Raw genomic sequence first — 113,635 nt, forward strand, 5'->3', positions numbered from 1 at the left:
ATCTCAGCCTGCATTGGAACTCAATAGGAGGTGCACAGCAGCTTTGAAAAGCCAGGCTGCTTCTATTTAGGTGCCTGAACATGGCATTGGGAGAATAACTGTAGGTGCCCATGTTTGAAAATTTTGATCAAAGGTTCAAACTTTCCTTTCACACTATAGATCTGAGCAGTGTGCATTCCGTCTACAAGGGATTTTATTGTTCATTGTCACCATTTTGAAAAGAAAGAGACAATTTACTTATGTACTTAAACTTTATTTCTTCATAATTACAAGCTACTGTTAGAATTTTTAAACAAAAGGAAAGTCTATAAATAGAGGCTAACCCCATCTGGACAAGTTTTTAAAAGCCAGTTAAAACTTCATGAGTAATGCCATTTAGCTCACAGCAGTGGTTTATTGGTAATCTTCAAATAAAGGTACTGTAGTCAGAGTCAGTAATATGAAATGTAACATCAAATGACTCAAAACTTTAAATTCCACACAGGAAAGCATGAATATATATAATATATACACATAATATTGTATTGGTCCACTGAGTATACATTTTTAACAAAAGATAAGAATCTATGTAGTCCAGTTAAGCATACAATATGCAAGATTAGTGTACAGTTATTACAAAGGTTGTATAGATAAGTTATGGATATTTAATACTTGCAGGAGGTTCTTTAAGTTACTTTCTTTGAGCAGGTGTTGCAAATGCTCATTTCCCAGTGCAAAAGAAAAGTTGTCCAAGTCAAGTCACCCATTTTCCTGAAAGAATGAAAACTACCCTCTTCAAAAACCCTTGCAGCAGCAACCCTAAGTAACTGGAACACTTTAAACAAACCAAAGCATGACAATGAGTCATCCCTCGCTTCAAACAAGTTTTTGTCTTGAAACACTTCTAATCTCATGGAGAAATACACCAAATTAAAAAGTGCAAGAAAAAAAACCAATTTTATGCTGCTGCAGTCCAACTGTATGTGTACGGAGTGAAAGAAGCACCATTTGGAATGACTTAAATGAATCTGATATTCTGCAGAATGGATTACATTTACACAATAGGCAATAAGTTACTTTCATTAACATTTTATCAACCTACTTTGACTCAGTGACCATAAAGAATTATAAATCAGTTCTTTTTTTTTTATTAAGGTGCAACTATCAGTTGGCATTCAATAAATTACATGTATAGAAAAAGACTGTTGTATAAAGTTAAACTATGCCTTTATGCATCCTACTCTTCTCTATCCTACTTCAAATTCAAACTCAAATAGCCAGTTTAATTGTATATTGGCTCAATTAGCAGTGGGGCTTCAATTTGAGTAATTTTGGCCAAAAGTAAATCAATGTGAATTATCCATTTAGTTGTTCTGTTACAACAAAAACCCACCCAGAATATGTGATCTGTCTTCCAACCTCATGACCATGCAAAAAAATTTAAAAAAAAAAACAAAACTAAAAAAAAAAAAAAAAAAGTTTCAATAAGATATACAATCTTTCCCACTTGCACACTGAGTATTATCAATTACATTTCAAGTCCAGCAGAACCTTCATTAAAAAGGAAAATATAGGTATACATATAAAATAAAGCACTCTACAGTTCCAGCATTACTAAAGTCTCCTCTAAAAAAGTACAAAAGGTTTCAAATGACTAATGACTTGACAGGAAAGGGTCAGTGAGGCTGAGTAATTGCCATGTTCATCTTCTGCTCATTCACCAGCTGCTAACAGATTATACTTAAACTATAGTCTGGTTGCCTGCATTATAAATGGATTTATTTACAGGTAGGAAATGTGCTTTACTTTCCTGAAACATGTCTTCTGGGAGAGTATAAATGCTAAAATTAGCAGACTATTCAAGTCTAAAAATAACCTAAAATGGAATTCAGCAGAAATGTCCACACACTTTTTATATAGGAATATATAGTAAAAGGCTCTAGCTTCTTTATGAGACACCACACAGTCTATACAGGAGCGAAAATGTTCTTTGTTAACATCTCTTTTCTAAATGACTCAATCCCTTCCATATATAAGGAAACAAAACTGTACACAGTGGGTACAAAATATATAAATGCAGGCAGTCACCTTTATCTTCAATACTATGCCCCTTTCACCTACATACTTTCCAAAGGAATTTTATTGGGACAATATTTGCTCATCTTTGAACGTCAGTCTTACAGAATTACAAGTGTTCATGGAAATATCTTTATCTGCATCACCAGAATGACAACCAGTTTCTTTAAGGAGATGAAGGGTCTGCCTTGTCTTTCTGTATTACATAAAGACACTTTGGTGTCCTGGTTTTACAGAATAAAAATAGCACAGGCTCTAAGAAATACACATGGGAGTAGCACTCTATTAGTTGTCTGATAAGCTTAACGAAGAAGTTTAGTAAATTTACAAATCAAAATGGGACAAAAATATGAAGCTGAATATCCAATCACATTTGCAGGAATTAAAAACCTTTTCTACTTCCCTGTTCATAGGTAGCTTTTGATTAACGTTTTACATAGGTTAAGTATTCAGGAAAAAGGACACAACAGTTGACCTGACTGTTATTCTAATCTTCATGCTTCTGAAATTTCAGATTTACTGAGTGCAATAGCCAGCTCCAAGTCTTCTTGCTCTTGTTGTTTTAGTCTTGCAAGTCTCTCTTTTTCTTCTCTCTCACTTTCCCTCTTAGCCCATTCAATCATGTCTTCTTCAGTAGGATACTGCGATTTTAAAAAGATAAACATATCTGGACTTAAACAGAATGTAACTGCACAATTCAAATCTCTCAGAATTTTGAGGGCATTTAATCTGTTCCAAAATCTTTTATGGATTTAATATAGATTTAGAATTTGGTTCTGTGCTGAAAAATGTGTTTGAAGATTAGCCTGGTACAATTTCATTTGTGATTTAAATAAGAATTGCACTAACACAATCATGAAGATTAACTGTTTGATGAAAAATACTACCTGTTCAATTAGCACCAATTAATACTAGTTTAAAGGTACAATCAGCAGAACACTCTGGCCTATGCAAAGTGCTCAAGCACATGTTTAAGTTTAAGCACATGAGCAGCCCTATTGAACAAAACTGAGTCCTAAATTTGGACAGAGAAAACAATCCTACTGCAGCAATCACTGTAAACTATTTTTAGACAATAAATCCTATATTAGACTCAGATGTGAACAATTGGTTGTCCTTCATATACTGTAGAGTACACTTGGCACTGTGGGACAACTAGCTTTATCCTCATTTAACAGTGTGGTGTTCCTTTAAAGATATTTTTCTCAGTGGCAGTGACTGCAGAATGAACTGTGCAGCTGGTGTCACTAGAAAAATGCTTCTGCAGAGGAGTACAGTAATAGCCAAGTACTTCTGCAGCTGCTAGCCTGGCTTGAAATGAAAAAAAGGGGAAAGGAGTGCAAGATAAAGGTGTGTATATGTGTATGTCTGCAAACAGAACATGAAGTGAGCTGCACAAATATTACAGTAGTGTGATGTCATGATCCCGAATAGGAACAGGAAGTAAGAGCATATCTTAAATACAATACAAAAATTAATGCCAAACATGCTTCTATTTAGCATGCAGAGAATGCAATACAATTTACATAAAGCCATAAATATTTTAATAAACAACCTAAACTAAACAAGCTGTTATGAGCTGCCATTTCTAAACTTGCGATTTTTATGAACACAATTTGAGAAATGTCTTGATTCATTTCTGTAGCCCATACTCAAATCTCCCAGAAACTGAAGGAAACCATTCCAACCCTTCCTCCCATTCCCCTGCCGAAGAAAATAATTTGAGCAAGAAGAGCATTTTAAAGATTGCAATGGCCATAGTACAAGCAGCACAACCCAAATGATCACCACAACCTGTCAATTTTAAAACTGGAACAGGGTTCACTCAAGTCAAGCACACAATTTACTAGGGCTAACTAACGACATTAAAAGCAACCTGACTAGATTAATTCAAGTATAGCTTGCTATCAGTATATATAAATCCACTCAAAAAGATATGAAGGCTGGAAGAGAAGCAAAACCTGCCATGATTCATACTTGCGAAGCACAGAGAAAACAGCTTCATACACATAGAAGCATGCTCAAAACTTTAAGTTTGCTCTTATTGCTTGGGCCCCGGACCTTACGTGAAATGGATTCCTGGCTTTCAGAAATACTCGTCATTTTTTAGTTGTACTGTATCTGACCTGAATTTACTAACAATTCCAAACTCACTCTAATTCAATTATACCCCATTAATTTATATTTTTACAACACCAACCTTATAAAATTATCTATTGTGAAATATTGAGATTAAGACTGTGATCAAGTATTTTAGAGATAGCTAAGAGAAAACTTTAACAGGACCTTAATTTTATTTTTAAATTGTGTAAGGATAGCATTACAGCATATGTATGATTTGAACTTGTGCATATTTAAACATATTATATAGTCTGATGTGATGGATGCCAACTAGAACACCTCGACAATATACATAAATTATGTGATGACTGCTTTGTAAAAGCCAGAAAACCTTCAGGGAATACCTTAACACAGTTATGCAATCAATAAAACCTGAATACGAACAATATTCTGCATTGTTCCATTTTTATCTTGAAGAATGGATTATACAACCTTAATTACAAGCTTCATGTGTTAAGACATTTTATGTAGGTAACTGCTCTAAAAATATTTTGAGTCCTTTAGCAGTTAATTATAGCCCTTATGAAAAGGGATTACACAATTTTGAGGGCTAATTTTAGTAATTTTAAAATCAATCTGAAGATTTTACTAGGATTGATTATTCCAGTAATTTTTTTAAATGTTGCCTCATCTCAAGAAACAAAAATATAAACAAAAACTACTTACATCACTGAAGTTTGCAAAATTGCTGGTGTCTGTCTCTTTACCAATATTGTTGGGAGCAAATGGATCACAAAATAGATCAGCTTCTTGTTCTTTGGGAATGTCACAGCCTGGGAAAGGCTGAAATGGATCATTGAGTTTAAAGGAATCTAAAGAATCCAGTTTGTTGATAGGTCTTTTCCCTGGATCAAAAATAATCTAAGTCAACTCAAGTGACCACAAAGATGGCAAAAAGTGTACACTAAGCCAAAAAAAACCAAAACAAAACAAAAAAACCTCCCCCCAAAAACAAACACACAGAACTACTTGGATCACATCCTCTACTAGTGTAAATCAGCTCTGCCAGTTCACAATAGCCAAAGATCTGGCTTCAACATTTAGTTCATAATCAGATATGGATTAGCCTACAAGTGGGTTCAAGACTTAAGCATACTGTCCATTTATTAATTATATAATACTACCCTGGGAAAGAACCCCTAAAAAAGGTTAAAACAATTTATAGACAGCATAGTTCTGGTGTTCCCCCCTCCCCAATACCAATTATCCATGGAACTCTACTGACATTCCTTTTATTATTTTATGGATAAAATTAGTTACTTGTACATCAAGGTAAAAAACATTTTATTGTGAACATCTGCAGAGTTCTGATGTTCTTTTGATTTTGCTGCCATCTGCAACTTCTCAGATTTTCACAAACAATATGAAGGAGGGTAACAACAAGCATTCAGATGCTAAGTGCTAACCCTTTTTTATTTTTGCCTACATGGCGGCAAATATATCAGAATTAGATCTGTCTCTCACCCATCTTGTTCTCTTTATAGCTTACAGTCAGCTCTCAATATTTTTGAAGACACTGACCCAGTTCTTCCAAGAACTTCCATCCCATCACACATTTCCTCTTCTGTATATGTAATCAGTTCACAGTGGTAGCAATGTGATTCTAACATCTTTAATTGTTTCAGCTGTAATATATTTCAGCTGGGGAATCCTTCTGTTCTGCAGCTGATTTTTGAGGCAGATCAGGGCCAACTACTCCATTTAGAATTTACTATTGACCCATCTAGTAGTACCATTTAATTGGTTTAAATCTACTTGTTTATTCATATTCAATTTACTGTTTTAGGAATCACTGGTGCAAGTTAGTCTCAGATAAAATGTAATCCCCTAAGGATTATGGACGTAACTAGTTGACTTGCTTTTATCCATTGGGGAATATGTAATGGTTTACACTGTCTTATTTTACATTCCAAGGTTACTTCCCAAAGAACGTTTTGGTGCCCACATACACTGACATTCTATTATCTAATAATGCAGTCCCTTGAGTTTTCTTAAATTATCACAGGAAAAACAGTCACAAATGAGTAAATTTCTTTGCGTTAAAGAGAAATTAATACTTGCAAAAACTTGGCGTACACAAGTCTAAATCTGGTGTATTCCAAAGGCAAAAAAATTCCTTTTCTAAAGTATTGTGAGTCCTAGTATCTCTCTGATAGGGATGATTTATCTGTATCCAGAGAGGAGGTGAATTTCATCAGAGGCAAGGAAATTACCCTAGCACTTTCTCCACAGTTCAATAGGGAATTTTAACAAGGATTGTCCTGAAAGCCTTCTTTAAGCACTTCTTGGTTTTGAGCCAACCCCAAATGTTGTTGCTCCTTTTAATTTTTTTTTTTAAATTAAAGTAGATACAAGCAAAAAAAAAAAAAGTGGCTAAAAAGGCAGTTTGCTAAGGCAAGAAAAAAGGCTGAAGAGGAATTATACATAAAGCTGAAGGAAAATGGCAGAAAATTGTTCTTTGCGGTGACAAAATAGAAGGAAACACAAGATATGAAGAAATCTTTACATGTGAAGGATGGGAACCGTGTGGTGACTAACTCTAAAGATGTTAGTAGAGATATGGAAAAATATTTTCTTAGGCTGTTATATGAGAAGAGAGAGTTGCAAGTGCAAGCATCACTGATAATTATGGGGGAGCAGTATCTAACAAAATTTAATACCAAGGTAAAAAAAAATAAGATGTCTATTATAACTAATATACTAGGCTTTCTTAAAATTAATACCATGTTACAGTGGTTGTAGCTTCTTTAACTATGCTCCTTCTGAGGTATGGGGAGAGGAGGGGGGCATGGTCCAGTGTTTAGGGCATAGGACTGGGAGTCGGGAATCTTGGGTTTTATTACTAACCCTTCCACTGAATATGCTACATGACCTTAGAAAAGTCACTTGGATGGAAAGAGATTGAGTTTCTCCAACGGTGAAATGGGAATAAGGATAAATACTTTTAACATTTCTTCAAACGAGGAGACAGTATTGAAAACTAGAGACTTTCAATGTACTTAGACAAAAGTGGGTAATTTTCTTTTAATAAAGAACTTCATAAAATTTGTGATATATCAACAGCCATTTAAAGCTCTCTGTAACCACACTATTTCCCTGTAGAAATTTGAAATTATTATGTTTTCTACCTTTTTCCAGTTCCTTGCTCTCTCCAAACAAATTGTTGACCTAGAATCCATGGGGAATTTAACGTCAGTGGAGCTGTCAGCAGTACCGGGGCACGGTTCTCTCATATTTTGCAAGTTCCTAAATACTTTTATTTTAGTCCAGTAGGAAATTCAAACCATGTTTTCTTACAACCCTCATATTATTACTCAACTAGCAATACAGAAGCAGATGAACCAAACTTCAATGAAATCTCAAGTATTAGTTCTTACCAGGTGGTGGAGGGCAGGGTCTTGTAGGAGTTCCAGTCTTGGGGGGCAAAGCAGGAGGAATATCCTCATTTTTAACTGGTGGTTCCTCAAATACGTTTTTAGTTATGACCACATTATTTACAGAGCCTGATGTGGAGGAATTAAAGGGATCTTCATTGTTGGCCTATTTTTAAAAAAGGAAAAAATGCTATACTATATTTATTACAATTTTCTTCAGCCATAGTGAAATTCTACTTCGCCCTCCTTTCTTCCTTAAAGCCATACTTACCACAATTAGAAAAAACAGTGAAGATGCAAGCAAATCAGGAAATGTGGTCATCATTTCTCTGTGGTGCACAATACTATTAGTATTATTAATTATTTATATTATGGTAGCGCTCAAATGGCCAAATCAGGCCCTATTTCGTTGAATACTGTACAAACAGAGAAAAGAGAATCCCTGCTCTGAAAAGCTTAGCATATGGAGAATAGCACAGCATGCTCCATAAAGATGATTTGTTTGATCATGTGACAGAGGGAAGACAACTAGTTCAGAAAACAGTGCAAGGTGCCTAGGTTCACAGCAAGATAAGCATACTGTCCCACAGTTATCACAGCAGTCCACAATATAAGGAAAATTAAGGGTTTATGAGACAAGTGGCAGCTCAAAATGAAAGTACAAGAGAGAACCTGAAAATTCCACTAAAACCAGCAGAGTGTCCTCAGGTTACTACCTGAAGAAATAATCTTAACATACACAAATGATGAAGATACCAGGTTAATACAACAAGTTTGCTGTAAAGTAAGAGGCCAGTGCTTGTGCATGGGAGTGAAACAGAATTTGTGACTCAGGACTACAAAAAGCTACAAAGGTAATCCTGGCACCAGCTTCTCTGTCTAATCAAACAATCCCTCTCATGTACCAGTAACTCACTGTTAGAACTCATGCAGAGCACATGAGGAGGCGATGTCGCTACATAAAAGACTCCACTCGCTGATCAACATGGAGGGTTTTTTGCATCGTGATTAATGAATACAGTATCGGGGCATGCAATTAGTAGATTCATTCTCAGACCCAGAGCTAGGACACTAAGGCCATTCCTACACTAAGACAAAGCGTGTTTTTAAAAATAAGATCTCTAACATATTTTAAAATCTTTAGGTGAAATCCTGGCTTCCAACTGAGGTCAATGGCAAAACTCACACTGACTTCAATGGCCAAGATTTCATCCCTCATGTAGACCGGGCAAACCAGTCAAATACGTTAAAACTAAAGCTTGCTCTGTCTACGTTAGGATTTTGATACATGTTAGCAATTACATTTTAACATACACCATTTTTCCCTCCTCATGCATACATACTCAAAATGGACATTTGTATGGGAACTAATTAAAAAAGATCAATGGGACTAGTATCCACAGCAGCAAACAACTGAGGCAACTACACAATCAAACAAGCTGAAGTAACTGGCCTGTGAACTAAGAATAGGAGAGATGTGATAAAGGTTTTTAAAACATTTTCTAACATGGAAAAAAATAATTTACTTTTAATGCTGCAACAATCTGAACGGCTACAACAAAATGTTTACAACAGCATTCATCACAGGGGTATTTGCAGGGCATGTTACTGTAACAACCTCCTTCAGGAAGGCAACCTTTGTCAATTTTTATGGGGGAGTAAAAACAGAATACCAGTTGAACAGTTCTATAACTGAAAACACTTCATATTATTTGTGTTTCAGTTACTGCAGCATTTTATGCCTTTTCCACATACGTTAATCATTTCAGATTACCTTTGACAGTGTGCTAAAGTCAGCAAAACCACTTCCAAATGCCTCGTTTCCAAATAGAGAGGAAAAGGGATCTGTAGCTAAAATAAGCAAAGAGAACAAACAGAACAGTATAGAAAAGCGAAACGTTACATTCTGTTTCAGTGATTAAAACAAGAAAGGCATGTGTCATGTTTAGTCCAAACTATATAACCATGTAAAGAAATATACAAAAGGTATAATTGACTTTCAAATAAAATCTCTTAAAAAGGTGAATGCTTTTATTGCTTGAGTGGTTTCAGTAGAAACATTTTTACTTTCATAAAAACAGCAAATGCTATTTACTGATATGGAATAAACACTCATTCCTCTGGACAGACAGTTTTTTCAAGCAATAGCAAGGAGATATTCCAGTTTTCTATGCAGAGAAAGCAGAATCCAAGTCTATCAATGGAAGTACTCAAAGCTAAAGCATGAAGCTCTGTACGTTTTGCAGCAAAATATTTTAACACAGAAAATGGATAGTATGTTTATTTTTTTTTAAAAAGCAAGCTTTCAGTGACTTTTCTGTGTGGAGTAAAATGCCTTACCATCAGTATTCTTCACCTTGAATCTCCCTATCCCTTTGGATTCTCTAATTCAACAGTCTTCTTTTCACATGTTTGTACTTTGAACTGGGCAAGTGTGGCTGGTTCAAAGGTTGCATAAGATTTAACATTTATTTGTAGTACCCTCCCTCATGTGCTTCCCAGACTGCAGTTAAATTGGACAGACTGGCAATGTACAATAATTCCTAGATAGGGGTGTGTGTGTGTTTAAATATTTCTGCCCTTCAATCCTCCTCCTCCTCCTCCCATATTGTACTTGTGCATATCCCCACACCTATAGTGTACAGTATTTTATATTTGCAAGTACCCCATATGGGAGAGAATTACCAACAAGCAAAACAAAATCACAGTGTTCACCAATGCTCAAAATAATTTGATGAAGCAAAGCTATTTTATTTTAGCTTCTCTAATATAGAAATCTCTCTTCACGTTGCTTAAAACGTAGATCAATACATCAAAAGCTGTGATCTGACTGGCAAATGTGCTACACCTAGTGCCAAAACTCTTGAATCGAGATATTTGAGTTAATTTGCTAGGGCTGAGCAATGTCTTCACAAAGCCAGTCTGAATTTACATGCAGGTGATGACACTGTTTAAGGGAAGTTCATACATTTATACCTCTTCTAGCACACTTAGACAATAAGGAAACGGTTAGTAACCTTTTATTGTAATTGCTCTCCAAGATATGTTGCACACAACCATTCCACTATAGGTGTGCAAGTGCCCTGTGCACAGCTAATGGAGATTTTTCCCTCCGATCGCACTCTGCTGCCTTGCACCACTATGCACAGGTGTAACGGGCAGAGCTGCCCTCAACGCGCCACCTGGATAGACTCTCATAGAGAGGGGAAGGAGCGAGTGTAGTGGAATGGACATGTGCAACATCTCTAAGAACAATAGTTACTGAAAAAGGTTAGTAACTGTTTCTTCTTCGAGTGATTGCACATGTCCATTCCACTGTACGTGACTCTCAAGCAGTTGGAACTGGAGATGGATTCAGTTTACTTGAACAGGGGTTGTAGAACAACCCATCCAAATCTGGCACACTCCCTAGATGGATAAGAGAGGGCACAGTGAGAAGGAAAAGTATGGACTGGTGACCAATTTGCCATCTTACAAATGTCTAAGGTGGGCATACAAGCCAGAAAGGCCAGGGAAGTTGCCTGAGACCCAATCGAATGGGATGCGTGGGGGAGCGACATCACATGAGTCAATCAGTAGCATAAACAAATACAGCTGGATATCCAAGCAAGTATCCTTTGGGAGGACACTGGATGGGCCTGTAGTCTGTCCACAAACTCAATGAACATTTGTGTGGAAAACCTAAACAGCCGAATCTAATAAAGGTAAAAAGCCAAAGTTTTTCTAACATCTATAGCATGAAGCTTGTCTTCACTTTTATTTGAATGAGACTTTGGAACGAAAGCTGGTAAACAAACTGTGATGTGAAAACTGGAAGCCACTTGAGTCAAGAATGTCAGGTGAGATTGAAGGTAAACCTTATTTTTAAAGATGGTATGGGAGTTTCTGATACTGAAGTTCGCAATTCCTCACTGTCCTGGCCGAGGTAATAGTAATCAAAAGAAACCACCTTTGTAGAAAGGTGTAACAGAACAGTTCGCCAGCAGCTCAATAGGGGGGGGGCCATCAACTTTGCTAGAACTAAATTTAAAGTTGCACAGAGGAACTAGGCTGTGTCTCTCTGGCTGTGATCTGTCCAAACCCTTCAGAAACCTCATAGACATAGGATTGGGGAAAAAACGAGTGGTTATCCACAGGATGGTGGAAAGCTGAGATACCTGCGAGGTGAACTCTGATAGAACTAACAGCGAACCCTTGTTGGTTTGGAAACAAGAGATAGTCCACTGTATGCTGAACAGGAGCCCAAGTTGGGGAAAACACTTTTCTATCTGGACCACATGGAGAATCTTTTCCATTTAGCAAGATAAGTAGTCTTAAGTAGAAGGCTTTCTTCTATTTAGACTAACTTCCTGCACTCACTTAGAATAACTGTGTTTGGCCTTTGAACAAGACCTTGGACAGGAGCAGAATTGGAGGGAAGGAATTCAGCAGACCCTTCACCCAGAATAGCGAGAAGGCATCTGTCAATGAATCCAGCCCATGGGCACACTCCGGAACAAACAAACAAACAAAAAAAAATCTGTTGCAAATAGGTCCATTTGCAGAATCTCCCACATCTGGAAAATGGACCTGGCCACATCCGGATGAAGAGACCACTTGGGGTAACTTGTGAATTACCTGCTTAAGTGATCAACTAGAGCATTCTGGACCTCTGTAAGGTAAGCAGCTTTCAGGCTGATGGAACTGGTGATGCAGAAATTCCAAAGCAGAATCGCCTCTTGGCATAATTTCGGTCCCCCTCTTGTTTGTTTACATAGAACATGGCAGCTGAGCTGTCTGAGAGCACCGACCCTTGATAAGCATACAATTCAAACGGATGACCCGAGGCTCCCTGACATCTCGATCTTTAGATCTTGCACAGACCAAAGACCTTATGTCTATAAGGTACTGACATGAGCTTCCCAATCTAGAACCTAATGCATCCATGCCTAGAGTGAGTGTCTATTGTGGAGAAGCAATGGAGACCCTCATGCAAACATACAAGGTTTTGTCCACCAGTCCATGGGGGACAAGACCTGAGTGGGTACTTGAATCACCATCTCCATATGACGACAAGCCAGTGAATATACCAAGGTGAACCACGCTGAAGTTTCCTGAAGAGCAGCCTGGCATGCTGCACATGTAAGTGCACGCTGCCATATGCTCTTGAAGCTTGAGGCTGTTTTGTACTCTAGTGACAGGACAAGTTGAACGTGTGGCTCGATGACCACGTTGCAGCCCTGCGGATCTCCTGTGTAGAGACATGCGCCAGGAACGCTGCTGAGGCGGCCTGCGCCCTTGTGGAGTGTGCTGTCAATGTCGGGGCTGGCACTTTTCCCAGGTCAAAGCAAGTTCTAATGCAGGACATAATCCATGATGAAACCCTCTGGGACGACACTGGGAGAACCCTTCATTCTGTCCACTACTGTAAAGAAGAATTGGTTTGATTTACGAAACGGTCGTGCCCTCTCGATGTAGAATGCCAGTGCCTGCCTGACATATAGGGAATGGAGGAATCGTTCCCTGCTATTGGTGTGTGGTTTGGGGAAGAATACTAGGAGGAAGATGTCCTAGGTTGTATGAAACTGAGATACCACCTTAGAGAGGAAGGCCATATTGGGATGTAGCTGGACCTTGCCCTTATGGAATACCATGCATAGGGGATCGGATGTCAGGGCCTTGAGTTCAGAGACCCTGAGGCTGAGGTTATTGCGACCGGAAATGCCACCGTCTACGTGATGTAGAGAAGCAAGCATGTTGCTAAGGGCTCCGAAGGAGGCCCCTTCAACCTGGAAAGCACTAGATTAAGGTCCCAGGCAACAAACCTGGGAGTAAAGCCTATCCAGACCCTTGAAAATGGGTCACCAGAAGGTTCATTGGGAGATGAAGACAAAGACACCCTGGGCAGTGCTCCTGGCCCTTCGGATTGCAGGGGTCTTCCTGCATGGGGACGTTGTGTTCAGTGCCGGGGTCATCCCTGGAGTGGATCCCCATGTCCCTCTCTGTATCTTCCTTGGGACCGATCTTGGTACCCACCTCGCTGCTGTTTGGTGACAAGTGGTCTCCGGGTGGTGGAGGAGCCAATCTTTCCGAGGCAAAGGACTGAGGGCCTCTAAGGTAGGACCCTGACCCCTGGTCCTGGTGGTATACCCATGGTGTCCAAAAGAGCCATCGTACAGGCATCTGCCACAGGGCCCACAAGAGGGGCCTGTCCTGCCTCTTGACTGTACTGGAGCCACTTCAACCGGTGCCAGCTATGATGGGAGATGTATGACTCCACCTTGGAGTCCGATGACTGTCACTCCAAATGTGGGGACCACAGCAGTGCTGAATGAGATGGTGCCAGAGAGCAGAGCTGTGGAGAAGGTGACCAGTGCCTCATCATGGCCGGTTTGCCTCTAGATGGCACTGCGCTTCACTGCAGTGCCAGATATCTTACCACTGGTCCTCTCCCTGGCCTGCTGTGACATCATGATGATCAGGTCTCTGGCTGCCTCAAATGTGTCTGGAATGGAAGGGAGATCCAGTTTGTCCACCTCTCTCCCCCTTGCAGGGGAGTTCACAGGCTCCAGACTCAATGGACCCCTCTGTGGGTCCAGAGTCAATGGTGCTGCCTTCCATGGGGTGCGTGCTGCGTGCCCCGGCCCAGAGCACGTACCGCCACTGTCTCTCACCGTTGATCTCCCTATGGGTGACCACTCTCTATCAGTTTTCTTGTGCCTCTTGCACAGCACTGGTGAGTGGGAGCAGTGCCGGGCTGACATCGATACTGGTGAGAGGCAGTGCCAAGGGTCTCTGGGCGACGAGTCCTTCTCGGTGCCGCCAGTTCCCTATTTGAGGGCAGCACACTCCGCACTTAGGTGCTAGGCTCCAAATGGTCTGCGGGCTTGAGGGCATAAAGCTGCCTTATGAGGAGGTGTGTCAGTCTGACCTTTCTCTCCTTGGTCCCTGGACAGAATCCCTTCCAAATCTTACACTGATCTGTCTGGTGGGATTCTCCCAGGCACTTCAAGCAGGATTCATTGGGATCAACCCTTGGCACAAACTTGTGGCAGGTCCCACATGGTTTAAAACCCTGGGATTGAGGCATGTCCTGAATCCATGGTGGGGGGGGTCCCCCCCAAACAGAAAACATAATTAATAACTAACACTAAACTAATCTAGCTATTTACAGGTTTTCAATGTTCAAGACAACTAGGGAAACGCCTGCCGAAGCAAGAGAGAAGCGTAGCTCCAACAACCGTCACAGGCAGTAAGAAGACACTGAAGAGGTGGTGGATCGGCGAGGCCCCATATACAGCGCCACAGAGGTGTGACGCGAGGGGGCGCCTAAGCCGACCCGACGGGTACCGCAAGGCAAAAAACCTTCTGACAACTGTGCATGCAGCATGCACACACCACACACCTGCTTGGAATTGACATGAACAAGCACTCAGAGAACTGAGGGAGGTTGGGAGCAGCTCCACCCTTTACACTTGGGAAGTGGTGCAAGGTAACAGAGGGCACTTGCGCTGCCCTGAGGAATACTGCAGAGGGAAAAATCTCCAACAACTGTGCATGAGGGATGCATACACCTACAAAGGAATAGACCTGTGTAATTACTTGAAGGAGCAACTTTAGATACAGTGTAGCTAGGAATAGTCTAGAATTTAATGTTATAAATTCACAATCAAGTAAGTGTTAATATCTAGGAAACGAGGCAAGAATAAAATGGATTACAAATTAAAATTTAAAAAATGCATATAATCTCACTTTTTACCTAGATCATTTGGTGCAGGAATAGCTGTTCCACCAGGAGCAAAAGGATCATTTTTCAGCGTTTCTACCTAAAAGCAAGAAAATTCCTTTGAGAGGGAGACTTGATTTCTGGTGCTTGAAAAAAATTCCCAACAGTCCCCTATCCCATCTCTAGCAAAAAATTGAGTTTCACCTCAAAATCAAAATATGGTGTCTGTTGATCAACGATGTCAACTTTTATTTTGCAAGATGAAATGTTAACATTTAGATAGCACCTTTACGCAGATTGCATAAGTGGCTAAGCATCACAACATTCCAAAATATGTATGTTGGATCTTCATTTTACAGATGAATGAACAGAGGCAAAGAGATTAAATGACAAACAAGATCACACAGCAACTCTATGCCAAAAGATGGAAATAGAGCCTAGATCTCCTGAATCCCACTCCTGTGTGTTAAGCAGCACCTGACCAATGCTTCCTTGAAAACAGAACTCAGGAGTCTGACTTCTAATCCACAACTCTAGCCACTACTAGACCATGTTGTTTGTAAAACCCTGATTTATGACTGTGGGGGCAGGAGACAGAAACTTAAAATATTGTAAAGTCAGGGTTTTAAATAGCAAAGTTTTAGTCCTGTGAAGCTAAATTCCCACAAAATTGAGGAGAGCGTCTGCTGCCTACACATCTCAGGAATAAAGTTCTGGACCATGCAACCTCAAGGACACAAGTGACCTTTAGTTAAACTAGCAGTTTCAATTAACTGAAATTCACAACATCGGTGTTTCAGGATTTTCAGCAAAGTTTACTTAATTTTTTTAGGGAGTTATTTTCCAAAAAATGCAGAACTGAGCAATGAAATCTTCTTAATATTTTACATCGTTTTACATGCTTCTCCCGATATCCACTATTTTCTAGTAGAAATTTGACTAGGAGTAGCAATTAGCAGATGGCTGTAAATGCAGAGTTAAAAAATTCTAAAATAAAAATACTAAACTATTTTCCAGTGGAAATTAATACTTACCAGCACTTATCCATGCACTACCCAAAATACCCAATACCTCATGTGTTTGAGTGTGTCCAAATACACAAGATCATCTTATTTAGAACTATTAGTACACCTCTCCTTTTCTCCCATCAAACTTACTGTGGGATTATTGCTGTTGCCTGTTGTGCTGAAAGGGTCAGTGTCTGTAGTCACAAAAGGATCAATGGAGGATTGTTTGAAAAAACAGTCAGCTGCAAAAGGATCTGAATCTTTGAAGGGATCACCATCAAAAGGATCTGAAGAAAAAAATATAATGGACTTGTTTAAAGAACATTTCTTGTAAATATTTCCTGCTCGCTATTTTTAGATTGAAATCTTAAGAACAAATGTAATTTTGTACAGCTTCCTTCATATTACAGCAGAGCTCCAGCTCCTCTGTAATTAAGGTTGGTCATCACTTTCTGATTAAAGGCAAACTCCGCTAAGTGCTCTAAAATCCATATGCTTACTCAGATTGTCTTGAAATTTGCTGTGTCTCAGGGAAGAGAGGTCCACTGAGCCAGGCGTTCGCTAAAGAGGCCTCCTAAAAAAGCTTTTTACAAAATCTGAAAATCTACTTTTTTGGTCCACACCTGGGGCTCAAACCAGGGTTCTGAATGATCCTCTATAAACTGACCTCAGGCACTTGGGATTTATCTCAACTCGCGTATGGCACCAACTACCTCTTTCCAAGGTTATACTGATGTTAGTCAGGGTAAAGTTAGGAAAGTAGCTGGACTCAAAGGGAATTAAATGTTCATGTGGAGCAAGACTAGGGCTCTGCTGAAAAAACAGTGTTTGCAGTCAGCACATTCTCACAGTAACTTTGGTGGCTCAAGTGGTCATAATGTGGCCTGAGCTGTACTTGTGTGCTGCAAGTTTATACCCTACCCTTTATACCTTTGGGAAATGTACCCTGAGTTATACAGCTATTTTACAAGAGGTCTAACTTTTTTCAGGGGGCCTCTTCCTGAATCCCCTTTTGTGCAAGGATCTGGGGAGCCACTGACCCTCTGCAGGTTTGAGCACCTCTGTTCCTCCATATGAGCCAGCATCTTTGAGGGGAGCAGAGCTCCTCTTCCTGCCCTGTGATATATGGGGCTCAGGCGGGGTCTGAGCCCCTATTCCTGACCCCCATGTGAGCTAGGATTTTGGGGGTCCTGCCCCTGTGGGTGGGAAGCTGAGAACAGGCATGCTCCACACATGCACCAAGCACTCACTACTTAGAACAGCTATGCTTGTTGCACTACACAGGCTCACCACCACTGATATTGGGGAGGGGGGAAATGAGAACACCTACTGAGATGACTGGAATAGTTCACATATCTCAGAGAGATTCTTTCCGGCTGTACTCATCTCCATGAGACATTGTCATTCAGCTGAGAACATCTCATTGCAATGAATGAAGGGGCCACTTCAAATCTTTCAGCCTCCTATACAGCAGATGAATGTATAGACTTTCCCATACATTAGGCCCAAATTTGAGGTAGGGACTTTGTCTTCAGTCTCCTTCCTTTGCCTGACACATGCACTTCAGACAGCCCCACCACTCCTAAGCCACTCCAAGCTTATCAGGTGCATAGTATGAGAAGGAGGAGGTGGAGCTGGTGTGTGTGTGTGGCAGACACAAAGCAGCAGAGGTGTGTGTATGGGGACAAGGCCTCAAAAGCAATGGGCTTAACAGAGGAAATGTTGGGACGATTTAGAGCAGTGGTAGGGAAATCTGAGCAGTTGGGGGAAAATATGGGGTGGTCAGAGCAGGGAGGGGAATGCTGGAACAGTCCAGGGAAGAGTGGAGCTCAAAAGAGGGTGTCAGAGCTATGCAATGGGAAGGATGCGGGTGGGATTTCAGATCTCATCCCACAAACCCATCTCCAAATCAAAATGAATCGATAAAAGGTACTTATCTGGTCTCCCATCCTAACTGCCTCATACTCTTTAATGTATTTATCCTCACAATACCCTTTGAGATAGGGCAGTACTATTATTCCCACTTTACAGATGGGGAAACTGAGGCACAGAGACTAAGGGACTGACCCAAAGTCTCTGAGTCAAAGGTAGAGCAAAGATTTGAAGCCAGATCTCCCAGGGCCCTGGTCCTAACCACTAGACCATCTTTCTCCCCGCCAATGTCTGTCTCCACTCTTAAAAAAAACCTCACTGCTTCTATGCCTTTCCTGCATCTTCTCCCCAGCACCTCAATATCTGGGTCCCACCGTGACACCTGCCGCTCCATGGGGATGGGGGAGAACCAGGCTGTGCTGGACAGATAGATGAGATATGATGCAGGAACAGTGAAGAGACCTATACACAGCCAATGCATTCTGTGGCCAGGGCAATCACTAGAAAGGAGCCAGAGGCAGTGGAGGAAAACAGCTGGGCTGTAGCACACAGGTAGCCAAGAATTATTTTTTTAAAAACCAAGGGAATTCAAGGTTGCCCTGTGGTGCCTTGTGCCCTTCCAAAATGTGGAGAGTGGTTAATTTAAGCCTCTGTAAACCAGGAAATGAAGAGTTAAGGTAACAGAAGCAGTCAAAGTAGTGGCTTCCGCACCAGGTGTCAAGGGGTAAAATGAGGCCCAACTGGGGTAACCTCTCCCACAAGTACCCTCTAGACCTAGAACTCTGAAGGGGCAACCCTCCACATACACATTATGTGGAAACTTGGACCCAGGTGGTGCCCCCCATCCCATGTGGCCTTGAGGAAAAATTACAGGGAGGAACAAACCAGACACTCCAGCTGGTAGGAGCAGCTACAAAGGTAGCCAAAGTAGAGACCTTTGGATTCAGAAAACTTGCTATAGATCTGACTGAACTTTCTTTGTGTGTTGTTTGCTCCAACCCTCTCCCTCTCTTCCCCTTACTGTCTTTTCACCTCGGATTCACTCCATACCTGCCCCTCTTATCCTCTTCTCCCCAGCCCTGTCCCCCTCACCCTCAGCTCCCTTCAGTGTCCCCTCTCCCTACACTTTTCTTTCCATTTAGCTGATCTCTTCCTAGATATACCAAACTGAAAACATTAAATGGTGGAACTAACATGACTCTTGCTGCTGTCACGTTGGTTACTCTGCTTGTGTGTTCTACCACTTTCCTCCACTATATGTCTGTCTTGTCTATTTAGATTGCATGCTCTTTAGGGTAGGGACTGTCTGCTGTTCTGTGTTTGTGCAGCGCCAAGCACAAGCACAATGGGGCTCCATTCTTGGTCGTTCCTTAGCCACTACCATACCAAACATGATTAATAATAGAGTAACGCAAATTTGAACCTTGGAAAACCAGAAATTACAAGTACGTGCCATGCCAACTATGCAAATTTAACTCAGCCCTCTGAGCAATGCCCCAACACGACAACACCACACATATTAACAATTTACCCTAACAGAAACTACAATGTATGTTGCTCAACACTTCACAAGATGGCAGAAAATGAGGGGGAATGCTTTACAGAATAAATGTAAATGTTCAGTAGAATAAGTGATTGAGGGCAGCTCATTCAGATAGCCGGCACTGCTTTTGAAAAAATTTCCTACCTAAACTGAAACATTGCTTTATTGAACATACCATGTCAAAATTAGAAAAGTTACATAAAGGGATAGGATTGTTAGAACATTTCAAGTTGAACAATTGCTCCCAATTTCCTTTGATTCTACACTCTACAACAGTTTCCATTAGAAATCTTATCTGCTAATGAGAATCCTTACATTCTTGTGTCCTAGGAATGATGTTAAATTGCATCCTCTGCTGCCCTGTGGATACTTTTTGGTTTAAAGGCTAAGGGATCTCAGCCTGACAGAAAAGGCACTCACACTGAAGCGATAGGCTGCTCGCAGCTCTATCTAAGCTGCTCTCTGGCAGAAGCTACAATCTCTGTTACTGAACATCCAGACTCGCTCTGACCTTTGGATTCTGGCTCCGAGGTCTAAAGGGGAGATGACAGGTCTATGGCAGTCTCTGCTCCTCCATAACTTTGCCTAGACGTATGCACTGAAGGTCTTGTCAAGATGGTCACAAGGATCTGAGTGAGGTATAAGGGCCCTGGGGCAGCCACCAAAGTTTCCAAGCAGCCCTGTTTAAGGATGGTCTGCTTGGCTTGTGTGAGGTGGCCCTAGAAAAGGAAGATCAAAACAAACCTGCCTCATTGTTTACATCCTGGCTCAACTGTTTTTATAAACACACTTGCTGGAATATTTGGACTTTGACCCCTGGATATGACTTTTATCTGAATTTGGATTTGAGGAGAATGGCTATGTTGAGCTTTCATGTTTCAGAACGTATATTGCAGCTCTTTCGGAAATTCAGCTCTCAGACACAGGCTTTATAAAGGATAAGGAGTACACCATTTATTGGCATGGCAAACCTGAAGGAGTAAAGAGAGAGTATGGTATAGGTTTTGCTATCAGAAATGAACTTATGTCACTGTGTGATGCTCCGATTGCAGTGTCCATACATATCATGACACTTCGAGTTAGTCTACAGAAGTGATTCATCAACCTCGTCAGTGTCTATACTCCAACTTTACAGGCTTTTACATATTTAACAAAAGCCTTTGACATGATGAGTCGATCAGGGCTTTATGTTGTTCTGAAGAAGCTTGGTTGTCCACCTATATTACTAAACATGGTGAAATCCTTACACTATGGCATGAAGGTAACTGTAATGTACAAAAACCAAGATTGAGTCGTTTTACATCAGCAAGGGAGTGATGCAGGGTTGTGTACTGGCTTCTACGTTGTTTAATATTTACTTCTCATTTCTGCTTCAACATGCGTTCCGTGATGTTCAAGAGGGTGCCTATCTTAGCACGAGACATGATGGATGTTTAACATGACAACGTTCAGAGCTAAGATGAAAGTGAAGGAGATCATTATCAGGGACCTATAGTTTGCAGATGATGCAGCCCTTGTTGCTCACAACATATTGTTACCTACATTTTATTACCAAGTTCTCTGATTCACACAAAATCTTTGGGCTAGCAATAAGGTTGAAGACGACTTATGCACCAAGTCTCTTTAGAACCAGTTCCAGATATCACCTTAGATGGTATTCATCTGGAAGTTGTTGACCAATTTTGCTACCTTGGCTCTACTGTTACCAGCAATGTAGATCTTGATGGTGAGTTCACTAGTAGAATCAGCAAAGCAGCCAGGAGCTTTGGTCTTTTGCAAGACAGAGCCTGGAACAATAACAAATTGTCAACTAAAATGAAAATCCGTATCTGTGAGATGTGTGTTTTATTCACTCTTCTATGTGGCTCCGAAACATGGATGACTTATGCCAAACATACCAAAAGATTAAACAGCTTTCATATCAGAAGCGTGCATAAAATTCTTCGAATAAGATGGCAAGACTGGATGACAAATGTGGAAGTGTTAAACCGAGCTGGTATGTCATTCATGGGACGCTGATTACTTAGAGAAGACTCAGGTGGCTTGGACATGTCAAGCGAATGGTGATTACAGGATCACAAAGAGTATGCTGTACTCAAGCTTGCGAAGGGTCTAGAAAGAGAGGTAGACTGCTGTGCAGATTTCAGGATGCTTGCAAAGGTGACTTAGGCTATGTACACACTGACGCGCCATCAGATCGATTTTTCCGGATCGACTGAATGGCAGTGAAGACACGCTCAGTCGATCCAGAAGTCAATCTTCTAAAACCACCTCCAAAAAAAGTGTAATGCTGAGTCAACGGGAATGCATTTCCCATCAGCGCAGTGCAGTGGAGACGGTGCTCTAAAAGGAAGTAACGAAGTCGACGGGAGTTAAGCAAGCTACACAGAGTAGCTTGCGTAACTCCCATCGACTGCTGCAGAATTTTGCTGGCAGTGTAGACCTGCCCTTAGTATCCTTTGGAATCTCAGTGGATGATTAGGAAAGGAGTGCAGAATGCCGCTCTGGATGGCAGAGTCAGCTTGTAGGTGGAGCAAGGCATTGCCAGGCAGATTGGATCAGCTTTGTGATGACCGGCGTCAGAGGAAGAACTGAATCTGAGCAGCAGATTCTGAACATTGCTAGTGCGTGGGTGTGCCCTACCTGCGAACAAGACGGTCACTCGTGCATTGGATTCAGCAACCAAAGAACTCATCGGTGCATACACCATGTTCTGTAAAGAGTGATGGTGCCATTGGAAATTTTTCAATGTAATTACTCAAAATTCCAACATGTAAAAGCTAATCAAGGGTTCTCTCCTTTCCTCTCTTAATGGACAAGCCGCTTGATGTGATAACTCTTGGCAAACAGTCATTTGGATAAGCGATTCTTAGAAAAAAATTGAGATCCAGAATCACACTGTTCCAGTTCATTAGAGTTTGGATAGGATCACATAGCATGCAGGAAAGTATTTTAAAAAAAAACTCTAAGTTCAAACAAATGCATTAGCCAGCCTACAGTTCTGAAATAGCATCTTATAAAGTTATATAAAAATGGTGACATTGAAAAATTCAGAACTTATTTCTCTCATGATAATGTTCAAACTGGTTCTGTTTTCCACTTCTGCTAAAAATGCTGTTTCTCTAACGAGTCTAGTCCACTTACTGAGAATAATCATTTTTAAGTTAGTTCTGGGTCAGGCAATGCAATGACACTGTCTGTACAACCATTCTAATTTGATGTTTCCTGCTAGAGAAAGGTGCTGGGTTAATAACCCTCAAGATTAAAGTCCCCATTTAGCTATAGGACAAACACTAACCAGGCACTGACAACACAGGCTCTCCAGCACCATGATCAGTTCACCTCAGTCCCAACTCTGGCTATTTCTCATGGTGCAAGAGTAGTTTGGTATTCATGGCTATTCAGTTCTTGGCCGTTCTGCAGACTCACAAGCAAGGGCCAATTACTGCCAATAGCAATGGTGCTATTTGATGTGGACAACTGAATTAAATCTAATTAGCCCAAATGTATTTAACACAAAGCTCTTTACATCCAACAAATGGCAGCTGTTTCAGGTCACTGTTACCTTGGTCAGATTCAGAACTAGTGATTTAGATGTGAAAGTTTTCATATATTCCATTACCAATCATATCAGACATCTAGTCCTTCACACTAGATATTTACAAAGTATTAAATTAAAATTTAAGAGCATTAGTATCTACTTACCAACTTTCCCAAAAGGGTCATCCTGAAAAGGATCACCTGTTAAAATAAAACAACATTGGAATCTTTTAGCAAAACATGCTTTCTACTGAGGGTTACTTTGGTGCAGATTCCTAGCAAGCTACTAAGAATCTTGCAACCCTTACTTATGGGAGTAGTTCCATGACCTCAGTGGGACTACAATGGCTGGCATTAAAGTTAACATTTGCCAACAAATAACTGTTCCTATTTCCTACCATAAGGTTAATCAAAGTGGTGATCTCCAAGATAACTCTGTGGTGATTGTTAGCAAATGCTTAGATACCACAATATTTGCCTCCATATATGGTTAGAATACAAAATCATAACAGTAACATCTATTGGCAAATTTTGAGTTTTTAAAACAGGACCAATGCGCAGTCCCACTAATATTAAAGTTACTACTCCCTTGAGTTAGATTTACAGGACTAGGCCCAAAGTTTGCATAAAACAGAGTAGACTGAATCGGTCATCCTCTTTATTACAGAAAGAGAAATTCTGGAGAACAACAGGTATCAGCATAATCCCCTCTCATCATCCCCTTTCTCTGGGGCTATGTTCACACTGCAGCACTAATTCGAATTAGCTTAAATTGACTTTCAGCAGCCGATTTAAAGAAATAGCAGCAGACTGTTCTCACTATGCTATTTGAGCTGGTCTCTTGCATTCACACATTCCAGCCTTAATTCAAATTAGAAAGCAGTGCAATCTGGGTAGCTATCCCACAGTGTAACTACCAACGGAGGCTGTGGCATTGTCCCAGGATGCATCGCTGCTTCCCCCACCCTTTCCCCTTCCCAAACAAACAGGAAAAGGATTTTTGAGCTGGTTTTTTTGGTCCCTGATTTCGCCATTGCTTTTCGCGGCTTAGCATGGAGTACTTGAGAAAAAGAGCAAGAAGGTGAAGCAGCCGCGGCTGCCCCGCTTCAAGACATCCAGCAGAACAATTCCCAATTGCTGCAGGCAATGAATGAGTGATGCATTAGTGATTTCTGTCGCTGTATGTTGCTTGCCTTTTCTCATCCACCCAACACCCCCCCATATGTTGCTTGCCTTTTCTCATGCACCCCTCCGTTGCTTGCCTTTTCTCATGAACCCCCCTCACCCTCCCCACGTTGCTTGCCTTTTCTCATCCACCCAGCACCACCCCACATGTTGCTTGCCAGATCTGTGCCCAGCAAATTCCTCATGAACAAGATTTTCTTTAATAAAGAAACATTTTGAAAAGATGCAAAATTTTATTTTTGAACAGTTATGTCTTGGGTGTGGGGGTAAGGGTTCCTTCACTCTCTCCAAGGGTAGGGTAGGGTGTTTAGTTTCTTCCTTTTCCTAATCTGAGACAGTCTGTGTGCAGCACTGACTAATGGTTGGGCCACTGGTGAGGTGTCTTCAGAATGAAAAAAGAAAATAAGATAGCCACAGCCAAATTAGTGAAGAACAATATACATATGTAAGATTTTGAACTAATGATGCTTGGATACAATGTAGACAGTTTTTAAAGTTAGGAAGAATGTATGTATTGATCAATTTCAGCAATGATGGTGTGATACAATGTTGCCTCTAGTTTGTGTATTGAAGAGGAAGAGGAGACATATGTTTCAGTTGTCATAATTATGATTTTATACAATGTAGCAAGTGACTTTCTAATGTAGACCGCATGGAGGGCTGGGGGGTAATCGGCTGGCATCACAAACACACAGAGACAGGATCGGGTTTTTTTGGGGGTGGGGTGGGGTGGGGTGGATTTCTCTGCCTGCAATCCAAAGAAAAATGGAGAGCTATTGGGAACTGCTTAGGGCAGCGGGCGGGGGAGTTGCTTTCTCTGTTTGTATTCCAAACCCTCACATATAGAAAGATGGGGGTTGTGGAGGTGTTGGATTTCTCTGCTTGCATTCAACACACACACAGAGACTGGAACTGAAGAAAGAACTCACCAGATGTCCCTTCCCCAGCATGCCTTTCCCCCTCCCTCCCAAACAAACAGGAAAATCAAATCTTCCCAGGGCTTGAGGGGAGGGGACTTTACCTGCTATTGTGACCACAGAGCACCACAGATTGATTGGCCAGAGAGGTGAAAATGGAGCATAATGGGATACATTCCGGAGGTTAATTAATTTGAATTAAGCTCCATTACGTTCACACAAACACTAATTCGAATTTACAGCTGATTTAGGCGCTACGCCACTTGCAGAAGTGGTCTTATTAAATCAATTTTACTGGCACCTTAAGTCAACTTAACAGTGGTGACAGTGTGAACGTCGGAGTACTTAAATCGATATAGGGGACTTTAAATCGACATAAGTCCACAGTGTGAACCAGCCCTGGGAGGAAGCAGGAGAGGCGTGGATGAAGGACCAGTTACCATGGCTACTATGAAAGCAAAGAGAGAGGGGGCAGAGAAGGGAAGGAGCAGATTCCTTGCAAACCTCTCCTTCCACATTCAATTTCTGAGAAACTAATGGCTACCCTCTTCTGTTGCTTGGACTAAAACCCTCAAAATGCTCCAGTGGATTTCGGAGACCCCACCACAACTGCAGTCAGTGGAAAACTATTCTTCTACTACAAAACTTAATTCCAGTCAAAATACACATTAGTTTAAAGCACATTAATACAACTAACTCGCTTTCAGAAAATTCACACTAACAGAAAAGTCTACTTACTGCCAACGAAGGGGTCAGACTGGAAGAAGTCTAAATTGGCTTCTGTAACTGGATCAGGCAGAGGATGAGATTCTGCATCAAATGGATCTTCCTAGGAAAAAAGTATGAAATGTTTTAGGTAGAAAGTTAGATACAATGTTTTCCGTTTGAAGTTTAGAGAAATAAGGATACTAAAAGTTAAAAGACCAACTAGAATTCCACTTAATTCAGTGATGGACAGCTGAAAAGTCAGTCAAAAGAAATCTTTAGTATACCAGATGAAATGAAAAAAGAAAAGAAATCTTTAGTATACCAGATGAAATGAAAAAAGTTTGAAATCCAGACATTTATACCCAAAATTAAAAGCAACTAAAAGAAATCGAGGTGATGACAATAAGTGTTTTATGGTCATGGAGAGGGACTCGACTGGAAGTGAACTTAATCCACTTCAAACAATGTATGGATCTCATGCTATATTCAGTTTTTAAATCTGTACAAACTCACTTTTTTGTTAACAGTTGCAGTCAAGGTCTCTTTCTCTTCTCCAACAACAGCATATGTTGTTTCAGGACTATTCCTTACCTACACAACAAACAAGAGCACTGAAGTTCATGTGTAATAAGATTCTACCCTCTAAAATATGCAAAGGGTTTCAGTGTCAGAGATGGAATATGCTTCAGCAAAAGACTATGCCAACTATATAATTGTAAAACACACCTATATAAAGGATCAGATCTACTGAATATTGATATACCATATGCCAAATCAGCATAAAAATGAACTGTAGCCTATTCAAATACCCAGAAAGAGAACACACATGCACCAATAGCATCTTTATATTCTGTAACATTATGAAATGCTTAGCGAACTCTGAAGATGCAGGGAAAGCCAAGAATCCAAGAAAAAAGGCAGCTCATCACAAGCAGAGCAGGTTTATTTAGATTTCAGTACTATTTCTCTTTCTGTCCGTGCTACCTCAGTTGTAGAAGATTGCTTCTTTTGTGCACAGGGAATATCAATTCAGATTACTAAATTTCTGAAAGACTTGTTTTGGTGACAACTGTGTATTGCACAAAATAATCCATTACATAGCCACCTGTCATCCAAATGAAAATTGCCTGCTCTCATGATACTCCTCTTCCAGCAAAATGAAATATGATTCTTTGATAAAATGACACAGATTTTTGTTCCTTTTTTTTAAACAAGTTCAGCTTTACTATATCCTTGACTCACTCAGATCTCACTACTGTACTAGATAATGACTAAGAAGGCAATCAAAACACTTTACTCACGGGAGACTCCTGGTTTATTTGTTCGGCTTCTGCTGAACTCTCCCTTTCAGCATTCTCATTAAGGTTAGCAGCTTCACTGCTGCTGTTACTCAGGCTAGAATGATCTGCAGCGCCATTAACAAGTATGTTGTGTGGGTGAGAGTGCCAGTTAAATTGGTTATTTTCCAACTCTTTCAGCTCAAACAATTTTGTTTGCATCTGTAAACAGAAAGAATAAATACATATTAGTATAGCAGCAGAAGAAAACAGTACATACTACATTCTCTCTTTCTTGTGTGTAAACAGAAAAAGTATGTACCTGAAATTACTTTTTCTGAAAGTGAAGTATAACAGAGCCACACTCTTGGGCTCTGTGTGAGGTTCAGAACATGATTAGCACAAAAACAATTTTAGAAGAGGAGAAGCAATGTGATGTAAGAACAGAACTAGATGCAAAGAACTCAGGTTAATCCCAGTTCTGACAAGAACTCAGTTGGTAGAGTTGGACAAATCACAACCTCTGTCACACTGTTTCCCCACCTGGGAAATGGCATCCTACCTCTTAGGGCAGAGGTCCCCATACTGTGGGGCATGCGCCCCTAAGGGGACATGGAGGAATGTTTGGGGGAGCGGCCCATAGCCCCGCTCCCAGCCTCAGCCCGACCATGGCCCCCCGACCGTGGCCCCCCGACCAGTACCAGCTATGGGGGAGGTGTGGACGAGGGCAATGGGGGTGCAGGAAGTTTGGGGACCACTGCCCTAGTGTATTTCGAGGAGCAATTAACATTCATAAAGAACTTTGAATATACGCAGCAGTATTACCAGGAGAGTCATAGATCCCATTATCCATGAACACAACTAAGCTGCATTAGTCCTCCAATTGTCAGTTTTTTGTTTTTAACAAAGTTAGACAAAATCACAAAGCCAACACAAAAAGAAAAAGATCAGAATTCCCACTTTAAGAGAACAAAAATTACACATTAGTCATCTTCTCCAAAGGTGAGTTAACAGAACCATATTTTGAAGACTAAAAGGCTAAGGGATGTCTCCCTACGGGCATCTATATTCACATCTACTTTCTATCTGTGCCATGTGTCACATGTATATGCATCACTGTAGCATCATAACACCTCAGTCTAAAGCATTTATATGCACAACAACCGTGTAAGTTAGGAAAGTATTATCCCATTTTACAGATGGGAAACTGAGGCAGACAGGCTAAGTCATTTGTGCAAGGTCACACAGGAATCCTGCAGAGGAATAGGAAGATCCTGGTTCAATTTCCGAGTCCCAGGCTAGTGCCCTAACCATTGGCAATCCTGCCACAGCCACCAAACCAATGTACTTTCTGCACATTATTTTTAAGCAAAGGAGGAGGGGGGAAATGAAGAAGACCAAAAGAAAGTATGAATTAAAAAACTTGTTCAAAAAACAAAGAAGATTGCTATTTATGACAAGGAAAATACAACTATAACCACTCAAAACTAAATTTGAGGGACAAATACTGTCTTAAGCTCCTCTTTGCTAATGGAAAAAAGGAACAACATTCTCTCTCAACCTGGGTTCACATATACCCAGTGATGTAACAATGCCAAGTACATTTATTAGGTACTCAGCTTCTAAACTGAATGCGTGAGGCTGAAATCAAGGAGTATGGATATACTGTACATCACCTTTAAAAGAAAATATACATTTTTATTAATTCACATGAAGTTAGGCTTAACATCAGAAATAAAAATGTAAGTGTGTAGTAAAGACATATCGATATGGCTGTAAAACTCCCAACATTAAATTGCAGGGTTAAAAACTAAATTAAGGTTTTTAGGTTCAAAGCTAAAAAACAGACTTATCTGTAGAATTCAAGATAAAAAAAAATCTGGTTTGTATATTAGAAGAGGTGGCTGTGCCTTAACCAAACAGGGAGAAGGATCCTGACCGGAGTGCTCTCTAGCTCAAAAAACAAAGCAGCATTAACAGTGGCCTCTAGAGGTGCACTTCACCCTTCCAGTCAAATGAGAAGTATCTTGCTAGAATTGGTAAGGTATTCAGAGAGAAAGAAAAACAGCAAAAACAAGGATGCATATACACTGATGCCCGGGAGTAGCACAGGGGAATGAATAGAGTATGGGTGCAGGGGAAAGCAGAGAAAGAAAAAAGGGTTTCAGACCTACAGTAAAACCAGAGGGGCACTAATTCAACCAAGTGATTACAAATGAGACCTACAATGCTCTTTTAAACAGAACACTGAACAAATATTGTCTATGCACATATGTGCTCCATATAGTGGCGAGTGCACCTATTTTTCACCTCTGGCTAACTAACCTCAAAATGCAAATGAAAATGAATTTGATGATCTCACGTTAATCCCATTTACACAATACTCTGAATCACAATGCCAACACAAACCTTTGAAGTTTCTACTCAAGATGTGTTAAATGACCAGAATAGCAGACGCTGCCCTGGGTCAGAGCTGGAGTACAAAGCTCAGTTAGCAGCACTGACTCGAGCTAAGTATAGTATGGGCAGCTGCTAGTTTCTCACTTTAATGAAATTTTCTTGATAAAATTATTCTTTTTTTAAATAAAATGTACATCACAATGTAAATGAGGCCCCTGCATATCAGCCAAAACATAAGCTTATTGCGCTTGGGAGACTTTAATAATAGAAATACCATCTAGCTCATATAGTATCTTATATATTAATATCAGACTTCAGGACTCTTAACCAGGTAGCAGGAAACATTTGTAGCAAAAGAAAAATGAGCAAATAAGAATAAAGAAAAAAACCCAGAAAGTGGTGTCTTATGAGGATATATTAACATTTGCTGATACTTTTTCCACAATGCCTTACTGAATTTATTTCCTGTTGTGTATCCTGCAGATGCTGCTGAAGAGATCCCAGCTGTGCCTTCCCTGACTCTACACATTGCTCCAGCTCTGCCGTTTCTTGCTGCAGGCGACTCAGCTCTTCTTGAGCTTTGGTCAGTTCCTCCTCATATGTTGAAATCGTGGATTCCTGACTCGTTACTTCAGCCTTCAGTGAGGCAATCTGCAGAGTGAAGGAACATTTCATTAAACCAAATCCAACAAAAATGATGTTTTAATCAAAAGCTACTTTCAAATACCAAAAAAAGCATCATGAAAAATCCCAGCTGCAATTATTGTATGTTTTCCACTGGAGACTTAACGCCATATTTACATTAAGATTAAAGCAGTGGTAGCCACAATTTAAATATTTTAAATATATTTTAAAAATAAACAGTTAGATATTATCATGGCTAACAGTTTTCGTATGGTTTCCTTGACAGACAGACATATTTTTATACTGATAACACTATTAGGATGCTTTACCTAGAGGGGATAGCTTAGATTCATGTTATAGATTATCTGGAGTTGATAAGGCTATCAACACTACAGTTTTCAGAAAAAGCATATGTCTACATTGCTCATGAAACAGCATCAGAATGCTGCTAGCTGCAACTGTAGTTAACACAATGGTAGTCAGCACGTTTTCAACCCTAGCATGGACAGGACCTACATGTAACAGAGAATCACTTAACTGAATGATGTTTTCCTCACTTACTGTTCTACACACAGCCCTAAGAATCTTACTATTTTCCCCTACCCAAGGTATACTCCTCTCCTAGTTACAGTTCCTCATTAAAAGGGCTATTGTCTTCCAGTGGAGGGTTGGACCATCAATAATGGTCTCAACTGAAAAGAGGGGCTACTGTGGATATAAGCGAGCAGAACTTACCAAATTGGCCTCATCAGCACATTTCTGCCTGAGATCATTAAGTTGCTCCTCTAATTTGGCTTTTTGCTCATCGAGGCCATTAAGGATTTCCTGTGCTTCCTGTTTCTGAGCTTGCAGCTTCTGTAGATTACTGCTCTCCCTCTTCACTTCACATTGAAGATCCTGCAGAGAAACTTTTTTGTCAGTTTCTTTTCCTTGGCCACTGAAAAGTAGTTACTGCATTCCTTCTCGCTGCAGAGCAGTAGCTAGAGCCATAAAGGAACAGAGTCAAAATGAAGGAAGAAAGGAACTGGGGACATTTAGTGTGTTATGGAGAGAGGCCTGAAAATGTTTAAGTGATGGTGGGAAGTTACTCAGAACTACTGTAAACTGACTTCCAAATTTTGTCTGGTCAGTGTTAGTTTATGATTAATACAGCTAAAAAACAATCCTGTTTGCCATGCAAGGAAAACTGCTTTCATTTCTGAGATCAATCCTACATCCAAGCTTATAGAAATAAAGAAACTTATCTCTGAGTTACAATGTGTGGGAAGACCCATGCACCTGTGCAGAGCCCAGTCTGAAGTCAAATAGAAAGCTATAGGAGCAAAGAGTTGGGTTGAGACATCAAGAACCTCGTATGCTGGTCCATCATGTTTGCTCTAGTATAAAACACTGACCTCTGCTGAGTATGAATTACTTGTCTTAGTAACATGCCATGGACAGACAAAAGTACCACTAAACACAATGCCTGCAGTACACATATACTATAGGATTCTCTACCAAGACCCCCAAAACTCAAAACAAATCATCAAAACAATCATCCTAAACTCCTTAGCGAAGACTTTAATTTATCCAAAAATAGAGATAGGCTTCTTATTTGACTAATCCTAGTCCAATAATAAGTCTATGGATACTACAGAATGTTGCACCACCTAAGTCATATACGATTTTATGTGCACACATTTTTAATCACATGAATTCTGTTTAGCTATAGGCCACAACAAGCACATTAGTTCAGTGGGGTAAATTTTAAACAATTCAGTTTCCAAATGGTGAAGTCGTGACCATCATCAAGAATATTTTAGATGAAAAAATGTTTATCGTATAAATTAGTGAGATTACAAAATATCCTTGTATCTCATTGCTCGCCTACACAATTTTCTGTAGTATGCTGTGAACGTTAAAGGAAACAAAAGCAGAATGATCCACGGCATAATACCCGTTACTATTTTTAAGAGATAAAAACTCATCAATTCAGCTGAGCAGACAAAAGATCAATGTAACTGTGCAATTAATGGTGAAAAGAAAATGTCTACTTGTAAATGCTGTCTGATTAACCCAATAAAATAGAAATTCAATTAGAAAGAATGTCACCCAATAGTTATGCTATATGTGAAATTCTAGGAACTGCCTTCTACATAGATCTTACCCTTTTCTACTACTGCATTTAGATGGAACATTTACTTTCATTCCATATATACTAGGTTGGTAAATATACTGTATTTTAAGGATATTGCTCTGCCGGACAGTATCTAGTATCCAATATGCTTTTGGAGGATTTTCTCTTTTTTAAAAGCAGCTCATTAATACATTCTGAAGTAAAAAAGTCAGTCTCCAAGAAATTAGTTACAAATTTTAATTCTATCTTAAATCTACTCTTCACCTTTTTGTATGTTACATTTATGGATTTTTCTAATTTATATTTTAATATTTATCTAACAGGCTTGTCTGCAGTGCCCATCACTGTAATATCCGTGCACCTCACAAAAGAAAGTTACCCTCACTACCCCTGGGTGGCTGGGGACTGCCACCTCAATTTTACAGGGGAAGAAATTTGGGCAGAAAGGTGAGAGACTTGCCAGTTGCAGAGCCAAAACTGAAATCCAGCTCTCCAGATTGCCCTATCAGTGCGTTACGAAGGCTATTCTTTCCTATGACAAATGACCATAATTTAAATCCCTCCTTAAAATACTAGTTCTAGTCAGTATTTGTTATTTATACAGCAGAGACACCTAGGGACCTCAATCAAGGATCAGGATCTTATTGTGCTATACACTGTACAAGCTTGAAATTTAAGAAGGCAACCCTACCCCAGAATTCATAATTTAAGTTTACATAGTAAAAGGAGCACTTTTTGTATAACAGCGATCTCAGTTCACCACCCAGTTAACTCTCATCAGATAGCAGCGTACTATAGGCACGAGAGAAGAGCAGAGCAGAATCTACATATGGGAGTTGAAAGAGGATATAAAGGTAGCTCTAAATTTTGATGGGAAATCTTTTCTTGCTTGCAAAAAAGTGGCATGGAAAAAAATACAAAAGGTGCTTCAACAAGCAGATGATTCAGGCTTGCATTTTTGGAAGAGCAAAGGTAAAGGTTGGTGGCTCATTAAAATGACAGGTCAGATAGGAAGGTCTATATGGTGAAACACCATAAAAGCAGAAATTTGTTAGTCTTTAAGGTGCTACAGGACTCTTGTTTTTGCTGTATACAGACTAACATGGCTACCCTCTGGAACATAAAAGCAAAGGTGTTTGATGCACAGGACAAGGGAGTAATATAAATATGGGGGTGAGGTGGCAGGAAAATGATTAAACAATCTTCCATCATTAAAAAAAAGCTCAATGTAACTGAAATTGCATCTTCATCTGCTCAATTAACTATCTGAACTCTAGCTCTATGGTCTTGTCTGCCTAAGGCCATGTCTACACTACCACTTTTGTCGGTATAACTTATGTCGCTCAGGACTGTGAAAAAACACCCAAGTGACATAAGTTACAGGACAGAAACACCAGTGTGGACAGTGTTACGTTGGTGGGAGAGCGTCTCCTGCCAACATAGCTACTGCTGCTTGTTGGTGGTTTTATTATGCTGATGGGAGAGTTCTCTCCCATTGGCACAGAGCAGCTACACGAGTCATCTTACAGCGACACAGCTGCATCGGTACAGCTCTGCCACTGTAAGGTCTCTAGTATAGACATGGCCTAATTTACTGCAAATTGTAAATTTATTTTAATAGCAAACTGGATTAGGCATCTTTCTGTTTTCATTCAAATGGCAGATAATTCAAACCAATTCACCAACATTTCCCTCTTATGAATTACCTGAAATCCTTTGACTGAAGGACGAGGTTTCTTTCAGTAACTGACTCCGAAAACTTAGACATCACATTTTCTTTCTGAGTTGCAGATGAGTAGCTTCACTTTTTTGAGATTTAGATTTATAGCCATCCCTAATTTCCACGAGACTCATTCTTACTAGCAATAACCACATGGAAAGCTGAGAGCTGATTCTTCTTTGCCCCCAGACTTAAGAGTGCTGCTGAAAGTTTTAGTCCAGAGGCCTGTCCTGTTAGAAGTTGCTCCTCCCTGAACCCCTGCCACATACCCCCTCCATGCTTCTCAGAGACTCACCAAAATGCTAGGAACTGGCCAATCCTGCACTTGTAAAACCTCAGACTTAGCTAGTTTCTCAAAAACAGCTAGCACAATTCTGTTCCCAGTGTGGAACAGAGCCAAACGGTTATACTTTGCTATCGTATTCCTTTCCTAACAGGAACTTCAGTTATGCTATGGATATTCCACAAACCAATACTTTAATTAATCACACACACCACTGAAATAATGCCTTTGCTTAGGTGCAACAAAACTTAGCACATAGTTGCACATGATGTAAAGTCACAGTGCTTGCTCTGAACAGTTACTGATCAAGGACTTTTAATAAGTATGGCTCTAAATAAATGAAATGGAAGCATTAATATTTTAATTTCTAATGTAACAAAAAAGAAAAATGTTTATTTAAAACTAGAGCAGAATTCCCTGTCCCTTCAAAAAGGGACAACACTAATTCCCATATTACTACCTGCTTTTTAATATTCTTAATAGTGAGTTTTATATTAGTCACACATCAGCTACAAATACATTTAAAAACTTTTTCATATCTTCAGCTGTTTTGCAGGGACAAACATAAAAAACTAGTCCGACTTTCAAGTCAGAGTTCAGAGTCACACCTGTATGATGCACAGTCAATGCAATGCAATTTTCATACAAAGGTGTAATTATACATTTTGATACTATTGGAAACACCTTTATTTTTGTAACACCTTGCTGAGACTGAGTGAAAGGAACAGATGCATCGTTTGTTGCAGCAGATGGTGCAGCAACAAGTTCTCTTAGCAACTGATAGTCCATCTTGATTCTGAAATCACAAGATGGTAGGTATCTCTTTGCCATTGTTTTCCGAAACACCCGATAGGTTCCATGGAACCTATCCCTCAAGTGTGCATGAACACTAGTGTCAGGAACTTGTTGTCTCAGTGCAAAATATCAGCACTTCCTAAACCTCCCAACCCAACAAGACACATGGCTTTACTGAGTGATCTATTCGCTCCAGAAAGAGAATCAGCACAGTACAAATCTTCATATGCTGAATGCATTAAAGGCATAGAAAGGAAACAGAAAAGTAGAACAAGCCAGCCAGAGAAGGCATAAAAGAGGAAAAAGATGAAACAAGGAGATTAAGGTATGTAGACAAATGAATAGAAGAGCAAGATGAGTTCAGCAGTACCATTTGAGTAACAGATTGGAATTTGAAGAAATCAAAAAATTCTTGTTTAAAGTGTGATCCACTTCTCACATTGATTACTGGAGCTTTCTATTGTTGTTTGGCCTCATTACGTCTCATGTTTGTCCAAGATGCCAATGCAATATAATCATTTCCTTCCTACTTATCCTCCTCCTATGCCCCAAATTTCTGCACAGTCTTCCTTCAAATTCTAACTCCTTATCCTCTCTTACAACACTGGACTCATTAATTTACCAATGCCTGTCAGTCCTTCTGCTTGTTCAAATCTTCTCCCTTTAGCTTTTCCTATGATAGGCTTTATGCCTTCAATCATGTTGCCCCCTATGCCAGGGATACACTTCCCTATCCTCATTCACAGAGCTTCCTCGCTTAACAGTATCATCTCCTTTTCTCACCAATAATTCCCCACAGACTCCCTGTCCAGAACTGTGATCATATTTAAACTGTGAGATCCTCAGGAAGGGAATTTGTCTTAACTCTTCATAAAGATCCATGTAAATTTATAGTACTACATATACTTTTAATACAGGTGTAAAATACCCGAACAACTACTATATACTTCTCATCTAGTGTTAAAAGGAGAAGACAAGACAGAAGGTCATCAGAAGTTACACATCTTTCCTTACATTTAAAAACCTTTAAGGGAGTACAATGCTAAAAAAAGCAATAGTCTGCAAGTTCTGGAAACTGAATTTCTATTTATCCAGGGAACTATTAACGCATGGGCAGTGAAATGAAACTGTCTACAAACTTTCTATAGATTTCAGTGCGTTATTCCACAGGAAATGGGATCAAATTACATTTTCTTATGGCCTTTCTCTGAACAATAAAAGACATGGTATAATCAGGGCTGGCCTTTGGGGTACACAAGAAGGATACACCCATTTTGGTAGCCCAATGTCACGGGCCTTTTTTTGCTTTAAATATATAAGACTAGCCATTTTTGTTACATAGAATCTTGAAAACAAACTGATCACTGCATCTGGAAAGCTGACTCTGTTTTTTCCTAACATTCATAGTATTTCACCACAGCAGCCTAGGGTTGGCACTAAAGGGTCTGTGAAGACCACAGTCAGGGATCTCTCCATTTTGGAAGGAAACCCTGAAGGATGGGTGGCTGTCCAGATGATGGTGATAGTATTAGGGCCAAATACAAGTTGCTTCTCAGCCAGCTAAATTGGCTCCTCTACTGAGAAGCTAATGTGGAATCTGGCCATTGAGGAGGAGGTCAATGTGGTGAAAAGAAGTATAGTCCAGTGGACTAAGTTAGGAACTTGGATCAAAGAACTCTAATGTTCTATTTCCATTTCTGACACAGACTCTCTTTGGTCTTATGTAAATCATGTAGCCTTTTAGCACTACAACTCTGTTTCCCTTGTCTGCCCCTCTTTTTGCCTGCTACATCCTGCTGTTGGTTTGTCTTAATTCAGGCCCCCATCCTACAAACATTTACACACACACACTTAACTTAGATCAAGTGCCTAGCCACATGTGCATATAGTGAAGCACATGCATAAGTGCGAACAAGATCAGGACATTAATTTATAAGCTTCATGGCAGGGACCATCTCTTTCTACGTTTGCACGGTATCCCGTGCAATGAGGCTTTGATTCAAACTGGAGTCTTAGGGTGCTACAGTATCTTCTCTCGTGTAAAATAGCAACAATGCTACTTACCTCCTTACAGTGTGTTGTGACAATCAGCTTATTTTTAGAGCACTAATTATTGTCATACACAGAACAAACTGTAGAGAGTACTGAAGAGAGAATGAGCGATAGAAATGAAAATGCAGACGGGAAAGAACAGTAGAGAAGCAAGGCGAAGCAACAAGGAAGATCAAAAATAATATGAAAAAAATAGATGAAAGGGTGCTGCTTTTCAAGGAAAAGGAGACAAATGGATAGAAGAATGAAACAGAAGATAGTCAAAATAAGACAAATGGAAGGAGATTAAGGGAAGATAAATGGAAATAGAAAGGACAGCTTTTAGTTAGCTATATTTAGTATATGCATTATTCTCCTAGTGCACTATCCTGACAAACATCCCATATTTTTGTTTGGGTGAAGGGGATAGTTATTCTGCCCACCTATGTAAATACTTCTGACAATGCTGAATTCTACAGATAATGAATCTGTCAAATTTAGTGCAAATCAGAAAAAAAAAATGCATAACAAGAAGCAAAGTCTGGAAGTTAAAGACAAAAATTCAAATTAGAAATATGGCAGATTTATTTTATTTAAACAGTGAGGGTCATTAACCCACTGGAACAAATGACCAAGAGAAGTGGTGGATCCTCCATCTCTTCAGGTCTTCATATCAAGACTGGAATCCTTTCTGAAAAATATGCTTTAAATCAAACACAATGTTTCCAGGCTCAATGCAGAAGTAACGGAGTTAAAAATTCTATGGCCTGCGTTATACAGGTGGTCAGACTAGATGATCTAATGGATTTTTCTGACCTTTCAGTATAGCTATTCATATTTGTAAACTGCGGCACTTCAGCAAAACTTCGTGTTTTTAACTGATACTTTTCTGAAATTCCATTCTTATTATTGTTTTATAGCATTTTTTGTATACCAAGAAATTCATTTCTACTGCAGAACGGTATTTCCCAATCTCCTCCACAACTCGTTCAGCCAAAGCACAAACTGGGGATGTTTGTGAGATCACAAGTTGTTACCACAGAAATAATTTTGAAGTCACAAACACTGGACAGTGATATTACTAAATGAGTCGGGTAGAAGACATATTAGAAAGTAGAACGCTCTAGTACACAGTCAAATACCCTGGTAGTCAATGACACAGGGACCAAAATACAAAACAAGCATGACAATTTAGTGACAATCAATGTTATCTTTGTTGTATGTAGCTCTAGAAACACTGGTGCACAAACTTTACCAAAACCCAGAAACCAGCTCAACAGCACTGAAATTCATATCACAGTCACAATGTATCATGATATTTATGGCTGCCTCTGATCAGAAAAGGAACAATGATTAAGCCACCATGCAGGTCTGCTTTGTCTACACATTGACAGAACCTCTACGAGGATAAGGACTTAAAGTAGTTGCTTCCAGCATGACTGGTTTAGACAATGTCAACCATTACATTTTGTTGCATTACCTCTTCACCTCAAATGCTAGATACACAATACACTTTAGTAATGTTAATTCCTGTTAAGAAAACATAGAAAGTAACAGATCAAAAAGTTTTAATTTAGCACTATTTGTCTTCTTTTCAAAGCATGTCAGGAATTCAATCTTCAGGAAATAAACACACATGAACCATGAGATTCCAGCACATACCATACAAAATTATCCCTGATGTTTGTCAGACAGGAATAGCCAGAATAGTTTCTCTTTCACAGGTGAAAGCTTTTACTAAATTATTAAAAATAGACTCCATTCATCTGAGTGGCCAGATTTAATTAATACATTTGGTATAGCAAACTTCTATTTGACATCTTGTTGCATATTCATTTGGCTGTCATTTGTCCTGACATGCCAGGATCTGATTATCTCCTGAAAGGTTATGTGAAGAATTACCATCCAGTCATGAGGACTATAACATAAAATAGCTAAACAAAAATTCATAACAGTTGTGAGCAAGATTCAGAAAATGTAAGAAGATTTCAATCATTTATTCTCTATCAAATGCTAGCTAAGCTTTTATTGTCTATTGGTAATCCAAAAAAGTATTTAGATAATCAGGAGTCACACTGCAGAAAAATTTTGATTTTTAAATGCAGCAACTGAAGCTGTTTTTGTAACTTACCACTTAATTGAAAAATAGCTTTGCAGCATTTAATACAGCACTCGGCTGACTATAAGCCTCTTAAACCCTGGCATTTAACTGCCTAGATTAGGTCTTCATTCAAAAGGAAACAGCAACATTTGAATTTGCTGATCCTATGGAAAGTTTGTCATAGTCCTTTTAAAGTAAAGCTATTTAAAAGGAGGTTTAGATTTTAAAAAAATTCACCTTAGAGCAACAAATAATCCCAATTTAGGATTTACTGTGACTGTCATGAATTGGTATCACATGCTACAAAACCATTTAATTTGACCAGTTTATTAGTCTTAATTGGCATGGCACTGAAATATCTTCACTGGTTTGTGTAATACATATATATTCTCTCTCTCTCACACACACACACACTTTTTTAAGGTAATCTATTCCTTAGACAACACCATGTAAACAGTAAATGATTTGGTTTAAAGACTCAATCATTATATTGCTATAAGGATGAATGTGCCACCAAAATCAGAAGTCAGATATGAGAAATTCTATAACCCCTTTACCTGGACTTCATTTGCCCTCAGTTTGATTGTATCTTCTTTCTCCTTGAGGTCCTGTTCCACATTATTCTTTTCCCTAGAAGACCAACAAAATATGCAAGAATACTTAAGAACATCAGTTACAGTTATCCAGCTTCCTAATCCTGTATCTCTTTTTAAATACATAGTGAAACATTAAATAAAAGAAAAGATTTTAGGGTGTCTCAGTTCCTTAAATTATTTACAAAGCAGATGATTATATATTTGCCCAGCATAAAAAAGCCTTCTCATTGAAGTATGGATTGGTGAAAAGAACAGCTCAAAAAGGGAAGGGGAGGAGGAGAAAAATCAATGAAATACTGTCTTCAGTGATCTCACTGTTGCTATGGAGCAACTGTCTAATGAAGACTGCTGGGAAAAGTGGGAGGGATTGCATCAGCTTCCATATATTTAACCCTTGGAAACACAAGTAAAACAGCTAGGAAACAGTTCCAAGTGCCAGGAACCAAGTAATTAGTCAGACAGTTTAGCTGTACTTAAAAGGTGTTAGGTACCATTTACAGAGAAATTTTGAGACAAAGCAAAAATGCTAGTTTGACTTTAACCAGATGAACCCAGAGACCCCATATACAGATATATGCTGTGTCACATCAAATCTGCTTCTACAGAAATAAATTCAAGTTTAAGTTACAGTGATTACTGATGGCTGGACAATGATCACTGGAATTCCTAGCTATCATTATTAGTAATAGATAAAAACTCCAAATCAGACAAAAGGACTTCCTTTTTAAACATATGAGCAAGAACTGCAACTCTCCTCCCTTTGTTTGTGGCTGTACAATGATATTTCAGGCTTAACAAAGCAGTTTTTTTTAAGCTGTGTATAAGTCATTTCCTCAACAGACCAAATTTATTTTTACCCTCTGGATTTTTTCTTTTTACAATTGTTAATTCTAGAACACAGACACACATGCACAGTCTCAAGAGTAAAGAAACAGAAGCATAGAGGGGAAATTTTAGTTTTGTCATCCAAGTTTAATATCAATGAACAGTTGTCAATTGTTACTTCAGATTTTTTAAATAATATCTTAGTGATAATAGTAATTTAATAATATTTCTGTAATGTCTTGGTAGTCAATACAATTTTGTTTTTGGTCAGATAAGGTGAATGCTAAAGTATTCTTGCCATAAGGCTTCACTGCCCTAAGGTTTTATCTTTAACCTGACTGAGCAGTATTTTGGTTTTCTGTTAGGCTACATATGGTACTAGCGTAACACCCATGGATCAGAAAGTTAAAAGTTTTTAAAATGAGCACATTTAAAAAAAAAATAACCACATACTGAATTTTGGTATTATTCACTCTTACAATACAATTTAATGAAAGTGCAGTTTGCTATTTTTATGTATGAACAGAAGACTAATTGGGGAAAACTGCACATTAATAAAGTCATTATCTACTTTTCTGTTTGGTGTAAACCTTTGAGATTGTACAATTTCTCACTAACTGTTCATCAGATGAAGAGCAATGTTGTGAAGATTTTAAGCAATCCTTTACCATGCGCATCATTTTTATAGGTTTCTCCTGTAACTCAGTGAACCAGTATGTTATGTAAAAGCAATTCCAGGGAATCAGTTATGTTCCACAAAATGTAGATGGAAAAAAAAAAATCAACAAGGATATACAGTTAAAGTAAGTCTACCAATTCAGCCTTCATTTTCTTCCTTACATTTTCCAGAGATTACTCCTCTCAGTACCAATAAAGAATGTCCAGAGGTACTAAGAAATAAGTCAGGTTGAAAAATACTCCCAAACCCAAAGAATCACATCAAGCACAGTAAATATTCATTCATTTCATTATTCTCAGCAGTTGATAAAGATAAAACAGGTAAAGATAATATCTGAACATTACTAGGTTGATCAGCGCCTGTTCTTTTTTCTGGCTCAGGTATGAAAGATTAAAGGGAAACACATGCTATGTGCATGTTTTCATATAGGTCCTCCTTTTTACACCACTGTTAACAAGGAGTCCAAGGGACTAAGGGCATAAATAGCATTAGGTTGCAATAGCAGACCATGAATGACTGACACTGGCCAAGACAGAAAAAACTGACAATGAATCGGATGTCAAATGTCAGATGGTCAAAAGGGGGGGGGGGGGGGAAGAAATCTATGCAGTACTCTCAGGCAGAGAAAACAGCCCACTGCCACCTAAGATATATGGTTAGCTATAATTACACCTCCCTTTTTCAAAGTGTGATATCAAGACTATATGAGACCTACTCAATTCACAAATTTTTAGTATGTCATATTACAAATTTTAATTTTTCACAAATTGTTTGGTGGAAAATTCTTCAGAAATGCTCAGCTAATTCAAAAGAGAATCAGTACAAGTAGGTCATGATTTATGGAGTTTAATCCCCATACCATCTTAGTATTTGAAATACTATGGCCTTGTCTACACAAGATAATTTTACCAATTTAACTAAATCAGTTTCTAAATTTATAGTTATAAATCAATACAATTTTCTAATGTAGCTAAACACAAAATCATGTCATAACACTATCATACCAAACCATATTAAAAGTAATTAGTAAAATACAACTGATGTAAATAGTTCCTCCCTCCAATTGAAGAGTTTTTCTCTGCGTTTTGATCAACAGATTCATAACTGGAAGTATTAGTGGTTTCCCCTCCCAAGCTGCTCCTGAAATCTCCATCATCTCTCATTAGTACCTGACTAGGTGCCTGTGACTGTCTTTTGGATCCAGACCTCACCACAGTAATACATGCCTTTGTGATTTCTAGACTGAATTAGTGCAATGTCCTTTACTACAAAGCTTCAGGTGGCAAATAGCTCTCCACCTGTTAAGCAGTACTGTCCAAACGCAACACAATAGTCCTGTCCTCCAGAAATAATATTAACTTTCCATTCATTTCTGAATAAAATTTTATGAGTTGACTTTGGTCTATAAAGCCTTAAATGGCATGGTCCTTTGGTATCGAGGATATTACCTTTCTCCACATCTCCCTCCACTTTTTTTTTTTTTTTTTAAATCACAGGGACAATACTGGAGTAGACTTGAGCAATTATTGTTATTTATATTGTGGCAGTGTCTAGAGCAATGATACTCAGACTATGGCTCTTGAGTCACAAATGGCGTCTTAACGTGTCTCCTGCGGTTCTTTGCAGCATACGATATTAAAACGCTGTGTGATTTAATTATTAGCCAATCTAAGTTATTAACAAATCAGTATGTTTTTACTATGTTATTAACCAGTTGTAATTGATAAAATAATACTTGGCCAGTCATTTTTCTGTGAGAATAATATATAAACTAAATATTTCTCATCATACACTTTAAATACGAATATATTGTACTATAGTAAATGAAACAATGAATTCACACTACTGTGGCTCTTTTGGTTAATGTTCATCACTAATTTGGCTCCTGAATCACTGAGGATGAGTATCACTGGTCTAGTGACTTCAGTCAGGACCGGGACCCAATTCTACCAGGTGAAGCACAAACACATAAGATGACAGTCCTTGCCGCCAAGGAGCTAACTTTCTCAACAGACAAAGAACAGCGTGTGGGAAAGAAATACAAAATATAAGTGAAGTGTCCAAGATAATCTGGCACCCATTTTACTAGTTGATTTTTTTAATCAATATGTTTAACATTAATTTTATTAACTGGCAAGGAGAAGGCGGTGAGTAAGTAAGAGAGGAAAGTGGAGAGACAAAAGGAGCAGGAAAGGAGGGAAGGATTGAGAGGCATATGTATGGCAGAAACAATAAAGACAGCAGTGGGAAAGAAAGCAAGGAAGAGGGGCAGAAAGAAGAAAGGGCAAACCACCAAGTCAGACTACAGAAAACAGTATCCAGACATCTCATTTTTAGAGCCCTGCAAATCTGCGGATATCTGCTTTCTAACCATGGACTATATTTGCGGGTTGAATATGGATAAAAATTGTGTGTCCGCACAGGATTCTGCTCATCGTGCGGCTTCCAGTGGCTGAGGGAGTATACGAGGTATGTGTGAGCAACTCTGCCAGAGACTGGAGAGGAGTAGTCAAAACAGAGTGTCACTATATTCCTAACTGACAGTGGGGAAGTCTCTGCTATACCTGAAGAATAGCTCTACTCACTGGAGGCTCTGCTCTGCTTCCCCCACATATGTGGATGGGGAAAGAGGCATTTGGGGCAGCTTCTTCTGCCCATGTTAATAAGTGATAATGGCTGGGGCCTGTCACTATCCCAACTCCTTCCAGATGTTCTAGATAAACTCATCTACCCACGTATCCTGAAGTCAAGGAATGCTTTAATTAACAGCAACAGGTTACCTCCAATCCCTCACTGATGGTGGTCCCATTACACTTTTTTTTGTTTGTTTTTTAGTTCCACAACAACATTCCTTTTTCCTGAACCCTCCCCTCTCCACTAAATTAGTCCACTAAATAAGCACTTATGCTCTGTTACACAAGTTCTCCAACTTTGGGGAGTATGTACAAAGTCTAATGATTCTGCCTACTCTATTTCTACAACCTTTTCTTAAAATCTTGATATAAACCCTTTATCATTACAACTGTTACACACACACACACACACACACACACACCCCATCTCCAAAGAATTCCATTTGCTTTCCTTATGTAGTATTTATAATAAAACTCATTAACTTAGAAGTTAACACAAATTCAGAGGCTATCTACAGAGTAAATGTACAAACGCCAGGCAAAATCCTTAATAAAGCTGTATATATACACCCTGCTTTTTACTGAAAGGACAATTACCAAACAGCACAAGACAATACACTTATGCTCAAGCCTCTATACCCGACACAAAGGAAAAGGAAGACTACGTTTCCTCTTTCCATACACCAGTAGCAGTTAAAATCTTATATGGCATAAATAAATCTAATGCCTTTTAGATCCAACAGAAAAACATGTCAATATGACATCAGCACTTCTGAAAGAATGATTGTAGTGAATCTAAACAGACGAAACAGCATATGCCAATGGTTTACTGAATTACAATTAGGGTTTAGAAATAGCAAATTGCATTGAAGAAATACTAAAACCATAGGTGAGTAATTAAGATAAGATTGTTGTAATTCTCTTTTACCTACCTCTGCAGATCAACTATTTCATTGTTTAAAGTATCTAGCTCTTTAATTGCAGAAAAATCTGCCACTGGAGTCAGTCCTAGAGCGCTCTGTAAAATACAAAATAGATACCTTTAGTTTATACTTTATACATTAAATTAACTGACCTAGTATTGAGCTCTAGCTAAAAAATAAAATGTAATCTTAATTCTAAGCCTATTCTTACAGAACTGCCCCCCTCCAGCACAAGGCAAGTGAAATTCTTGTGAAAGCCATTAGAATTTCCAACTTGCTATAAACTAAGTTTGACTGAAATAAAGATTTAGAGAGTGTACAAATGTACAAAATGCATAATCAGTACAACTATTTTATTCCATGACCAAGATGCTTAATACCACCACTGTAGCACAGGTTGGCAATGAGAGAGACCTGGAGAGAATGCTTCTCAGTCTTAAGTAACTACCAGTAAATTTTGGAGTAACAAGGACAGTCTCAGAAAGAAACTGGCAAGAGGAGGAGATGGTGATGATGTCAAGAGGACCTATCAGTCTAACCAAAGGCACTATTATGAGAATTAAATCAACAATCTGATTGATGTCTCCAAATTACAAATTAGCACAACCTAAGCCAACACAAAAATTAGAAACTGTTTGTAATATTTAAGGGCTTAAAGATCAAAGGTTTTAAATACAAAAAAACTGTAAAACATTACATTATTCACAAAATATGACTACTGTCAAATTATACTATCTGCCATAATTCAAACACTTTTGTTTCTCCTGCAAATGTTTGTCATTGCATGAACTCTTCCAGGGGAAGCTCAGAACCATAATCTTAGGCTTTGACATACAAAAGCCTACACATACACTTAATTACAAAATAACTTTTTAAAAAGTAATTTTATAACTAACACTGAGTTAGTTTTCTATTAATGATTTTAGTTTTGCTATTAATTTAAAAAGATATTTCCTGCTCATTTTTAAGTTTTACAGAAGACTTGCTTGGAGGATTATTGAAATGTGTGTAGTAGTTTATACACAGAGGGACACACAAAAAAATTGATCTGAACAACCTAAAAGAGTGAATTTAAATGAACTGATTAAACTCCATTAAGACTTTGGGTGGGCACTGTTATTCAGAATTAAAATGGTTTTAATTAAGATGAACCGAACTCACTTTGAAAGTGAATTAAGATGAAGTGGATTAAGGCTAGTATGTCCACACAAGTGCTTAATGCAGTTTAACCAATTCACTTTAAATGCACACCTTTAGTTAATTCAGATTAATTTTTCTGAGTGTCCCCATATAGAAAAGCCCTAAGGCATGATACTTTGAGTTGGACAAAAAGCACACCCCACACATCCATCCTGTCCTGAGGAGCTGGGCCTGGCTCTCCGCTCCGATAGTCGTGATTTGGCACACGTGATCACAATGCCACTCAGCTTTGGCCTGGGCACCCCTATCATAACGGATGGGTAACTGGACCAAATCTGAATGAGTGCTGTTGCCGCCACAATCTTCTCTCCACACCAGGCCAGGAGAAAGATATGTCTGCTCAGGCCAGGACCCAGTGATTGATTAATCTGGCCCTGACTGTACGGACCCACCTAGTACCTCCATGCAACCTACCATCTGGGAAACAGTGGACTAGAGAGACCAAAGTCTGCAGCCATACTTCAGCAAACGTATTCATTTTACAGTACCCTATCTGCATATTCAGATTCCTTAAACAGGACCTGAATGATCTCCTTCCTTAGCCCAACAATAAAATTTTCTGCCCAAGAACAGATACAAAGCTGTGAAGTGTAACTAAGTGAGTGTCATTTTTAAGCATAGTCTCACCTAACACAAGTAATAGGGCAATGTTTGACTTTGAAATTTTAGGACTCTTAATATTTGAGAACCTGAAAGAATAAAATGCTGTTCACTTTGTTAACATTACATAAAGCCCTGATGTGTGTAATAGTAACTTGCAAGAGCAATCATATATGCATAAAACAACTGCATATTTAAACTTAAATAGCCTTTGGCATAAAACTGGAACCATGCATTAGCCAAATCTATTTTGTATAAAGAAAAGTAAACTGCAATTTTATTGTGAAATTGTGAATAGCAATATATGCCAATTGGAACGTGTTCTCTTGAGTGTATGATTTTTTTTTAATTGACAAAATAAGAGCTTGCGTTTAATTTCAGTTCTATTCTGAAAAGGGACTCAACACACCACTGTTCATTGTGTTCCAGTGACTCCAGATCAAACATGCTAACCTTACAGGAAGTGTTTTTCTAACTACACAAACTCAGTCTGGGGGTGCTACCCTCCCCACCTCCTCCTTCCCATGCATCACAAGTTAGAGGGGTTTTTTAAACTTTATTTGTTTTTATATAAAATATTAACATTATGTATTAAACTTATAAATACATGCACAAGATGGAAATATTATATAAACAACAAAATTCAATGTTCATTATCTGTAAAACCTGGAAAAAACAACAACAAACCCAACCAAACAACAAAACTTGAACCTGTAGAGGTCATGCAGAGCCATTATACAGATTCTGCGGGCTAAATTATACCCTGGTTTAAACTGAGGTGTAAACCAGCTTGATTTTCAATTCTTAAATGGAGCTGTAGGACCTGGCAGTTAGAAAAACAAATAGCTTCTTACTTCTAAATTAAACATATTTGGTATGGGAGTGAGTAAAAGAAACTCAGATTTCTTCAATGGCGTTATTAGACTCTAATTGCATGCTAATGCTCATACTTTTTGTAAAACTTATAAATTTGGAGATTGCATGAATAGAGGAAAAAGTATTAGGTAGAGTCAGGCAGAGTACAATGGTGTTGTTGTCCACGTTTGCCCACACAATTGTGGCAATTCACTTCAAAACCTGATATGCAAGGTTCCTACAGCTCTAAGACTAGTGCCTCTCAAATGCAGACTTGCAATCATAATCAAATGCATGATGGTTTTTCACAAATCAGGATACCCAGTGGACTAGGATTAAACCACTAAAGTTTTCCACTTAGATGATTTATGAAGGCATTTGCACTCATCTGAAAACTGAATACTTCTTAAATTTTAGGGTTTTCCCACCCAGAAAACAAATATTTCTATATTTTACATATGTACGTGCTCTGAGGGAGGGAGAATGACCAAACTACTTTGCACTTCAGTTCTTTTGGGCTGCAGAGCAGCACACTGGTAGCCATGTAAATCTGCTGTAAATTAGATCAACCCCAGGGATCCACCCAAACAGAGCTCACATCAGGAACAGTTTTACTTGCCTTTTCTCCACAGGGGCAATCAATTCATAAGCCCTTTCATCATCTCTAATCTCTTCAGAGGTTTGAAGATGTTTAAGGGCCTTGATCAACCCTGCTAAAAAACCTGTGAGGCTTTTTTTAAAATGGCTGAGTGGATGTTGGATCTTTACAGCTACAAACAGTTGAGGACTGGTACATAATTTTGCCTCTCCCTACATACAGTATCTCATTGAATCTCTTCTTGAGATCCCCCTCTAAAATTAAGAATGGGCAAATTGACAGATCTTCAAAAGTTGTTTTCAATGAGGAAGCATCATCAAATGAGGGTGTTTCTAATGGGGTGCTGCAGGGATCGGTACCAGGCCCAATACTATTCAACATTTTCATCAATGATCTAGATGTAAATATAAAATCATTGCTGATTAAATTTAAGGATAACACAGAGTGGTGAAGTGATAAATGACGACAGGGCAATCACACACAGCAATCTGGATCAACTGGTAAACTGAGCCCATTAAAAATGCATTTTAATACAGCCAAATGCAAAGTTATACCTCTAGGAACAAGGAATGCAGGCCAAAACTACAGAATGGGGGACTGTATCATGGAAAACAGGGACTGAAAAGGATTTGGGGGCACAGTGGACAAGCAACTCAATAGAAGCTCTCAATGAGATACTGTGGCAAAAACAGCTAATGAGATCCTTGTATATGTAAATGGGAATAGTGAGTGAAGAAGTGATTTTACTTCTGCAAAACAGCATTGGTGTGGCCAATACTGTGATACCACATCCAGTTCTGGTGCCCACATCTTAAAAAGGATGTTGAAAAATTGGAGAGATTGCAGAAAATTAATTAACCTATTACACCACCTACTCTCTTCCCCCAAGAAACCGATTATATTAATTCTTACTGTCAGCCACGTTAGTAAAGATAGAACTCTACCAGGCAAATGCTGCTTTTGTCAACCCATTCCATTTCTACACCCCAACAGTGAGTAATGCTACACGATTATGGCTGTTGATATTTTTTGCTACTAGAATGTCATCACATGGGCATAGGGAATCAAAAGACTAAGTGCAGCTAGACTATGTCACTGCAGTAGTTGTCTGCAGCACTTCCTCCCCCCCGCTTGGTTTTTTGCCTTCCCCTATAAATTCCAAGTTGAGAAATGTAGCTGTCTACATTGGATATTTTACGGCATAAAAGAATATCTCTTTTGAGAACTGCATGTTCAGGCTGTTGACCAGCTTAATAAGTTGAACATTACAAAGGAATTTATTAAAAGTATGGGAGGGATTTACAGAACCAGCTGAAACCCATCTTTCCCTCTTTTAAACAATTTCTCAGTCTCACTTTGTGTATTAGAAGTGAAAATTCACTGCAAATCTCAGTATTTTAGGAATGCGGAGAAGGTATCACGTGATGCACTAAAAAGAAGTAGCAAGCAACACTGATCTCGACTACTGTACAAGTCAAAGTCTGGACATTAAGTGTTTTCAGAGCACCTTCTCTAACAGCATGGATATTAGCTGCAATGATACTGTCAGTTATCAGTTTGGGGGTGATTACTCTATGGCTTAGCATTTTCTCTGCAGTTTCAATGGAATAAAATGTGTCACTTTCTATTCTGAACTTTAACAGCACATAGAAACATTACATCACAGCTACCAATGTTCACCCCTCCTCCCCTCAGAGCTGGCTGCATTTCTCTGATGCAATCTTTATTGATAAACAGAGAAAATTAAATAGTTTTTTTATGTCAGTTCAAGTTCGCAAAGCAACATGGGATCCCTCCAGATGAAAGGCTAGTCTATTAAAAACAAAATTAATTAAAAAAATTATCAACATAACCTAACATCTACCTAAAGTGCTATGGTATTTCAAAGACTACTGAAGAGACATTTTGAAATGCTCATCATCAAACCAACAAGTATTACATATTAGAAAAAGCAAAGAACTTCTAACCTTGAGAAAGCAGAGTTAAGAAACTGACAGAATAATAAAGATGTAAAGCAGAGTGGTGCAGAATGGAAAAAATAGTCCAAACTGGAAGAGACAGAAAGGAAAGCAAACACACAAAAAAGATTAGTAAAGGCACAAATAAAACAGGGTTTTGTTTTATTTTTTAAACCGAATGTAAAAAAAAATTAGGTACCAATTGCAGAAACTCAAAAGTAATGGAAAATTTCAAGTTTATAATTTTTCAGGTGAGAATTTCTCATTCTGTTTATTATGAAGATAACATCCAAGATAACATTTCACTTCTAAAAGCTATGTCAATGTTTAGCACAAGAAAGAGACGATGTTAGTAATAATGACAGATATTACAATACATCATACACAGATTTTATTGTGACCTCTATTTGACTGCTGCTCTAATTAATAAAATGTTAAGCAACTAAAAGCAACTGAGTTAATATAGCAATGGATTGTTTAATGGCCAAAGGGCTATAAGGACATTTGAAATGTTTTTATGAATACAAATAGATAGTTAAAAACTAATTTAAAACACACACTTTTAAAAAAATGAATTAACCACAGAGATGCAAAAGGGTTTCATTTTATTTAGTAGCAACTGACTTCTTGAAATAGGGAAATGTGAAAATACCACTTTTAAAAAATTAAGGAAAAGATAATTTGTGCATATAGTATTTCAGGTACACAATGAAATTCATCTTTGGATACCCAGGAATAGGTTTATTCTTTTGACAAGCTGATTTCATGATTCCTCAAAAGCAAGTCTTTGTTTGGTTGGCCGGTGTAGCAAATAAGTTTACTAAGAAAGCATATATGCAGACAGATCTATGGATGTAAACTGACAAAAGCAGTACACCTGTTCATGGTAATTAATCTTTTTTTAAAGGTACCACAACCATGTCTCGGAATAGATTTTAAAAATTGGTTTTACTTTATTTTTTTATTTAATAGCACTTGAATTCAAAGTTCATTTAGTATATTTGAGGTTTCTACTTAAAAGGCAGACAGATCCTTACCTTTTGTAAGCTGGCCCTGTCTGAGGGAGGGATCATTTCTGCAGTCAGAACCTGAGGAGGATCAATGCCCTTCATTAACTTCTGAGTAATGAAATGGAAAGCCAAGGCAAACTGTTCTTTTGAAAGCTTTCCACAGTCCTGTGTGTCACAAAGGGACCTGTACACAAAAACACAGACAGAGAGTAACCAATCAAATGCAACACCTCATCTTAACAAGTACAATATTGTCAAGGAATGTGTACACAGGCAGTGGGAAATTATGACAGCAGCTAGCACGCAGATACTGTTTTATATCTTCAAATCAGCTTACAAACAGCAATGAATCTTCAACACTGAGAAAAGTGTGTCTCATTCCCATCGTATTTTGAACACCTGTATAAGAACACTTCTGGATCTCCCAAGGAGCAGACTAGGATTTCAAACTGGACTCCCCAGAAATTAACATACTGGAATGGACTTACCCAGGATGGGAGATTCCATGGTTATACACCTCTCTGCTACATGGGGTCCACACATCTTCACTTATTCTAGGAGGTCCAAATGTGGGATATCAGGAAGGGATCCCTGAGGTCTGCTATATGGTGGCAGCAGCGAGGACCACATGTTCCAGGTTCTGCAGTGTTCATATTGTGTCTAAAGCCTTTCAAGCACAGCTCAAGTGGGTGCAAGTGGCACACTGCTTTTCTGACATTGCTGCCCTCAAGGACAAAAGGCTGAAGATGCATACATGGAATTGATCCAATTTGCCTCCAGAGAACCCTTTTCTGCCCAGAGGAAGGGTAACCCTTTTCTGCCCAAACTGAGTTGTTGGGAGGAAGGAGGGGAGAGAGAACGCATTGTACTCATTTAAGTGGCCTAAGGTCCCTGTCAAGATGCTTAATAAGGAGGTAGAACAGGAAAGAGACTTCTTCCTGGGTTCTTCCCCCCGAGTTTTGCTCTCTTATTGAGCAGTTGCTCAAGAAGTTGCTCCATGACAGATCCAGATTAAGAAATCAGCTCCTAGACCTATTCTCAAGTGTACCAGATGATGGCTCAAATATGAGCTGAAACACATTAACTAGGACTTTTTAACCTAGTACTTACAAAAATTCTCCTACAGAAAGACATCATGTTAAATCTGAAGTCTTAAATCTGAAGAATTAAACTGTAAACAAATTAATGTAAATGTATGAATTACAAAAGTAAATATTGTAGGATATTTTATTTCTCAGTCCAACATTTAATAAACAAGTCTCCATATCACAAAGATCAATTTTGGCTAAATTCAAAATTGATATAAAATTTCACAGAGTTCATAATTAATTAGACTGTGAAACTTATTGCCACAGGAAGTCACTGATGTCAAGAATTTAGCAAGATTCAAAATAGGAAAACCTATCCATGTTTATCTGAAAAATTTCCTTTCTTCAAGTTGTAAGGTCCAGAGATCTGTTACGACGGGTACTTCAGCCAGTTTTCAAGTTGGTACCAGAGCTGGATCTCAGATACTGGCAGCAGGAGAATGCCCTACCTCATCAAGTTCCCTCCAGTTGATAACTCCCACAGTGAAGATAATCCAAGACGTGAGTGAATAAAAAAAAACGTATTTACCTTCTGTAATTGTTGTTCTTCGAGATGTGTTGCTCATGTCCATTTCAAGCAGGTGTGCGTGCGCCACATGTACAGTCATTGGAAGGATTTTCCTCCAGTGGTACCTGTCGGGTCGGTGCAGGCGCCCCCTGGAGTGGTGCCTCCATGGTGCTGTATATAGGGTCCCACCAACCCACCACCTCTCCAGTTCCTTCTTGCTGATTGGCTCTGACAAGAGAGTTAGCCAGGTGGGACATGAGCAACATCAGTCGAAGAACAACAGTTACAGAAGGAAGTAACCGTTTTTTCTTCTTTGAGTGCTTGCTGATGTCGAATCCAAGCAGATGATTTCCAAGGGGACCAACGGAGGAGGGGTCAGAGCTCACGAGATTGCTGACTGGAGCACTGCTCTACCAAATGCTGCATCGTCTCTGACATGCTGGGTAATAGCATTATGCTAAGTATATGTGTTTATAGAAGACCAGGCTGAGGCCCTACAGATCTCCTATGTGAGGATGTGGGCCAGGAATGCTGCTGACGAGGCCTGAGCTCTCGTGGAGTGCGCTATGAGAACCAGGGCCGAAGAACTGATTCGATTTACGAAAGGGTTTAGTTCTCACTATGTAAAATTCCAGTGTCCATCTGACATCCAAGGAGTCGAGACTACGTTTCCTTCTACTGGCATGCAGCTTTGGAAAGAACACTGGCAAGAAAATCTCCTGACAAGCATGAAATTGAGACCACTTTGGGCAGGAAAGCCATGTGCGAGTGCAACTGCACCTTGTCTTTATGGAATACTGTATACGGGGGCCATGAGGTTAACACCTTGAGTTTAGACACTTTCCTTGCTGAGGTGATAGCCACAAGGAAGGCTACCTTCCACGAGAAGTACAACAGAGAACACGAAGCTAGGGGCTCAACAGGGGGGGCCCATCAACTTATTGATCATCAGGTTAAGGTCCCGTGCCAGAACTGGACAACGTACTGGAGGGTAAAGTCTTTCTAAGCCTTTGAGGAAACAGGACACCATAGGATTGGCAAATATCGAGCAGCCCCTTTCTCCTGGATGGAAGGCAGAGATAGTTGCCAAGTGCATCTTCACAGACGCAACCGCCAAACCTGACAGCTTTAGGTGCAGTTAGGTAGTCTAGTACAAGAGGCAGTGACGCCTGCATTGGAAGAGTGCTCTTTTGTAGCGACCAACTGAGAACCTCTTCCATTTAACCAAGTACGCCGCTCTGGTGGATGGCTTCCTAACACCGAGGAGAATCTCCTGCACCTGCTCCGAGCACTGTCTCCCCCTCTACGCTGGGGTGACACAATCAACCATGATTCTGCATGATCAGGTCCAGAACCAGTGGCAGGGTGGTCAGTGTGTCTACGGAGAGCTGCAGCAGCATCCTGTACCTGTGTTGCCTCGGGCACGCTGGGGCTATAAAAATAGCTGCAGCCCCATCTCTCCTGATTTTCAGAGGACTTTGTGGATGAGAGGAAATGGCGGGAACGCATAAAGTAGGTGGTGAACCTAGGGAAGAAGAAAGGCATCTGCCATGGAACTTGGACCATGCCCCTGGTAGGAGCAAAGCTGGTGGCACTTCCTGTTGGACCGCATCTCTAAGAGGTCCACTTGGGGAAACCCCCACTCCTGGAAAATAGTTCTCAGGATATCTGTGCGGAGAGACCACTCGTGGGTGTTAAAGGAGAGGCTGAGGTGATCCACCAGCTCATTCTGGGTGCCAGGAAGGTAGGACGCTTCCAAGTTTATGGAGCAGGCGATGCAAAAGTCCCAGAGTTCGATGGCTTCCCTGCACAGGGGAAAGAAAAGCGTTTCCCCCTGTCTGTTCATCTAGAACATTGCCATGGTGTTCTCCATCAATACTGACATCTCTTTGCCCATCAGGCGAGACTGGAACACCTGGCCTGGCAGCTTTAGGCCTGGCAAATGGGACCCCTTTGGCACACATGACTGGGGTTGAGCCATCACTGAAGGGACTCTACAATCTGAGGTGGGAGGGAAACCACTCTGTCCAGACCGTCTCTGTGGGGTCGGTAGACCGATGCTAACCACAACTGGAGAGGTCTCAGTTGCAGCCTTGCATGCTGGACCACATATGTGCAGGAGGCCATGTGGCCTAGAAGCATCAGGCAGCTTCAAGCTGTGGTAGTAGGAAAATTGCTGAGGGTCTATATTATGGAGCCCATAAACGGGAAACAAGACTCCGGCAGCAGAGCTCTGGCCTGAACTGAATCCAGGACCTCCCCCATAAATTCTATTTTTTACGTGGGCACTAGAGTCGACTTGCTCACGTTTAGTTGTAGATCCAGGTTGAGGAACACTGCCCGTATTAGAGCGACGTGTGCTTCCACCTGCTCCTTGAAACGGCCCTTGACTAGCCAATCGTCCAGATATGCATATACCTGCCTCCTCAGGAATGCAGCAACCACAGCCGTGCATTTGGTAAAGACTCTCGGAGCCGCCAATACGCCGAACAGGAAGACCACAAAGTGGTAGTGGTTGTGTCCTACTATGAACCTGAGAAACCTCCTGTGGGAGAGCATTATTGAGATATGGAAGTAAGCATCTTTTAGGTCGAGGGCGGCATACCAGTTCCCCAGATCCAGAGAGGGAATGATCGAGGCTAGGGAGACCATGCGGAATTTCAGCTTCCTTACGAACTTGTTGAGATTCCGCAGATCGAGAATAGGCTTCAGCTCTCCTTTTGCCTTCAGGATTAGGAAATATCTGGAGTAAAACCCCTTTCCTCTTAGCTTCTGAAGGACCTCTTCTACCACTACAGTGCGAAGCAGTTCCTGCACCTCTCCTATGAGAAGTTGCTCATGAGAGGGGTCCCTGAACAGGGACCAGGAAGGGGAGTGGGAAGGTGGGGTAGAACAAAATTGGAGGGAATACCCCACTTCTACTGTATGCAACCCACCTGTCCAATGTTATTTGGGTCCAAGCATGGTAGAAATGGGATAATCTATTGCGAAAAGGGAGGGCAGGATCTGGTAACTGTCCTGGAGTGTCGCCCTTGGGCACATCTTCAAGTTTTGTTTTGGCCCTGGCAGCTGCTTCCTTGTGCCTTTGCCAGGGTTGGGCGGCTGAGGCATCCTACACCTATTGCTCCTGTCCCTTCTCCTGGAGAAGTCCTGCCAAGGATGCTGAGGATAAAACCTTTGCCCAGACTGGGGCTATAAGTGCTTCCTCTGCGTGGAGGGCATATGTAGCCCCAAGGATTTCAGGGTCACCCTAGAGTCCTTGAGGCTATGCAACTTGGAGTCCATTTGCTCTGAAAATAGCCCCACCCTTTCAAAGGGAAGGTCCTGGATGGTGGACTGGACCTCAGAAGGGAGGCCTGACACCTGCAGCCAAGAACTTCTTCTCATGGCCAATCCCCTGAAGCCATAGTCCTTACCGCAGAGTCAGTGGCGTCTAGCGCAATCTGTAATGATGTCCTGGCTATGACTTTTCCCTTCTCCACCATGACTCCAAACTCTGTTTTAGACTCAGCCAGAAGGTGGTCTTTAAACTTTGCCATCGTGTCCCATGAGTTGAAGTTATATCTGCTGAGGACTGCCTGTTGGTTGGTGATTCTCAGCTGCAGGCCCCCAGTGGAGTAGACCTTCCTCCCGAACAGGTCTAGTCTTTTAGGCTCCTTCACCTTTGGTGTCAGACCCTGCTGCCCGCCCCTGCCTCTCTTTTTCATTCGCCGCAGACACAATGAGCAAACCAGGCTGAGGATGGATGAAGAGATACTCATATCCCTTGTAAGGGGTGACATATTTCCTCTCTATCCCTTTTGCTGTAGGAGGGATAGAGGCCGGCGTTTGCCACAGTGTCTTCATAGTGGACTGCACCGTTTTAAATCAGTGGCAGGGCTACTCTCCAGGGGCCCTCCGGAACCAAAATGTCCACCATAGGATCTATGGACTTTCAAACCTCTTCCGCCTGTAGACCCAGGTTCTGGGCCACCCCCGTCTCAAGAGCTCCTGGTGAGTCCTATTGTCCATGAGAAGCATGGTGGTCGATGTCCCCACTGCTGCTTCATCGGGGAGGAAGACAATGAGTCCCTGGGTCATCCTTCCTCCCAGGGAATGTCCTGGCCCATCGAGTCTTCCGTACCCCCTCCCTACAAATGTCGGATTCCGCCTCGGTACCCGGATCCACCTCCTCTCCAACACTGCATGCCACACAAACTGCCCTCGGCGGCACTGCCTCCCTGTGCCCACTGGCTTCAGTGCTACACGGCACGGAGCTGCGTTCCGGGGTGCCAGCCGCATGGCTCTCTGAGGCGACCAAATAAGGCTGCCTGGGCTGGGACCCTTAGTCTTGGTGGTACGCTGACGAAGTCCAAAAGGTCCATTGCTGGGGCAACTACCACTGCATAGGCCAAGGTCCAGCGAGAGGTGCTTGCTGTCTTTCTGCCTTATATTATCCGTCCAACTTATGTCTCTTTGAGGCACTGGAGTCCGATGACCTAGACTCTGACCGTGGGGACCACAGTGGTGCTGAAGTAACTGCAGGCTTCAAGTGGTGCCACAGTGCTGGCAATCGGTGCTGTGGCGAGGGTAATTAGTGCTGAGGCGAGGCTGACCAGCTCCTAGGTGCAGCTGACCAGCACCAGTGCTGTGGGGAAGGCAAATGGAGATGCAGGAGTGATCGGTGCCAGGGCAATGCAGATTGATGCCTAGGAGATGGTGACCAATGCCTAGGCAAAGGTGACCTGCACCGCATCACGGGAGGCTTGCCTCTAGACGACACCGCAGCTAGCTGTGCCGGAGGTCTTTAATCTGGCACCTTTGCTCCTGAGATGGGAGACTGCTGCATCATCATGGCAATCAGGTCCTGTGCCGCCTCAAACGTATCCGATGTGGAGGGGAGGTCCAGTTCTTCCACCTCACTCTCCATCACTGGGAAACCTGTGCTCTACTGGGCTCAAGACTCCTGTGGGAACAATGGGCCAGCACCCTTGTCCAAGGACTGCACCGAAGGCAAGTGCCCCTTGTTCGCCCTGTGCTTCTTACGGGGCAATGGGGCACTGGTGAATGGGAGTGGTGCCATACAGTCTTTGCTACTGGTGAGTGAGAGTGCTGAGGCTCCCTCTGCACCAAGGACTTTATCGGTGCCGGGCCTCTTACTGACGCCAGGGCACTATGCACCAACGCACCCAGTGCCGGGTCCAGAGGTTGCGGCCGAAGAGCTGCCTCAGGCATGCACTCCTGTCCTTACAGCTCCTTGGACGAAACCCTTTACAGATCTTGAAACAATCTGTTTGGTGCGACTCTCCCAAACACTTCAAACAAGTCGTGCGGGTCGTATTTCAGCATAGATTTGTTGCAGGATCCGCAGGGTTTGAAGCTTTGGGCCCGAGGCATACGCCGGGGCCCCAGGTATGGGAGTCCCAGAAGCAGAGAGACCTCTTATTGTCACTTAACACTTATCTATCACTATATAACCGGAACCTAGAGGAGCGCCAGATGCTGCACATGTCATAAGGGGAAGCAGAGCTGAGGAGACAATCTTCCCAAAAATCAAATGCAGGCTTGGCACATGGCTGGAAATCTGACAAATTATTAAATGAAAAAATTGCTAGCCTAAAAATTTGAAATAAAGTTTGGAATTGCCCTCAGAAAAGGTCTGCAGCAGAGAAGTCTGGTTCAGCCTGCCTGTCACTGTACAGGCAGAGAAACTGGAGGGAATTTTAGGAGATGGGGTATTTCCTTGCTGCCAGTGATAGGTCAGGTTTTGCCCGTAAGTTGCAAGCAGGCTAAAGTACCTATTGTAACAGTTCTGTGGACATTTAATCAAAAATATCCAGTATTATCATAATTATAAGAGAACTGATGAAACTTAAGCAGAGAGGCCAAAGGGTGAATGACTATATGAAGTGCACTAAGGCTCACACCTCTACATACAGTCCATTGAGGTCAAGGTGAAAGCAAATACACTGCTGGTGTTCATACCGTACCTGTTCTATGGGTAAGCAAAGGACTTCAGTCTGCAGAAAAATCTATGTGGCACCTTTCATAAACAGTATATCTGGAGAAAAAAGATGTTTTTCTATTTTTTAAAGAGGTGATAGAGAGAAAAATTCTTACCAAATGTGCGCGAGTAAGGCAGAAGGCAGTCCTGTCTTTAAGAATAACTCTCTGGCTTCTATCCCAGAGACAAAACCATCCATGTCTTTGTCAGTTTTCAGGAAAATCTCATCATATTTGATTTTGTCTGCAGGCGATACAACCCACTAAGAAAAAATAAAAGTAAATCTCTTTGAAGACAACTGTGTTTTTATCTTAAGGAACAACACACGATTCTAGGACTAAATCTCTCTTCAGACGACATCAGTTTTTGCAACAAATAACCATGATTAGTAAGCTTGGAGAGATCTACTTCCAGTTCCTTAGTTCTATCATGACCAGGAACAGGTCGTTTTGTCTCAAAGGCTGCTTACCACACAGCTCATTTATTTGAAGTAGAAATTCCTGACCTCATCTCACTTCACTGTTGTTTGCACCTGCTATCCAGTCCACTATCAGTAACCCCTCACACCCCAAAAACATACATTAATTTGTTGGTAAAATGTTTGCCTGCGGATTACTGGATTTGTCGTTGTGCAAGATTAGACAAATATTATTTGGTTGTGTACTTGGGCTACTGTTTTGTTGGGTTTTTTAATACAGAGTATTAACTTGCGTAACTCCCGTCGACTGCTCTGCTTCCCTTCTGCGTGGTGTCTTCACTGCACTGCGCCGATGGGAACCGTGCTCCCATCAATGCAGCGCTACGCTACTTGAGGGGGTGGATTTACTCAGTTGACTTCTTGATCGACTGAGTGGGTCTACACTGACCACTCAATCAATCCAGAAAGATTGATCTGGCGGCAACGAGTTTGCCGCTGTCAGTATAGACATACCCTTAATGTTTTGACCCTTGCATGAGGCCCAGATGCTTTAAAATGAACATTTTTGGGTTAACATTTTTAAATGTATACTAAATTTTTCCTGAAGTCAAACTTATGTAGCAGAAGACTTCTAAAAAGCACTTCAAGTCAACATCTTCACAAGTAGCAAATCCATATTTGCCCTTCCCAACCTGTTAATCCCACCAGCCTCCCCAACTTTATGAACACACTGAAAAAAAATTAAAAACCAGACACTAGACCAAGCTATATGACCAGGCTTATCTGCGTAATATCTTTCATTACAAGCAGTGATTAAAAATAAAAGAAAATCCTTTAACACAATCCAATTCTCAAACTATACCTGTGGTAGTGGTGCTTTGGCAGGTAAAACACTTCCAGGAGACAAGGACTGATGAGACTCTTTAGCATGTGTTGAAGATGGGATTAACTGCACTACTCCTGGAACACTGACATTTTTTCTCTTAGAAGGTGGCACCAAAGCTGAAGGCAAGGACATTGGCACTGGTTCCTTTTCCAAAGCACAGTACACCAAGAACATCGCCTGAACATGAAAACAAGATGTCATGGTCACAGCATTAACCAGAGTTGTCTTTTGAATATTTTTCCCCATTTTACGAAGTGACCTATAGTAGTTTTGAAACCATCTAAAATTTAAGAACCTTTTCAAAGAACGAAGCAGCCTGTAACTCAGAGGTGCAAGTTACCTAGCACATTCGGGGATACATTTTATAATAAGGTTTTCAAGGATCATTTTACTCTTCCTCTGTTGGTCTTTGCTTTTTATATTTCTTTCCTGTTTTGCCTACTTAAACTCAGTAACTACTTTACAAACCAGGAGAGGAAGGACAACCTTGAGGTTAAAGTGTGCTGGACTAGGTGAAAGATCTGGATTCTGCTCCTAGCTCTGCCACAGGATCGCTTTGTGACCTTTGGACAAGTCACAATCTCTCTGTGCCTTAATTTCCGATATCTGAAATGGCAATAATCATATATCCCTACCTCACAGGGATGTTGCAGGGATACATTCATTAATGTATGAGGCATTCATACTATAGGAATGAGCACCATAGAAAAGCCTATGAATAATCAAGTATAACCAAAGGTTTAATGTTTCTATTAGAAGTGTATTTAAACACAAGAGACCAGCAGGGTAAAATCTACATTAGAAAGACATGAAATGCTTTCTGAACATTAACCAAAGAGGCAAGGTAGAAATCAGAGACTCCAGTGATAGTAGTGGGGAGAGCTACCTGGTGTCCCTCAGCAAGTGTCTCCCTCCCTTGCTGTATGGGCTGTCCCCCTTGCTGGCAACCCCTGCAGCAACCCCCACCCGGTGAGGCAGGTTGGTGGCATCTGTTCATATTCACTGGTCCCTTTCAATAATCATTCCATTTAATAGCTGCAACTTTCACGTTGGGGTTATACTTTAGGAAGGTTCACATCTTAGGAAGAGTCACTTTTTAAGATGCACTATTTCACAAAGTTTTATAGACTATCCATCAGGTTAACTAACATCCCATTGCTTGCCTAGTATGTTGTTATTCCACAACCTCACAAAACTGTTTTAACGTTCAGCTAAATATGTGAAAATTACAGCACACACACAATAAAAGTCATAAGTACAGCAAAGATGAATACTCTGTAGGTGAGTTATCACAGTGTACATGAAATTATGTCCACAACTACAGTTAATTGGAGATTTAAAGAGCTGATTTTAGAAGAATTTGAAACAAATGACAGCGTAGGGGAAAACTTCCAGAGCAGTCACAAGTAAAATATTTTGTGGATTCCTTCATCTCCTGGAAGGATATGCCTATTTCTATCCCATTAAATCTGTCTAAAACCCATGTTTATACATTATGGAGGCAAAATTCTAGCCTCACCCTCAAAACGTTGATGCTTGTCAATAAGATGAAGAAGGAACAGTGTTTTCCCTATTAGCATTTTTGTCCCAAGAAATATAGAAGGTTTTCATTTTGAAGTCACTACTAAACTCTCCAATATTCGACACTAAAATGGAGGGGCTATTGTTGAGTCAGTTTCTGGAAGCCCAAATTGAAGAAGACATGCTCTTGGCATGCATAACTAGTTTCTTTTACAGAGTTCTGAAAGTTTATCTCATGTTCTCAAAAGGCTGACACAGAGGAATGAGTTTTAAAATACTGTATTAACAAACACTTATGATGTTTGAACCTTTGTTAATACTATGCATTTCTCTAACTGAAAAATAAAGATTTCTTCCACCCTGATTACATGGTTCTTTCCTCTCTACTTGACCTAACTGCTGAACACACACACCCTTGACTAATTCAACATCAGTGCAAGATTACAACAGGTTTTATTTACTCTTCATCTTCAAGTTAAAGTGAGAGCAAGCTTCCTTGCTCATTTTTATCCATATAAATTCAACTTTTCAAGTACTGAAGTGAAACTAAAGTTTTATGCAGAACTGAAAGATTGAAACCAAAACAAAGGGAGATGACAAATGAGCAATATGAAGAGTCAGTGCTTTATGCTTGTTCTTTTATATCAGTTTTTCCAGTTGCTGAATTTGGTCCCCCAACATCAACGCAGAATAGGTTTTTAAATTTAAAAATGGTGTTGCTGATTGCATATCTATCTTGAGAACACTCATCTCCAATTCAAGTATTAGGATATTTGGCTGAGCCTGTAAAACAATTTTTCACTGTCTCCATTCCTAAATGGAATTAATTCCTGTCCACTATGTATAGAGCCAGTGCAAGAATTTTGGGAGGGTCAAAATAATTCTGTGCTTGCTATCACATTTCAAGACTGCTAGATTCTTCGCCACCGGCCTCCCAAGGAAAAACTCTCTTTTTATTCATTTGAAGCAATATCATATATTGTTAACGCTTGGTCTGATGAAAAGAAGATAGCAATTCACATAAGTGTTAGAGTTGCACACAATTCTTAAAAATGATACATTTCAGAAGGATGTCTTGCTGTGACAAGTATGTGTACCTACAGGTGAAAGTTACAATACATAAAAAACCCACCATACACAAAATTCTCTCTCCAAACAAATCTATAGAAATCCTAGACAAGAAAAACCACCTGGAATGAGATTCCAACACCTTCCATAAGAGAAGGAAGCAATTTATGTTAAAATGGTCCCTTTCCAAAGAAGGGAAGCTTTGCATCCCTGCTGGAGTTTAAGCTATGTCCTTTGAAAAGAACATTCAAAAGAACCCTTTGAAATGGACCAACAACTTTGTATGCTCACCTGATAATTAGAAGAAACTACCCTGTGGTTTGTGGATTAAAAAATGTGTTATATTTTTAATTAATGGGTAAGTATACTAGATTTATAGAGTATGACCCAACATCTCAAATGCTAATAAAATCTTTAGCAGTTCACACTGCCAAGTGATTTCTATACAAAAAGAGGACACTGACCTGGCAGGTGCGAAGAGAGGAGAGAAAAAAATAGTACAAACAATGGAAACAGATGGGAATTTAGACTGTCACTGTGGCACAAGCTAGGATAATGAACAGAAATAAAGAAGTGAATGAACAGATATGGAGTCTAAAGAAACAGTGCTTCCAATTTTTGGCTTTTGTTATGAGATTTGCAGAATTTTGAAACTAAATGGAACAATGTACTTACAACTGCAAACTCATCTCGATCCAACATTCCATCATGGTCAATGTCACTTAGTTCCCAAACCTAAAGAAAATCAAAATATATGGGTGATTGGCTCCCAACCCCCACACATGCGGTGTCAAATAGCAGAAGCAAAGCTGCTATCTGGTTTTGGCTTTTAAAAGCACCCAACAACCCCCTCTCTCACACAGGAGGGACCATAGGATATTGAATTCTCCATCAGCACTAGTTTTCAGTCAGCAATGTACATTTGGATCAAATTGTGTAAGAAAGCTATCTTCTGGAGGAGTAGTGAAAAGGTAGGATAACATACCTCTCCCACACACTAAATGTTAAAATATACATTAATAAGAGGTCCAATACATTAAAAGGGAGATTAATATGATAACTTTACAGAATAACTGCAAAGATATCCTTTGAAACAAAATATACATTTATCAGTTTGTTTTGCTCCTCAGTAAGGTAACTGTACCTGTTTAGAAGCAGGGGATATCTACACACCAAATGGAAAAAAAAGCTGAAGTGTTTTACATATATGCTATTAAATCAATAAGCTTTAAATATAGAAAACAACCTGTAAAAATATACCAATTAATTCTGTAAAGGAAAGTGTGGTCATTTTACAATATATCATTAGTTACATTTTATTACTAAAGATATTAAATCTGAATACCCAGACACCTCTAAATAGTAGTTACTTTATTATATATGATTCACAAATCAAGTCAGCAGCCCACTAATTTTGGTTGGAATGATATTCTTACTCTTCCGAGGACATCCACTGGCAGTTTGGAGTTTAGCAGTACAGGTTTCACCTTATCACCTGACAAAAATCCATTCGTAGGATTCAGACTGTCAAAGATAGCATCATATTTGGCCTTTTCTTCCAGCTGTGAGAGTAGAAGACAAACAGATTTATAATATTGTTAATAGGAACACTTTTAGAACAATGCACACATAACCCAAGAGATGGCAAATATTTCAGAATAAGATATATTAGTTAATCACCCACAGTGGGCTTATTGCAGTAAGATGACGTGATAGTTCCTGTTACAAGGAGTTTACAATCTCAGAAGTCAGTGGCATGCACAAGGGGGGGCAAGCAGGGGCACGGGCCCTAAATTTCTCCAGCCCCAGCTGAGGTGATACGGACAGACAATCCTCCTAACCAACAGTAGCTGGGCAGGGAGTACAGACTCTGAGGTGTGGCAGGCAAGGAAGGGGGTGCATAGGGTCCCCAGTGGGGCCATGGGGGGAAGGGGGAGTGGATTCCTCCAGCCCAAGGGCCATGGCATCAGCACACAATGTGCCCCTCCAATGGGAGTCACATTTTTATTCCTGCGCCCACCCATCAGAGGTATTTTTAAATATTTTTCTCTCTCAAATCATTCAGATAGAGCCTGAACCAAAGCCACTGAAATCAACTTGTCTTTCAACTTACTTCAATGGGCTTTAAATAAAGGCCTTAAAAAGTAATATTATAGGTGGATATAACAAGGCAGGTGGCCTGTGGAAAAAACAGTATGTGATCATATAATCCAAGACTATCATAATGCATACACACAACGGGGCCAAATTAAGGTTGGACAGGCAGGAAACAGTTACTTATCTGTACATTAACTGTGATTCTTCGAGATGTGCTGTGTACATAAATATTATCCTGTAGGTATGTGCATGCTCAAGGCACTTAAGTTGGAGACTTTGGTCAGCAAGGGTGCTGTCACTGTGATCCCCTCAGTTCTTTCACCACCAGAATCTTGGTGAGATTAAAATCCAAAATAGCAGAGATGGAGGGTGGGTCATGGACAGGGCCCAAGCATAATTTTTTTGGGCCCAGTACAAACTTGTAACATAGGCCTCCTCCCATGCACATACCACAGTCTCTCATCCCATACATACAATCTCATGAGCTATGAAAAAAATTTTTCCTCATGGTAATGGGGGTTGCAGCCTGGGCTGGCCCCCCCATGGCTCCAGGCCCCAGTAAAGCGTACCCTTTTCCCCTCCCCATGTGGGGGCCCTGGTCATGGAATGAATAAACGCATGCACACGCATGCACACCCCCACACACACACCCCCACACACACACACCTTGAAAAACCAGTTACTGTACAAGTAAGTAACCATTTATTCAAGAGCTTGTGTATATATTTGTACACTCTGGATAAATTCCAACTAATGCTCCTTTGATGGTGGGAACTCTGTATCTACTTAAACAGAGATTGAAGGACTCTCTTTCCAAAATTAGCATTAGTTCGGGATGCTTCAACAATTGCGTAGTGTTGTGCAAATGTATGTATAGAGGATTATGCTGCTGCTTTGCAAGTGTCTCTGATTGGAACATTTCTCAAGAAAGCCTCAGAGGTAGCCTAGGGACTAATTCGTGGTGATGGTGGTGGTGACTACGCTTGTGAGGTCATAACAAGTCCTGATACATGAGGAGATCCAATTAGAAATTATTTGTACTGTTACAGTTTGTCCTCTCATTTTTTCAGCATACACTATAGAGAATCTTGCACAGGATCTAAATTCCTTAGTCCTATTAATACAGAATAAGAAACCTCTACAGACATCCGAAGTGCACAGTCTCTCCATCCTTGTGACTACAAGGTTTTGGAAAGAAACTTGATAGATTTCGAAGGAATTATACTACCTTTGAAAGGAATTTCAGATGAGGTCTTAAGGAAAATATTATAGAACTTTGTATAAGGGGGTCCCCCACCATCAAAACTTGTAGTTCTCCTAGTGGATGTGACTACTACTAGATAAGCTAGTTTAGCTGACAAAAGAAGGAGCAGGAGGCTAAAGGCTCAAAAGGTAGTCTCATTTAACCTGATTTTTTCAGGTTTCAAGGTCCCAAGGATAAACTAATGCTTTAATGGTGGATAACCCTCAAATCCTTTATAAATCTTCTCAATCATAGGGTGGGAAAATACAGACCACCTTCGTATAGGTGGGTGAATGGTAGAAATGGCTGACAAATGAACTTGTAACTACCTCAGAAAAGACCTGATTTTTCTAAAACTGTCTGAATCTGCAATGTGGATGGGGACAACTGATAGTGTTTCCAGATGGGTACCTTTTTCCACTTAGCCAGTTTGTCTAATGGAATGCTTCCTGTTGCTTATTAACGTATTTTTAACTGCTTGAGAACAGACTTTCTCTGATATTAGCCAATCTACACCCATGTCCTGGGATGGAGAATGCACAGACTGGGGTGTGGAACCTGGCTATGATCCTGTGATATGTCCTGGATGACAGGCCACGTAACTGGAAGTTGAACCAATAGGCTTCGCAAATCTGTGGACCAGTATTGTCTCAGCCAGGCCAGGTCTATAAGATTCATCCAAGTATGTTCTTGGTTTAGCTGATTGATAATCCTGGGAATCATTGGGATGAGACCGTATACATACAGAAGCTCCAATTACCAGGAAAAAAAGGAATGCATCTGTCACAAAATTCAGATTCTGACCAGCCCTGAAACAGAAGTAGCTGCATTTCTTCTTGGTTACAAACAAGTCCACATTAGGAAACCCCTACTTATGGAACTTTGACTGCACTAACTTGATTTTCAGGGACTATTCATGATGTGACTAACCCTCTGCTAAGGCAATCTGCTAGAACATTCTGCACCCTGAGAAGGTGTGAGGCTCTCAGGGTGATGTCATTTTGAACGCAGAAGTTCCAAAGTTGCACCACCCTCTGGACACAAGAGATTTGACCTTGCCCCATCCTATTAGTTGAGGTAAAACACTGCAGTCGTATTTGTCCATCATCTTTTGAAATGCAGTGCTCATGACAGAAAGACTTGGCATGCACGATGTACAGTCCTCAGTTCCAAGACATTTATATTGAAGGCTGATTCTTGAGACATTGAGTCTTTAGCCCATCTAGGTGTACTCAGCCAGCCTATAGTGGATGTATCCATCACTAACGTTTCTGACAGAAGGGGAGTGGAGATGGGGTAGAGAGAGTAAGGTATCCCCCTTGCAGACATTTTTCCAGACTCATGCACCAGCTTAATGTTAGGACTTGAGCAGGTATGTGAATCAATTTGCCCAGAAGATGCTTGCTTGGGCAATATGTGGACTTTAACAAGCTTTGCTTGTATGGTAGGCAAACTCTGGCATGCTAAAATACATGAGGAATGCCATGGGTCCAAGCAACCTGAGGCAAGATCTCATTCTCAGGTGAGATCATAGACTAATGCACAGGGTTAAAATGGACCAGAACCTTTCTTGAGGTAGATAGGCAGTTGCTGTTGAGCAGAGAACAGCTACAATGAATTTGAATCTCTGAAATTGAGGCAATGTTGATTTGTTCATGTTTATTTTCAGCCCTAACCACACGAAGAGAGACTGGATCTGATGAATGATCTTTGTGACTTGTTGTCTGGAGAAACTGTGGATTACCAATCATCCAGATATTGATGAATGTGTGTTAGTTAAGGCAGTAAGACCACCACACACCTTGTAAAAACTCTGAGTACTGATGATAGTCCAGATGGAAGTACCATATATTGGTAGTGGCAGTCCCCCATTGAAAATGTTAGATGTTTTCTGTAGCTGGGGTGGATAGCCATATGGAAATAGGCATCCTCCAGATGGAGTGCAGCGTACCAGTCATCCAGATAAAGAGAAGGAATAAAGGAAGCAAGGGACACCATCCTGAACTTGATCTTTTTGATAAAGGTGTTCCAGCCTCTCAGAGTATGTCTACACTGCCTCTGGGAGAATGCTTCCCAGCTCAGGTAGACAGACATGCACTAGCGCTGCTCCAACTAGAACACTAGAAAAAGCTAGGTAGCTGAGGGTAGCCCATGCGGCAGCTTGAACTAGATGCCTGAGTAGAAATCCACCCAGACCCCTTGAGTATGTACTCGGGTGGCCCGCCCAAGCTATCATCCATGCTATCCCTGGCTATGTAGAGCTAACCTATCTGTCTACCCAAGCTGGGTAATATGCTCCTAGATGCAGAGTAAATTTATCCTTAGATCTAAGATGGGCTTCATACACCCTTTCTTTCTGGGGATGAGGAAACTACAGGAATAAAAAACCCGTCTCCTGCGCTGCGGATGGACCTCCTTGATAACTCTCAGATCAAGAAGAGATGGCACCTCTTTAAGCAGAATCATTTTGTAAGAGGGACACAGAAGATGGATGAGGCATAGGGCATTAACTGAAACTGGATGGTGCATCCCAATTTCAGTGTCTAGAACACAACTATCTGAAATTATGATATTCCAGACATTGCAGAAATGGTACAACTGATTCCTAAAGGGAGGAGACAAGTCAAGAAGATCTGGTGTGACTGGGACTCTGCTTCTCAGGAAGCAGTCAAATCTGCTGCTTGAAGGACTAGGATTGCCAATAACAGGTCTCTATGGCAGAAGCAGATGATGATCTTTTACCTAAAAAATGTGTGACTTTTTCTGGATGGATCAGGTTGTCAAAGTAGAAGAGAATGGTCTATCAAAGCTAAAGTCTCTATTGCATCCTGTAAGGAGTAGACATGTGAACTCACAACAGTCTCAAGGTCACAAGAGAATCCTTGAGGATGCACAAGACCACATCTGTTTCATCGCTGAAGAGCTTACAGCCTTCAAATGGAAGGCCCTCCCTTATTATTTGTACTTCCCTAGGGAGTGCCAGAAGCATGAAGCCATGGGGACCTTCTCATCACTATGGCTGTTGCCATGGATCAGGATGCTGCACCACGCACCACCTGAAGGAATGTTCTGAGGGCCAAGAGCCAGCTTGACACAACAGACTTGAAATCCTTTCTGAGCTCATTCTGAGCTCCTTTCATGAGCCACAACTGAACAGCAAATTGATCGTATTGATGCCTCACTCTTAGCCACAAACAGTGAGAAGGAACTGAGTCAGAGTTGGAGCAACCCAGTCCTTTGTGCCCCTAAGTGGGGGCATAAGGACACCCATGGTGCATGTGCCTCCCCAACAAGTACTGCTAACCAAATATTTCCAGCTCAAATGCACTCAGCACAGGTGCACAGAAATTGGAATTTATATGCGCACAAAGAAGAATCTTAATTCTGGCATTTCCTAACTTTTGAGTGCTTGACTTTGTAGCGTTAATATTTTTCTGATATAGTTTGTGTGTAATTTAAATAGTGACTAAAACGACTGAACTCCCACATTTAGTCTCTCAATAACTTTAGATTAAATGTGACAGCCCTGGAGGGGGGGGAGGAGGGGAGAAGCCCAGTGATCTGAAAATGGAACAGCTGTCTTTCTGTCTCTTACATCAGCAGTACAATTCAGATGATGAAGCTGATAATGTTTGAAATGAGTATATGTATTGTTTAAAGCTTCTGCCATACTCAGGATAATTGTAAAAATCCTAAAACCTACCAATATATGCTAATTTCCAACATACAGAATTAGAATCAGAATTAATTGCTTTTTTTACTTTAATATTTCAGAACTTCTGAAAGATTTTGTTTCCTGCTATGTAAGTTAGTACAATAAGACTCTCAGTTTCAAGAATATCAGATATGAAAAGTGGAATACAGAAGACATTACATTATTTGAGAGAATATCAGTTTTCAATTACATTAAGTTTAACAGAAAATTTCAAATAGTTTTTCACCAAAAAGTTTTCCATCTCCAATATATAATCAGATTTCAAAGACATGTCACACTCAAGAGATTCTACAAGTGATAAAACAGAATTCCAGTTCAAAAAGTTCTATTAAAAGAACATGATTCAATTACAGCTTTGATTTGGATTGTTATTTTTCTGTCATAAATAGAAAGCAATCCAGTATTTAAATATTACATTTAAGAATCTGAAATAAGCGATAGCAGTTACTACACATCTAAAACAAGTGCAATTTTTCTTGGAAACTGCAGTCATAAAAATGGCCAGATATTGATACGGAGGCCTATTGACCGTTTACAACACTCAACATACCTGAACAGCCCATGGGATGTCAGATGATGGTGTCCCACTGATTTGTAATGGACTACTGGTATCATTCTAATGGAAAACAGAACAAACAAAATTATTTAGGAAGGGAAAACTTGCAAGACTTCATTTGAATGGACTCTACTATCCAAATCCATAATCCTATTTTAATCAATCAATCAACTAATGAAGTACAATAATTTATGATGGGAAACTCGAAGTGGCATGTTGTTTTCTTCACACCCAAAGCAGCATCAAATCATAACCAGAGCAAATCTTAATTTACAGCTGTACCATATTCTTTCAATGAAAATGAAACTGACTATTTCTACTTCTAACAATCCAAGGAAAGACAAATAGTAAAACCTGACTGTTACACTCCTTGTGGTTTATAAGCAGTACAAATGTCACTTTTTAATTTTGATGTAGCTGGTACTCATGAAAATGAGGGAAGAATAGCACCAGAGCTGGGCATAGTGTGACCAGGTTCCATGGAAGCTTTCCAACTCAATCGTTTAAATGCAACTTAACCCTTGCCTTCAACATCCTTGTCTTTAAAAACAAAAACAAAAAAATCTAACTAGAAAAAATTCAACTACAATGCTAACAAAAATTATTTACCATGGCCTAAATTAACATTTTCTCTTGTGATCCAAGCAGGATTTTAACTCAAGTCTCCAGCAGAGCTAGACTAATGTACTCACTGTTGCACCAAAAGTCCATTTTTTAAATTTTTCAATAGCACTAAGATTTCTCAGTGAAGGTGATGCATATAAAACACTAAACCCTCCCAACTGTTAGTTTAAAGGACTTAAGGTTAATCAGTTGATCACAGTTTTTTTTAATGTCTTACAAATCTTGGTGGAGGAACAGGCAGATTAAGACTACTCAGGGAAACATCCAATCCATTCTGTGCACAGGCTACTAGTCGCAAAGCCACAAAAAATTCCTATGGAAGAAAACAGAATTTTTAAAGGATTTACTACATGAAAGTAACTTAAATTCAACCAGAGCTGACAACTTATAATTCTTCTACACTGGTACACATCAGCAGCTGAACGTTGGTATGAAAAAAGTTTCTTAACATGATTCATCTGGTTAAACTAATACACTTTATTAAACCTTAATTTATTTCAAATGACTTACAGTAACATTAAAAGTATCAATCTGTGGTACAAAAAAGTAGTTAAACTATAACCGCTCTAATGGCAACTCTAGAAAAACTATTGAAAAGTCTGCCAAAATATTTTACAGTGCAGCAAGAAATGAAAGAAAAACTCTTCTCCGTCTATTGAAATGAAACTCTGGTCACCAAGGATAAGAGTTTTATTGCTTTCATGCTAAGAGAGGTAATGTCTCATTTTTTACACTATATAGTCTTGGAAACGGGAAGTACAACATTTTCAGAAATATCTTAATATCCTCAAAAAGGGCACCGACAATGATAGCAATCAAACTTGAGGGACAACAAATAGTAACACACAGACTTAACATTGCCCTGCATTAATTCATGGGGCAGCTTTGGGACAGGAAGGTGGGACAAATGTTCTCAGATGAAAATATTGTCCTCCAGAAGCCATTCTCTTTCCCTCCCTTGGTCTCTGCCTGTTTATCACCATATATTTACTGGATTGGAGGACCATCTCATATTAGACAGAATTTCAATTTAAGATACATTTGCTCACAGATTTATGCAGTATGTGTTAGTGTATTCTTTAACATAACTAAGGGCAGGTCTACACTTAAAATGCTACAACTGCTGTAGTGCTTTAGTGAAGATGCTATTACACCAACGGAGAGCTTCTCCTGTCGGCATAGTTAATCCCCCTCCATGAGAGGCTGTAGTTATGTCAACATGAGAAAGTCCTCCCGTTGGCATAGCACTGTCTACACCAGGGGTTAGGTGGGTACAATTGCTTCACTCAGGGATGTAGATTTTTCACACCCCATGAGTGATGTAGTTATACAGATAAGTTTATAGTGTAGATCTGGCCTAAGTTAAGTCTGACAGCAGTGCAGGCCATCTTCTTAAAACAAGTACAGAGAATAAACTTTAATCAGAGCCAGTTGGAAGACTTCTCCTGAAATCATAGGTCAATGTTAACAACGTGGAGCAGGTGGGACAGAACAGAAAACTGACTGAAGTGTTCAAGAAAAACATAACTTGATGCATCATAGTTCTAGTCAGCCAGCCAGGTGCTGCAGAAATCAATATGAAAAATAATTAATTAAAAAGGTATTTTTACTAATGTCTGATCTGGAAGACAAGGTGAAGTACCCATTAACTAAATGCAAACAACATTAAGCTAGGAGGTTTTTCCAACCACCAATGATGCCCACAGAAACAATACGAGGTGACCAAGGTTGGAAATACTAACAGATGACATTCAACAAAGAAAAAACAAGGTAATACAACTGGACAATAAACCAGAACACAAATATACAATGGGAGGAAAATCCTTGGAAAGTAATAATGCTAAGAAAAATGTAATGGTAAGAGACAGGAAGTTGGCTATGAGCTGTCAGTGCAGTTTGGAGATGCATATACAGAGCTATCATATTATGGATAGTGAAGGAACAGTATCTTTGGAGTGTAGGGGTTCTTTATGAAAGTTGGTTTGCAGTGTTGTGCCCCTTTTTGGTTTCTTTATGATGTATACAGCAGCCGCTTTAAAAAGGAGACGTTCTCTTCTGCTTGCCTTTTATCTATGAAATACCAGATGTGTCGAATATGACCTGCCCTCATTTTCTTGGAGGAAGTACACATGGACTCTGCCACTTACTTGAATGGCGATGGGCTTTGGATCTTCCAAAACTAGAGTCTTCCAGGAAAGAGAGAGTACACAAAGTTTAGTTCTACTGTAAAAGACAGAGGAACCAGACTTTTTTGGAGGGGAAAAAAAGTGTTTGACTCCTTTTATCCATCATAATTAAGAAAAAAAGGGGCACAGACACCAGGCTACTTTACCTCCTCTGCAGGAACTTTAAAGCTTTAGCATCTTTTCACAGCAAACTATTAGCAAGTTTGGCTAACTCTAGAAGCAATGACTGACAGGGCCCCCACATGGGGGGGAAAAGGGTACACTTAACTGGGGCCCAGAGGCCCTGGGGGGCCCAGCCCAGGCTGCAACCCCCCATTACTATGAGGAAAAAAATTTTCATGGCTCATGAGATTCTATGTATGGGATGAGGGAGTGTGGTATGTGTGTGGCAGGGGGCCCATATTACAAGTTTGTACTGGGCCCGAAAAAATTATGCTTGGGTCCTGACGACAGACAATACTTGAAGCCAGAAGTTTTCCAACCTTTTCCTTGCATGAATCACATCTTGATTTCCAGCGCCTCCAAGGACCAAATCCTACTGTTTAAGGACACATGAACCCCACCCACTTATGTTTCTATAACATACCTGTGGTACTACATCAGATGTTTATTTAGAAAGTAGTACATCTTTTGGTATATTTTAATATGGCTTAACAGCTGGCCTCAGGAAGAGCTGCCAGCACCATGAGCTCATCCAGCTATCTACAGTCCAGAATTTAAGAAACTCTGCTTTTAAACCACCACCAAACTGCAATATTATTATTATTATTAATGTGTTTGTTTTTCCATAGATGGCTTTATCTATACATACAGTGAGGTCAATAGCATGTTAGGCTAGCTATACATACATCTGATTAAAAAATTTTTCCAAATAGAATACCTTACTGATCTGAAAATTGGCCAAAATGAGAACTTTTATATTGCTTTCCAATAAAGAAAGGAATTTAAATAAGACAACAGAGACTGGAATGTATGGTTCTGTAAAATATTATTTCTTCAAAGTAAGAACAGACAACACATTAACAGACCCCACAAGGGAAATAATTCATTACTCACCCTGTACAGTAACTGTGGTTCTATGAGATGAGTACCCCTACGGGTGCTCCATTCTAGGTGAACCAGTTCCTGCAGCACTTTTGATCAGCGATTTGTCACATCAGTGTCTGTTCGGCCCACACGTTAGTCAGTCTCATGGCCTGAGCTGTTGTTATATGACACTATCGGGCAAACCACCCTCAGTTTCTTCTCTACTGCAAAGCCACATGGCAGAGAATCCCAAAGCAGAGAAGAAGGAGGACAGGTAGTGGAGTACCTATAGAGGGACACACCTCGAAGAACCAGAGTTACTGTACAGGCTGAGTAACCATTTCTTCTTTTTCGAGTAGTGTCCCTATGGGTGCTACACTCTAGGAGATTACTGAGCTGTACCATCAGGATGATGTGGAAATACGTATCTTGAAGATTGAGAGCTGAGAATCAATCCCCTTGCTCTAGTGATGAAATTATTGCTGCAAGCATCACCATTTTGAATTTCTGTGCCTTCACATAGGTGATGAATAGTCTCAGGTCTAGGATGAGTCTCCAACCTCCACTCTTTTTTGGAACCAGGAAGCACTATGAATAAAATCCCTTCCTTCTGTGCCTAGAGGACTAGGTCTATAGCTCCCAAGCGTAAGAGAGAGTCTATTTCTTGATGAAGCACACTCTCATGAGGGGTCCCTGAAGAGGGACAGGGGGATCATTGGTGAAAGTGAACTAAAGTGGATGGTGTAACCTGAGGAGACAATCTCCAAAACCCACTTGTCCATGGTGATCAACTCCCAGGCTCGTGAAGTGGTGGAGATGGTCACCGAAGGGAGGAAGGCTGATGAATCGGTGCAGCTGAAGGGGATGAGGATGGCAGTTCAGACCCTTGACCAACCTGTCAAAATTACTACTTGGACGCGGACAGGTGGGAGGCTGAGAAGAGAACCGTTTCTTTCTCTGAAATGTGAGCCATACCAGAGAAGGCAGAGATGACTCTGGGAGGCAGAGAATTGGATGGGGCAGGATCTCTGGGCCATCTGAGACTTGCTGAGTTTTTTCTTATAGGTGGGAGTGTAGATACCAAGAGATTACAAGGTCACTCTAGAGTCCTTCAGTGTTCGCAAGGACTCGTCTGTGTTATCTGCAGAATTAGAACCAACGAAAGGAAGGTCTTCAACTGTACTCTGCACCTCCTTCGTGAATCCAGAGAGCTAAAGCCAGGAGGCTCTTCTCATTACCACCACTGTAGCAATTGAATGGGCTGCAGTATCAGCGGCATCAAGTGAGGCTTGTAGGGTTGTCCTGGCAAGTAGTTGGCCCTCCACAATAATTGCCTGGAACTGTTCTCTGTGTTCTGTCATCAGAAGGTTGACGAACAAGGTCAGTTTGATATAGTTCTCATGGTTGAACTTTGCCATCCAGGCCTGATAATTGGCAATTCTAAATTGTAGGGAGGCAAACGAGTGAGACTTTCTCCTTCGTAGATCCAGGCACTTATGGTTTTTGTTGTGAGGCATGGATTTAGCGTGGTGCAGCCTACCATGTTCATTCACTGCATCCACTACCAAGGAGTTAGGGGAGGGATAGGAAAATAAAAACTGAGTCCTTTGTTAGGACATAATACTTATCTGCTCTTTTGCATGTAGGCAGAATAAAAAGCTGAGGTGTGCCAGATAACCTTTGCTGGATCTAGAAGAGCCTCACTAACAGGCAAGGCCACAGAGGCCAAAGATGTCAAGCAGCTTACGATGAGGTTCTGTAGCCTCTTTAAGGAGTCTGCATCCCTCTTGACCAGGTCCTGGAAATGTTTAAAATAATCCACCAGGGATGGACGAGGAGCAATGACTGCTTCATCAGGAGATGAAAGGAGATGTTGGCCATATGGAGCTTTTCCCTTCATTGCCTCTAGCCTCCTGTTCCTCAAAGGATTCCTCTGGAGAATTAGGTCTCCTGGAGGGAGTATGTGATGCTTCTCTACGGTGGGTAGCACTTGACGCCCTGGAAAATTGTTAGTGATAAGCTGCCTAGGGTTCCCAATATGGCCAGGGAAGAGGTGAAACAGATGGTACCGGGCGAAGTTCAGGTGATCTGGACATTTTTGGTACCAACAGCACATCAGAGCTGAGGAGCAGGGAGTCGGGCATCTCACATACAGCCAGATCCCAAGGAAAAGAGAAATCCTGTGGTACCGCGAGGGTAATCGGTACAGAGACTGAAGTCTGCAGTGAGGCCACTGACTGTACCGCAGGCTTTTGGCACTCAAAGGGAAGCATGGTTGCTGATTGTACCAAAGGTCTTGTGTGCTCCAAAGAAGGCACAGTCAGAGCCTGAGTGGGTTTCTTCGGTACCAAGGAAACAGGAAGAACTCTTCTTACCACCTTGATCCGATACCAGTCCTGATGGTCTCTCTGGGCCTATGTCTTTGCTGCCTTGCAGTCTAGCCGTGCCCTGGGTACTTGAGGAACCAGGAGGCTCAACGGTACCTGCTCAAGGAGCCTGTGATGCCGGGGTAGCTGAGGAAACAGACAAACCTCAGCATTTAGAGATAGATTCTCTACCTACCAAACCTGGTGTATGTGCTTTCAAGGACTTATGAGAGGAGTCCTGTGTCTTCCTCTTAGATGCCCCGGAATTGTGGGGCTCCAAGGCAGAAAACTTGTATCATGAGAAGGCAAAGTTTTCTAGCTCTTGATTTCAATACCAGACAAAAGTTGCACTTCTGAGCAACATGCAATTCCCCAAGGCAATGTATACAGTGGGAGTATCCATTGCTGACCAGGATTTCTTTCCAGCGCAACAGATAGTGCTTGATGCCAGGAAAACCAGGCATTACCTCTCACTAAGAAGTAGAAACTATCCAATATCTGTCTAAATACTATGTAGAGAAAATTAAACAATTATTTTAAAGAAGCTATATCAAAGGTATTTACTACTACTGGAAAAAATAGCACTAACACTACTACTAACCATCAGTAAGAGAGAAAAATAAGAGTTGAGGAAATCTCAACAGGACAACTGCTAGAGCTTCATCTCAGGCTGAGAAGGAACTATGTATGGGTGGCTCGCCTACACAGTGCTATATAACAATAGGAGGGGGCACAAGACTGACTAACACATGCGTGGGTCAAACGGACACTACTATGAGAAATCTCCAATCAAATGTGCGGGGGCGCTAGCACATCTAGAATGGAACACCAGTAGGGACAGTACTTGAAGAAGAATTTTAACTTATTCCCGAGTATAGTATCACAATTCTCAATGTATTATATTGTATAATGACACTGAGGCCAGGTCTGCTGAACTCAACACCGATGAACTGTGTTTTTCATATTAATTGCAGGTGATATTCAAACTAAAAATATTAAGCTTTTTTACTTGAAGAATTAAGTTTAAAAATACTTTATACAAAAAAAGCCCTACCAACTACAAAATAATGCATTCTTAAGGAAATTCTATATTTGTCTGAATTCTAGTTCTAAAAAAATCTGATTGCTAATGTTTTAAATAACTGAAGAAATTTTTCATCCAAACCAAACTTATTCCCTTAAAGAAACAGTTAAAACAATCTTACCTGTTTGTTCAGGATACCTTTGCCATCTGTATCAGCTAAATCCCAAATCTAAATTAAAAAAGAATGATAAAATGTTTTATAGTATGTGACTGCAAAATTGTTGCTAACTGACAAATTCTCATCCTACTTAAGACAGGCAATGCAACCCCAGAATAAATCTCTAATCCTAGGACAACAAATTCTTCATAATGACTCATTTATGTTGACATATTTAAATACTGTTATAATCTTATGCAACTAATAGTTAAATTGAAGAGCAGAGATAAAAGATAATGCAACTTGAATCCATTACCTAACTTGATCTGTCCATTTGTCAAAACACAGCAAGCAAGCCATCTAAAGAGAAAGTGGGCCAAATTCTCCTCTCAGTTAAGGAGTATTTAGCCCACTCTGTTTATTCTTTAATTTTCACTTGTTTTACATCACATTCCACAGCATCTGCTAATCATGCCTAATGTTTTCTTATTAAATACACAAAGGAAACAATCCAGTAATTTACCATTAAATCTTTAACTTTTTACACAAGATATAGGTTTCAAGGCTAAAAAAGTCCTTTTGGGCACCACACTACTGTAAGGGGCATTGCATGTTTTTCTTGATATTGCTGTAACAAGTTTCCCCTAAAAATCAACAATTAAAATCAAGTTGGGATCCAAGAATTGCATACCTTATTCTTTGAACAATCAAAGCTGAAAGTCAAATTTAGGGAGCCCACAAAGCAGTGCAGAGAAATACATAATGGTCACTAAGCTCAATAAATGTAAATATATATTTACATAGTAAAGTAAATGTAAATATATATTTTTACATCTGTTAAAGTCTAGAATAGATACTAAATGTTTAAATAAACTCATAGTTCAAATTATTTACTCAATCATGACAATGTTTTAGGCAAGCTGCAAATTTGTCAATAGTTTAGAAACCATGGAATTAAGGTCACTACTCTGTTCTTATTTATTATAGAAAATGTTCATCAGTTATAGTTCAAGGAAAAGAAACAGTCATTTTATAACTGAAGTGCCTGCACAATTTACCTATAAAAATAAAATTATATAAGGTTTGTATCAAGTATAAAATGCAAGCTAGAGTTCCAAAGGGCGAAAATGTAATTAGAGTATATATTTATTATTTAAAATAAAAAGACCTTTTGTGTTCTGTACCTGGGCTCGGTCACTCATTGGCTATATGGCCACAGGCAATATACTTTACAGAAAACGCAGAACACACTCAACGCTGATTCAGAGTGCTCAGTACATTATAAGATCATACCCTAATGCTCATAACATAGCTTGCACAATATGTACAATACTATTTATCCAGAGGTTATAAGGTTCAGTGATTTTAAGGTACTTTGGATGAAAGGTGCAATATATAAAAGCAAATTATATATTCCATAGTCTCGTTTTGTAAACTAGTATTTTAATTCTATGAGGAAACTGACAACAGCAAGAGACAGCATAATTAAAGGCATAACATTAAATAAGTAATACCTTTCCAAGTATTAAGTCTGTCAGCCCAGATTTTTTCAAGAAGGCAGCAGCATCAGAAGCCTCCACTCTTCCCGTGTTACCAGAATCAACCTGCAAAAGATAGAGGTTAACACCCTGAATTGCTGCAACATAAACCCTCCCCCATCACTAAGCTACCAGGGAAGAGCACACAGTCACTTTAGAGTAAAAAATATAAGTTCTCTTCAGTGTATTTCAACAGCTTCCTTTCAAAATGAATGCATTTTACATTAGAACTGAGGCATTTTGAACTAGATGCTAGAATGAATCTGCTATTTCACTGCCAAAACCCGAGGTTAATATTTTATGGTTAGGCTAAGTTTATATACACTATGTACTTAAAAGTTGACAGTAGAGACTTAAATATTACATAGGTTTTTATTTATGAGCAGCCAGAAATGTATTAATTATTTAATACTAACAAAGACTTACAGAGAAGATCAGAGAAAGAATGGTTACTTACCTTGTAATTTTTGTTCTGTGAGATGTGTTGCTTATGTCCATTCCCAATTTAGGTGTGTGTGTGCACCACATGCAAGGGTGCTGGAAAACTTTTTCCCCTAGTGGTACCCATAAGAGCTGACTCTAGCGCCCCCTGAAGCAGCATGCACACACCCGCATACAGGCACCATTGGCTCCCCCTCCCTCTCAGTTCCTTCTTGCTGGAACCGTGTGGAATGGACATGAGCAACATATCTCAAAGAACAACAGTTACAAGGTAATTAACTGTTCTTTCTTCGGGTGCTTGCTCATGTCCATTCCCAATTTAGGTGACTCACCAGCAGTGTCTCCGGTGGCGGGTAGGAGTTCATGGATGTGACATTGAAGCACCAGTCTACCAAAGCCAGCATCGTCCCAAGCTTGCTGCGTCAATGCATAGTGGGACATGAAGGTATGTACCAATGACCAGGTAGCTGCTCTGCAGATGTCCAGTATGACCTGCTTTCCACCCTGATTATGGCAGCTAGAGCCCAGTTGCAGGCCGGCGGATGATGAGCAGCCCTGGTGTTTTTTATATCCTTTGCTCTTCCTCTTATAGGAATCCCTGTGGGAGTGCTCCCCAAACCGCTGCTGATGCTTGAAGTGCCTCCTAGAGAAAGACAGGGTATAGAGGCCGAGGGACCTCAGTGTTGCCCTCGAGTCTTTCATACTATGCAGCCTGGAGTCCGTCTGCTTGGCAAAGAGGGCCGTGCCATCGAAGGGGAGGTCCTGAATTGACTCCTCTCTCCTCTGACAGGAGACCAGAGGATTGCAGCTATGATGCCTGTCTCATGGACACTACCGAGGCCACTGTCCTGGCTGCAGAATCTGCTGCATCGGAAGTCACCTGCAGGGATGCCCTGGCTACTGATCTCGCCTCTTCCAAGATGGCTTCAAATGCCTGTTTAGAGGAAGGAGACGATCAATCCGCAAACTTATCTAGCGATTGCCAGATATTGAAATGATAATCTTCCCACTAGCACCTGTTGATTTGCCACTCGTAGCTGCAAGGTAGCTGTGGAATACATTTTTCAACCAAACAAGTCCATTTTTTTCGCCTCTTTATTCTTGGGGGTCGAGCTCACTTCCCTCTGTCCCTTTTGTTGGCAGCAGTGACCACCAGGGATGCCGGTGTGGGGTGGATGTAGAGGTATTCGAATCCCTTTGCTGGTATTTAGTATTTCCTCTCTGCCCTTTTTGAGATGGGGGGCAGGGAGGCTGGGGTTTGCCACACTGCCTTGGCTAATTTAATCACCCTTTCATGGACCAGGAGGGCCACTCTACTGGGAGCCACTAAGGCCGGTATCCCAATTAGCTCGTCCACTGGCTCATCCAACTCCTCTATTTTAAGACCCAGGTTGGAGGTGATCCTTTTCAGCAGATCCTGGGGTGCCCTAAAATCATCTAGGAGGTACTGCCGATGAAGGACCTGTGGCTGCCTCCTCCGGCAACGACAATGAGGAGGCCAGTAGCTGAGGTGGGGGAGGGGCCTCTGTTCTGAGTAGGGTGGTTCTCCCCAGGCTCAAAGCGCATGAACCCTCACAGTCAGAATCCATGTCCAGGTGCGGTGCCGAACTCTGAGGAATGGAAGACTGTGGTACAGATGCCCTCCTCGTGGAACCAGACTGTGGAATCCCGAGGGAAATCCCCACCAGTAAGGGCACAGTCTGGGCCACTGTCCCTGTGGCCACACCCCCACTGGTGACATCGTAGGGAAGCCAGGCATTGGGGCTGTGGTTTGCCTCATATGAATAACCTCCTCGCTGTCCGAGGAGGTGCAGCTGTCTGACAGCCAGAGTGGCGCCAATTCCAAATATCTCACAGTGCCGCATGGAGTGCGCTGATGCCCCGACACCGGTGGGCGGTACGGAGAGCCTGAGCAATGAGCATGATGGGACCGGTTCTTGTCCTTTGGCTTCTTATATGGACTAGGTGAGCGGGGTTGCAGTGCCGGTGATACGCACCGTGAAAACAGGGAATGCCCCAACCCTGGGACTCCAATAACGAACAAACTAGATCTAACTATAACCAAACTATTAACTATGTACACTAGGAACAATGAATAAAGCACTAGGTTTTAGCAAGAGAACTTGCGAAGGCAAGACGTTCCAGCACCATCACTGGCGGCAAGAAGGAAATGAGAGGGAGGCGCCTATATGTGGGCACCTGTGTGCACCACTGCAGGGGGCGCTAAAGTTGGCTCCTACAGGTACCACTAGCGGAAAACGTTTTCCGGCACCGGTGCATGTGGTGCACACCCACCTAAATTGGGAATGGACATGTGCAAACACTCGAAGAAATAACTTGTCACAATGCTTCTACTACAGTCTATTAAAACTATATTTTATTTATATATAGACAGAACGTTTAAGAGAGAGAAAATTAGCAGGGTAAGAAGATACTAAACATCATTCCGGGAATCTAACCACACAAAACAGATTTAGTTTTCTTATATTCAGTATTTTAAAAAAAAGGAAGAATTGCACAGGAATCAGAATATTGAATGTTTAAATCAACCAATTAACATGAAGCTTTCATTACATTCAAGATATTCATCACAAATTATGAGTATTGTCTTATTACAAATAAAAAGTTACATATTATAAATGCTAAATAAACTTTTCTTCATATGCACCTAATTTTTATTAGAAATGTAATTCCAACTACTACTATGGGCTATGCACTAACTGAAAGGAAGATAACTAGAGTACCTACAGAGTCTGAAGCAGCTGTTACCATTTTCCAAAGTCCCAGGATATTTATATATTAACCTCTTAATTTATAGAAGCTTTCTTTGCTGATGTTCTGAGCATTGTTTTCAGTAAGTTAAAGACTTCGTACTGCCTCATCTGTAATGTGTGCTTTATTGGTGTTTTCAGATTTAAGATAAACATTTTGCCTACTATAGATACCATTTTCCGTACCCTTAAATCAGTGGCAGAGAGCTGATCCTGCAAGTCAAATTCCTTGAATGCAAAAAGTGTCCAATGTTACAGTCTGATTTTTCAAAGATGCTGAGCACCCGCAACTCCCACTGTAACGAACAGGACCTATACTCAGCACTCCTAAAAATCAGGCATAAATCAACTGGTAGCTTGGAACATATCAAATAACAGATTTATGTTCAACATCAGCGTATGTATGGTAGGTCTAAGCAATATAGGAGTGAAGATTACTGATAATCATGTCTATTTTAGATACTTATATGGATCCCCATTTTCATAATAGCTGAGTTTTTTTATGTATTTATCTTCACTATCCTACTGTGAGGTAGGGAAGTAGTTTTATCTGCATTTGACAGATGGGCTAAGGAGACTAAATGGCTTGCCCATAGACCACCACCTTCATATGATCATCAGGGAAGTGAACTCAGTTCTCCCTTAATCCCAGATTAGCACCCTAACCACTAGACCACCCTTCCTCCTACAGTTTATCTTAAATATAGATTGCATTAATTCTGATCAGAAATGAAGGAAGATAGTAACATGCAAGCAACATGAAATACTTATTTGTGTTACAAATAAAAGCTTTAAGAGTGGCATTCAAGAGTTTTCTACCATTGATTATGCTTGAGTTTTAAGGTCTCCAGGAGAAGGTATAGGATTTCAAGTACACATCTGAGCAATACTCAAATAAGAAATTGTACAGTAGACATGTTATTTGGGTTAAGCCACCACCAGAATCTCTTCTAATCAGTTCTTCCTGATTGCAGATGTTCTCCTTTAGTAACTATGCCTATAAAGTATCTGGCTTGTAGGTACATACAGAAATCCCAAGGAAGTAGGCTACATTTAATTAAATAGTTCAGAGTTCATTATTAATATGTCCTGGAAAAGTCTGCAATGGTCGTCTGGTCCTTGGACATCCCAACTTTTACAGTTAGCCTTTTCCGGTCCTGGAGGAAAATGAGGTAACTTGTACATCCAGGAAGTCAATGATAATTTTGGCAATACATTGAGGTACAAGATTGCATTTTTCCACACATAGAGATGTTCCTATGACAGGATGTCATCTGATCTCCTGAGGGAGCAAAGTGTCATAGCTATGTATCAGATTGGAAAGAAAAAACTGAAAGCAATACGCTACTTTGAGTTTCTGTAAAGTAGTAAAGTTCCAAACATCAAATTATAAATGTCTGAATAAAAAAATCCAAGTTGAGGAGGTTAATATCTCCTTTTGTTCTGTCTTTGACCAGACAGTTATTGATGTTCTTTTGACTACTATATATTTTTGTGAGGCTGGCAGATCAGGTGTCACCTCATGCCAAGGCCTCATGAACACTGACAAATGCATAGCTGGAAAAGAGTCTGAGTCACCCGCATGTTAGTATTGTTAAAACAGATATTAGAATTATAGGAATGTGTATCGTGCTTAGACTTTATTAAATGCTTGTAAAATGCTGCATGTATTCATCTTATTTAAAATATCTGTATAACATGTTGTGTTTGCTAAAACTGTAAAACTCCACAGAAGCAGGTAGCAGCAGGTAGGAGCTCCGAGACATTGCTTGGATGCTGTGCTGAATCACATTACTTTATGGATTTCATTTTTTAAAAACACATTTAATTTGTAAATTTCAAAGTTACATCTCTCTAATAAGGGCCATTTTCTCTGAACATCTATAAGATCACATTCAGTGAGGGCTTCACATGCAAGATTCTTAATGTGAATCTCAGAACAGCTGCTGGTTTTACAGATGTAAAGACATTTTTGGATTCTTCTATCACTAATGACAAAGTAAACCCCTGAAAGTAAGTCAAAATACAACAGGTACTGTATGTCATGAAGTAGCTTTATACTGTCATATTTAAGACAACCCAAATTCAATAACTCAGATGATGATAAAGAGAAGTTATCCGATTACAATATTACCTTCCATATAGTATTAGGAAAATCCATTGCAAATGGAAACTATTAAGTATTGTTGGATGTCTATACATCTATATTAACATAATTAATCTTTTGTAAGTAATGCTTAAAATATATTTACACAAACTAAATTAAAAGAAAAGAAGTCAGATAACTGTGTGTTTAGAAGCTACATCAATAAAAGCCCGAATGCAGAAAGACTTTTTTTTTTTTTTTTGGGGGGGGGGGGGGAGGAATCCTAGAAAATTATTTTAACTGATTTCAGTTTACTCTTGAAAAATACTTGCATCTAACATAATGAAATTAGTTACCCTCCATACTGTTACTGAACCAGGGTTGAAGACCTATTTCACAACACATGCCATATAGGATGACATCTTTTTTCCTGGAGTTCTTTTTTAGCACCGTACAGTAGTCAGTGTTCAAGCAACTGCAAATGATTAACTTGTTTTCTACTCAGTTGGAGTCCTCTGAACCACTGTTACTATGATGTGTAAGGGTAAAAGGCATATTATATCAGAACCAAATGAAAAGAACAAATGGGGACTGGAGAATTCTAGATATCACTTAAAAAAAGCAATGTTCACATTCACCCCATAAACTAAGTTCAGAAAATGATGTCAAATGCAACTAGCAAACTTTCAAATAAATGCATTCCACCATTATTCTTGGTGACAATGATATAAAAACCTGTTGATCCAAGCCAGCCAGATATATTACTCCTTCAGTAAGCAGGTGTGCCAGTAGAATAACCTACTTGACAGTGATGTCACATTTGAAGGTTCCCCTTTCCTGTTTTCGACTGGCCAGAAAATCTATTGAGTAGGGACTGATATACTACCCAACCACATCATGACAGAGATGTTCCAGTTCAGTTTGATCAGACATACCTGGGTGACTCAGTCAGGAATTAGAGGAGAGAGTGTGCTGGATATGTGGCCAGCTCTCACGGTGAATATGGGGTGGTCTGATTTGTTGTTCACAGGTATGCAAGCTTGGATGGCTATAATCCTTTGATGACCACATGTGACAAGAACGGGAGGGGACAAGGAGGGGAATCTACAGCAATTCTTTCACATTAGGCAAACGATGAACAATATTCAGGCTCTTAATGGATGCTTATCTGGCTCCATCTGAAGAGCAGTCTCTGGAGTCCAGGACAATACTAGGCAGTGACCCAAAATTTCAGTTTGTGCTGCTGAACATGTGACAAATCATTAAAAAAATCCACATCCATGAGCTTAATATTGATTGCATTTAATAGCACCGTCTTAGTAAATCAGCTGACTGTACTGGAGCAGAACTGTCAGGTAGGTTATTCGGGATAGCCTAAGTTTAAGGAATGGGAAGAGAAAACAATCCTGCTGTTTGCATCTGGCCTCAGATTTAATGCTGTCCCACTTCAAAATGATACAAAATGATACTTTTGCCTTGCTCAGGACCTCAGGCCTTCCATGACATTGGATTCTTGCAAGTAACATTGGATTCTCCCAAGTAGTATGATTCAATTAACAAAGACACACACTGGATTTGTCCCTCAATATAGGACTAAAAATGAGAGTATTGTGATCACATCTTTGTCATGGTTAAGTCATCTCCTTAAAGTTGATGTCAGGGTCCATTCTTACTCCTGTCAAGGTGATGGACCTCTTCTCCTTTAATGGCCTATCTCTGACTACTGGATCCAACATAGAGTCTGGGGGAAAAGTAAAGTAGTGGCAATCCATCCCGTCAACAAAGGTAATCTATCTCCTTGAGAGGTGGTAATTGGGTTGATGGAAGAATTATTCTGGCAGCCTAGCACTGGCTACATCAGAGGATAGCTCAATATAGCTACATCTCTCAGGAGTTTGGCTTTTTCACATCACTGAAACCCATACATTGGTAAAGCTAAATTCCTAGTTTAGTCCAGGCCTTAAATTATAAATTCTTTGGGACAAGGACTGTGTTACATTTGTACAGTGCCCCAATCACTGACTGGGGCCTTCAGGAACTATCACAATAAAAAATTTTTTTAAAAAATCAGTCAAGGGCCCAGATCCTAAACTGGTTTAAGTGTGGATCTGGCCCATGGTCTTTACCATTGTAACAAAGTATTTTAAGACTGGGGTGATTTTCCTTGACATTCTATGAAGAAGTTACACAATACTGAACCCACCCTACACAGTCTGACAAAAACATTCAATCTTCATCTCCAACAGCGCTATCTAACAACAACAACAACAGAAGTTTTTTTTTTTAACAGAACTAGAAATTTAGAGCAAGAGAATAGTAACTCCTACCTGTCGATAGTACTTCTCATACACAGGATTTGCACTGGATAGCTATAAAGAAAGATAGATAAGAGTATACAATTAAAATGCATAATTTTATCAATTTAATTCATTTGATATGATCAAGTTGCATAATTTAACAAGGAAAACTAAAACTAGTCATTTTATAAATGTCTGAAATTGGCTTTTTTGTCAACATAAAATAGATTATAGTGTTGTAGCTGTGTTGGTCTTAGGATATGGGGGAGGAGGGAAGGAAGTGGGTAGAGTAATATCTTATTGAACCAACTTCTGTTGATGAAAAAGACAAGCTTTCAAGCTATACAATGCTCACCTGAAGAGCTCTGTGTAGCTCAAGAACTTGCCTCTTTCACCAACAAAAATTGGTCCACTAAAAGGTATTACCTCACCCACCTTGTGTGTATAAGCTTCTAAGAGACTGTCAGGATTCAAAAACAAAGGCACTTATAAAATTAAGAAAAAATAAGAACTATAAACCTATATGCCAAAGGGCATAAACTAGTTGCTAATTGATAGGAATTATGAAATTCCACATTCTATAACTAGCCTTCAAGAATATTCTAGTGTTTTCTGCCAAAGTAGCTGGTACTGGCCACTATTAGAAACAAGAAACCTGACCAGATACATCAAGACACAGAAGGTGAATTAGATCAACTAAATCAGTGAAGGCCAAAAGGGAATAAGATCTGACATTTCATATTGGAAGACTCATTCACTTAAAAAGTGACACTGAACAGCAAGATTTCAAGTCACTTTTGACAAGAGGTTAATGCACACAAGAAATTCAACATCAGACTATAAACTACATAAATAAACAAAATACATGAAAATAGACAAAAGCTTATGCTTGCAGAAATTAAATGTGTTAGTCTTTAAAGTGCTACAGGACTCTTGTTGTTTCTACGTAAATAAGTTTATTATCTACTTCAGCACTCCAAAGACTTAAGTGTTACTTATTGCCTAATCTGCAGAATTCTCAGCAATCCACAATAACGGTATCCACAGCTAAATTGGTGTCATTGCTGACAACATTCAGTTAAGACCACATTCTTTCAGCTTGTGTGCCTGCTACCCATTAAATTATTTCCCTGTCCACATCCATGACAAAATGAACTTAAGCACCAGCAGTCAGTCCCTCCAGTTAAACTCTGAGGGTATCTTCACTGCAGAGTAAGCTTGGGCTCTAAGCCCATGTGATGCCCCTAACCTTGCCTTTCCATCCACATAAAGAACCTCTAATACAGGCTTGAAGCTGCTTTAAATTCAGGCTAGCTGGTATACCTAAGGGTAGAAGCTTGAGATCAGATTTTGCTTCAGCCTGGGCTGGCAGCCAACCTATTTTGCAGTGAGACCCACAAGTTAATCAAGCCCAGGTGTGGTTAGTCCAATGCTATCCCACGATACCACCTGGCTGTACTTTCTCATCTACCTCCTTCTGCACTGCAAGTCACCTAGATTGGCTCAACTTTTTAACACCACATTTGCCTGTTCCATTTTTACTGTGCTCCATAGATGCCATCCAAGAAATCCTCCTGCACTACCAGTTGATCAGAAACTGACACCAGCCTTCTGGGAAAGCTGCAGTGTGATATCCATATGACCCTAAATTTGGGGAAATGTACCTCCAAATGATATTTTTTGTTTAGCGGTCAGAATAGAAAAAAAACAGAAGCAGAGAAGTTAGGTGCGCTATGAATCATATCGTTTGCAGACTGAATTCCTTAATGACATTCTCTTTAAAAGTTCTTGATACCAAATGCTATTTGCTTTCACCTTCAGAACTGTCTGCAATAAGAAGTCACTCTACTTGGAAGTTATATAAATATTGTTTTCATATCACTTGACACAGACACCAGCTCCACACTAGATGAGAGAGAGAGAGTTTGTAGGGTAGTGTAATTTAAATGGACAACTGATAACCCCGGGATACCCCAACAGAAATCCATCCCTGCACACAGATTAGTACAGCACCACTGTTGGTATAATTTACACAGGTCTGGCACGGGTACGGTTTCACTGGGGATGCTCCACCAATGCTGGGCTGGGCTAAACACACAATGAAAACAAACCGTAAAATGATATTCTCAGGAAAAGGCCTTCAATTCACTTTCACTACTAGACCAAGAAAATCTGAGTCGTGTGACTTATGGTTCTGGGCCAAAGCAGATCTCTTTTCCTATGCGTTTGTCTGAGGCATGTTGGGGAGGTGGGAGAGGGCTATTGGGTATTGGGAAACTGCCTTTCATTTATTCTGAAAAAAGGGGGGGAAAAATGTTGGTTTTATTACATTTTTATGCCCTGAAGGGTATGTCCATACAACAACTAGACACCCACAGCTGTCCCGTACCAAGCTCTGACCTTCCTACCTCACAGGGCCCTAGCACCCAAGCTCCAGCCCAAGCCCAGAAGTCTACACAGCAGTAAAGCAGCCCTGCAGCCCAAGCCCCACTCGGCTGGCACGGGCCAGCCACGGGTGTCTAGGTGCTGTGTAGACATACCCTACCATACACTAATTAAGCACATTTTTGTAAGGTGTATGACCAGTATTATCAACATTAGTGGATATTGGGCTATGTTTGCTACACCTAATGGAGTGCTGAGCACATTAAATCTAGCACCTACAGGTATCAGTAAGAAAGAAGAAAACCATTTCCTTTGAACACAAACCAAAAATACTATTCATTCTCTATACCGGGGAGGCCAAACCACAGCTCGCATGCAGCTCTTTTACAGTTAAAGTGCAGCTCGCGGAGCCCCTTAGAGCCCCCGCATTCTCCACCTACCAGACTGGGGTGAGGAGCTCAGGACTTCTGCCCTGCACTGGGGTTGTGGAGCTAGAGGCTTCTGCCCAGAAGGGAGGAGAGGCATACACCGTGGGGCAGAAGCCCCAAGTCCCACCACCCCATGCAGGACTGAAGCCACAAGGTCCACCAGGCGTATCCTGACTCTCGAACTTCTGCAGATTGTTGTATGTGACTCGGAGGGTCAGTAATTTGGCCACCCCAGTCCTATACAACGCAAATATATGGCTGATCTTGCAACTCTCAGACACGTGCATATGTGAGTTAGGACTTGATCCAAAGATTATGTTTATAATTATAGCATGCATTTCTAATTTCAGATTTAGAAATCTTGGAAACCTGCATACAAATTGGACACTGACAAAAATACATAAATAATTGTAGGAAATATTTTACCACAGTATATTACAACAAGATGGACATTATAGGTTTAAATCTATTTCCTTTGTAGTAACACTTTATACAATAGTCTTTTGAATCAGTGGTTACCCAATATTTGGGGCATTACCACTGTTTCCATTGGAAGGAGCAATCAATTAAAAGAGTTAGGAATTTATTTGGTGCACTGCTGTTTATTGGTGAAGAATGTATACAAAGTCCAGTTTTTCTGACCACAGTAGAAACCAACGACTGGAGACAGCTTCCTAGTTCAAAAATCCAACTACTGGGGACCAAGCCTGAGGCGGTGAATAAGATATCCTAGAAAGTAAGGCTCCGGAAACAAAACAACTGGAGAGTATTGTATTTTAAAAAAGTTTGAATTACTCAGTAAGCTATTTGAAAAGTATGCTTATTTAGTGATATATTAACATTTGAATATTTAATAATTATTTTCTTTTCTATCACCCAATTGTAGCGGGGGTTGAATTCAGACCACTGGGTTTGGATTGAAGGTGTTGGCAGCAATCAGTTTGAGTCCTGGTCTACACTGCCACACCAGGTCGACATGAGATACTAGTGTATTGCCCATTGACATACTTATGTCTACACAGCATGGCGCCTTCACAGCGCTACGTTGACAGGAGAGCGTCTCCTGTTGATGCTACCTTCCAGGGAGGTGAACTAATTAAGTCAATGGGAGAGTGCTCTCCCATCGACTGAGCAGGTCTACACAGACCCACTCAATCGATGCAGCTGCATCGATGCCTGCCACCACAGCAGTGTAGACATGCCCTGAGAGATCGTTGTCATCCAAAGTCACATTACCTCAGATCTTTTTATGGCCAGGCTCCCCATTAGGATTTAAGTTACTTCCTTGAGTCAGTTTAAAACTAAAAATATGAGGAGGATTTTGTTACACTGACTTCTTTAAGGAATGTTGTTAGAACATTGATGTTATTTACTATGAATTTCCTTTCCCACTTAATCTGCTAGCAAATATCTAACAAAGGGCACCATGCTAAGGCAATTTACATACTGTTAATTCTATTGACTCTGCACTAATGCTCAGAGAACTTCACTGGTGTGAGATTTGAAAATGTTTACAAAAGTGTATTATTTTTATTACTATAGCATCTAGGAACCCTAGTCATAGACCAGTCATAACCCGCTGTGTTACATGCCGTACAAAACACAGAAAAAAAATATTGTAATTCCCTTGAAAAAGGGACTGTCTAAGTACAAAACAAGAAACAGATGGATACGGAGAGATGGGAAGTATAGGTAAACAATGCAACAATATTGGTCAGCATGACAGACAGGTAGAGTGGTTATTATTTTTTTCTATTAACAAATATGATGCAATGTTTTCACTATTCCATACTGATCACAGCTAAATTAGATTATTCCTGCTAGTTTCAGCTAAAAAATGTGGTGTTGTAGTCCATACTAAGGTAATATTTTCCAGACAAAGGCACTCTAGTTTCAAACAGACTGCTTAAAACATTGCCTGTAAAGATTTAAAATACCCCATTATCAGAATGAGTAGGCCTAAACTCTGGATGACTATATTTGTGTTGTTTCAAGTAAACATTTTATAATAATCCAGAGATGTCCCTCTTAAGCGTCTTAATATCTCAGTTGGGTCAAATTCATAGGAACCCTAAAATACAGGCAAATTAAAACTAGAAACAAAATTCTAGTACAAAACTAGCTAGCAAGTGCAAAGAGAAGAAATAAAAACCACAAAACAAAGTTTTAAGGCATCAAGTCTACATTTGTCTTTCCTGTCCCATCTCCGCTTCCCCTCCCCTAAGAGAGGGACAGTTAATCTGCCATCTAGATGCACTACAGAACAATGTCATACTTCTCTTCAGCAAAACACTATTCCAGCCAAAGCTACCATACTTAGTCTTGGACAGGAAACATATGCATGTTCAGGTCCTGGAACTACAACACTTTACAAACTCAAAACAATCTTTTCATTCAACACCCACAGTACAAGCCAATAAAATTTTTCACTAGATTTTGAATTTGGGGGGCTCATTTTCATTATATCAGTACAATCAGAGTAAAAGGAATTTCCTGTGAAAGTATATCGTTTGAAAGACTAAGTTTCTTTTTACTGGTAACAGACTTCATAGTTTTCCCACAAAGGAATACTGAGCAAAAAAATGAGTATAAGGGAAGATGATCTGAGTAGCTTTTTTCCTTGCATCAATATATTATAAGACTATTTTGAATTCTGCAGTGCCAGTTAGGAATTTTGCAAGGTAACACTTCTTCACTTTACTGTAATTGGCGCATACAGTTGCAAAGTTGAAACTGTGGACTCAGGGAAATCACAAATGTTAGTGGTTTGGATTTTTTGCATCAGTGAAGCCCTATCAGTGGTAGGAATAGTGGAACTATATTGCAGACAGGGGTAGGCCATTTTCCCCACCCTCACAGTGTTATCTAGGCCTACACAGATTTGGGAGAGTCAGTTTAGTATTTCTGCTTTCCATTTTTCTCGCTCCCACCAAACGTGTGTGTCTTGGATTAACTTTTCCTAAATATATTCATTTGGATTTTTCTAATCAGTCTTATTTTGTTGTTGTCGGCCCATTTCTCTAATTTTTATGCTATATACAAAAGAGTAAAAGTTGCAGTAGAATCCTCTTATAGGCCAGAGATAATTCTCGATACAAGAAACAAAACAAAACTAGAACACTTTATTCAATGCAGAGATTCACTACACCTTAACAGGAATGTCAATGTGCAGTGCATTTAAAAGATTTGGGACTTTCATTCTACTTCACTATAACAGCTCAACTGTACACTATAAACCTACTGAATAGTACATTAGAGCACTCAGACAACTGTGAATTTAGACATTATAATGACATTCTTCACCTCTTTTACGCAAGTAACCATGTTTTGATCTCGTTATGCAATCCCCATTGATACCACCACAATAATAATTGCTAGACAATAAATCCCACCTAAAATGAAAAAGTGGACTAAGTGTTACTTAATATTGAGCCATTCTGAAGTTTTCAATATTGTTTTCAGGAATTAAACTAACGGGAGTGTTGGCAAGCAGAGCTCCTCCTCCTCCTCTCCTCTCCTCCTTGGCTGATGCAGCAACTTGCTGTCCTGTTTCAATCTACTTTAAGTACTTATTTTAATATTAGTGGGGGGAATAGCTTAGAGATTTGCCAAGTTTTCCACAGTGGACACAAAGTACTTTCACTGAGAAATGAACTGCTGTGGCTCTCCCTTACTCTTGCCAAAATGAGACATGGTCTTAATGCCAGATAATAAAACAAATTCTGAATTTTGTCATTTTTCTGATTTATTGGGCATATAAGAGACATGGCTGAGACTTATACAGAAAAAGGAAGCTGATTGGTTAGCTTTACCTCCGGTGCAAGTTACTGTACAGCTAGTTTGTTGAAATATACTAACATGACATATTGCTTATGTGTTCCAACAGTAAAAGGTATTCAAGGGTGCTATAGTTGCATATCCAGGTTCTTACTCAGCAAGAATATCCAAAGACCTGCTTTATACCAGTGTATGTATAATTATAGATGTAACAATGACACCCATATTGAATTTTCTAATGAGATTTGCACTTAAAGTAGGACAAAAATTCTTATTACACATCATAATTTAATTTAGTCTCCAAAATTGGCACAATACAGAACAATCTCATTTTCCATGTCATTATTAGAAGAAAAATATTTACTAACTTTTGCAACGGAAACATCTGAAAATGCTTCCTTTTTAAAATCTCCCCTGTCCCCTCCCCCATGCACACACCAACATTTGTGTTTCTCTAGCTAAATAACCAGTTCCCACTCCAAGTTTCCTCCTCTCGCTCTTCCCCTCTCCCAATCCCAGAGTGACATCACACACAGGACACTTTTTAAACTTTAAAAATTAAACAGTGGCCTTAATTTTCAAAAGTAACTAGTGATTTTTGGGTTGCCATCCTAAGACACCTTAAGGAGGCCTGATTCTCAGAGTTGTGTTCTCAGAACTTTCTGAATATCTTTAAGGTTACTTACCCTAAAATTGAGGTACCCCAATTCACTAGTTACTTCTGAAAGCTTATGCCAAAGCATTATTGCCCTTATCTGTCATAACCCTAATTTGAGTTGAAAAGATTAAATTATAAGAGTCAAATTACTTTTGTTTTCTGACATCTATAGTTTAGTTCCCCAACCAGATGCAAAAAAGGAACAAAAATTTAGAACCAGTGGAAATTTCCTAACCAATTCTATCCCCAATTTAACTAGCTGTGCTCTGCACATGCACTTGGTGAACCAAAGAGTGGGTCAATGAGGTGTTCTGGGATGGGCTCAGGAGGGGAAAGTGTGTGACAAAGGAGACAGGGACTTACGTGATAAACCCAAAGCAGGGAATAGTACATAGAGAGAACTAAATGGATCTGGGCATTCGATACAGAATGCTTCACCTCTTAATCTGTCACTAGTGTTTTTCAGAAGTTTAGATTAAATGAGATTTTCGTTTCAGTTCTAAACTGGAGAGGCATTCACATCATTAACTCCAATCTCACCATTGTTACATCTTGCTAATTTCAGTGGAGAAACCAAGAATTGAATGGGCTACACAGACCCCTAAACAGGAGTTTCAAGTTAAGGCACATTGCTGGAAGTCCACCATATTTCTGTTGTGCAACTGGAGGACTTACATTGGCTGTCAATCCAGCATTAAATTCTCTCTCACTCTCACACAGGCAGGCAGTTTTACTTTGCGCACTTCTTTAAGCAAGTAAAGTAATAAGAACAAGGTTTATCTATCTAGAAGCATACCTCCCCCCCACAACAAAGCATACAGACTGTCTGTAATAAAAAACCACACACATACACATAAAAGTAGAACAAACCCGGATCATGGTAAACCTGGGGTCTCACAGCCATGGCTAAAGTTTGCCCTATCACAGCAAAAAGACAGACAATTTTGTTGAACTAGTCATTTGTATACCTGTTATACAGAGAAACTGTTTTAAAAACATAATGCCTTCAGGCCATCAAAACAAAGTAAAACTTATTCTGAATTACACTTAAACCTTTGATCTTTCTTTGCAAGTTATTCCCTCAAGACCCCCAGATCATTAACATTTAAATTGTGCCTTAAAGAACCAGTGAGAGGTCATCTGCAGGTCAGGTGCAGTGAGGGAACACACTTGAATCCATAGAGAGGTTCCATCTCATGCCCCTCAAAAAAAGACTCAGAATGCAAGACTGAAGCATGCAGGTCAGCAGTTTACACGTAAACCAGTTATGTAGAAAGAAAACACATTCCAGAATTTCTTATGCTCCAACAAACTATATTCACAAGTGTTCTTATTGGAAACATAACCACACGCTCTGCGTATATTTTATTATTATTTCTGAATTACTCTGATTTTGCAGTACTTTTTTCTTTACACATTTAACAGTTGAAATGGATATTTTTCTACAGCCTCGCTTAGGTTTTTAGTTACAGAACATACTTGTCTATCTGAGTTAGACACCAAAACACAATCTGTTATTTAATTGCTGGGAACATTTGTTTAAATAACGTAACTGCTCCTTTTAGCACCAAGGATGGAAAACCTGAGATGCCAGGTGCCAAACCATTTGAGAATAACCTGGTTTCAGTATGGGGAAATCCAACTTCCAGGTTACATTGACCATAATCTATTCTGACTTGGTTGGTGGAGGGGAGAGAGGAAAAGGAATTAATATATAGAGGGATTCTGGATCATACTTACATTAACTAGATATTGTCCCCATTCCTCTCTCATGTACATTGCATATTTTTTGGCTTATTGCTCTCTCATTTCATTACCAGTAAAGATTAAAGCTCACGCTTCTTTTTGCATTACAGTATCAAATAAACTTTTATTGTCTCATTCCAGTACACTGCAATTTTATGTAAATTGTTTTTAAAAACAGAATAAACTCAGCAATGACATTGTAGTATTTCATACAGAGGATAGCCTTTACAATATTATAGTTTATGGTCTATCAGCACTTCCTGTAAATATCCGAAATTTCTGGGTTTAAATCTGCATTGAAGAGAAACGCTCTGGTTTAAAAATTGTATATACTCTGAGAACCTCGTTCGATGCAAAAAATAAAAATCAACAGTCAAATAAAACTGATGCCAACAATTAAGCTAAGTAAACCCATACCTGTTATTTATACCACACAAAAATCCAAGAGACTGAAAAAAGTTAGCCCCAAAGTCCTTCCGCAATCCATCACATTTTTACTCACAACTTTACTTCCTGATAACTAGAAGTACATAAATTCTATAGCGAAATGATCACACTGTATGTACAGAAAGACAGAGGAATTGCGTAAGCAATCACACTACAAGATGTGGTTATAATGTACACTCGTGTCTCTTTTTATGCCTTCAGTCACACAAGAACCCTCCCTTTTCAGTCTGAGACACTTTTCAGTGTCTGAACAACTCTTCTGTCTCCATTTTTGTAAACTTTTTTGGTATCTGAAATATATCAACATTTTTAAAAGCAAAACACTTAAAGGAGGGCAGTTTCACTTGATATCTACACTTCTTCTCTAGTGACTTTACAACACTTGATTTCAGCCTCCCAACACTACTGAACTGCAAGCACCTAGTGAACTCACATGTAACTGTCATAATCTCTTGCTTTCCTTCCAGAGTATCCAACTATGCAGTCAGAGTGAGAAAACTACAAAGCTTAGCAGTTCTGCTACCCTAAGCACACATGAGCAAACAAAAAGGCTAGTAATGCTAAACATATATTGCTATTTATCAGCATTGATTAATAAAATTTAACATTTATAGAAGACTTTAAAGCTCTCCTACCTAAACAAAACAACTGCATCCTGTGTACTGAATACCATGTCTGAACCCTAACAGGTGTATTTCAGAATTACAAGAAGCCAAGTAGTTCTGATACATAGCTGATTTAGTAGGAAATCTAGGGGAAAAGATATTCTCAACAGTATTCATTACATTCATTCAGGAAATAAAACTAGAGGATGAAAACATTAGACTGGAAATTCGTTTAAACCCGGAATGGTGCCAAATTTCTCAAAGTTCCAATGCTCTCACCAGGTAGTCTTATCTTCTCTAGCTATCCACATTCAATTAGTATACAACACAGGTACCACCACTCCAAGTACTCAGATCAAAATGCACAACAGCTTCCAACCATTTCACTCCCAACAGTCCAACATCATATTGATATCTTTGTAAATAAAATGTAGTTCATAAGAAGAAATAGGCTTTTCAAGTCAATCCCCAAGAGTTTACCCTTCAGAAATATGCTCATGTTCTTATCTGAAATCAAAGAACTCTTAAGATAATGTTTCAACTTATAAATGTAAACACTTCTATACCACCCTTTTAAAAGATCTCGTACTCTCAAGCTACCTGCTAATTGCTTGGAGAGGAGTTGTAATAGCTTGAAAACAAAGAAGAAATTAATAAAGATGATCCCATTTAGAGGCTGGTCCATGCTTGAAAAGTCAGGCAATTACTTAACATGAAGGCATATGATCCATTCATTGGCCTTCCGTTGAATAAAAAGGTTGTTACATGCCTTCAAAATGAGCACTTTCCACCAATTTTCAACATGTTCCCTGTGTCTTTTTTACAACACAAAGAGTAGCCTTTTTAAAAAAGTTGAAACGCTACAACCCAAACTTCTTGCCTACCTTAAATATATATGTATTGCTGTTACATTGCTAAAGGCTAGAGAAAAATAACTCGCCAAGAATTAACGCAGGTCACTGCTACTTTCTTTGTGGTTTAGACATACATATGCCTGTCACACCAGCCCTCCACAATGCTCCAAGCAGGCTTTTAAGAACCTACTGCTCCCAAGAACTAACATGCATGAAGTGGCATCTGTAGACCAACACACAGATGGGTCTCATTTTATGCCTTGCAATAGTCTTAAGGCAGTAGGTTATCATTACTGAAATACAAGGATAACTGTGATAGCTCTTAAGTATGCTATTAGAGGCTCACTTCAATACAAGAGCCACCATCCCCCTCCTATAAGGAACAGCTTGTCCCTGTGTCCCTCTAGTGCAAATATCCATGACTTTCCATGTTTCAGATGAAGATACAAATCCCTGCAAATACATCACCCTCCTATTATTGTTCCCAATGCTGAATGCTTTAACTTTATTCACTACAGAGTCTTTCCAGCCTGGATCTCTGCAAACCAGAGCATGCAGGGCGAGCTGAACGCAGCATAATCCACATCTAGGCCAGTGTTTCAGGGAGGGGCAGCCCCTGCACCAGTCCCCTCCCCAGCTCAACGAGGTGTTTGTGGACATGGGGTGGGGGTTCCGCCGGAGGACACAGAGGAGAATCAAGCAGGGACACAGCCAGAAAGGAGGTTATTGGGGCACAAAACAAGGGAAGGGGTGAGGGAGTTTTAAGGGGGCCCAGAGCAGGGGTGTGGAGGTAATGGAAAGGTCGCAGCAGGAGCAGGGATGAAATGGGGCACAGAGCACGTGTGGGGGTGAAGCAGTTTTAAGGGGCACAGAACTAAGGCAAGAGTTCTCGGGGGACGCAGGGGGGCAGGGCGAAGGGGCACAGAACGGGGTGTAGGGGAATTTGAAGGAGCACAGAACCAATGGAGGGGTTACGGGGAGCTGGGCACAGAGCAGAGGCAGGAGTTACGGGGGAGGGGGGGAATGACCGGGAGGGGGGATTACCGGGGAGGGAGGCGACAAGGCGCAGGGTTTACCGAGCAGGGCGGGGCACGGGAGCAGAGGTTACCAAGGGTTACCGGGGCACAGGGGTTACCACGGAAGGCGCGGGGGAAGGGGGCCGCGAATGGTTACCGTGGGCGACAAGGCAGAAGGTTTACCGGGGAGGGCAGGGCCCGGCGCGCCCAGGCACGGGGTTACGGAGGAGAGCGCGGGACAGGGAGCCGAAGGAGACTCTCTCCCCGCAGGGCGGGGCGGGCAATTCTCCGCCGCCAGCCCCTGAGTGACACGGGCCCGGGAGCCCCGACCCCCCGCTGCGAGGGGCGCTGCAGGCCTCGGCCCCCGCGGGGGAAGGATCCCGTCGGTCGGCAGGGCGAGCCCCGGGAGGCCGAGGCAGTTACCTGTGTCAGGGAGAGATGGGAGGCCATGCTGCTTCCATCATGCACCGGCCGAGCAGCAGGAAGAAGCGGGACGGAACCGACGCGCGCGGGGCCCGGACACTCACTGAGTCTCACTCACCAACTTCAGCAACTTCCCGATCCCTCCCGGCCCGAGCCAGGCAGGCCCCGCCCGCAACAAAACCCGGCGCCGGAGCCCGCCGCCTGACCCGGCGCCTCCCGAGCTCAGCACTGTGAGGCGGTCGCAAAACCCGGCGCTGGATTTCGCCCCCTGACCCGGCGCCTCCAGGACCTCAGCACTTGGGCAGCTGCCTCTAAAGCAGAAAGTGGAGTATCTGGGTAGGTCTACACTGCAGCGTGAAGTCAGTTTACTTTGAATAGACTTTCACCTGCAAAACTGTAGAAGTCGCAGGAGTGTGATCACACCAGGCTCCTTGAGCCGGGCTCTTGTGTCCCCACTCACCACGCTTGGGTCGATGTTCAAAGCAGCACACCGGGGGTAGTTATCCCACAGTGCTACTACCCACAGGGGCTTTTGGGAAGCTTGTCATCCTCCCATGATGCAACGTGTTTCCTCCCCCTCCCTTCTTGTCCTGAACACACTGCAAACACTTTTTCATGCCATTTTTCTATGCCATGCGCACGCTGTTGCTGGAGAGGCATGGAGCCTGCTCAGCTCTGCACCATCATTGTGAGCATCACAAATACCTCACAGCTTATCCTGCAGTATTTTCAAAGGCGAGACAGGACCTGCAGCACAAAAAATAGCGATGTTACGGAGACCCCCTGCTACAAGCCATAGAGCAAAACAATTCCCGTTTGCTGCAGGCTGTCACACATCATCTTCAGTCTGTGGAGCGCCGGTTCTGGTCCCGGGAAGCACGCACAGACTGGTGGGATCGCATCACTATGAAGATGTGGGATTATGAGCAGTGGCTGCAGAACTTTCAGATGTGAAAGGCTACTTTCACTGTACTTTGCGCGGAGCTGTCCCCAGCCCTGAAGCATGTAAATACTCACTTGAGACCAGCTCTGACAGTGGAGAAGGGAGTGGCCATAGCTCTGTGGAAGCTGGCAACCCCAGACTGCTACAGATCAGCTGGGAATCAATTTGGAGTCAGTAAATCCACCGTTGGAGCTGCTGTGATGCAAGTGTGCAGGGCCATAAATAGACTTCTACCACAAAGGATAGTGACTTTGGGAAATGTGCAGGACATAGTGGATGGGTTTGCCGCAATGGGGTTCCCAAACTCTGGGGGCAATTGATGGCACACCTATCCCTATCCTAGCACCTGACCACCTGGACACAGAGTACATAAACTGGAAGGGATACATCTTAGTGGTGTTGCAGGCCCTTGTGGATCACAAGGGATGTTTCATCAATATCAATGTGGGGTGGTCAGGAAAGGTGCATGATGCATGCATCTTTAGGAACTCTGGTCTGTTCAATAAGATGCAGATAGGCACTTTCTTCCCTGACCAAAAAATAAATATTAGGGATGTTAAAATGCCAATAGTGATCCTGGGAGATCCTGCCTATGCCTTGCTCCCTAGGCTAGTGAAGTCCTACACTGGGCACCTGGACAGCGAAAATGAGCGTTTCAATAACAGGCTCAGCAAGTGCAGAATGGTGGTAGAATGTGCATTTGGGCATTTAAAGGCCAGATGGAAATGTCTACTCACGAGGCTTGACATCAGTGAAAAGAACATCCCATCAGTTATATCTGCGTGCTGTGTGCTCCATAATTTGTGTGAAAAATTCCCCCATGGTTGGGCCATGGAGGCTGATAGGCTGGCCACAAATTTTGAGCAGCCAGATTCCAGCACTACACACAGAGCCAAGCACCAATTAAAATCTTTCATCTACTCAGGGCAGTGAGAGAGAATTACCAAGAGCTGCACTTATCTGCCAGAGGGATATCACGATTCATTTTTTTCTTCCTCTGCTTTTTTTGATATTGCTCTCTCTTTTTCTTTCTTCACTTCACTGTCATCCTTATCCCAGCTGTCATGCTCCGAATCCCTATCCCATCATTTCTCAACTTCCAGTCCCAACAGTTTTACTGCAACTGCCTGGTTCCAACTACCTTTCTCAACTGCCAATCCCAAATGTCATTTCCTACTATCATTCCACAGCTGCCCAGTTCCAAATGTCATCCCTAATTGCCATGAATCTTTAAGGCTCCCTCATTCCACTCATTTCCTGTTAAAGGCATCTGCCTGTTGCAGCACAGAAACATAATATAACTCCAAGTAAACATCTTGTTAGGTTTGCCCCACCCACCCCATCTTGTTGGAAAACTCAGTAATGGATTTGCTATCTACCTGACCCATAACTATCAACTCTCCCTTTGCACTTCAGTACTTCTACATCACTACTGCATTCCACTGCCTACCTTACAGAAACAGTGTTTTTGCTGTGCAGATCTGAGGCAACTCAGAATCATTCAGCATTCTTTTTTGTAAAATGCTATTGTGTCTTTTTTTAGGCTGGTGTTCATGTAGAAGGAAGGATCATTTTAGACTAATTATCCTGCACTGGGATGGGATCAGGAAGCCTGAAATGCACATTTAGATAAGTGGAAATGTGGCAATTAGATTTTATTTTTGAGACCTTGTGACTACTATAAGGAAGCCTGCTTTACTGATTTGTCTCAACCACAGCAACAGCAGCAGCAAGATGAAATTATTGAGAGAGGGAAGATTGTAGAACACAAACAGCATAATTATAAGGAACTATTCACAGTGTTGAACATTATTAGCCAATTACATGCTATGTAATTAACCTTTCTGTACTCCATTCCTCTTGAACAAAGTCCTTGAAAGTATGTTATCTCTTTAGTTTGCTTGTTTAGCCTCTCTTGAGAGCAAAATGGAATAATATCCAAAAATTAGTGTCTGAAAAAGAGACAGTATACCTGTAGCCATCTTAGCTGGAACTAACAGCATAGAGCCTGTTTAGTGGTTGGCTGGGAGACTTACAAGAAAGACTTGGGAGGCCTGATTTTCCATTGATTTACACATTGGTCTTAATCCTTAGTTGTCTCATGAGAAACACTCACCACGATTCCTCTTGGCTGCTCTGTGGATTAGCTCGTTGCTGGTTTGGCGCCCTCTTTTGTCAGTCATTCACATGCCCTGCTGTCAGATGGACAGCCTCTCTCTTTGTGACTCAGGGTGCTCTCTCTTTGTGGCTTGGCCTTCCAGGCAGGTCACTATAGTCCTCCCCTTCAAGCAGAGTCAATGCGGAGGGGGGAGGGAGGGGAATACAGGGTCACATTCCCTCCCAGATTTGCTGCTTGGTTTGTACTGAGCATGCTCAGTAACACTGCTGAAGCCTGCTACCCTCACTCTGTTGTCCCCCTCCCCACTCTTGGCAGGCATGTGTCGTCTCTGCCTTCCAGGGTACCAAAGTCTCACTGGATGACTGTACTAGGCAATCTCCTGCTCCACTGCCTAGTCTGTGCCATTTCCCCACTGGCTAGGAGGGGAACCTGGGCCTGCCCACTACTATGGGTTCCAGACCAGGGAACCTACTAGCTACTGGGGAAGTCACACAGACTAGGCAGTGGAGCAGAAGACTGCCTAGGACAGTAACCCAGTGGGTCAACGTCAGTTGACTAATAAACCCTACTCTGTTTTGAAAAGCCTGCCTGGTGTCACTGCCAATACTTCCTGAGGTGCATTTATCCTTGAAGAAGGCAAAAAGTCTCTGAACAGGAGTCTATCTGAACTGGACTCTCTGGGCAGAGTTCATGGTGTGAAACAGGAGTGCTGGCGCCTAGAGGCTCAGTCTCGGAGGTGTTGATGCTGCATAGCCTACCATTGTAAAAAAGTGGGACCCCTCAGAAGTCTGGCACACTGAAAGGATGCCTCCAAAGGATTATTTAAAAACAGTGGAGTAGCACAGCAGATGCAAGCTGGGGCACACCCAAGGTGGGGCTGGAGCACATGGCATTCTGCCCAGTCATTGGCTGGCACAGTTGTCCCTATGTTATCAGTGCCACCACTGTAACTTAGAGCAATCTTTAGGCTGCTCTAAGTTATACCAGGGCCAAAATGGCCCTCTTGATCAGGGAGGATGGTTTAAGAGCCTTTCCTTCCTTTCTCCATAGCTGTGCCAAATAGTAATTTGGCACAATTGAGGATTTAGCCCATTGTGTAGTCAGTCATTTATACCTGGGCAATGTGAGAGTAAAATGCTACCATTCTGGTTTGGTAGCATTTTACACCCACTTAGACTCCCCACCACTCAGGTATATGACTACACAATGTATAAGGCAATGGAGAAACAGGGCCAAGTAGTACTGTACCCTCTCAGAAAGCTTTGAAGTATGCTATAAGAAGGGATAAAAATAGGAATCAATTGCTGATCTAAAAACTACAGACTCTACAGGTATTAGATATGGAATTTGACACATGGTAGAGAATAGAGCAAGAGATTCAGAATGCCCATGAACAACATGAAGACTTTATTCTATTATTAGGATAATTCTACAACTTTCCCTTTCAATATTAATTCTTTGTACAATAGATAGATCCGTTTCCTTTGTTCTGTAACAATTGTAGTAGGGCAGTATAAGTTTACCTATTAGTGGGCACTGCTGTTTCATCATGTGAAGGACATGGAAGAAGAGTTGGTGTGCTATTGTCTGAGAGAACAAAAGAATTACTCTGTGGTATTTTTAAATTAGCACTGCAGTATAAATATGTCTAACCTGCAAAGTTTGGATCCAGATCTGAAAATTCCTGTTGTTTCGGGGGGATGGAAGGGGCTTCAGTTCTGAGGTTTTGGTTCATGAGTTGTTAGTTTAGGATATACAAACCATCAACATCTGCACATGCTAATTTTTCACAGGACACATAAAACAAGTGCCTTGAGAATAAAAGTTGGTAAGCCAAAGTAGCCGAAGGCCTGCCTACATTGGCCTTTTTTGCGTCAATGTAGCTATGCCAACATAAATGGACTAGTGCAGGCCCCTAGAGTAGATGTGCTGCATAGGTGTAAGAAGTGACTTGCATCACCACAACTTACTCCAACTTGATACCTGTGCAGCACCAAGGCAATGTAGAGGGGTCCTACTGTAAATGAGAATCAGATCCCCATGTATTTTAGCACTTTATTCACAAGTCCCCAAAGATATCTTTAATAGTGTTATTGACTTTAATGGCAGGAAGTATTAACTTTAATGGCTATCCTTTGTTTTATGATAGCTTTGTTTATGCCATTGACCCAGCCTCAGGAACCCCATTAATTTTCCAAGGCTACACCTAGATGTTTGGTAAGACTGGTCCTGCTAGTTCTGGGCAAAAGGACTATTAAAACTAACTAGCATACAATAGGCTGACTAGAAAAATGATTCATCCCTGCATCCCTGTGTGTGATATGCTTTATCCAGCTGTATGGATGAACTGAGTCCTTTAGTGCTTAGCTCCAGAGCAAAACAGATGAACAATTCTACATTACAAATACAACATTTAAAACCTTAATATAGATTAATCAAACAATTAGAAGCTTCAGTGACAGAGAATATCTCATATAAACAAAGCTGTGATATATTATTATTCTGTAATCATTACTTTACAGAAGCCTTTTCTCAGTACCTCCACCCCACCCCAAAATATTAGCTTGGGCCCAATTCTGCTCTCACTGGTCCAGATGCTGTACTCTTTTATCATATTGAGTAGTATCTTACTGTATGAGTAGCCTACATCAGTGGAACTACTCAGTGTAAAGGTGGCAGAACCTACTCCATTGAAATCAGTGGCAAAACGTAACTTGATTTAAATGGGATCTGGATTGGTATTCTTGTCTCACCCACCCCAAACATGATAAGAACATAAGAACGGCCATACTGCTTCAGACCAATGGTCCATCTAGCCCAGTATCCTATCTTCTGACAGTGGCCAATGCCAGGTGCTTCAGAGGGAATAAATAGGACAGCTAATCATCATGTGATCCATCCCGTCATCCATTCCCAGCTTCTGGCAAACAGCAGTCCCTGCCTATCCTAGGTAATAGCTATTGATGGACCTATCCTCCATGAACTTATCTAGTTCTTTTTTGAGCCCCGTTATAGTCTTGGCCTTCACAATATCCTCTGGCAAGAAGTTCCACAGTTTGATTGTGCTTTGTGTGACAAAATACTTCCTTTTGTTAGTTTTTAACCTTCTGCCTATTAATTCCATTTGGTGACCCCTAGTTTTTGTGTTAGGAGGAGGAGTAAATAACACTTCCTTATTTACTTTCTCCACACCAATCACGATTTTATAGACCTCTACCATATCCCCCCTTAGTCGTCTCTTTTCCAAGCTGAAAAGTCCTAGTCTTACTAATCTCTCCTCATATGAAAGCTTTTCCATACCCCTAATCATTTTAGTTGCTCTTTTCAGCATCTTTTCCCATTCCAATATATATTTTTTGAAATAGGGTGACCAGATCTGCACTCAATATTCAAGATGTGGGCATACCATGGATTTATAAAGAGGCAATATTATATTTTCTGTCTTATTATCTATCCCTTTCTTTATGATTCCAAACATTCTGTAAGCTTTTTTTGACTGCCACTGCACATTGAGTGGATGTTTTCAGAGAACTACCCACAATGACTCAAAGATCTCTTTCTTGAGTGTTAACAGCTAATTTAGACCCCATCATTTTATATGTATAGTTGAGATTCTGTTTTCCAATGTGCATTCCTTTGTATTTATCACATTGAATTTCATTTACCATTTTGTTGCCCAGTCACCCAGTTTTGTGAGATCCCTTTGTAATTTTTCACAGTCTGCTTTGGACTTAATTATCTTGTGTAATTTTGTATCATCTGCAAATTTTGCCGCCTCACTGTTTACTCCTTTTCCCAGATCATTTATGACTATGTTGAACAATACTGGTCCCAGTGCAGACTCCTAGGGAACGCCACTATTTACCTCTCTGTATTCTGAAAACTGACCATTTATTCCCACCATTTGTTTCCTATCTTTTAACCAGTTACTTTCTGATCCAAGAGAGGACCTTCCCTCTTGACCACTTACTTTGCTTAAGAGCCTTTGGGGAGGAACCTTGTCAAAGGCTTTCTGAAAATCTAAATACACTATATCCGATGGATCACCCTTGTCCAAATGTTTGTTGACCCCCATCAAAAAATTCTAGTAGATTGGTGAGGAATGATTTCCCTTTACAAAAACCATGTTGACTCTTCCCCAATAAATCACATTCATCTATGTGTCTGATAATTCTGTTCTTTACTATAGTTTCAATCAATTAGACTGGTATTGAAGTTAGGTTTACCGGCCTGTAATTGCCAGGATTGCCTCTGGAGCCTTTTTAAAAAATTGACATCACATTAGCTAACCTCCAGTCATCTGCTACAAAAGCTGATTTAAATGATAGGTTACATAACAGAGTTAATAGTTCTTCAATTTTACATTTGAGTTCCTTCAGAACTCTTGGGTGGATATCTGGTCCTGGTGACTTATTACTGTTTAATTTATCAATTTGTTCCAAAACCTCCTCTAATGACAACTCAATTTGGGACAGCTCCTCAGATTTGTCACCTAAAAAGAATGGCTCAGGTTTGGGAATCTCCCTCACATCCTCAGCCGTGAAGACCAATGCAAGGAATTAATTTAGTTTCTCCACAATAGCTTTATCTTCCTTGAGTGCCCCTGTAAGCATCTCGACCTACCAGTGGCCCCACTGGTTGTTTAGCAGGCTTCCTGCTTCTGATGTACTTAAAAAAATTTTTGCTATTACTTTTTGAGTCTTTGGCTAGCTGTTCTTCAAATTTGTTTTTGGCCTTCCTAATTATATTTTTGCACTTCACTTGCCAGAGTTTATGCTCCTTTCTATTTTCCTCAATAGGATTTAACTTCCACTATTTAAAGGTTGCCTTTTTACCGCCAACTGCTTCTTTTACTTTGTTGTTTAGCCATGGTGGCACTTTTTTGGTCCTCTTACTATGTTTTTTAATTTGGGGTATACATTTAAATTAAGCCTCTATTTTGGTATCTTTAAAAAATTTCCATGCAGCTTGCAGGGATTTCACTTTTGGCACTATACCTTTTAATTTCTGTTTAACTAATCTCATTTTTGTGTAGTTCCCATTTCTGAAATTAAATGCTACCGTGGTGGGCTGCTTTGGCATCCCCTTTCCCCCCCACAGGTATGTTAAATTTTATTATGATTGTTGTTGTTATTCTGATGTTTAAATAATTTGGGACCACGTGCACACAACCTACTCAGAAGCCAGAGAGCCATTCCTGCTTACCTGTCAGGAGTCCTGTGTGATTTCTGAAACAGTGATCATGGCAGATTTAATTTCCTATTCTTCCTCTGCTTAGAAAGTTGTATTTCAGCTCCACCTTGGGGTTTCCAGTCCACATACGATGGTAGGCAGAGACCACAGAGCCTCACAAAAAGGTGGGAGGACCACAACCACTGGAGGAAAGAAGCAAGAAGTAGCTGAATAAGGGACTGAACACACTACAGGAGTAACACTTCAAAAGCACTCAGGGACTGGGATACACTACTATTAATTACATAAGTAGCTAGATCCTCAGCTGGTGCAGGCTGGCATAGTTCCTTTGAAGCCAATGAAGCTACACTGATTTAAACAAGCTGAAGATCTGGTCCAAGGTGCAAAGTAGTAGAGATGCAGGCCCATGGCATACAACTGTTTTAAGCAAAAGGAAGATCAGGCCCTGTGCCTTCCTATATGTATGTGTGTACTTTTGGTTGCTAGTGCAATAGAAATAATATATAATGTAACAGGGACAATATGTGTGATGCTAAAGTATTCTTATATAAGTTGTTATATATCCATTCGGAAAAACTAACTTCAAAATTCAGAAAATACACAGAAAAAATGTGAGCATATAGCATGCTTTCTTTTGTCATTCTAAGCCATTCACATGTAATCCTAGCTAGTCATAGTTTGACTAATTATCTTTGTTAATGTGTGGTATAGCATTATTTTAAAACACTGTGCCTGCTGGGTACATTGCCATCATGTAGAGGTGTTATGAATTAACCATACTTTCAAAATTTTGCATAAAATCAGAGATGATTTGTTTAGTACCAGGTGAATGATGGTGTTATAGGAAGATCAACATGTCCTATAAATGCTCCCTCTATCCAGAGCATGAGAGGATCAGAAATAAGAGCAGTAGCTTATCCCCGTTGGTCTAATTAGAGGGACCACAAGTAGACTGTGATAACTGTTAAATTAGGCTCCTAAGATTTTGTTCTCTATGGGACAGATCCTGATAATGAAGCCAAAGGGAGTTACAATAGAGTTTCAATGTTTACGAGAGTTAAGGACTTGAAGGTTTGACCTAATGAGAGCTTCAGCTACTCAGCACTTCTCTATATTAAGCTCTGTGTGTTTTGCTAGAGTAAGGACTAAATAAACAATAAGAGCTCATTTGTGCATTCAAACACAGCCCTGTGCTAGCCGGATGCAAAGCAATACTACCTCACGGGGATTTCAGGGAGGCAAAATTCATCCTGGAGCTCTGCTGTTCACAGAGGAATGTGCCTGTTACTACATTCTTTCAATGGCAGGGTGCATGTATAGAGAGCAAGGCCTTCCAGCCTTTTCCCACTCTCCCCATCTCAGTTGGGTGTCTTGTGCCCTCCCTGCCTTTGCGCATCCACAGAGCACAACATGGCCCTGAGAAAGGGCTTTAGAAGGTGGCCCCATAGTCCTTCTTTCAACAGATTGTAACATTGGATAATGACAATATTGGTTTTCATTTTAAAATGTCAGATTTTTAAAACAGAGAAACAAAACACAGAAGCAGAAAAATTACGGGTGAAAAGAGCTATTAGGTCATCTAGTGCAGTGGTTCCCAACCTTTTTGGCTCGAGGGCCACAGTTATCATTTTTACAACCGTGAAGGGCCACTAGTCTCCGCCAGCAGCCCCTTCTTCCCCAATGCAGCCAGACAGAAGGAGTCCTCGCTGATCACCCATCCCCCAACTGCAGCAGGGAAACCACACACATCCTGTAGCCCCATGTGCTCCACCTGGGTCCTTAGGCAGTGGCTCCCTTCTGCACCCAGGGAGACGGGAGATCAGTGTTCCCCTCCCTCTGGCTCCAGCAGTGCCCCAAGCGCCTAGGGACCCAGGTGGAGAGCTTTGTCATGCTCCTTGGTACAGCCAGGGGGAAGGGAGCACTGATCTCCCATCCCCTAGGCTGCAGCAAGGAGCCTGCACTGGTCTTGCAGCCCCGTGGCAACGCGCTCTGCCTAGGTCCTTAGGCAGCAGATCCCTTCTGTGGCCAGTGGGAGGGGGGCAGCGGGCCACTTTGAAAGACCCTGCAGGCCACTTTTGGGCCATGGGTTGGGAACCACTGATCTAGTCCATGTCACCAGGCCTTCCAATGTGAGGGGCAAAGGGAGCACTTGCTCAGGGACCCAGCAATTTAAAAGGACCTGGGCCTCTTCCACCTGTGACCCCACCCACTCCACTCCTGCTCCATCTCAGGCCATGCCCAGCCCCGCAGCTCACTGTATTGCTCCTCCCACCCCACCCCCACACACAGCCTCCCCACTTGCATCCCTCCTCTTCTCCCCGCTCACCCCCCTGCTGCGTCTCCCACCCCCACTCAGGCCCCTTGGCTGTCGCTTGTCACAGGGGGGAATGTGGAAGAGAGGAGAGCAGGGGGGGTGGAGCCTGGGGTGGAGTGGGGGCAGGGCCTGGGGCAGAGTGGGGGTGGACTGTGGGTGGGGCCGTGGGTGGAAGAGACGAGATGGGACTGTTCTGCCCTGGGGCCCAGAATTGCTGTCGGTGGGACTGCATGTCACTGCCAAGGCCTGATTGTTTCTTGCAGTATATACACAATGCTTGGTGCAGTCCAGTTTTAACAAACCAAGTAATGCAAGCTCCCACCAGTTCCCTTGAGAACCCATTCCACAATCTAATTAACTTCATTGTTTGAAAAAAGTTTCTGCTATTCAGCTCAAATTCTCCTTTTCTCATTTTCAAATGACTATTCTTTACTATACCCCCTTGAATCACTGCAAACAATTCCTGTCCTTCACTGGAATTTGCAACCTTCAAATGCTTGTACTTTACTGTAACATTCATCCTTGTCACTTTGTAATCAATCTGTGCATTGTTAATTCTTTTAAAGTCTGGTGCTACTTTGAAAAATGACTATGTAAAAATGGCATGTTTTTAATGCAACAGATTGGCTCCTTGTGCCTACTCAGCATCACACACATACATATCTCAAGGACTGGACAAAAATAACTTTGTATTTTTTTCACCCCTACAGAGCTAATACAACTAAGAAAGAGAGAGCTGGACTCTCTTCTGTCTGAGGCAACAACTGAATTGTTAACGAAGGACCAGGTTCTGCTCATATTTAGATTTGTGCAACTCTGTTCAAGTTAATGGGGCTGAAACAATGCAACAGAGCAGAATTTGGCTCTAAATTCCAATTGCAAGGTCAAATTCTGTCCTTGTTACACTTATGTAATCCCATGAAAGGCAATGGAGTTGCATATATGTAAACAAGGACATAAGTTGAAGACCATGGGGTTGTACATGCCTAATTGAGAGCAGATATTGGAGAATGGGCTTTGGATCAGACCCATGTTGATTAAAGTGTCTGATTTACAGATTCTTTATTGCTGGTGATGACACACAAGCAGGAAAGAGCCCAGCTGGACTCTCACATTTCAGCTGTAGCTTGTAGTATTGGCAGTTTAAAAAATAAGTTTATTGTAAACTGAGAAGTTAACTTTGGTGTAACTAAGAGATAAATATAGAATCCAACTAATGCCTGATTCAGAGCAGGGACTTGAACACGGGTCTCCCATTGCAAAAGTGAGTGCCCAAACCACCAAGTTATTGGCTATTAGGCAGTAAGTGAGTGTCTTGCTCTTACACCAGAAATTTTATCCTGGACTTGAGAAACCTTCCCAGCATAAATTTAATCAGAACTGATATGTTTCCATGAACACTTTCAGTTACAAGTCATCATTTTCCAATGAAAAACATTTTTGTTTATCACCCCGAGGTCTCCTTCAGCACTTCTTTACCGTTCTGATCATAGCAAACCTCTATGGGCCAGATTCTCTCTTCCAGATCGGTCTTCTTTGTGCCACTCTGGCTTGCAAAGGGTCTGGAAAGATTCCTCTGCCATGGGGGAATTTCCCAAAGGCATAGAACCAAAGCTCCTCTGCCACCGCCCATGAAGTTCCTATGGTAGGGGTCCACTGGGGGCAGGGAGGGAAATGTGGCCAGAGCTCGCATAGATGACAGCAACTCTCAGATAGCTCTAATCTACACCTTATCCTTACCCAAACCACACACACCTCTGCTACAGCCAATTTCTTTTAGGCACAGCAGAGAATCTCTCTCTCTCTTTTTGTCACTTTTACAGGACCTGAATTTTTCACACAACTGCAGTTCTGCACATTATTCCTGCATCTCTATAATAAATTGCCAATGTGTATATACAGTATTAACAAGCTTTTCTCTCCCATCCCCATTTACAATATCTAGCCAAATCAAAAACTTAATTATACCTTTTTTTCTTGCAGGTCATTAAACTTTGTACTATTACTGTATCAATATCCACTCAGAATTTTTTTTCTAATCTCAACTCCTGTCAAGCTTCCTAAATTGATCTGCAGGAAACAGTTTAATATATCCACCACCACAGTCAATCTTCTGTTCATGTTTTACTGTAAACTGAATTACTAAAGTCTGACCCTCATTACTAAAGGCTCAAATCTTACTGATAATGCATAAAATCTGGCATCTTGGCTAGGCTGAAGACCTGTAATGAGGAGACACGGTAAGATCAAACATATGATATAAATATAAAAAACCTCTACATAAAGTTACATTTAACCTGTTAATGTCCTTGCTGGGTCTCAGTAATTTACCACTTCCATGACTGCCCTGCATGGGTCAAATTCCCCTCTGATTTACACCACGTCCATTCCACTGATGTCAATGGGATTATATCGGTATAACTGAGGGGAGGATGTGGCCCACTGTCTGTAAGTAGTGGTAACTTAAGATAATCCTTCTCCAGCAAGGGACGTTGTTATTCAACACAGTAGCTACTGAGCCACAGAATGCTGATGTCAACTCAAGAGGGAAGTTACTCTCTAATCTAAAAATTGAACAAGAAATTTACTTAAAGTCCACAAACTGGCTGAAAGATAAAAGTAACTGAGTAGGAGGTATGGAGATAGGGAGGGAATTAGAAGGTCAGGAACAAAAAACAAACACCACACAAACAACCAAAAATACAGTCTAAAAAAATATTTGTAAAGCAATTAGCATGGGAAGAAGAGGGAAATACTACCTGAACACCATAAACAAAGCAAAGCTTTTACTTAACACACCACTAAAATGTATGGGCCAGATTCTCTTCTGTGGCTAAGATGTACTTGGCACAGCAGGAGAGGAGGCGGCAACATGGAGCTGATTTTGGATCCCAGATTCTCTACCCAGCTCTACTCCAACACCAGTGTAGAGATGGCGATTGTCTCCAAGGCACTTCTGCCTCGCCTCACCCCCAACACATCCTTGACACTGGGATTGCAGAGCTGGTGGCTATACCAGCTCTATGTCCACTAGGGACTCCCCTATATGCTGAGAGAATTCCTAGCTGGGGAAACTGGGTGATTTCCACTCTCTTTTCACTGTTCAGGTAGTGAACCTGGCTCAGTACTTGCTATGCATTTAGTGCTTCAACACTGCTTGTTATCAAGCTGTGTGCACACTTCATACTATGCAAAGTAAAATAGCCGAAGTTATTTGAATGTGCAGTCATTACATTCGTATTTAGGATCACTGAACTGCACATCCTATTCAAATTTCATGTGCTCTGTGAAATCATATCCCTGAATGCAGTGTGAGCTTCTGAGCACATGCTGTTTGAAATAGTCAGAAGAGCTTCCAGACCCACTGGGCCTCTTCAGATGCTAGCCAAAAGGTAAAGGTTAAGTGGAATAAAAGTTTTCTCCACCCACCCTTTCAGATGACAGTGGAAGGGGGAAGGCTTAGGGACCTTCTCTTCTCTTCTTTTCCCTTTTCCAGTCATTCATTACAAATTTTGCTTGCTCTGAAGGGCAAACTGCACTAAGGAACCGCAATGGTTGCCAGTTCTTGTAATTGTCTTTTGTAAATCTCTCTGGGAATCAAGAGATTGCATGAGAATCTGAGCTTTAATTAAAATAAATGAATAAATGCCTAGCCCTTATGGTTGTGAAGAAAAGCTTGAAAACGTGACCCAAATGAACCCTAAAGGCTCACATACCAGAAGATTAACAAAAAGAATCCAAAATATATTATTTTTAAAAAGCCCTCATGGTTTTTAAGATGATTTCATGAATTTTTGGTGCCTGCCTCATGATTTTTGCATGCTTGGCATTGACAATACTGGAGCAAACAGAAATTGAGTTGAATATGAAGTTTAAT

General features: G+C 40.7%; 1 protein-coding gene across 2 annotated transcripts; it reads right to left on the reverse strand.

Moving 5' to 3' along the window:
* Nucleotides 1-232: 232 nt before the first annotated feature.
* On the reverse strand, nucleotides 233-99,309 carry EPS15 (epidermal growth factor receptor pathway substrate 15). 2 transcript variants are annotated; one of them, XM_067535410.1, is made up of 25 exons: nucleotides 99,190-99,302; nucleotides 86,881-86,922; nucleotides 79,232-79,321; nucleotides 77,742-77,789; nucleotides 71,176-71,271; nucleotides 70,329-70,394; nucleotides 64,160-64,285; nucleotides 63,399-63,458; nucleotides 60,111-60,311; nucleotides 58,947-59,092; nucleotides 51,279-51,435; nucleotides 45,040-45,125; nucleotides 39,932-40,004; nucleotides 31,064-31,225; nucleotides 30,158-30,355; nucleotides 27,329-27,526; nucleotides 26,541-26,618; nucleotides 26,058-26,148; nucleotides 23,383-23,418; nucleotides 16,413-16,549; nucleotides 15,289-15,355; nucleotides 9,325-9,401; nucleotides 7,554-7,716; nucleotides 4,843-5,021; nucleotides 233-2,696 (listed from the first exon to the last, which is right to left on the reverse strand). In XM_067535410.1, the coding sequence occupies exons 1-25, from the start codon at nucleotides 99,214-99,216 to the stop codon at nucleotides 2,550-2,552; spliced, it is 2,751 nt and encodes a 916-aa protein (XP_067391511.1). In that variant the 5' UTR covers nucleotides 99,217-99,302; the 3' UTR covers nucleotides 233-2,549. The 2 variants fall into 2 exon arrangements, with proteins under 2 accessions (XP_067391511.1, XP_067391512.1); XM_067535411.1 differs by lacking the exon at nucleotides 4,843-5,021 and having other exon boundaries at nucleotides 2,609-2,696; nucleotides 99,190-99,309.
* Nucleotides 99,310-113,635: the final 14,326 nt, after the last annotated feature.

Source organism: Emydura macquarii, unplaced genomic scaffold (genome assembly GCF_026122565.2).
Source record: "Emydura macquarii macquarii isolate MOO-44397 ecotype Brisbane River unplaced genomic scaffold, CSIRO-AGI_Emac_v2 contig_3506, whole genome shotgun sequence".
NCBI classification, from domain to species: Eukaryota; Metazoa; Chordata; order Testudines; family Chelidae; genus Emydura; species Emydura macquarii.

Coding starts and splice junctions, on each gene's coding strand:
- EPS15 (XM_067535410.1), bottom strand. CDS start 99,216: ATGGCCTCCCATCTCTCCCTGACACAG. Junction 60,312..63,398: donor ATCGAGATGAGTTTGCAGTT/GTAAGTACATTG, acceptor TTTCATGTTCAG/GCGATGTTCTTGGTGTACTG. Junction 40,005..45,039: donor GAAATAGTTGATCTGCAGAG/GTAGGTAAAAGA, acceptor TTGGTCTTCTAG/GGAAAAGAATAATGTGGAAC.